Here is a 144,179-nt window from a genome sequence, read left to right as displayed (position 1 = left end):
TGCTGCAGCACCCCAACTGGGGGTGATGTGCATGAAAACTGGCAGAAAATTAAGAATGCTGAAGATGAGCCCCTTGGCTCAGCATGAGCTGAGGACGTGGCCCTCTCCAAGCCCAGCACACTGCCACTATCAGGATTCATGAAGAGAGGTAAAATAACATTGTCTAAACTCCTGCTGAACCCAAAAGGTGTTTAAGTGCTGAAAGGAGAGATCAGGCATAGCTGACTTTCCAGCTTCCACTCATTGCCTCACCTTACTTGACATACTAAATCAGAGCAGGCCACAGGCAGACCCTGTGCCTGTGGGATTTCAAAGATCAGCCAAAATATCAGTCCTGGAAAATGCTCCCAGGCCTCGTAGCCACGGTTGCGACAAGTACTATATTTATTATTGCCAAGAAGATTATATGCGATTATGGGAAAATATGAAACTATGGAAACGTGAATGCAAAACATTTATAATGCTCTATGAGGAAACGCATCAGGTAGTTATTTTCTTTGATAGCACAGTTTGAAGTGATTAGGTCAATGTGTTCTCAGCATGGCATCTGTCCCTCAACTGTTCTCAAGAGAAGTCTCAAAACGTCTTCAAACTCTTGTCAGAGTGCCCCAGCTGTAGTCACCCATCTCTTTAAAAGCCCTACTTTTTTATCAGTAGTGCTCATCAGGCTGAACAGAGCAAAGATCGTAAATCAACCCACAGATTAAGTAAGAGCGCTGAAAGCAGCCAGCCCGTGAGCAACTCAGAGCACTGCCAGCACCAAAGTGAAAGTCAGCTCAGACGTCCGGTGAGATTATCTGACGTGGCCAGATGTCCCAGAATCAGCATGAATTCGGTCTCCATCACAGCTTCCTGCACTGCCTATCAGCCCATCAGGCTGTGGTGGTGCCGCAGAAGAAGAGGGAGAGGGGAAAAGCACACATTCAGAAACCTCCCTGTGATTTCTAAGGCACTACCAATGTTTGATACTCTTGTGCAGGCGTACCAGAAATAAATACATTGCTGGTTCAATATGCAGGAGCAGAGAAGCCTGGGCCCTGGGAGTGGTGATGCAGCTGGGGAGGAGCACTGGAGGCTGTGGTAGTGAGGAGGGAGAGGACTGGTGTGCATCGGTGTGGAAGGGAGAGGCAATCTACTCGAGGAACGTGCTGGCAAGGGGAGAGACCACACAGCACCGAAAGGTGCTGTACTCCTGGCAATTTGAAGCCCATCAGTTAAAACTGCTGGGGATGTTATTCACTATAGTTATTCACTATCTATTGTCCCTTGGAAATTAAGCATGAGTTAATGATATATTGTTTATTAATGAGCACAAATCTTCATGTAAAACAGAAGTTTTCCTCTCCTTCTCTGTCTCTATGTTTTACATCCACTGAAAAAATGCAAGTCTGGATCTACTTATTTGCTTATCTGAATTGCTTTTGCTGATTTTGCTTCCATTGCTATAAATTTCCTAGGAAACCACCCTGTAAAGCCTCTGTAGGAATTCAAACATTTTTGGCTGATGGTACCATAAATAACAACTTTCTTCAAGGTCACCCACATCAGAGGTGTTGTTCAAAGCTTTTAAAATAGCTAGCTTAGTGCTGAATCAAAAGTATTTTCCTTGAGTTGGTTTGTATGAAAGGCTTGAGCTACAAGCCTTACTCGGGCAAAATTCCCTTTTATTTTAACCAGGCTGTTATGGCTCACTTTGGCTCCTATTGCTTCCTGCTTTCACTTGGTGGAAATCAACTTGGGCAATATCCCAGGCTGCACTTACAGTGCAACACTAACCTTCTTCAAACAGCTTGCCCAGAAGTGGTTATCATGGCAGATATGGAAGCAGGGAAGACTCTGGAAAGCTGCCTGGCCACGGCTAGCCCCTGAATGAGGTGCAACCAGGTAAGGTCCTCTCTGGAGCCTGCCTTATCTCCTGAGATGGCAGACTGGTTTTCAAGGGTGCAGAGGTGACCTTAGGATCACAAAGTGATACACCTCTCCCAAGCAATATATTTTGTCCCAGCCAAAGAGAGCACTTTGCCAATTCCTTATTATCCTTGCGTCAAGGGGTTTGGGGGCATAATTACTGCCATATGGTGCCAATGAGTTTCCACAAGTAATTAGCACCATGACCTCTGTCTGCTGCTTGTAGAGAGCAAAACCCAACTCCAAAAGTGGACTTCACAACTTATTAGTTTGAAATGTCATTTTGGGGAGCAGGCGGGCAATGTAGCAGACGACAGAGTCCTGTTTGTGCTCCCAGAAGGTCCAACAGCCGCTGGAGACACCGGGCCCCATGGCCACGCAGAAGGAGCCAGAAGGAGCCGAGGATCTGGCTTGCCTCTCAGGTTGGTGTTTACAGGGCAGGCAGAGGAAAAGTGGATGTTTTACTTCAAATGTTATGAAAATGGTTGAGAAATAATGCCTGCAGAAGTCAGTTCTCAGAGTCTATTTCTGTTCACCCGGGACAAAAAGGCAGGCAACAGAATCAAAAATTCTGAAAATCCATTTTCTTTTACTCTATCACAGCGAGGTTCATGAACTGAAAGAGCAGTTGGAGAAATGTGACTTAGTTTCTAAGTGGAATTATTAAGTTCAACTTCTTTTTTTTTTTTTTTTTATATACTCAAACCAGTGGTTTTCTAAGATAAGCTGGGATTTTTCCCTCTATACAACAATACTTAAACTCAATACTCATTTGCTTGGCTAAGAGACTGATAGGATTAAAATCTAAAAATACAAAAGATAGAAACCAGATTGTGTTATCTAAAATATACATCCTCTGCTGTCGTGCTGGTAACTTAAGTTCACACAGTGTAAACACAGCACTAACAAGCTCTGGTATTGTCATTTGGGTTAGTTTCTTTTTTTTTTTTCCTTTTTTTTTTTTTTAAATATAAACTAGCTCGAAGCAGTTCACAGGGCTCTCCATGAGATCAGGTACATAGATTTCAACACATCTTTGGTCCACAAGTATTTGATTGATATAGTACAGTACTCCTGTTCATATAAATATTTGAAGTTGGAAAAACCTTCTGTTTTTAATTCTGTTAAAAAAAAAAAAAAAAAAAAAGCCAGTTTAAGCTAACTTCCCATAGCAGAGCATATCACACACACTCACACACACAAAAAACTGTGTGCTTCTTGTAAGCAGACCCCTGCTGTGAATGCAGGGTTTTGTTTCTCACCACCCTTTGCCAGCAGGAAGGCAGCAGGGCCTGATCCAAAGGCAGCTGACTTTGCAGAGCCCCCATTAACTTGGGAGGTCGCTGGAGAGATGTAGCTGCAAAACTCTCAGAGGACCTGTCACTTTCTAGGTTTTCTGTAAGCATTTCTAGGGAATTCAGCAATTGTAAGGTGAATTCCCCATCACACCAAAGGGCTTGGAGGTCTCACTGTCTCTGCATGCCTGCATGTTCAATTCATAGGGCAGCATTTTTGTTGCATCCACTGCCCTCTAAAACACAATACAACATTTTTTATCTCCTTTTCATAAAGTGGGGAAGATATTCCCTCGGACTAGAGAGACCCCTCATAAACAAATGCCTGAGAGATAGGAAATGAGGACACTGCTTAGATTCTTGTCATCCTGGGGCATGGGCAAAAGCTGGAAGTACAAAAATCCAGAGGAGAATTGCCAGCAAAGTACGAATTACAATTGACGTTAAAAAAAGATTTCTGAGATGCTTGGCTCAACAAATTCAGAACTGAGAACCATGTGTAAGGAGCTGCAAACAAAGAAAACAACATCTAAATGTCAGAAAAATCAAGAGGCTGATTCTGTAATCAGTGAAGGCAAAAGACAAAAACAGGCTCTCGTGCTCTGGAATATGCTTGTCCACGGGTGTTTATTTTTTCTTGTAGCCCCTGAGATTCTCTAGTAGGATGTTCCCCTATGCCAGCCACCACTTTTCCAGGAGAAATTATTCTGGGGACATGAAATCAGTGGAAGGAGTAAGAGGTTCACAAGGAAGGTGTGAAGTTGACAAGAAATGAGCTAGAAACTTAACACAGAGTTTGTGTGCATCCTAACACTTGGAACTGAAAATAATGTTAAAGTTTATGAAGGGAGGCTGTCTGCTCTAACTCCAGCTTTGTCTTTTTATTTGTTTGGATTTTTTTTATTTATTTTTTAAATTTTGCTTATACAGGTGGAGACACTCTGTGCATTGGCTTATTACTCTCTGCCTATGGCTTAGTGGTTTAGGTATATATTTTAAGTTTGCTTTCCTTTCCAGGAAATGGGAAGCTGTGGAATGCAAAATATCATTTTAGTAAAAATAATACTGCCTAACAAAACCTGAATGATTTAGAGTGTGTGTAAAAAAGCAGATCCACCAGAGAGACTCACTTGGAAACAGTATTTGGTGAATAAACTTTTTTTTTTTTTTCCACACTGCATTATTTAAAGTTAGGTGGATCCATCTAGAGAGGCTGACATCCAGAGTAGGCGGTTTGTTACTCATCACTTATTTCTCAGCCATTGCTCCAAGCATACACAAAACACAAACAAATCCTGCACCAGTGTCCTCAGCATCCCTTCTGCACCCAGCAAAGCCAACTTGAAGCCATGCTGTTTCTGCAGGGCTTTACCCTACATGCTACAGAATTGATGTGGACAGCATGAAGTCTAAGATAAGTGGACGGCTACTTATCCTTAGGGACAAGTTATAGGTGGTTGAAAAGCAAATCTGAAATGTATTAGGTATTCATTATTCATTGCTGAGAAATTTTTCCTCTTCAAATGGTAGGAAACTATTTCTTTTAGCATTACACTTAGGAAGGCAATACAGAGCTTTCCTAAGTACTGAGAAAGCAGGCTGGCCACCTTGGTGAAGGCAGTTTGCCACGTGTGGGTCTCACATCAATTTGACCCCATCACCCTACCAGGCACCAGGAGAAGCAGTGAAGCTGACCTGGCTGCCCAAAAGCTGCCCAGAGCTCAAGGGAAACAGGGAAGTATTTTGCAAGCTGTTCATTTATTTAAGCTAGAATTAAACACTCTCGGTGAATTTCCTTGCACTGAATAATTCCTTCCTCACCAGTGAGCAGTTAGTTTTGTTTGCATATGGACTGCAGGAATGAGTCCAGGCTTCACAGCATCTGTAACTGAATTTTGGCCACACAGAGCAATTAGAGAAAGTACTTTAAATGAAGTATGCTTTAGTTTGCATGTTGCAGAGCCTTCCCTTGGCAGATACAATTACTTTCAAATGCTCTAATAGGGTGATGTTGTGCTGGTATACACGATGCACGGTAACATTGTCAGAGTGACTTTAAGCCAGCACGCAGGGACGAGCGAGCCAGCCTGTGTTGCACAGGGCTGTGACTATCCCTAAAAGCCCTAAGGCACTGGTTTGCTTGCCAGGGAAATGAGAGAGGAAGCACTGAATTGCATGGTGCCACAGCAGAAAAGAAATTAAAAAGAAGCTGTGAATCCACTGACAAGCCAGGTAACCATATCGAGCATATCTCTGCGAGGCAGCTGGCCTAATTTGGGGAAAATATTTACATTCAATTCACATCAAAATATAAAGCACACCACTGTTTCTTTAGTAGAAAAAGGAGAATAATTTTAATAGTGCAGGTATTAGAGATAACCCCTTGTTTTAATAACAATCTTTTTATGTGTTTTTTTTTTTTTTTCCTCCTTTTTTTTTTTCTTTTTTTTTTTTTCGTCCTTCTTTGATATGAATGCTTATAACAAATCATTAGTGGGAAAAAGCAGGGCATTACTGTTGCGGGTCATCCCCCGTGCTGACCAGAGCATAAGACAAGCACAGCTACCTAAGAGAACACTTGGCATCATAGTTTTGTTTCTCCTGGACATTTTCTTTATGCTTTGAAAGAGAAATAAAACATTTGCCTGCTGTTGTCTCATGGATGCCTCATGCCTATTCATTCCGTTTTGTTATTTGCTGTATTCCAAAGCAAATGTGTTCTTCCTGACAGTCTTGGGTTTTCATCATGCACTGGAAAAAATGGTTACTGGTGGCTGGTACCTCATCTTCCATTGAAAAGGAGCCCAAACTTTTAAAGCCTTACACCTGTGAGTAATGTTCAAACAAATGTGGTGTTGTGCAGAAATTATTGACGTGAGCAACAATTGCAAAGCTAGTTTGGCCTTATGAAAATACTCCTGTGTCTGAACAGGAAATGGCAAAAAAGAAAGTTGAAAGAAGAAAAAAACTAGGAAAGATTAAAACATGAACCTTTAATTCTGAGAATCTACCCCCTGTATAGAATTTGTAGAGAAATGCATTGCAGGTATTAAAGTTATGTCCACAACTAATTGTTGAAGAGTTAATTCCATTTAGCCACATTAGTGCTGGATATGTGTGTATTACCTGATGATTGATGGTTACTTCATATCAATTGGTCATAAACATCAGCTGTGAGAATCACATTTCAGTGTTTAAAATGACAAAAACAAAAGAGATGTTGATATAATGGTGGCCCAAAAGCATGCCATAACTATTTCAGAGCAACAAGTGAAAAAATGCCACATCAGCAACAGTTTGTTGCGTGCAGCAGACTTGGGTCATCACCACCAAGAAGAAGACACTAGGCAGAAGCACACAAACATAAACTGAAATTTCAGAGTGGTATCTGCCACCAGACACATAACATAAAACATGCTGCTTACACTGAGATCACTAACGGAACAAGAGGATCCCAAAACTGCTGTAGAGCTACTAAAAGTAACGTGAACATTGCAAGGGGGAGCTCTGCTCCTCACTGCCAGCCAGGAGGGCTATGCTGGGTGGGACAGGGCTGGGTCTGGTCTTGCTAAATGATTACCAGGTAAGCTTCTGCTCACCTGTTGAGCTAGCCATATTTTCACATGGGTGCCTGTGGGATACCAATTTGAATAATTAAACTTTTCAGTTTATTTGCAATGAAAATCAAGCTTTAATTTTATTTTTTAAATGGAGACTACAAGGGCAGATATAGGCTTTCCAGTAGCTTTTATTTAGCATTACAAAGCTGTTCAGATTTGTTTTCCACCCATTTGCAATGTCCTTCTAGTTATTAAACGCAAGGCCGTTGTTTAAGTCAAAGCGAGAAAACAAAAAAAAATGGACTTAGCCTCTACTAATCCTTTTGAATAGAAATGAAAGAGGATCCCACAGGCCTTTTTTTTTTTTTTCCCTCCTTTAAAATATGAATATAGAAATGTCAATATCTTTTTATCTTGGCCTCGCTGCTTTGATTGAGAGATGCTTGTAGGGAGCTTGTAGGGAGCAGGAGAGTTGGACATGACTGGGGCAAGAGATATTTCCCCCTCTCCAAGCCTTCCCAAGCCCTCTACAGCAGACTGGAGCAGTGGTGGGTCAAGCTGACTCATTCTGGATCTCATGGGTGGGTTAAGGTGACTCAGTCTAGGTCTTGTGGGCTGGTTAGAAAGATCATGGATGACCCTGGGGCCATTGCTGCTTGAAGGCCACAGTAAAACCCAAGAAAATCACCACAATCCCACTTTGACCTCAGCTATCAGGCCCAGATACCACTCCAGAGGTTCAGCATTGACACCATGGTGGTGGAAGTGAAGCTCTTTCCAGAATAAGCCCTGTTCTCCCAGAACTGTCTGCTACCACAGTGAGATACTGATAACATTTTCCTTAGGTTCAGAGCTGAAACCTGTATTAAGAGGTATTTGGGTTGCGCAGTTTTGGGTCTCCAGGACACAGAGAATCAGGAATGCTCTTTTAGCTAGAAAAGGCCTAAAATGGAAATTTTATTCAGTATAAAGCAATCTCCCAGAAAAACTAGTTTTGATATACTAACTTCTAGTGTCTTCTTTCCACCACAAAATATATTATTTTGATATGCACACCAATTTTGTACTTGCAATTGGTGTTTCTTATTCTTATTCTTCAGGGGACATATTTGTTTGCTTTATTTGTGCCATTCAATTTCAACAATGTAAAACCAAGATTATAGCATGAGGGTATGGGATTTTTCCTCACCTGTGTTCAGTTCTACTTCCCAGTAGAGAAGTTTCCATACCTAATATGTATGTATGAAAAGTGCCGCTATGGAAGATTCAATTTGTTGAAAAGCATAGCCATTGATTTGTGACTCTTTTCTTCTGCCGTACTCTCACCCATTGTACTAATGCAAATCAAATCACTTTCTTTGTGAAACAATAGCTTTTATACACGTGTATGGCATTTTTATTACAGCTCCATTTCATATAAATTATAGATTTACTTTAGAAATTCATCTTCCAAGCTTTTTTCATTTTCTTGAGTAATGAAGAGTTTAACTCTGTAAAAATATTTTTTCAGACAAATTTTTGCTAACCCTGAATAGTCATGGCTGCTTAAGTGTTAGACAATATGAAATTTTAGTTCATGGGAACACTTTTACCAACCCTGGTAGTATTTGGTCTGGGTCATTGCAAAACTCTGAGAGAAGACATCAGCATGCTAGGGAAATGATTTAAAGAGACTTGTTCCTATATGTTGGTGTAAGTCCCAAATTTCTAAACCTTTGTTTTCAAAAAATATCCCTCTTGCTATTTAATGACTGTCAGTCTTCCAATCCCTTTCCTTTATGCTGACTCCAAAGTTTCCATGACACCCGATTACAGTACTAGAAGAAGTATGCCTTACAGATTCAATTAAAGCATGAGGAGGGAAGGGTGAATAAGATGGAAACTTGCAGCCGTGGAGAGAAAAGCTTTTGTGTTTAAAGAGAATCCTGAATAATATACTTAACAAAGGATTTTTACCTTAAATACTGTGAAGAAAATGGAACAGCAGTTGTCTGAAAATAAAATGAGGCTGCTGTATATTCTCCTGTGTGTGTCATTTTTATAGAGTATATCTTTTTCAGAATCCAGTTAGAGCTGAGATGATAATTTGCATGTCAAGCAAACTGTCTTAATTTCCTTGTTCTTGCTTTGCTTCTAAGATGTCTCCGCCTGGTATGTGTTCTAACAAACATGTTTGTCAATGAGGAAATCACAGCAAATGCTTGAGTTAATGACAGTGTTAGCTGTTATTTTGGCATTCTGCTCTGACTTCATTGGCAGATTTGTCTATAATGATAGCCAGGAACAGGCATGCTAAGAAGCTTGCTTAAGAGGAGGACACATAGGCAGGCTCAGGGGATCCATACGATACTTCATAGTCCAATATTCCTGCTCACAGTCAAATCGACTTTAAATTTAAAGTGTTTTAATATTAGAAGTTCTGCTGGGGGCTTTGTACCTGCGTGAACTCTTGGTCTGAAAGGCATACAAAATCCAGTCACATAGCTCTAATTTAAATCAACTTGTGGCATTAGTCATAATTCTGTGGAACCCTAAATGCATTGCAATTATAATAAATCCATTGGGCTTTTCTAGCCCATTAAAAATACAAATGGGAAAAAAGAAGTTCCTCCCATCTCCCTTCCCCAGATGGCAAAGAACTTTTGAACTGGGAGGAAAATGGACATTTCAGGAGCTCCAGGTGATAATGTTAATGACTTTATTGCTTCTGCTCAAAAGCATCCTATCATAGCAAGTGTAAAAGTGTGAATGCAGACTGATTTACAACCAAGTACAACACATCAATAAGTAAATACCTTTGTCAAGAACAGTTTTAATTACTGGTACAGTGGAATTGCATAAAAAAGGAAAACCTAAAGGGGCAAAAAGGAGGAGAAAAGAAACAGGGAAAAAAAAAAGAAAAAAGAAAAAAAGAAAAAAAAGAAAGAAAAGAGGAAGGGAAAGATTTATAAGGGAAATAAGAGCTACGGGTTCAGTCAGTGACTGTAAGCTAGGTAATATCTTTTCATTTCAGGGTTCACTGGAGTTAATAATTTTGTATGCTCTGCTCATTCCTGGATCTTCATGGTCAAGTAGCAAATATCTAAACAAGGTCCTTTGATGTGAAGCAACATTAACATGCATTCTGTGCACCAATATTAATACCACTTCTTGCTTATGGTTCCAAAGTCTCAGTCACATTTTTGTGCTGGATGCTATTTAAGAGCATTTTTCCACAAAGGGGCCAGAATGTCCTGGCTGAATTGCCATGCTCTTTAAGCACAAAGCTTCTAGACGCATCAGAAGATGCCCCTCATGGATGGGCTTTCAAATTAATTAAAACAGATGAAGGGGATCTTTGTGGATTTTTTTTTGCCTCAACATTGCTCAGATTTTAGAAAGTGGCAAGGGTGTGAGGTTGATTTCCATGCACTTCCAGGAAAACATGAAAAAAAAACAACAACAACAAAAAAAAAAAAAAAAACAACAAAAACATGTATCTTTATGGAAAGTGTGATTATTTTATCAATAGTGACAGGATTTTGCAAATGATGCAGGTGAGTTGCACAGCTTTGTCCTTTGCCCAGTAAAACTCTTTACCAAACAGCACTGAAGTCAGCAAGCCCCATCCTGGGTGCATACAGTCCAAGTGATTATCTGACTCTCTGTGCACAGAAAGCACTTTCTTGAGCCTATGGAAGTGTGAAAGACTTGAGAAGCCTATTCAGAAATCTGTTTCGTGTATGCTCTGTATTTGCTGTACAAAATTCAGACACATCTTGAATCCTATCTGGATGTACATCTAGCTCATCATGAATAGCATCCCTCAGACACCAGCTTGAGTTCAAGCTTGAGGCAGTATCTGGATCCAGACAGAGACAGGCACTTTGCATTCACTTCCACTCAGCTCAGATGTTAAAAGTGCATCACATCAGGCTTATTTCAGCCAATTTTTTTTTTTTTTTTTTTTTTTTTCAGTTTCAAAAACCAGCCACATGATTTAGGTCAAATGCTCCCGCTCCTGTGACTGGGCAGACTCTCCACCTTTCATCCAGCTGCCTGAGCTCTTTCTGCTAAGAGCCCTGCTTAACCTTCCCAGGACTGGAAAAGCACCATAAAAGATGTTTCAGCAATTCAGTATCACCTCCCTTCTGAGCTGCACCAGAAGGCACCTCTTTGCAGGCTTACACCACAGGTTTACATTAATGGTGGCTCGTGCAGAAATCCCCTCCTGGCAAAGCTTTCTGTTTGGGAAGAGAAGTCAGATGTTGTGTCACATTCCACGTGGCGAAAAGGCCTGATGTAACCACAGAGGTGTTACACAGGCTCTTTGCCTTAGTATGCATTTGCTAGAATATACCAAATGTTTGATGAATAGTCAATACTGTTGAACAGATAGATGTACCAAGAATGGTTTCTGAGGTAGAGTTTCAAAAGACGAAACTCTCAAAAGAAAAAAAAAGCAAAAGTCTGGCTTTTATATATAGGTAGGCTATGCATATAGTTTTAAATTGTTCCTATACTGGTTAGGACAATCCCTGTTTCCATGAAAATCCCCTAGCAAAAGTAAGCATCCAGTTCTTCTACACATGGTGCTTCTCAAAACTGAAAGGCACTGGTGGAATTAATTATAGATGAAAAGGATATATATCTCATCTATAAAAGTACTGGGTGCTAAGCAAACATGCCACATTTTTTATTTATTTAAAATAGCAAGATCCTATGTCCCTGAGGGTGAGAATAAATATTTTACCACACAGACTTTAGGTGAAATTGAAATGCTGTAATTGAAAGTCACTGAGGACACATCTATTGAAAATTCACCTTCCAAGAGAGTAGCAGTGGCTTTTCATGGTGTTTAGACTCAATTTTGTTATTTTCTAATCACAACTGATACTTATAAAGAAAAACCTGTCCTGCAGTCAACCAGCACTTTTTCTTCTTTCAAAATCTTAATTTCTACACATCTGTATTGGTGCAGAGGTACATTAGCAATTACTGTCACTAGCAGCTGTGCGCTTTATAGTGTGTTGTAAAGCTTTCTTCCTAAACGTCCTTTTGCTCTGCAGCTTGCATCAGCCGAACTGAATGAATCTCTCAGTGTCTCACTGGGCTCGGCCATTGAGAGTGAAGGCTCTTCCTCTGTCCTGACTGATGCTTGTGCATTGAGCATTGTTGCTGCGTTTCCATCTTCCACAGATGGATTGCTAGGAAATGTGTGAAACTGCCTTGGGCACCAAGAAAACAGGGGCATCAAGCCAGGACATTACAAGAGTATTTCCAACAAATGCAGCTGCAACGCGCCTTGTTCCACGCTGAGCTTGACTCTCCTACCCTGTCTGGTTCAGCTCTCCTCTATCTGCGAAAGGTGACAGGTTTCAAGCAGAAGTGAATGGGGAAATTACAGTGAGAATGCAAAATGCAATCTCTTTAATGTATATGCAGGTACTTTGCTTGGTGCTGAGAACCTGTGTATTCCCACGTGTGAGATGAGTCGTGAAAGTTCTCCGACCTGAGTATTTTTCATCAGATCTCTCCCTGCTACTGAGGAAGCGCAGAGAAGGCAAGGAGCAGTACGCAGACACCAAAATTAAACAGTGACTGGACTTGGACATTTCTTAAATCCATGTTGATTCTTCCTATTTGTCACATTTTATTCCCCATCATTCGACTGGAGTGATGCTTGTTAAAATGTTCTGAGAGGAGAAATTGAGAACAGATGAGATAGCTCCACATCATGCTGTAAGGAAAAGTGAGGAATTACCCATGCCATCTCAATGCTCAGCAGACCTGAGGCACCTTGCAAGCAGAAGAAAACAGTCCAAATTTGGCTCTAAATTAGAAGTGTGGGAGGCTGCAAATCCAGCTAATAACAGGCTCTGAGAGGTGTACCTATCCCTGGAGAAAAACAGAACTGGCTGGGGGATAAAAGAAGTCTTGCAAAACTGTAGCTAAATGACAAAGTTATAAATATTATTTTGAGCTTTTAAGGAAACCTTTATATATATATATATATATATCTGCTGCCAATAGAGTTACATAAATGCAATCCACATCAGTGTAAATCAGCAAGTCCAGGGCATCATTTGTCTGTCTTACAATATCATCATCACTGTATTCTCTGCATATTGCAATTCATGTCATCATTCTGCATCTGGAATGAAAAAAAGCCAAGGATGCCAATATGGAAACAGATGGCATTCCCTCCACCTAGATTAATATTTACATTTCTAGCCATTTAATCTTGAAGAAATATAGCTGAAATGGAAGGGGCATATGGAAGTGACAAAATTGAGAAGAGCACAGGGAAAACTGCCCTGGTAGGAAAGCTGTGTTATAAGGGAAGAAAAAAATATGGAAAACAAATGGGTAAATCCTGTTTTGTATTACAAGGACAAGAGAGGGAGCCAATGGAACTGAAAATCAGTAATCACAAACCTAATTAAATCACCACGCTTTGTCTTTACACAATGCATAATTAATCTAGGTCACAGATGTTCTAGAGTCAAGAGAGATTAGACTGTTACATACATAATATGAACATCTGCAGCTATGTGATATAGGGTGGAAGCCCTCACGTTGTATGGCATCACCCAGGTACTCACCGCTAGAGTTTTGGGTAACACTTCTGTTAGTGACAGGTTATTTTACACCTCCTCTGCAATGGGTTTGCAATATCTTTAAAGCAGCTGGCAGGCAGCTGTCACACTGAGTTTCTGATGTGCTAAACTATTTGGCCTTTTCTGACCTTGCAATTTATTATACTTTGTCTTAAAGAGAAAAATGTATATATATATATATATATATTTGTCAACCTTACATGATAAAGCACTCTCCTGAAAGAAAAATAAATATGACTTAATTCTTCATGTGGTTTAATGCAAAGATTGCACTTTAAAGACTTTGATTAAAAACTATATATTAATTTTGCATATATTATACAGAATTAATGATACGGATGCAGATCTCTTCCCTCAGAAGTCTGGCCGCCTTTAAGAAGCTTTTGCCTTTGAAACCCCCAAACTCTGGATGTGACAAAATCATTAGTTTGTATTGTAAAAGAATTACAATGAACACTAACAAGAGACCCCACTTCCCACATACAAACTTTCTAGTGATAAAGAGCCTTTTCAGACTGTATAATCCTATTTACTGTTCTTAATTGGAGAACTGTGTTTGTCAAAAAGTACAGAAGTCTTCAGTGGTTTGGAAGTGAGTCTGGCTCATCAGCTCCCAAGGGAAGAAAAGAACTATTTATTTTAACCGTTAAGCCTAAATGCAAACTGCACAATAAATCTGTCTATCCAAATACTGACCTATTTCATGTAACGTCGGGATGAGGCTAGCCTTGCTGTATGAGGCTATTGTGGCCGATAAAAAAGCAAGCCCTATTCTGGCAGCCCCTTGCCAGCTCCCAGGAGGGGGATGCACACCCACCCTGCCGCCTCCATCGCCTCCTCCTGAAACCTTTGCTTGCAAAAGGGCTGGAAATGAACCTCAGTTACCCAGCTCCATCTAGTGTTTGGGAAGCAAATCACTCCCTTAAACCCACGCTTATATTGGGTGAGATGCCTGGCACCCATGGGCAAACCCAAACCCGTGTCGTTTCTCTGTGGAGGAGCTCACCCTGTGGCAGAGGGCCCCTGGATATCACTAAAATATTTCCAAGGTGACTGGGCAATGGTAGCTCCTATGAGGTGGTTATGGACCTGAGCATGCTCAGCTTGTTGAGACCTCTGTGCTTCCAATGGAAAATTTATCAGCAGCAGAAAGCCATCAAGCAACATCCAAAGGAGAAGGCATTTTTGAAACTCCTCAGAAATTCACTAAGGTGGTCTCCAAGAGGAAAACACCTCTGGTGTTTCTAGACAAAAGTGTCCAACCAGTTTTTTTTCTCTTTAATACCCAAAGCAGGGCTGACCCGTAGTAAGCATATCCAAAAGAAATTGCAGGATAAGAGATCTTCTCCAAGCCCTGTTGAGCCCCAAGATGTCCTTTCCGAAATTGTTGGTAGTTCCCCTCCGCAGTTTCCCTGGCTCACAGGTGATTTCCTTTTGACAACCACTAACAGAGCTCCTGGAAAATGTGCAAGAGCTCAGCTGCCAGTAACATTTCTGCAGTTTGACATGTTTCAACTGTGTATCTTCAAGAAGAGACAATTTAGGAAAAAGAAATCCATGGCACAGCCCTGTCAGCTCCCCAGTCTAAGCATTTTGAACAAGGCTGAGATAGAGCAGTTTAAATAAACAACACAATGCTGTTTTCAAGAGTGAACCAAAAGTAAGGATATTGCAGCAAGTCCTTGTAAAATTTCATTTAAAATCTCAATTTAAAGACAGCTCGTTTTCTTCCTGGTCAGTTCAGAAGCTCCTTTTTTTTTTTTTTTTTTTTTTTTTTTTTTTTTTTTTTTTTTTCCTTAATGCTTTTAAATGGCTTGATTTACAACACACTCCTGCTGAATTTCTTGGGAGATTCAGGACGTGGTCCAGCAGAAGCTGGACTGTCCCTCCTCCATCTCTGTGGATGGGCATTGCTTATCTCTGCAGTGATCTGGCCTGCATGGGCTGCCAGGGCTTTCAGCACACCTTGCCTTCCTGTCACAGCAGGGATCATATGTGGGTAAGGCTCTTTCCTGGACTCCTAACAGTAGTTGTAACTCCCCAACTGCAGTTGTGAACCCTTTGCTTCATGGTATCCGATTTGCATAATAGCTGGAGAGATGGTTATTGTGGACCAAAACAGGCTGTATGCAAATCCCTGGACTGCAGGAGGCCGAAAGCCTTGGGAAGCCATCACAGAGGAGGGACCTGAGTAACTGCTGCAGACGTAACTTTTTTAGGGGTACGTCGCCAGTGAGTTATTGTAAGGTGGCTCAGCTCCAGGCCACCAGCCCTCCAGGTTTCTTTGCAGGCTCTCTTCCCAGCCCCCCTCCTCAAGTTGTTCAAGGAAATCCATATGAATCAGCCTCTCAGCTCTAATTCCCAATGGCCAAATGGTGTGTAATGCCCCAACCCCACCAACATGCACTATTGCATGTCTATTAATGCACAGCCCTTCTGCCACAGCACTGTGCTGCTCAAATCCCCTGCAGAATGGCTGGACAGGCGACACTGCTTCCTTTACCCCACACACTCCCCCATTGCCTCCTTCTCTAAAATCTCCTTGAACCAGCCCGCAGCTAATCCCATCCATGCCTAAATAAACCCACGGTAGTATAAGCTGTTTAGGGTTACTTAATGTCCCATACCTTCTCCTCCCAGCTACCTTCAAACTCTCTCAGCTAAAAGCTAATTCTTCTCCAGATGATCCATAAAACAAAGCACACTTCTAGTTCTTATGTAGTCCATCTCTGGACATTTTCAGAGCTAACAGTTTGCCTCTTAAAAGTGAAAATCAAAGGGAACATTCTTTAAAAACTTAATATTACACTCCTTTTCTGCTTTTCTCTAGGATTAAGCTAGCAGACAATATGTAGTCTGCTGAGACAGTAGCATGAGACATTTCAGAAAGGGATTTTTTGGGCGGAGAGTATGGAAGGAATTTGCAGATATTGGCAGCTGGACTTGCATTTAGCTATAGACTGACCTACTATAAGCTTAAGCAATGCATGGCTGAGGGACAGTCAGCATTACTAAGCTTTTCTAAATATTACATCTCTCTGGAGATAAGCACCAGTATAGTCCTTTATCTAACAAGCTACTGTAGGTATCATGAGACTTATTGACTCATGATCATTAGCAAAGTCACAAACCCACAGTCACATTTATCTGCAGTAAAACATTTTGCCATCTATGCTATCAAAATATTGCAGAAGTCAAAAGAAAATACGCAAATCTTTATCAGAATCTAAAATGTTTAGTAGTAATTACAGCTAAGTGAAAACCAGATTGGAAAAAGGCTCACACGTTCTTAAGTTGTTCAAAGTCAGCTTTAGAGCAAAGATGTCAAAGAATCATTTTAACAACAAAAAAGATCATTCTTTGATTCTAAGTTTTCTTGAGGACAGGGTTGTGTGCATTTGTAAGTGGCATTGGAAAAACAAAATAATTAGTTGGGTTAATGAAGGAACAGGTCTGAATCTTTGACCAAAACACACCCAGAAGAATTTAACCTTTCACTGTCCCCACACTGCAATTTTCTCATTTCTATGCTTCCTGGTTTTGACTAGCAATGGAAGGGGCATCCTGAGAGAAGAGAAGTGGTTTTTATGGTCTTTTGCTCAGAACAGACCGGGAAGTGCCACAAATCTAGATAAAAAATAAAGCCTGAATACAAGAGATTTTCAGACAGATTTCTCAAGTCTGAAGTTTCAGATCAGTGTGGCTAACCTTAAGATAAATATTTCAGCTTGTCTGAGAAGATAAAGTCTCTAACCTGTACCATTAAAACTGAATGGAGATTTTGACCTGCTTTGAATTGAACTCTGTACTGGAGAATAACTATTGGAAAAAAGACTTGGAGCTGTCTTAAACAGCACGAAGGGTATACTTGTTGCCATTTTAATAGCATTTCTCTGCTTTTGCAGAGAAATTTTGCTGTCAGCATCGCTGCTGGAGCAGGGGGCAGCTGTCCTGGTCCTGTGCTGCCTACATGCCCTGAGCACAGCTCTCAAGCATTAAAAACTAGAGAAAGCAAGCTAGGTACTTCTAGAAGCCCTGAGGAGCTTCATCACTTTGCCAGGATCCTTCACGCAAATCCATCAATTCAGGAATGTGGCACCATTTCCCAGGATGCTTCTCAAAGCAGACAGAAGGAGGGGAGTGCTCAGCTCTTGTTCTCTCCTTGGCAAGCATGCTCACAGCTGGAGATGAGGAAAAGCGTCCCCAAGGCATGGGAAGTGGCACTCCAGTAACATCTGGGGAGTACCTCCGTAAAGAGGAGAGCAGTCGAATTAATGCAAGAAGTAGGGGCAACCGTTGGATGATGTTTTACTGCTGACAGCCAAAAGCTCTAGCTGTAGGTCTGTTGCCTGGCTTCCCCTGGGTGAGCACCAAAAGCAGATGATGGGAAGAAGATTTCTGCTGTGCCTGGGAGAAGGATCAGCATCTGATGCCAGAAGGCAGGAAGAGACTTCTCCAAATTTCCGGAGTACTCAGCCTCTGACTTTGCAGCACTGTACCTCCTTTCCTCAGCCTGCATTTCATCTGGCTACTCCAGGAAATTATTGAAGCACAATAATTCGGGAAGTCACTGGTGAGCGCTGTGCTTGCATCTTGCAGTAGCAAATGCACTGGAGCTTCAGCTACAGCCATTCCTAAGCTGTGTCAGAAAGAAGCTCTTCAGTGAAAACTGTGGGTAGGCTCCGAGTTCTCACTTTGCCAGCAATTTTAGGAGCACATCAGCAAGAAAAAGATATTACTCAGCACAGTTCAGACTTTCTAATACAAGGCTGAATTCCATTAGGAGGGAATTGCACTGCCCATGAAAGGATGTCTGTCTGCTAATAAAAAATATTTGTTCAACTGCTTTCAACTGTGCCAGAAGTCTCCTTTCCTGTGGTCTTTCTCCAGAAGAGCTCGTGTCTCCAGTAGAGCTCACAGAAGAGCTTCCTCCATCAAGATTGTACCAGAATTTTATAGTCCTTTCAACCTTTGCAGGACTCCTGCAACTTTCTTCCCTGTTGCAGGTGGCAAAGGGTCAAACAAACTGGTGTATGTATGTGCACCTGAGGACCAGCAGGAGTTGTCTGTTGCATGTCTATTTTGTTCTGGTTCAGTGTGCCCTCAACGAGATGCCAACTCCCTGAAATGCCCGAGGCTCAGAATGTGACCTTGGGGGGCTACAAGGAACTTGGAGGTGTCTGCTTGGTGACTAATGTGCTGATTATAATATCTGCTTGCTGAATTTTGCATAGTACATGTGAGAGAACTACAGAAGAGGAAGTCAATAGACTTGGGTTGATTTGTATGCAAACAGCCAGGTGATCCCTTGTTGCTGTGCGTACACAGATTTGTACAAGGCAAGGGCATCGTGGTGCTAAGCTGGGCTTGTTCCTTACATGTATTTTCAGACCAGTGCTGGGAAACTGGAGCTAGACGAGTGAAATTAATGTTGCATTTGGTTTTAAATGTGAAAAAAAAAAAAGTGAAGAACTAATTATATGTTGCTGGCTGGATCTGTGCTTTACAAATTTGCGTTTATGAATTTTTTTCTAACGATTAGCAATTTCTATTTGAAAGGGTGAGGAAGTGCTCGGAAGAGTGAATTACTGTTCACCGCTGCTGCCAAGTCTCATGTTTTAATTTCAAGTTTCATGATTTTTGATGCATTTCTTAAAACTTATATTCTTGGAATAAAGACTCTGTAACATTTCCAGCTTTTTTAAAATGTAAAACATGAAGCAATTTCACCTAGAAGTTCTAAAAGTAAAAAAAAAAATCCAAAATGTGTTACTTGAAGCATGCTTCATGATTTTAGGTTAGTCTGATGGGACCTGGGAGGCATGATTCCTGAGTCTCCTGAGTCTTTAAGGAAACTTTGTGCTTTATTCATATGAAAAATAATGCATCATGTATACAGGTACAAAGCCAGTTGTGGTAGTCAACCAAAGAGAAAAATTTGCAATGACAAGTGCAACACAGTTGTTGTTTGTTTTACATTTTCATACAGTCCATTTCAGTTAGCTCCCAATTGTCCTTTTCTTTACTATGGTGAGCTGTCTGAAGGAAGGGATTCGAGAGCGCCAGAGAGAAGCACTTCAACAAGTTCAGTTGCCTTTTCCACGGACTGGTGATGTTGGGCAGACAAATTTTATGAAGTTTCATTCTGCCAACATTATTCAGCTGGTTTCCCATTGCCTATATTCCTGTAAAAATGGCCTGTTCACAGAAATGTTTTTGATCAGAACACAGGTTCATCCCATTGAGGCATAGATAGGAATTGTGATTTTATTTTCTGTGAAGCTGAGATTTCTTTTCTTCTGCTGCTACAGCTCCAATTTGCCTACACCAACCAAGTCTATTTATCAGTGATTACTACAGTGCATCAGCCATTACAGCATAACTGAAGAAATTAATGCAGATTAAAGAGTTCATTGCCGCAGGACTATTCTATTCAGTCCTGGAAAGGCTAAACAAGTTAATAGAAATAGCATTTTCAGGTCATTCCCAATTTCTTGCAGTTCCCTTTCCCATTTCATTAAAGGTAGAAGCGCATTTAGAGTGCAATATGCCAAGGCGCTAGAGACATTTGCAAAAAAATAAGATGAAAGGAATGAATTAAAGGGAAGAAATAAGAAGGGGAAGACTGTCCTCTTATCTGGGCTGATTGTGTGGTGTGTTTTATGAGTCAAATGACTGTTGGTGTTGCAAATTTCTCCACTGCATGTCAGGCTGAGGTCAAATCCTTGGTTTCTAACCGTTGTTTTTCTCTAGATTGGTGTTGATTGGTCATGCAAACAAGCTCAGATTTTTTTTTCTCTTTATTCTTAAAGGTCAGATACAGATACTGCATGCTTTGCTTCCCCACGTCCTTAGTATAAAAAGAGGCTGCTCTGCTACCTCCCCTTTCATATCTATTTCAGTGAGCTTTTCCTCTAACTTTCTAACATTTTTTTCCATAGCAATAGTGTGCTAGCCCTCAAGCTGGGTGCTGTGAAAGCATATGATATAACGTGATTCTTGTTCCCAAGAGCTTGTGGTGTAGGTAAAGCAGGATTATGATACAAGAAACGCAGTTGGCAAGCAGTTACAAAAAAGCAAAATCCAAGTTCTCCTTCCATTAGGGATGACCAAAGCAAAAAGGATATTATGTGGACAGATTTGGTCATTTGCTGTTAAGAGTTTTATTTTGCCATGCTGTCAGGCATGTCCTGGAGGCTACAGGCTTAGGGCTTTTCTTATGAAACTTTATTTGTGATTTGTGAAATTTGGGACTTGAAAGAAAGGCTATATACATACTGTAAGATAATGTGGTGAAATAGTGTAAATACTGAAGTCAGAATATATAAGGTTCATGATCACATGAAAATAAAGATCCCTCCCTTCAAAACTGGCACAAGGGTTTCTGCCATGTCTGTAGGGTCACCAAATCCAGGCCCTTATCTTGGAATAAAAAAGTCCCCAAACTCGCAGACATTTAAAGGTCCGTGTCATGAAAGCTAGCAGTATTAAAGCAAACACATTTTAAGCATGTTGTCTTCTCACCTCCTTCTGAACCCCTCTGTGAAATTACGAGGCTTTATATTTTCCTTTCTTTGAGGTCTCTTTTTCAGCTCCCCTCCTTGTTGTGTGAACGACCCGCACAGAGCAACAGGGGAAAACACGCCAGATAACAGATACACAAATAACACTATCTGATGTGCAGATACGAAAAGTTATCTTTTTATATCATTTCTCAGAATAACCTAAACTTCATGCAGCCTAGAAAGGTTTCTTAGAAGTCTGAGGGAGTCCTGCGAGGGCAGTCAGAGTGGAGCTCTTTCTTCTGGTGTCCTCTCACCATCTGGAGCAGGAGCAAGGCCTATGGGGCTCCTGAGGCCTTCCCCTAATTTCTGAGCTCCCACAGCAACTGTACAATGATAGACACGAGAAAGAACGTGGTTTGATATTGTTTATGAGAGTTTATAAAGCTAGTTTGAAAACATATCACAGAATATACAAATGAAAAAAGAAATGAACCTTTGCACCTATGTCCTCGGGCTTCATTTTATTCTGTGACTTCGGGGTGCTGCCTTTTTCAGCCGGAACATAACTTCCCGGGCTATAACCTAGCTTGCTCAGTGTATAATTACCATGGCAACCACGAGTAGAAATTTGTAACAGAACTAGTTAGGAACTGACCTTTTTTTTTTTTTTTTTTTTCAGCTTCAGTGCATGTGTTTGCTATTTGCATTTGGTGGTGTGTTTGGGGTATGCACTATGTTTTTGAGACAGGGAGAGGAAGATCCTACATGCAGAGATTGTCTTCCTTGTTTACACTGATATTCTTGGCCGCAGTTCGCTTTATCTTGGGCTGTAAGAGCTACAGCTAAAGTTAAAGGTCATGCTGCACAAAAAAATACAGCAAAAAATCGACCCTGCTCTAAGGATCCCACAGTCTAAACACACAAGGCAACCAAAACAAAGAAGGAAGAAAGCATCATTATTACGCAGACCATATAAGCATATTCCTGGGGAATAAACTTCCAAGTCAGTGAATTTCAGAACATGATGTTTCTTTCTTTAAGATTTATTTGACCCGTACTTTGCAATGTGGTTGGAAATGTCAGGTGTCTCTCCACTGGAATATCCACACAGAGATATTGTAAGTAAACCTGATTTTCACCAAGTATCAATGGTTAGAGTGGCATGAACATGTCCCCAGGTAAGCATCTGGAATAGCTCAGCGTGTTTCACCAGCTTTCTGATGTCTACGAACATTACAGATATCCTTCTCATGCCTGTTGCTACTGATGGCATTAACGCTTTTCTGAGTAAAGTTCACCCTTTGGTTTGGCCTGTGCTGCACTTATAAGGTGCTGCCAGCATGGATGGCAGCTAGCAATGTGAGTAAATAATAAAATCGGATCCTGACATAGCAAACTGCTGAAAACTGTATTGTAGAAGAAAGACCACAAATAAAACAACTTTTTGTTATACAGCATATTTTGATTGGCAAAATAATACAAACTGCACTGACACAAAACCTCTTTTCTGAACATGAGCTGATTCAAAGCAAGAAAGGTGTGCAGTTCGTATAAAATAACAGCAAACTTTGTCTAATATAAACGGGGTTTGGAGGCCAAATTCACAAAGACATCCAGGTACGTAAATCCACTGAAATTAGGTGGAAACACTGTTTAGCAGATCAGGCCTTAGCATAGTTTCTCTCTATAAACTCTCATGTGTGAGCTAAGGAAGACATGGCAAACCTTATTTCTGCAGCCTCAAAATGAAGTTAACATAAAGATTGCAGATGTATACAGATGGAACGAAATTCACTGGGAGACATTAAATCTGACTATGTATATCTTGGGAGCTTTTGAGCTTTCAATATTCTTGCAGTACCTGCCTAGTCTTGCTTGGACAGGAAAATTAACCCCTCAGAGATAACATTACAGACCAGGTTCACCAGATGGGAATAAAATCGCGGGTACCTGTGTAACCTTGGCATCATCATTTTGTCTCTTCTGTGTTTCCCAATCCTGCCTTAAGACTCCCAAACATTTTCTATTCTCCAAGTAGCGTCTAGTTCAGAAATGAATTTCTGTCCAAAATAAATAAAAAATTCCCAAACCCACATAAAGCAGGAAACAGGGTAAGAGGAGGCAGCACTTGCATGTTTATAACTTTAAAACCCTGCTATACGAGGATTAGCGGGCTGCCTGGAAATGCCACGTCTGCCAGTTTCTGAAGGCAGACAAGAATTTCCTCAGACTGTGCACTTCTGATTTGTCAGCCATTTCACCAAAATTGACCGGAGACCCCAAGAGGCAATAAAATTGAAACTAAGCAGGAATGACTGAAATAAAGAAATGAGAGCAATGTACACTGTGGCTAGGAAATCCTGGCTGAAGTTATTCCCAAGTTTATCTGATGACTCTCTGTTTTCACTGTTCAAATGTAATTTAAATGGGGAAATTCAGGTACCTAAACATAATGCCTTTGGAGATGACGGCAGTTGCTGGAGACATCTAAATGTGTTGGCAGTTTTGACATGGGATTTATGGAAGGATTTGTGCCCTGCTGGAGCAGCAGCTGCAAGCCAGACGGGCAGCTCAGAACATCTCAAATGACATTAGACAGCTCTTATATTTAGGCACCTGAATCTCTCTAAATGTTCCTTTCTTGGAAATAAATGTTTTAAAATCCATTCAACATTGCTTCTAAGTTACAGGAATGGTAAAACTGTGTAATCAAATACAGATCGGAAAGCGACTGAAAGAAGTCACCTCAGGCAGTCTTAACATGTCTTTTTGCAAGTGTGCATCTTGACACAGTCCTTATGATAGCACTTACATTTTGCTACAAAACCCACGTCTCGTTCAGTCTTTGAAAGGTAGACGCTCACTCAAACCTTCCCATCTTTTAATTACTGTGTACCTTTCAGACTCTGCAGCGAATATAAAATTATTAATTTCCTCATGCAAAATTATTAATGAATATTAACGAATACAGCTTTACAGTAGCTCTCCCTAAAAAAAGAAAAATAAGACCTCAGTTCTCAGTTACTGGAACAGCTGTGATATCAGAATGCTTAAACCAAAAACAGGGATAGGTAGTGTGGACAAAACACCTTGATGCTGCACCTGTGTCATGTTCACACAAGTCTCTAGTAAGCTGAGTTCAGAAAATCATCTACATTGGAAAAACTTCAAGATCATCATGAATCAACAGGTTTGACCTATTAATATGTTTCAGAGTTGCCTGCTACAAGCCATGGCAAATTAATAAAGATTACAAAAAAATGTGTTATAACACCTTATTGTAGGGAAGGATATTAATAAAAGGGGATCATAAAGTTCAAGTCACTACGTTTACATTTGCAGTGTAAGCAAATTAGGAGAAGGAAGACAAATTATTGTTGTATAAGAGATGAAATGGAGACAAATGATTCAGCTGAGAAGAGGTAGGAAGGGAAAGGGGAGGACAGAAGATGGATGTCTGCGGGGATGCTCACTTCTCATCTTTGCAGCCAGGACTTGCTGGAGGACTTCTCGAGGAGACACACTGAAATGTCACGGAGCCTTCTGCAGTGCAGAAAAGCTCCATGGTTTATGTTTTATTTGATCACAGAATCTCTGTTCCTGATATTAATATAATCAGTCCTAGAATCCAAGCCTAAAATATGTCCTATACTAAAAAGGCAGGGTTAGCCCCTGGAAAATGGGCAGTGGTGGGGTGCAATGTCTCCGAAGCAGCAGTGAATGAGCAGAGAAGAAGAAGCTGAAGTGCTGCTCGCTGCTGCAGCTCAGCAGAAGGGAGCAGGAGAGAGGACTGAGTGCTGATGGCATGCAAGAGGCCGGTAGAGCCATTTGCTGGTGAAACAGGCAATCCTGCCTGGGAAGGATGCTCCCACACAGTCCCTGCAGCCAGACATGTTCTGCAAGGCTCTGGGCAAACCCTGAGATGCCACAAGCATCAGGTCCACAGGGGACTGATGAGGTTAGTCATTAGAGGTCTCCACTGTAACATGCCCCCTCCATGTTTTTTCTGAGTTTTTACTCTTTGGCTAATAATCATGATGACCATCATGATGGCTTCACCAGCCATCCCTGCACTGAGGGCCTGGCTGGAGTGTTGCAGTCCAGCCAGATGCTGTGGTGCTGAGCAGAACCAGGCTTAAATCCTTTCAGACACAGTCAGTAGCCCTCTGGGACAACACTCAACTGCTTCAGCTATGCGTCTGTCCTTCTTTCCTGCAAACCACTGTCTCCTTCAAATTATGTCCTTCCAGCACCTTCAATAAATGGAATAGATCCTGTGGGGTGAAAAAAAAGTGTTGTACAGACTGAGGTATGAAGTATGTGAGTAAAGCCAGTCAGATGAAAGCTGTCCAGGAACTCTTAATTTTGCCATTTCCTAATTTATTAATTTAAAATTCTTGAAATGTGGCATTTGGGAAAAAAAATGCCATTTCCTATTTTCTCTCTTGGAAAAAAAAAAAATCCAGACAAACCACAGGAAAAAAAAAAATAATAATTCTATGATCCATTACGTGACTCTATCTTGACTCATACTGGTGGGGTTGGGACATTTTGAATCCATAACAAATCTTCTATCCTCTGTCTTTTTGCTTTTACATTAAGGTTAAGAAAGGCATGCTTTTTATGCACACCTCTGAGACAAGAAAAGATTCAAGTCCTGTCCAGGAGGGTGATGTGGTCTAATGGCCCCATGATCTCTGCATTTCCTCCTCCTCCCCATCTTATCTTCCACTCGTGCACACTTCTTTCACTGTTTCTGCCCCCTCCCATGTTAGCTGCTGCTTTCTGTTCTTTTATCTGATTTTCTGGCTCTGTTTTTTGCCTGTCCTATCCACAGCACTTTCTGTGTCCCTTCCCTTCTACCAAATGCGTTTCCTACCTTGGCCTCTGCCAAGAGGTTCAGCCCCTACAAATACAAAATGTCCAGGATATAAAGGAAATCTTTGCTCTGAAAAGATGTAGCAATGAGCATTGCAGCAGCATGTGTGGGTAATGCGATGGCAGCAAATAAATAGGAGTTAGGATAGAAAGGGTTTTGATTAATGTTGTTCCTGGTTAAATTGCTCTAATAATTTTTGTTGTATATGTGAGGAAAGATTTTGTGCCACATGTTGAGAAAAGACTGTTGGGCTGCTGTTGTCTTTACAATGTATGTTGTTGGCTTGGCAAGAGAAATGCAGTATTTGCTCCAGAAGCACATTTCCTACAGCAAATTTAATATTGAATTAACAGGGGGCGAGATCCATAATGAGACTGGAGCTCCACAACGCTCATTGTTGTAATGACTAACCAAGTCACAGACCCTCCCCGAGACCCAGAACAACCATCCAAACTGTTTTCACAGCCTGTCATGCTCTGAGACTGAGCTCATACTTGCTTGGAATCACACCAATGGCAGCCCCGCAGCAAGGACAGGTCACCTCTTCTACCCAACACGAGCACACAGGAGGCTTTATAGGGTGTCAGGGACATCTACACCACCCAAAAGTGTGCATCAACAGGAGGCAGAAACACCACAGATTGATCCTCGCTTGGGAAAGTTCGTGCTTCTTGCTCTTGGTAGATAGTGGTAATGGAGATGTATTTTCTTGTGGTTTTTGCTCTTTAGGAGCACAGATGGGGCCTGAGCTCCTCAAAGCTGCTGCACATGGGTGTTTGGTACTTCCTTTCTCTCTCCTGTCCTAGCAGTTTTTCACTTGGTCATGTGTTTCATTTGTAGCTGGGGTCCTCCAGGGCTACTGCCAAGAGGACCAGGAGCTAAACCTCCTCCCAGTGCTCATCTCAGTGCCACAGTATGTGTAAAACCTTAGCTGCAGCTGCAAGGCTTGGCATGCGTACCCCTGAGCAGTTGTGGAAAATGTACTTTATTGTATCCTTGATGCTAGGAGCTGAGCCAGCTTCCTTGCCAGAGGTTGCACCCTTCCCAGGGGCTGCACGCTCCTCTGTGTTAAATTACAGTTGTTCTGGTGGAAGAGGCTGAGCCGTGCCTACTCCAGCCACACTTTGCTAGTGGTTAGTGTGGGAGATGTTGGTTCATGTCTCTCCTTCATCCCAAGCAAGGTGGGGATTCAAAGCTAGTGCCTCAGTGCCATAAGGGTTCATCCATCAACGACCTGAAGATACAGCTGCCTTCCTTGCTGCCTTTCATTGAATGGTTACAAACCCCTTACTCACAAGGAAAAACAAGGTAGGAGAGGCTGTGCAGAAACTTGTCAGGACTTCACTGTGAACTAGGGCTGATTCTGAGCAACTTCTGGAAAATTGTGCATGGTCACTGGGAAATGTGGTCTTTGCAAAAGCTGGATGTGGCTTTTGATGTTCACCAGTGGGTTTCAACCCAATAGATACATATGTAATAAGATCCAGTGGCAGGAAATCGATGATCAACTTGATAAGTCTTGAAATGAGCAGATTTTTAAAGGTGAAGGTGATTAACCACTAGAAACCATGTGCTTGTATCTTCCTGGAAATTCTTCATCACTTCATTTTGAATGTCCTTCCCTTAAGGTAGACAGCTATCATCTGCCACCAGTTACACCATGCACATTTAGTTCAGATCTTGCTAGTCAAAGTAGATCTCATTTCATTACAATAGAGAATACTTTTTCCTCTTGCCCCAACCCATCTGGCTTACCCTGTTTCCTCAATCCCAGTTCCAGTTTAGACAAACCTTGTGCCATAACTTCCTTCTTCCTTCAAAAGGAAGTCACAAAAAGTTAATATTAAAGAGCTTGTGACTTTCTTTAGGCAAAGAAATATTGCAGATAGAGATTTAAATTTAATATGCTGCCCACTTTTGTATTTCTTCCCTTAGCTGTATATTGAAATGTCTCTGCGACTACAGGTAACTATGTTATAACTGAATTTGCTACAGACCAACGGATCAGGCAACCATGTGTCATCACAGAAGCCTGTGAGGAATTTCCTGAATATGAAAGATACCATATCAACTCACATCTATTATTTTGGTGAAATCTGAGTGTGATTATTTTTAGATTTTTTTTTTTTCAGTAATGCAATTCTGAAGTTTATTACATAAAATGTCATGTTTAGCTTAATGCTATTTGCATTTTAGCTTAATGCTATGTGCCCTCCTTGCTTGCATGTCTGTGGTAGGGGAGACCAGAAGGGAGCTGGAGACCCCACCTGTGGGCTGGGTCTGCCATGAGATGGGATGTCTATGGTTGTCTATGGATGTCTCTCTGAATATTTTTGGATTTTGGATAGTGAATGGGTATGCAGGGCTTGGTCCAGGAAATACTGGGAAGCTGATTCTTGATCTTCACTTTACTCTTACAACTTTCTTCTTTACCTGTTCCTCTTTCTTTCAAGCAGCTGGAGAACCTTTTGCTGTTTCTTTTAATATTCTCCTCAGGTCTGACTCAGCTTGACTTTTGGCAATACTCCTTTTATTGAACACAGATTTCTTTGCTGATCAAATCCTTTTGCAATACTTCTGAGCTCTCTGCTACTCTTAATATGACTGCTGAGATGCTGACTCAGTTTGCTTAGTCTGGAGTCCTTCATAAAAGATTTTCTTTTGCTTAGAATAAAAGTTGCAGATACTACAGTAACTTTGGTTTAAATGTGAGCTACTTTCCATTCTTGTCATCTATTTCTTCAGTCAGTTGAATTAATTTCATTCCACAAAAGGTACCTTTTAGAAACTGAAAAACTTTTAAGTCCTCCACCAAATTTAAGCTGAATCAGGTTGTAATCACGAGCCACTTTTTATAACCAGAACATATAGAGTATAATCTACATTTTCTGATGACTTCTCTATTATCTAAGCACTTTTTCTGATCACTTCCCTAGAGCCCCTCTTCTTACTTCCTTGCCCCAGTGCAAGTAGACAAGGCTCTCCTGCATTTCACTCCCCAGGGGTGTCCTGTGATTACTCTTTGCCTTTCCCAGAAAATCCTGCTCATATGCCTGACCACAAAACCAGGTGAAGAACCTGCTGTCCTTCCCTCTCCCTCTAAACAGGGAGCATCTGATCTCTAATCTCCCTGCAGGAAATCAGGATCTCTTGGTAAGACGTTTCCCAGTTGCATGGGCCAGCTGCACCTGGTTGCTGTGACCTGTACACACATGAGTGTGCCGGGCTTGGAGCGTGAAGCTACAGGAACCACCTTTTTCTCCCCTTGTGACCAAAGCATTGTCTTATCCAGGCTTTTCCTTCTTATTTCCTGCAGTCCGGTCGATCTGTTGTGTGTATGCCAAGGCACAGCCCTTTGCACCTGAGCTGTGGACGAAGCCTGGGCTGGGGATGAGTGTTCCAGCTGCAAGACAATGCTAAGAAGGGCATGGCATTTTAATCTTATTTCCTGATGCACCTCCTAAATCCTGACGGAAGATTGTGATTCTGAGGATGATGTCTCATCATTAGCAAATTAGATGTTGTAATCTGCTTCTAAATGAATCTTCTCAGGGACATTACTCAGGGTCAGATTAAAATTAAGTGAGGGAAAGACTGATTAAAACATAAGGTGAGTTTCCATTCTGTGTCTCTGGTGGGTGCAGCACAAAACCTTTGAAAGGTCAAAGGTACTTTTATCCACCTTTTTTTTTTCTTTCTCTTCCAGCTCTTCCAACCACCCCAGTATTACCATGCAAGGTTGTGGGAAATTGGGCTCTCCAAGGATTTTGTCCACATTAGTGGTGATTCCTTTAACAAACAATATCCCAAGATAGATGACACATTGCTGAGTGAGAAAAAATTATTTCAACGTCTTCTGTTAGTTGAGTCTTGGTCTGGCTTCTGAGAGGGGAACAATCCAGGACAGCTCACAACAGGCTGACAGAGGCTGGTTGCACATCACCAGGCACCCAGCTTCTTATCTGGGGATGTCTCCTGGCCACTTTTGTGTTCCCTGACCCACATCAACCTTTATTTACCTTTTATAATCTTGGATTAATTCTGGCTGGATTCAGATGACTGGGACACCAGGCTGATGCCATCAGAGTAATATAGAGCACTGCAAATGGGCCAATAAAATAATATTTGCTTTTAATTTTGACTGAAATAAATGACTTAGTGAGCCACTGCATTTCAAAGCTTTGCTACAGCAGATCAAAACTGTCCTGTTAATTAACTGCCATGTTAATTAATTAGACGTGTGTTTAGCTGCAGTCAAATAGCAGAGTATTTATTTTTCTCACGCTTTACAAATGGCATTAGCATTTCAAGTTTATTGTCTCCTATCTACTGTGACTGAACACAAAGGGTGTTTATGATGAACAGTGCTTTAAACTGTTCTGTTTCATTCTCCTTTCTGCTCCCACCCCATCCACTGGCACCCAACCTGGGGCCTTTTCTTCCATGCCCACCTCCGTCCCACACGGCCCCAAGACCACTGGGACAGCTTCATGTTGTATGGCAAGCAACATTTCCCCAGACATCTTGAAAATATTCAGCTTTATATGAGATTCCTTACAAAGTGCTCTGATAAGAGTCATTAAGCAGTGAATGCTGCAGAGTGACCTGTCTTCTTTCTCCAGGGGGGTAAACTGAGGCAGGGGGCAGTTGTCTGTGTTTATACAGCAGGGAAGATGTGCCACCATAAAAAGCCCATACTTGATGCCTCAACACACTGTCCTGTGAGGCATTGGTTCCCATCTCAGCTCTAAACTCTGTGCTTTGGTTTCTGCTCCTGTTTCACCTGTTAAAGCTCCTCGTAGTCTTGGTAACTGGAGAAATTGCTCTTCCCCACCGCTGGCAAGTCTGCACAGGGCTCTCCGAGCCAATTAATACTATCTTATTTAAAGCTCTCCTAATCTAATTAGGTGTCTCTCGTGAACGTACCAGCAACAAAGGCTGCACATCCAGAACTACTATGTGATGCATGGAACAAAGAGCGTTTGGAGATTTTTCTGTTCGGGGCCTCTTAATGTAAGAGCTCCAAATAGGCTGGGTGATACATGACATTTTCATGCCAGTGAGGCGTGATCCAGTTCCTACTGAAGACCATAAAAAAGGCCCCTGCTGACATTTGGCTTTGACTCAAGGCCTACATCTTTATCAGAAAGCTCTGCTGTCTGCCAATTTTTGGAGTCTAATGCACATATTCAGGAAAATGCAGGGACAGATACAAGAAGCACGCTAATGAAACCAGACAGGTATATCAATAATCCAGTTTAAGTCTTTTTAGATTAATATTTGGCACAATAGGCTCTATCACAACAGATATTCTCCTTTTCTCTGAACTCTCAGAAAAAGAGATTTAAAATTAGGCCGATTTTGTAGACATCATGATGGCATTAGCATTTATTTCTAGGCTACAGGATATATTGTTGCTTGTAAGAAAGATAACTACTTGAAAAATGTCTGTGTTGTCACTTGGACCCCAGGCTGATCCGGCGATGAAATGAGCTGTTGTTAAACAAAAGCAAGATCTCACCAAGAAATGTCCACAGTTACTCAAGGTGCAGCATTTTCTTCTCAGAGTCTGGTAGAAATATTTACCTCCCTTGCAGAGTGCCAAACAGCTTCTGCTGTACCTGTTGTCTTTCTTTTAAGCATAGATTTGAATTGTATAAAAGTATTGTATTAGTGCATATATCATCACATAGATCTAGGTATACGGCTAGTAGATGAAGGTGTGTGTATGTCATAAGTCTCTCTACAGGTCAACTTGAAGTGTAGAGTATAAAAGCAGGGATAGCAGGGCAGGAGGATAGTTGAGGACAGGTTCAGATGAGCCTCGTGAAAGAATGGAATAAACAGGGAGGGACAAAGCAGGCTGAACACATTCAGAATCTTGAGGCAGTAGGAAGTACGGACGTCCGAAGGACACACTTCAGGCAGGCTGTAAACCAAATCCAGGATGAACAGTTATATCCTGCCAGCTACGTGCAAAATGGCTGGGGTTTCAAAGCCTTCTTTTTTAATCACATGGTGGTTTTTTTGGTGAATATATAGAGGAAGTCAATTGTAGAAAACATTAAGAAATCTTTCATGATCAGGTAATGGAAGGTCCAGGATGAATGAAATAACTTTGGTAAATGACTGGTAGAAGTTATGGGTTGGTTCTACTCTGATTTCCACTGGTATGAAGTAGAAATGTAGCCCACCAATGTCAGTGGGCTAAATCAATGAAAACGGGAGAAGAATTAGTGCTTTCACAATGTTCCTCAGTTTCAAAGTCCTACTACATTACAGCAGTGCTTTCAGATCCAGAGCTGCATAGATGTAAATGTGTCTTACTATTAAATGTCTGCTAATTTTACGCAGGGAAATAATCCTTGCTGCTCTTTGTCCAGCGGAGTTTTGCATAACCTAAGGTAAGTGAATCAGAAGTGTGATTTAAGAACAAGGCTAGACCCTAAAGAATTTAAAACTAGAAGGGACATTAAACTACCCAAACTCATCAGAAACGGCAGGTGCTTTTCTCTATATTTCATCTTTCTAGAGGCATCTTTCTCCAGCTGCGTAAAAGGAATGGAGGAGTGGGGGAAGATTGGAAAAAAAAAAGCAAAAAAAAAAAAAAAAAAAAGCAAGCAGAGTGCTTGAAGGAGAAATGACATAAAAGAAGAATGAAGAACTACAAGCTTAAACAACAACAAAAATAACAAAACAAACAAACAAACAACAAACAGACAAACAAAAAAAAAAAAAAGAAAACCACCCCTTAGAGAGCAAGCATTACTCACAGGAAAATTACATTTACTGTGTCATGGTTAGATGGAGAATTTTTTTCTTTGAGCTCCATTCTAATCCCATCATCTTTGTTTTGGCAGGTTTTCTCTCTTTTAGGGCATTAATACACTTCGACCATCCCACCGGATTCTGCCTGTTTCTCTGAGATGTGGTCACATAAAACAAGATAGTGTGGATATCAGAAACATTGGGAAAAAATAACTTGAACTCAAGGACACTACTCACCCTGCTTTACCTTCACTGAAGCCAGGATTTTATCTAGGGAATAAGATTACTGAACACAGCACAACCCTTCATGTACCCTGGGTGCTCATGTCATCAACTAATTGCTCTAGATTTCTTTCTCCAGATTTTACAAATGGCAGAGACCATCTATGAGAAGCAGGCAGAAAGGAATTGTCTGGCTTCAAATGATTCTTCAATGGTCTTTGGGTTTAAAAAAACAAACAAACAAACAAAAAAAGGTTTAGGGTCCAGGTAAAGGGGTGTGCCTGTCACAAGGCTGTAAATATGAAGAACTGATCTTTTAGCAACAGGTTACTTTCTCCATTATTGACAAATATCTTCTTAACAACAAAATGTTGACTTTTCCATTTTGTCTGTATTCAAGAAATTTCTTCTGAGAATGAGAACTTGCTTTCAAATTCCCATTCAGAATTATTCATCGTCACTTTACTCTCATTTGTCCCTGTGCCAGTGTTGCCATCTTACTTAAATAGTACTTAATCTTTTAATGACTACCTGGTGATTAGTCATTTAACAGATTTATACAGAGCAATCATAACTCCATTTTGCAGTCTAAGCCGCCCACACTCCTTTATTCTGTTCTTGTGTGATGAGTTCTCCATTTCTCTCTTCTTTTTAATGACCCTTCTTTGCTCTTCTCCCACTTTGAATTTACGTTTTTGAGTATGGGCTTGTGTGGAGTGGTGTAGATCAGACTGTCACAGTCATTTGTACAATAGCATGAACACATCTTCACCTACAAGAAACACCAACATTATGCACCCCACAAATACTTCTGTATTTTTCTGTCTGCATCACAACAGATCATCTAGCCCTGAGCACTCTTGTCCCTGGTTTGTCTTTGTGGCTTTGGGTCTTAATGCAACTCAAAGAGGAGTTTTGGTGTTCTGAGTGAAAAAGGTCTGTTATGAGGAACCATGGAGGTCAGCCAGGCTTCATTTAACTTTCACAAGGGGAGAATTGCAAACTGGTAAGAGCTGCAATCCCTTTACTCAAAACAGTACTTCTGAGCCACATGTACCTACAGAAGAACAGATACAGGACCATGAAGAACACAACATGATGTAGTATTGTGCTCTACTGGTCTTTTCACAAGTTGTACTGGCACTTAAGATGCCAGTGGGGAAGTCTGGGACTTTGGGAATGACGGCTGTCACTAGACTAAGAAGGACGAAGGAGTTCTTGACTATAAGGCACTAGTAAGAAGGCAGTTGCTGGTACAACCTTCTCCTTACTGCCTGAATCATGCTGCCTGATACAACTTTCACAAAGAGTGTTCATATTGTTTAAAAAAATGTGCATGCAGCCCCTCTCCCTGTTAAAAATCCAAAGGCAGTGCTCCTGGAACTGCAAGTGGTAGATACTTGGTAGTTGAAATATGTTTGAGAAGATTTCCTGTTATCATCCTTCCTTGCTCCTGCTGTTCTGCTACCATGTTTTTATTACAAAAGAAGTGATGATTCTTAAGAAATAAGGAGACGGTTATTATACATTGGAAAATGTCCAGCATTTCTTCTAGGATTGTTATTTAGAACAAGTCTCTGGCATCTAGTCCAGTCCTAGTGGTAGTAAGGGAAAAGTCAGATCTAGCTGACAGAGTAATGCAAACCAGATTGGTGACTTGTAGTTAACAGCACACATGGTGGAGGCTGCAAAATGTTAATGAAGAAAATAAGCTCAAATTCCTTCAGCATAAATCATGGTGAGCTGTAACTGAAGCAGGCTACAACCACAGTCCAAAGTGCAAATCTCAAAGGAATAGCTGTTACCTGTTTTTTATAATGTCTTCTTTACCCAGCCATTAGAAAGACAGCAATGATAAAATGGAAATGATAATGCCTTCCACCTGAAGCAATGCCAAGCATGAGTTTTAGGGAAGATAATGAGCTTGATGGGAAGGCCACTTTGAAATGGGCTGATGGATGGAAAAGCCCATTAGCCAGGTCTAAAGTAGCTTCTAGATCAAAAATGAGTCCACTGGTGTGGAGTTTATCTGATCATATGTGGATAGCTACAGTGCAAATATCTGCATCTGAGCTGGTTGTTTAGCATATTCATTGGAAGAAAAGAAGCATTTGGGGGGTTATGATTCATTTGATCCTAAAGCAAATGTCTACAATATTGATTATTCTCTAAAATTATTCCCTAAAAATACCTGTTTCTATTGACTTTTAGGGGTTCTTAAATTGGTAGCCGGGAGGAACACATCTGTATTGTAGATATAAAGATATATGAGATGAGTTTATCCTGTTGCCTGCAGCTCATTGACAGTTTGGGAAACCTGGAATAGATATTGCTGTTCAACAAATAATCTCCTATACTATCTATCTTGTGAACAATAAGACCTTGGGACTTGTGCAGGATCTTTCCAATGATTCAGCTTCTCCTACAAAGGGACAGATGTGCTACAAGTTATTGGGTACTGCAATCTAAATTACTAGTGCATTGTACCCAACAAACTTTCTTATTCTTCACCCAGACAGTAACATAAAAGTTACATTACAGTAAAGGAACAGAGAATTGGAGAAAGACAAAAAGGAGTTTATGCTAATTAAAATCAAAATAGATCAAGAGTATTTTGGAAACTGAGGTTAAAGATATTATTACCATGCCAGCTTGAGCTTGTACCTTGCACGGAGCAGAAGTACTGCACTAGAGTCACAGAAGATGTATAAGCATATTCCTCAGCTACAGTGACAGTGCAAATCCGCCATAAAAAATTGCATGAAAAGATTAAGTTACATTCCTGCAGCAGAAAGGAGAGAAATAGTTATGCTCCTCAGCAGACTACAGTCAACTGTTAACACTGCAGTCTAAAAATGCTGTTGCAGGTATTGCAACTGCTTGGAATTTGCCGTGGCCTCTGTGCAGAAACCAGCAAAAGGGAAAAGAATACACGTCTTCTGTCAAAAACAATTTCACTGGGGCATGACGAGAAAGATAATCTACCACAAGAGAAATCCACACTGAAAAATACTAGCTGTAACTGAATGAGTGTCCAAATAGTATATATATACATATATGCTTTTGTCACAGATAGGGAAAAAGGAATCAGCTACTGTGAAGTAGCTAAAGTGGAGTTCAAGGGAAAACAAAATTATATTTTTCATCTCTTTCATTTTGTGTGGATGCAGCAGGCAGGTGGTGAAAGGTAGTTGTCTTTGAGCAAAAATGTCTTTTTCCTTTGCACCTTAAACTATTTTTCTTCAAAGTATGGTGTTGCTGGATAAGTGCTTCTTAAAGTATAGAAAGTGAGGTTTTTTGTTTTGTTTTGTTTTGTTTTCCACAGGTAAGATGGCACCACCTGAGAGCAATGCCCACTGATTTACAGGCAGATACAGCCCTTGCAAGACTAACATGACAAGGGAATCTTGACATGAGAGATTCACTTCAGACCAAACAGCTCTCCTATCAGCTGAACACCACTCAGTTGGTCTGAGTGGACCAACAGTAGAAGTAGGTGCTTGCAGACAATGAACATGGTCTCAAATCTTACTCCCCCAAAACATAATCATAATCCACACTCAAAGAGAAAAAGAATTGCTCTAAAGAAAACAAAAAAGATGCTGATGAGCTGCTAGCTCTGAGCCCCATGTCCCAGTAAAGCAGTGACCTGCACTCTTTACTATATGGCACATTTGATTACACGGAATAAACCCTTTCTCAAGCCCTGGGGAGACATCAGCAGCCAAACTGACTCCAGCAGCCTCAACCCCAGGAGGAGGGGTCCATGTTCACAAGTCCAGAGGTAGGACTGAGGTCCCAGCTTTTTCACAATGTGGGGGTTTTCTCCTGTTGCTGCATCAGTCCCTGAAGGTGAGAACACCCTTGGTTTCTGTGCTGTACCTACCGAGGAAGCAACCCCAAAATGGGGGGTTCACAAGTAAGCAACTGAAAGCAGACAAGCCAACACTGATCTACTAGTATTTATAAACACACAGGGTTCCTGTTATTTGCTGTTGTTTGTTTTTTTTTTTTTTTTTTTTTGTTTTTTTCTTTTTTTCCTGCTCTTTGAGGCTTGTAGTATATGCATGGCACATATCTGAGCTTTTATCTACAGCCATTAGGACTGGAACTTTCCTCTTTTAAATGAACGCTAAGATTCTCACATAATGACAAGAGCTGGGGAAAACATCAAATATCATGAGACATGTGAAAAACATCTTAAGTTGGCAGTACTGCACATAAAAAGAGATAGCTCTTGCCTTGAAGAGCTACAGTCCAAACATGAGACAAAGAGTGGTGGAAAGTAGCATTACCACAATTTTACATATACAGCAAGATTAAGGAAGAACTCGTCAAAGGTGAAACTAGGCACAAATCTCTGGCTAGAGATCTAGCTATTGGGATACATTTCTTCTTCGTTATGCAGTCTTAATCATCATAGGGAAAACAAAATATTGTGCACGTTGCCAGAAGACTGTTTTCCTTGCTAAAACAGGCAAATTATGCTATTGTTGTGACAAATCATACTAACAAATTGCTTTAGTGGGCCATAAGCTTCACAAATAGAATTTGTTGCAGTATGGGATGTACGTATTTTTCAGTGAAACCAATTAAAACATTGTTACAGCATCCAGCAAAAAATAATTTTGAAATAGATCCAGTGAGTATTTCTCGAATTATTTGCGAGGGTGTGTGAAAAAGCAAACAAAATCACATGCCCTGCAATTCCTCAAAGCATCAGGAAGGTGACAGGCTGTGACCCTTCCTCTTGCATTGCTCTGCAGAATCTGGTCGAAGCACTGACCAGAGCATAGCACATAATAAGCCCCTCTTATCCACTGAAGTGACTGCATCATTTTCACTATGGGGTTAACTTGCTTCAGTTTGCCAGATTATTATAATCAGAAACCTAGCCAGTTCTCAGCTGTAGCTTATTTTGACAGCCAATGACAACACAGTGTTCCTTCAAGTTGTGGGAACATTGATTATGGTGGTTATAGAGATGAGGTAAAGCTATATGCACTTGTTCTGTATTATTTAATGAGTCATTGAAATTAATAACTGTCGTGTCTTATCTTGCATTACAGTTGAGGAGCACATTGGTTATAGCCAACAGTAAGTTGAAAGTCTGGTTGTTTTGCTAATAGATCTGTTGTACTTGTGAGCAGTGCTGTTATTGCTCAGTCCCTAGAATTGTACTGTTTTTGTGTTCTTGTAAAATCTCATAATATCCAGAGGCTATTTTTTAATTACTTCATTGTACCTTCTTTCAAATTAATGGAAGTGAATACATCTGTGTTAGTATTAACACAATTCAATTAATCATATTTTAATTAATTTGCTGGTAGTTGCATGGAATAATGAATTGATTAGAAAGGCAACATATGCCATCTTCATCAATTACTGAATTAAAAAACAAAACCAATACTGAAGTGAAATTTTGAAGGTTTAATTCTTATAAAATCTCTGAACATTTTATCGATAAATGGTATTATAATAAAATTATCTAATTAAACACAACCTAACACTGTATATATACTGTAGCTCTTCATGGCACTTACCATTGCAGCTTTTGTTGCTGCCTGATCCTATTCCAGTTAAGCTGTCATTTAAAGCATGAAATGATGAGTGCATAAACTAAAACTACTTGATAATTACTTTGTGCTGCTTTTTCTTTTTTTCTGTTGAAAAACTGCTTCTGAGAGCTGACCATGGAAGAGCCTGTGCTGGTAGGACATGATGTGTGAAATGCAGAGGGCCTTGACTTCACCAGAAACTTGGCCCTGGTGACACTCAGTGTGCTTCTTTTGGCTTCATTCGGGGGAAGCAGACCTTTTGAAACATACCATTACCATATTCTTCCTTCATGCATTGTCTTGCCTGAACAGGACTCATGGCTCCACTCTGGAGTCCCTGATAAAAACACACAGAGAAAGAATTTGAAAGACGAGGGAGCACTTTAAGTCCTGTGTGAGATTGGGTTTGTCCTTTTTTATGAACTTAATAACAAAGTACTTTTGAAAATTGTTTCTTCGATTGCCATAGATAAGTACCATAAAACATACCCAGCAGGTAAATAGATATTTTCACACCAGTGTTCACTTCCCTCCCAATTTGCTCAGCCCAGAACTACTTCCATCTCTCCTTTCCCCGCACACAGAGCAATGCTGTGGTCAGTCAGAAATCTCATTGTTACAAAGTAGGCCAAAGAATTCACTTTCCTCGAGAAGTCAATCTGATTGATTTTTCTTTCCGTGTCTATTGATTACAAACTTTAAGGAACATTGCTATTGTCATGGTTGCCTCAGTAAGAGAAGATGGAAGGGAGACATAATAAAACTGTCTTCAGATATGTAAGAAGTAGCTGGAAGGAGGACAGAGAAAACAATTCTCATCCCTGGTGGGCAGGGCAAATGGTTTAGGGGCTTAAATTGCAGCAAGAGTGGTTATGTCAGCCAACAGCAAGACTGTTCTCAGTGATGAAGCACTGGAAGACATTGCTAAAGGGGGCAAAAGTTCCTTAGCATTGGTGGTCTTTAAAATGGGCCCGGACAATTGTCTCTATCAAATTGCTTAGGAAAAGATATAAGTGTCTTAGGACAGCAGAGAGATCTGAGAGACTCTCAGTTTTCTTTCCAAGCCCTGGTGTCCTGTGGGAGTTGGGCTCCATACTTGGACTCTCCTGAGGCTCCACTACAAGTCACTGTCAAAATGGGCATAGCTTGCTGTGATCACCTAGGGGCAGGATTTTGTGGAGGTACCATTGGGGGTACCATTGGCAGGCAGGAAGGAAAGGAGGTGACTGCAAGTTTCCACCACCATTCCCCTTTCCAGCCCTTTCTTGGCTCCCATTCTTGCACTGCATATTCCATCTGCCCCCAACCCAAATCCAGCCTCGCCCCCACTACCACCCCTTTGGAGCTGCAGTACCACTGCATGTATGCATCCTGCCATGCAACCTCACCGCTGGGGCTGCTGCCTTTGTTGGGCACAGGTGGGACATTTTGATGTCCATGTGCTATGCATGCTACAGAAGCAGGCAACCTTCCTGCACTGGCCGATGCTACAGATAAAAAAAAAAAAAAAAAAAAAAACAAGTAACGCCACTAGACCATTCAGCAAACTCCAAATAAATACCATGGGTTAATGAAAGAATAGAAATAATTAATTTAATTAAGCAGTACAAGTCAGGACAACTTTTTTTTTTTTTTTTTTTTTTTTTCAAGGGAGATTTGCCTGGAGCATGAAACTCTGAGGAACATCCTAAATATGGCATTTTACTATCAAGTTTTATGGGCACAGGACAAGGAATACAGTGGGAGTCTACTTTCATGGTCAGCCAGATAAGAGGATCCTCACTTTCCATGTTGGACAATCCCAGCCCTGCGTGGTACCAGAGTCCTCTCTGAAATTTTCACACAACATTTCTGCTGGGAACACTTCAATACCTACGTGCTTTGTGGCATCAGTGCGGCTCCATGGACAGCATCAGCTGGCAGCCTGAGCCTGCTTCTTCCCTGAGCCAAGCACGGTGCTCTTCCACACCTGCAACACCCGGGCTGATATTTTTCTATGCTATACCCCAGGTTGAACGTCTTCATGCTCAAGGTGTCCTGGTTCTGGCAGTAAAAGCAGTGCAGACTAGGGCGGCTTGGTGGCTGTTGTCAGACGTCTCAGCGCTCTGTGCCGAAATGACATCTCGTCATCACATGCAGACAGGAAGCAGCAAGCAGGCGAGAGAGAAAATATAACAAAAAGGATTTCTGTGTCTGCCAAGGGAACAGTCCATGCGCAAAATCCTGGCTGCTGAAAAGGTAGGCAGCAGAGTCAGAAATGACAGCTTTGGTTTTTTAGTGCTCTCTTCTTATCTGAATGTTCATTATGTATCTATTAGTGAATAAAAAGTAAGTGAATGCAAATGTCACGTGGATATCCTTACAGGTTTCCAACAATTAGCTTTTTCAAATGGTAAATTTCTACATCTGCTTCTGCATTTATGCATCTAGATTTTAGCTAGCTCTATCACACTGAAAGCACATCATATTTTCTCTCTGATTTTCAATGTATTAAAAAAACACACACACACACACATAAAAACCTAGATATGTTAAATGTGTGAATTAAAAATCACCTCCTTTTTTACCTTACAAGTGGAATAAAAATTGCTAACATTGTCCTCCATTTTTGTTTCACCTTTGAATTGAAATTCACACTCTTTTGCTCTTAAAAAAAATCCATAAATTTACTTTGTGACAGTTGTAGTAAACTATAGCACTTTAGAAAAGACCTTCTGTGTTTTCTTTTAACATAGATCTTGTTCCCAGTAAGATTTATGCATAAGCAAGAGGGAAAGTCTTGCTAGGTTTTTTGGTTAAAAATTCCCCCAGATTTTAAGCACTAAACTGATCATAGGCTGAAAACTTCTGAAAAAAAAAAAAAAAATCTCATGAGTTTTGTCAAACTTACAGCCTTCCAAAAAAAGTTTCTATTTTTTGAAGCAGTCAATTCTTGTTTAAAAAAAAAAAAAAAAAAAAAAAATCTGTGTAAAATTCCATTTTCCTGATGAAAAAGATTTGGACACTACATTTGACACTTACCTAACCAGTTCCTTAGGGTGCCTTAGGAAGTTATTCCTTTTAGCCACAAATGCTGGGGGGCTTGGAGAGGAATAAGCAAGCCCATAGCAGAAAACACTCTACGGGCTGAGACTCAAGACTTCTCTCTGAGGAATGCTTCGTGGTGTTTTCTTGCTCTCTCCTGTGTCTCTTCACTAAATCTCCCTTATTTTATTTCAGTTTTTTTTTTTGAGGAGTTTTTTTTGTTTGTTTGTTTGGTTGGTTGTTTTTTTTTGTCTCTAATAAATGAACAGTTTTCATCCATAGTATATGGTTTGTGTGCGTATGCAGCTGGAAGACAGAAGGTCCAGTTTTGTTTTACACAGAGACTAAGGGTGAACAGCAAAGCAATTCAGTTTTGGTGCAGAGGACCTGATGTTCATGATATAGATGGTTATGGAAGTTTTACTTCAGACTAGCTCTAGTGTGGCCCTCTCCTTCTTTTGTGGCTGGGTCCCAGTGGCAATGCTCCTGGCCAACAAAATCTGGTTTAGATCGATCCCAGAAGAAACCAGTTTGTGCTTTCCAATGCAGCTTCAGAAAGCATGCCAAACAGGGACATTCAGATCAAAAGGGCATTCCTGATCTGAACAGAAACACTGGTGTTGTGGCACCCCGAGCTGGATTGAGGTACACTTCAATGCAGAAGTTGCAAGGCCACCAGAAGAGTCCTGTGCCCAAGTATCTTCATGGATCTTAGATGTGGACCTTTTGGGTGGGGTAAGATGGTGGCAGGTGGTGGTCAGAGAATTGGAGATACAATCACCCTAAACCTGGGCTTCTCAGGCCACTAAAAAGCAGAATCAGCTCCCCACATCTCCTGTTCATGGTGGCAACCCACAGCCAAGAAGCAGCAACTTTTTGAAATGTACTTATTTCATCCTTTGTGTTCATTGGACTGTGTTTTTGTTTTGTTTTGTTTTGTTTTGTTTTGTGGGGTCACCTGCAATGGCAAAAATGGACATCAGCTAGTGCCAACTCTCAGCTGAGTCTGAGGGGTGACTGCTTCATCTGGCAGTGAATTCAATTAAGAAGCAATAAAATCAATTTCATTCCATACAGGAATGACTATACAGGATTTTAACAAGGATTCCTTCACCTTTTCTCAATTTACAGGTCTGGTGAGTTCAGACCAAGGTAAATCCTACATCTCTATGTGTGTACATGCAGACTAGCTCCCTTCCCCTTCATTCAGTACCAGTGTGATTGCACTAATTTTCTCCACTTTCTCTGGCAGTGGGGAAATTCAGCCATTCTGTCACAAATTAAACGCGTTCTTCATAGATAAGGCAGTCATTGCAGCTTCCTGCATGGAGCCCAAAATTTTCATCCTATTTAATAATCAGACACTGTAAAATGGCACTTTAAATGTATTCACAGCTTTCAAACATCTGGTGCATATTGCTGATGTGCAGCAGACGACTAAGTTTTATTTATTTTGGAGCATAATACCACAGCCTGACTATTTAAGAGAGAATATATGAGAGAGAACATCCCAAACAAAGGCTTATTGGTGAACTTACCTGCCACTGCCCTTTATTCATCTGCTGAAACAGTATGTACATATTTGCATAAGTTGATCTGCTCAACAACAATCAAAGCCATCAGCATCCTGCTATCATTAGTTTTTGCCTCATTTATGCAAAAACTCCATTTATATGGGTGAGCAGTATGGATGAAACTTACTATTTCAAAAGTGCTTGCAAAGGAGGGGAGGTTTTGTCAGAAGTGTTTAGTCAATTTGGAACCTGAGAACTATTTCTATAAATTTTGGCTAAGCAATTTAAGTATTTATACATCTTTTTCAGTTTCAGTCTAAACATGAAATTTTTCATGCTTTATAGTTTCTGGAAAAATAGTACTACTATGTCTTTTCCTTTTATTTTAATGACTTTTGTAATTGATTGTTCTAATGCATGTGTACTTTAAAGATATATTTAATCTGAATGGGAGTATCAGTGAGCAGGTAACAGTTCTGTGGATGTTTGCATTTGGGGGCTGATATGAAACAGTTTGCTTGTATCGGTGAATGCAGTCCTAGCATTCATGCCATATGGATTGGTGAACACATATAGCCTACAAAACAATAATCACCTAGAAGATATCATTCGCACCTTCACTGCTAACAAGAAGCTCAAAAAGAAAAACAAACAAAGAAAACAACAACAAATGTATGTTGTTGTATGATAACTGAGATCTTAAGAATAGCCATACAGTCTGAGACAAAAAAATCTTGCCTCCAACAATAGTCTGTAGTCTAGTTCCAGAAATATATTATTTTAGTTTGACAAGGTTTGTTTTCCATAAACTAATTTGGACTGGAATCAGTTTTATTTTTATCCTTAAAATCAAGTCCTATACTCACAATGCAACATTTTGTTTTGCTTCCAAATAGTTCTGATATGGTTGTAATATCAAAGCTTCATGCTATGGGGTTTTTAAAATACTGACATGCCATTGACTTTCTTCCAGTCTTCTGGAAATCACTGGAAGTTTTCCAGCATGCTGAAAATCACCATTTCTGCTCCTCAGAGCTCTTCACTCATCTGTCTTAAAAATCACAGGTGTAGGTTATCCAGACCTGCTGATTTTAGATGTTTAATCTTTGTAGCTGCTACTTAACTTCTTCTAGCTTCATGCTTGGAATGCTAGTCCACACATAGAGCTGCAATATCGCCAGATTTAAAGTAGTACAAATTTGCATGCACACTGAACCAAAATGCTATATCAGAGATAGCCCAATATCAAGATAAAAGTCTTAGCACTATTTCTGAGATCTAGACCCTTAGTAACTTCTTCAGTGGTGCTGTGCTTCCACTTTCTCTTTCCACTTGCCTTGGCAGGTATATTTTCCTCCAAGACGCAGGGAAGACATGGGTAACGTTGCACATAGCTGTGTTTGCCTCTCCAGTCAGACTGGCCAGGTCTCTATCTGCAACCCAAAGTGGGAGTCAGCATGTGTCCAAACCAAGAGCCATATTCAGACTCAGATAGCTTCTGTACTGCCCCTACTCAGACAAATGCACATACAAGCCAGCATTTCGACAGATAACAATGCCCTCTTTCTCCCCTGACCTCCCCCACAATTTTTTTATTTGCAAGCAAATAAGAGGAGTTCAGTAGGTATATCGGTTTAAGCATTATTATAAGCCATCAACACTTTGTTGACACCACAGTTTATGATGGGAAAAAAAAAAAAAAAGAGAGTGCTCTGGGTCACCGATCAGGTAATGACAAATGTTGCATGCTGTCGATGCTATTCTAGTTTAATGTGGTTTACCTCAAATACTTAATGCTGGGCATTATGTGTTACACACACAGACATACCACGCAAGGAAAAAAAAAAAAAAAAAAAAAAAAAAAAAAAAAAAAAAAGAAGCTTATTTCATTCAGAACAATTCAGGACAAGACATCTGACTTAAATTTTTCTAGCATGTAGGTCTTGCCATAGCATTTGTTTTTGAAGTGGAATATAACTGCAGCTGATAGAGAATGTTTTGATGGGAAATTTTCTCCTGAGAAAATGCAGATTCATAAACATGGATTTTTTTTCATTGAAATACACAGGGAAAGAAAATCATTTAGGACCAATATAGAAATCCTGGGTCAGAGGGAGAACCCCACAAGTGGCTGAAGGGCTAGTTTGGATGGGAGATATAAGTGTCGTTCACATGATCTCAGCAGTGCATCTCAGGCAATGAAACACACTCAGGCAGAGCCAGCACAGCCAAATGCTCACTGAATGCTTGAAAATGGCAGTTAAAGTATTAGATACAGGTAACGTTTTTCAGTACAGAACTGGCTGCAGATATTGCTGATCAGCTCTGGGTAAATTTCTGGGACTGACAGCTGAATTCTGGTGATAGTGAGTATTACTGAGCTTTTGCAGTGGATAAGCTGTTGGCCTTATACTGGTTAGGGAAATTTACCATGCCAAATAACATTTGTCACCTGCAATAAAGGAGTAATGCTTTCCTTGTCCACATTTGCAAGTTACTCAGCCACATGCCATTATAGCACATCAAAGAGGCTGTGCATTACCGAGCTTAAAAGCCAGAATCACTGAGTGTGACTGAAAGTGTTCATAAAGAGACCTAAAATTTCACATCGCCACAGAAGCTGTGGGCAGGGGGGGCAGGAAGTAGTGTGCTATGATTTTGCTATGTCTCATCAAAGCAAGCTTCTTCTCCAGCCAGGCTCCCGTCACACATGGTGCTCCAGTCATGGAGGTGGCAGAGCCCTGGAAGCAGGACCCAGACCATGTCTGAGCAAGTGAGTCCACTGAAGGGCCTAGCAGGGCCTGAAGGGCCTGAAGGACCTCTGAGAGATCCGGGTTGTGTCCAGCCAGCTTTGGGTGCAGACAGAGCTAATGTGTGACGGTTCCCTCACCAAGCTGGCAAGCCCTCACATTTTCATCAAAGGGAATCTGTGTAATGAGTCCCTTCTGATAAATGCTAAAGCTGTGGAAAAATCCATCTTCAAAGTTTTCCTCCAAGCTTTGTATCAAAGACTTCTGGAATAAGAAGCAATGAGGCTGCAGGTTTATGGGATCTTTATCCCAAGAAGTTTCTTTCTCTATAGAAACATGGATAAAACATAGTGGTAACTTTTCTCACAGTAGGTTCTTGTCTCATTGCTGAAAAATATTTTTTTTTTTTTTAAAAAAAGGTACTAGTAAATGCCTGTCCCCATTCAAAAATCACTCAGTCACAGCAAACCCTCACTTCCTGAGACATCCCTAACCCCTGAGATGTTCCTGGGCATCATTGACTACTTATGAGTCCTTTCCAACTCAGAATATTTTATGATTCTATATTATGATTCTACACTGTGATTTTGGGGTGGTCCTGTGTGAAGCCAGGACCTGGACTCGATGACCCCTGTGGGTCCCTTCCAACTCAGGTTACTCTATGATTCTATGGTTCTCTCATCTGTAATTTTAGCATTATCAGTCAGCTTGCAGTTAGGTCTCCAGGTGTGCTGGGGTGCTGATGTAGTTCCATGTCCATCCCTACACCAAACTTGTCCTGTATCTGAATGACAAGTCCCCAGATGAGCTTAAAACTCTGCTCTGAACTGCTTCTGAAGGTCACAGAGTCAATCTCCAGTTTCAGGATGAGCTGACATCTTTGGCCTCTGTGCCTTACAATGGAAGGGCAAAAGTATTTACTTCTGACAGCTTCCCTTCCTCTTTCTCTCTTTTTTTTTTTTTTTTTTTTCCCCTGGGAGGGCATTTATTTAGGAGCACAATGTTTGTTTTCTCACCTCTACAGACAAAGAAGTGAGCCGTTTCCTCTAGGTAAACTGACTTTAATTGCAAGTGGTTAACATCAATCATTGCACCCCTGTTAGAAGTAACCTGCTCTTTACCTGGCACTGGGAAGTTCTCTCCTGTTGTACCTCAACAGCATCAGCCTGGAGTGTTGACTGTCCTTATAACCTCCTGCCTTGTTTATTTACATTACAGAAAAGATCAAGCAATTCTTTCAGTGGTGAAGATTCTCTCTTTTATTTGCTTGTCCTGATTGCCACACTACAATATACATGTATAGCTGACCAGAAAAACTGCACCTGGAAGTACATATTTAATTTGATATATGTCCATAATCAAGTGCATTTAACTACAAAGAAATGTATGTCTGAAGGTATAATTGTTACTGGAAGAACATCTGAGACTTATTGCCACAGGCTCTAGAGATGCAGAAAATGCTCAGCAGTCCAGTGACATAATAGTGATTAATTATGCCTGCATTTCTAAAGTATCTTTAACATACTTCAAAGGGGGTGCCAGAAAGACCCTTCCTTTGAAAACTAAATTTCCTTTTCAGACAAGTGGACAGAAACAGAAGACTATGTCTAAAAACTTGGTATGCTAAGCATGACATTTATTTATTTATTTATACTCATCCTAAATGGTACCAACAATAATTGTATTCAATTCATGAGGGATCAAATAGAGCAATCTGATGGAGGGAACCCTGAAACAGCAAGAAAAATTAATGGAAATAAGGCTTGTGTCAGTCAGAGACCTGAAGGAGTTCCAAATAACAGAATCCTGGTAAATCTAGATCTCCCAAGGGGTCAGCTAATATTGATTTGGCTGACGTCATCAGAATAGGAAAGCATACTGTGATTGCTTGTACAGAACAGTTACAGTTTATAAGCTTTAGAAGAAAACTTGGGTTCTCATGTCATGACCACAGCTCTACAAACAAGGAATGATTGTGTTTTGAAAAGTTTTTCCCATGGAGGAAGAAAGGCTTGCTGGTTGTGAAAACATGATAAATGTCCAGTTTGGTTATGCTTAAGGCTTTCAGTTTTCAATTTGCATAGCATTTTTTATGCCCAAGCTAATCTGAATTCATTTTAAGAGTGAGACTTTGTAAGGTGCTGTATCAAATGTTGCTGTTGTTGTTGTTTTTAATTCAAATTACAAACTACCAGGTTTTCTTCAGTTGTTAATTTACCAAAAGAATTGAGAGCCTCCGAAGAATAGCTATCAAGTTTCCCAAGTAAAATTTGATCTTTATGAGGAAATGCCTGCACAAGTCTCATTCTTATTAAGTACTGTTGAGCATCCAAGATAATGAAAAATTAGGCTACGTCTTCCTGATTTCAAATGGGTAGCTCAGAGGCGAAGGGCGCTTTGAGGACGCATCACGCAGATGTTGGATCTGCGAGCTTGACATTAATCGTATTTTTTCTGTCATGCTTCACGCTTGCTGTATTGCTACATTATTTGCATTATGCAGTAAGCCACAGTCATAAACAAATATATCTGAAAATCTGTATTGTGAAGGCTTCAAGAACTGCTTGAAGACATAATTCATGCTACAACACTCAGATGCATTGGAAAACTGCTAGTAATTATTGGAAACATTTTGAACTTTGCAGCAATTTCACTCTTCTCCCACCTTTTCCTTCACAATCACTTCCCTTTGGTTTAAACCCTCATCATTTTAGAGATGTCTGTAAAAAGCATTCTGTAAAACCAATATTATAAAGTTTTCCTCCAAAACTAGGTCTGCTGGAGACATACAACATATGCAGAGAGAAAGTTAATAAATTATATCATATCTGAATCCAAAAGCGTCAGGCAATGTCTGAAAAAGCTGCAAGTGCCCAGAGGAGCTTCCACTGCATGTTATGGTGCTGGGCATATTGGACATATCAGAAGTTTAGTGCCTTTTCCAGACACCTGGGAGAGAAAGGGAACTTCATGTTCACATTTCTTTGCAAAAATTTTTCTGCAGGAAATACACGCTGCAGAATCCACTTGCCACTGATGTATGACAGCTTAATAGACAGGAAGATGTTGGAATCTGGAAGCTAACCAAGCTTTACTTAGGTCCTTGTTTTTGCTGGAAGAAAATGCTGGACTCAGATCTTGCTGCCTTGCTTTCAGGGCTCAGATGGTCAAGGCCAGCCTTGCACAGCATCACATGGATTGACCTGTGCTAAAGCACAGAAAAGGGCTCTCCTCTCTAGTTTCTATCCAAGAATTATGGAAATTCTCTCAAAATGCAGGCTTTGTGGTATAGGAGTTAACAGAAAAGTGAGGAAAGACCATGTGCAGTTCGCATGTACAAATTAATGCCACCTTTCCATGTATACATCCATGTTCCTGCCACCAGCCACAGTCCTACTCATTAAAATGACCCCATAAAATTCGAATCCACTTGAATAAATGGGATTCAGGCAGTATACCTGCCCACAGGCTCCTCTATTTCATCTGGAGGAATACATGTAGTTATTAGCCTGCTTTATTCCAACCTTGCGTGAGCGGTATGAGAGGTCAGGACAAACGATCAGTGTCTCATTTATAGTACACTGCTGCTTTCCAAGCTTGAACGAGCTTGCAGCAGCTCTTTGCGGGGTCGCCAAGCCTGGCAAAAACTCAGCTGTTTATGCTAATATTTGAAGTTGCAGTGGGATTCCCATGGGGAAGCTCCTGCAGCTCTGTCCTCCGATATTAACAATGAAACAATGCTGCCAAAGTGCATCAGCCAGAAGAGTATCTGCTAGAATCGTTATTTCTATAATCTGACATCAGTTTTAGTAAACTTTGTCTGTCTAACGTGCCCAGCGGGATTTTGCAGAGGTTAAATCCTTCTCACACACAACTGTGGCTTTGGCTTTTGTTTGCAGTTTATAAAAGCGTGCAATGCCATAGTTTCTTAATTAACAGCCTCCTAAAAATGTGAGCAGGAATTTCACCACTTACAAATCCATATTAGCATGATCATAATACATATCATGTTACTAAGTGTTTGTCCTTTTCACCTGATTTTGTGTTGCCACTTTAAAATGTGTGCTGTGTTGTTAATATGCAACTTAATATTTAGCACATTATCCATAAGATTTAAACACCATGCATGCCCTTTTAATTTTGGTTATAGCTTCTGTGACATTTATACTTACTTTCCCTTTTTCCTATGCTGATAAGTTAAAAATGCCCCCAAGCATTCTGCAGTTTATGTCTATGTGTTTGTTTCCATGGAATTACACATCTCATGTTGCAAGAAAATTTATTTATCTGTAGACTTAATAGATGTTTATTATTTTTTTTTTAATCTCATAGATATCAATAAAACCAAATCTCTGTTTCCCTTTTACATTAAAAAAAAAAAAAAGTAAATCTCTTTCTGTTAATGATCATTATTAGTGGTGGTTTCAATCCCTCAATGTAATAGTCACCTCCTGTGTTTACAACTCTTTCCTCATAGAACAAAGCATCTCATCTAGACAGAGTCTATGACAGATTGTCCCTTTGCTAATGGGGGCTCCAGATATATGGCTGAAGCATTTGCTTCAGAAATGGATTGCCTAGAACTAAATTTTTCCCACTTCAAAGCCGGAGGGTGACCAGATCAATTTACAAATATATCTTCCTTTTTTCATTTCCTTACTGTGTCATCATCACATGAAACTTTTAAAAGGTTATATGAGAAATAATTAGGAAATTCTTGTTTATAATGGAGTAGAGAAGCAAAACAAAAAATAATCAACAACAACAAACCAACAGATGAAAGAAACCAAGAAGCAACTAGGGGAAGTCTACTCTCCTTAACAGATAAGAAAGAGGTCAAACAAAGCAGGCAATTCATGTATGTCTGGGAAAGATTTCCTAGGGTTAGCAGAGATGCAGATTTACTAGGAGTACTGGAAACAGGGAACAACTTCCTCCAAGCTGAATGTACACCGCAAGGCAGGATCGGGAGCAGTTTCTCCCATGCTGCTCAGAGGAGCATCCTGCCCTGAATGCCCACAGAGCTGTTCTTATTTATCAGCTGTTGAAATAACCTGGGAAAAGCCATTGCTGTTTTTAGCTCCTGAAAGTTACTGATTATGATGACCTTCTATTTTGATGCTGGTAGCTGGTAACTACATTGCTATAGCTTTTCATGTCAGGAACAATGCATTTCTGTGACCAGACTGTTGACACCTATGTTTGCCTAATCAAATTCAGGTCTTGTTTGCCCGGGGTTGGCACGAGTCAGAGCAGGGTGTGCCCAGCAACCCGAGACAGACTCAGTAAGAGATGTTTTGGCAGCAGAAGCTGCAGAGACCCAAAGTAATGCAAGACCTGCAGTAATGCAAGAGGGATTTGAATGATCCTGCGAGCCTCCCCGTGAGTCATGGGTCATATTAAAGGTAGAGATCTAAGGGTATAATTTTAGGCTCTGATTATTTGTCTCTTTCTACAGCTAACCAAGCACAGTCATGTGCCTCTCATTTAGCTCATATCCAGTCTGTAATCAACGCTGACTAGTGCCAGAGACATCAAAGTCCCAGATACTGCAGCCTTCCCCTGAGTCATAGGTAATGCTCCATCTCGTTATTACCATGTGGGGGAGGAATTCAACACTGAACCTTTTTTGGGGCCCTGAGGTATTAGCATCATTCTGAAGACAACAATTCCACAGGGGATGAATTTTTGACCTGGGTCATCAATGGCTGAGAAATTTTGCACAAACTATTTTGGTGGATTTTTAGCTAGATGTGGTTTAAGCTTTAGCTGTGCTAGTTGAGTGGGAATACTGCAGCACTGTTTACAACAAGAGACACTGGTCATATGTTGTTTTTTTGTCTAGAAAACCCAAGAAGCAAGTTGCTTTTCAGAACTTCAATTTTGCCACAGGCTATGTTCTCAGAGAACAACGCTACGTTTGAAGCAATACTGAAGTTATATATATGCAATGTGTGGCTCTGTAAAGGCATACTGTAAAGGAATTCAGGCCCAGCATGTAATTTTGCAAAAATAACTGGAACAACAGTCTATCTACAAACTTAATATCCTAAAGAAAAATATTCTTGTTGCCCATTTTCTGCATACTCACTCCACGTGTAAAATGAATATCAGTTACTCAATAATTCTGTCAGTTTAAGCTACTAATTGCAGGATTTATCTGGGTCCAAAATTTTTGCTGGAATAATTATGTCAAGGAGGAGTCAATAATGCACAGTCCTCAGCAGTACAGTTGTGCTAGCGAATGCTGCTAGGCTGGCAAAATCATTCTTGGTATTGCTGCTTCTGCTCAGAAAACTGAGACAAGCTCTATTGGGAAATCACTTTATTTTGGTGCAAGTGGTGGTTTTTCATGAGGGTTTGCTGGCATGTCTCTACCAAAAATAAAATAAAAAAAATAAAAAAAAGAAAAAATAAAAAAAAGAAAACACAAACCACTTCTGGGGTAGACAAAGACTTTGCAGTGAATTCTTTTTTTTTTTTTTTTTCCAGAGATGTCTTACAATTCTGCATTGTACTTGCATGTCTTGACTCTAATGACATTCTAGTTAAAAGTAAAAACATTCCCTGCTGCCTGGTTTCATTTAGCACAGAAATTAGATACAGTTTGTTTTAAAAAGAACTTTTAATTGTAGCTCAAAATAGAGTGAAATGGCATAAAAAACTGATGTCATGGTCCAAAAATATGATTCTATTTTGAAATCTAAATGATATCTTTTCTTATAAATGTTTAGATTATCATAAAAGTAAAAGAGAATCAGAAGAACAGTGAAACTGCTCTTTTATAGATTGGGAAAAATCTACAATAATTTGCTTAACAAAAAGATGCCCTCTAAAGATATGCTTGCTTGTTAAAATTGAAACACTTCTTATATCTGTTGCATATTTGTCTAAAAAGGAGTTAGCAAACATTTTTCTTTTTATCCAGCTGCAGTCAATCAAATGGTACAAGAAGGCTATGAATGAATATGAATTAAAGTTGTCTGTGGAAAACATAGGCTGTGAATATGAATTTAAGTTGTCTGTGGAAAATGTAACATATAGGTTGAGGCTTTTCAAAAATGTTATATTAGGGAATGTGCTAATGTCTACCAGCAAACTGTGCACAAATGGTTCATTTCCAAGACAGGTGCTATTTACTGTAGTGGCATCCACCCAAACAGGTCATACAGCCAGGGGTGACAGCGTTTTGGTAACATCCCCTGCAAGGGGGACCATGCCGATGAGGCACAAGCAGCATTAAGCCTCTGCTCCCAGCCATCCGGCTGATGCAGATGCGGGTGCTTTGGGTATATGTTGGAGCACACTCAACAGCTAGGGACAGGAGGAAATCGCTTTTTCAAACATTTAATGCTTCCTGCCTGTTGTGCAGTGGCTAGAGCTGTAGCTGTAGGAAAGGTAATCTGGTAGCATTTCTAACTGCTGGGGGAGTCATCTCCATCCCCTCCTGTTCTCCTGCCCCAAGGTGCATCCTGCTGGGGGATGCTTTGCACCTGCCATCAGTAGGAGATTCAGTGCAGATGGGCTGGGAAGAGCGTTCTCTGTGCCTGCTTTCTCCTTTAATATGCCCACGAAAGAGAAGCTGCAATTTGTCTCAGACATCTTTGGTAGAAGGAAATTAAAAAATCTGTGTGGAACTACAGTCCAGCCAAAGGAACTGAAAACTTTATCAGAGGCAGCGGCCAGAAGTTGTTAGTTTCAGGAAACAACAAAGACCTAGAAAACACCTGCATGGGCTGCAGCACACTGTGCACCTCTTTGGCTGTGGGGTTAATTTCAGCAACTTTGCTCTCCAACTCCCTTTTCTGTATTATGATATTAGCTAGCTCCCTGACTGGCCACACACAGCTTTGCCCAGCACAATTAAGGGAAGAAAGCCAAACAAGTTATGGAAACGGCAGCACAACCAGCTTGAGAATATGTTGTGCTGGGGCATTTTGGTGATGCAGGGATGCGGAAGACTCTGGTACCACCTACTGCTGCTGGTCCAGCTTACGAATGCACAGTTACTTTCTGTCTCTCTGAGTTTTAAGTGCTCCTGGAGGATTAAGCAAGGTAGTGTGCACCAGGAGAGGAATTCACCTACAAATGTATTTACTGGGTTTGCTGATTGCATCTGGCAATTCTTTTTGCTCCGTACCACTGTTAAGGCAAGGATGACAGTTCTTGAAGAGTGATAGTGGGAAATGGCATGAGAGGGCATCTACAACCTGCAGCCTTTGTGCTACGATCATCTTGATACAAAGAAAGAAGAGGAGCTTCAGGCAGGCATGCATACCAGCCTGCTAATGAGGCCCAGAGGCATACTAGAAGTGAAAATGGTACAAACTGGAGATGCTCAGTAACTGCTCTTTGAGGGTAGTACCTAGCTCTTACGCTGCCCTTGATAGCCACAGAGTTCAAAGCATTTTGTGAAGGAGGTCAGTGCACTTGATAGCTGGAGACACTGTGACACAGAGAAGCTTCACTGACGTTCTCCAAAATCCCAGTGCCAAATGGTAGCTGCAGGTCCTTTTTGTGTCACATTGAGCCAGGGAACCTGCAGACCTGCACAATGTTGTGCCATCCACAGCTGATAGCCTTGAAGTGGTGTGAAGACCAAGTAGCTGATAGTGATGCAGGACATGGATAGATCCATGCTTGTGATGGAGAATCCACGTCTAAATATTCTGGTAGCACTGCTGCAGGTTTATTTACAGAGGAAACTCCTCATTGATCATCTTAATCCACCTTGTTGGCTTTAGGTACCAACTTTCACAACACTTCAACCACCTACAAGTGAGGTGATGAAACCCATTGGCTAGACTCCCTCTGAGGAGAAGAAAGACATCTCCAGAGCGTGACTTATATCCTCTGCTTCAGGTTGGATAACTATCACTCCATAGATGTCTGCAATTCTGCACTGGACATAGACAGCCCCTCACTAGACCCAAGTGAGCTTCTGCCTCAGCTGGCTCTTTACAATAGGGATGCTGCTTTCTTTAAAGAACTAGGAGGAGCAGAAGTCAATGAACTGTCAATTGACACTGTTTTATCCAAGGTAGCTGACCAAACAGCAATATGTCATGAATACAAAATGAATGGGTATTTGACGTACTGAGCAGGTCCCTGTTATCACATTGGGCATAGGCTGCAGTTTTCTGTTTTATCGGTGGCTGATAGCATCAGCCAACTGTCAAACCAAGGTCTGTGAGCTCCTGCTAGCTCTGGATATCTCCAGTGTTTGTGAAAGGATTTCTGAAGTGTTTGGAAAGGAACTTGAGATGCTAATGTTCTTCCAGGTTTTCAGGGGTCAAAATGACACGTTTCATCGTGTGATCATGTTAGAGAAACTCAGAAATCATCTGTGAAACAAAATGAAAGAAGAATTCTAAATATTATTCACCATGTTTCTGCATACTTCTGCTTGCCAGGCATACAGTGGTTGCACAATAAGAATTTTTAACATGGCATCAAGTTTCTACATATAAGATGCCCCCAAGTTTTAAGCCAGGTTGAGACTCTGACTCACATTCAGCGAACAGCACCTGTTAAATTTGTCTTTGAAAGGAGCTATCCTACCGTGCTATTTGACTTCTTGCCACTGCAATAAATCCTGAGCACGTTGTCATAGACTAATGAGTGGACATTTGCCACCACCACATTCTAATTGGTGTATTAATTTCATCCCCGAAGCCCCAAATGAATGATCCCCTTTTTGACATATGAACTCAGGCAAAAGCTGGGGGGGGAGCTCGCCACTCTCTGAGGTGTAGCTGGGTACACAAGCTGCTCCTGGGCTGACATCTGTGTTAACAATGAGCCATATGTGGTCTGCACGGAGAGGGTCGCTAGCACAGCAGAGACCATGCATTTCACAGATTGCACCTACAGCCAACATCTCGTGTGATGTTTAATATAAGGATAAATAAAGGCGGCAGCAGCGCAGACTGGGCACAGAACAATCGGCCAGCTGACGTGAGGCAAGGGACACAGCTCCAAGATAATCAAGATATCCAGCCCTAGGAGTAGGAATTGCATTGTGTAAAGAGCCCTGCCTGTCTGGGTGCCCATCCAGAATGGGGAAATCACCTGTAAGTACCTTCATACCTGGCTTCAGATAGAGGCATCATGGCATTTGCTTTGGTATTAACAGGCTTACCCATGCAGAATAAAAAGGGTTTACCCCTGTGTGGGGCTGGCTTTGGCGGCAAGCCTGCCCAAGTTCCTCCTCACTGCTTGTTCTCATCACTTTTCCTCCCTCACTTTGGCAGTAGACCTGTTTGCAAAAGCCACACGGTAAACCAGATCACAGAGTAGATTAAGGGTGAAAAATAACCTTTTTTTTCTGAGGTTCCTCAAAATAGCTGTGGCAGCAAAACAAAGAACTAGCAAGTTCTTTGTGTAAGTTAAAGTGCCACAGCGGGGGACAGAATTAGGGAGAGAAGGGTCAGGACCTTCTTAAGCCCATTTTGCAGCCAGTGTCTCTCAAACTGATGCAACAAACACAGACCTGAATGATATGGGAGTAGTTCAGGAAGGCTGAGGCAGAAACCATGCTATGAACTGTGTAAGTCAACTCCCAGGGGATGCACATCCCCTCAGCAAGAAAGGCTGTATGCCTGGAGGGGTAACAGGCTCCTAAATTGAAACAAAACCTGACTTTTGCATTTGCATTATTTCCAACCAGGAGCAGATGGCAAAGGGTGCTGTGTATTTCTGTGTGAACCCCAAAGAATCCCAAACCTCAGGTTTAGTGGGATAATTTCTTGCCCAAAAGTGGTTCAGTGTGATGCCAGGTAACTCCAGCTTTGCCTCTAGTGGCAGACCAATCTATATTCACTTAATAAAGTGTTTTGGCACCTGGGCTGGGGAAGAGGGGCTGTTGCCTACAAACATCTGCAAGTTTTAAGAAGGGCAGAAGTGAAAGCAGGTCTTTTACACTGGAAGCACGAAGACCTGGTGATCTCTGAGGATGCACCTTGGTACAGATGCTGGGAGTCACATCCTAACAGCAGCAGCCACCGAGCACGGGAAATTGTACACAAGCCGGGGTCTGGCCCCATGCAGGGCCAGCAGCTGGGATTAGGGTTTTGCCAGCAGTGTTCTTGAATTTGGGAGTAGAAATGGCACATAAGAGGGAAACAGCTGAACATATCAGAAAAAAAAAAAAAAAACCAACACTGTTGTCGACGAAAGGAAGACACAGACGCTCAATATGAGTGAACAATGAACTTCAACTTTAATGGATAGCTCAGTCGCCTTTTATCTAGTTTGAACATAATCAACTCATACATATTGCAAAAGCTAAGCTCAGGATTGGCTAACATTTTCCCGCTCTTTTCAGGTAGTTTCTCCTTCTTTTAGCTACCTTCCCGCCTTAGGGACTTTCCCCGTGGCTCAAGGGCATCGTGTCCTTGAGCCTGATTGGCTCTCAGCCAGCTGCGTACGTGCCCAGACTCTTGTGAGTTGAGTACGGTACTTCACTAGCCCATTGCCTCCTAACTGCCCAACATCCACGTGTCCTATTTCACTTAACCATTCCTCCACACAACACCACACATATGGCCTTTAGAGTATATTTTTTACACTAATGCGGTTGTTTATATCAGATACTTCAAGAAAAATGTGCAGAAACATCTACATAAACATTGTGCACCTGGATAATGCATCATTTCAATATCAACTCCCTAAGAGAACTGTGATAAAATAGAAAAAGCATCCTAGAAATTGTATCCGAAAACTCATTTGACTGAATTTGAGTATATTAAACTCCTATGGCCCCACTAAATCTGCTTAAACAAAGAAAAGGAGGGGAAAAATGGAGAGGTAGCTATTCCATTTAACAGACTATTGCCTCGTAAGGTCCAAATTTAAAGCCTCCTAAAACTAGACGATTTCATTAATATCAGCAGGCTTTATGACACCTGTCTCACAGTGACAAATACCATTTCGATTCCTGGGCATCTTCATGAACTGACTTTTTATTTCTGGCTATCCAGCCTGGACCAACTAAACCATCAAAATGCAAATTCATCAAGTGACAATTCCAGGCATCCTTCCCAGGATGCTGGGACAGCCAACATCCACTGGGGAGGTGGGCAAAAGTGTCTGCAAAAGCTCACTTACACTGAATAACAGGCTGCAAATGGAAATTTCCGAAGGTGACAGAATCATCTCAATTTGAAAACTCTTATAGATGCACTTATCAAAAAGGCTGAAAAACACTTCTACAGGTTAAAAAGAAAAAAAAAGAGGATCGGATGACAAATGTGATGGGCATGACCTTCCAAATGGGGACGCACCCTCGACTCCCCCTTACTCCACCAGTGGCATGTATGTTTTTCCTGCCACCTATCAGCACTGGGGGTTTGGGGATTATAATATACACTGCATTAGCAAATAGACATCGCTGACAAAAAGCCCCAAAGGCCCCTGGCAGTACAAGATAGCTGTATGAAAATGGAATAAGGCTGATAGGAAAATAATCTCTTGGAGACTTTTGGTTAGCAAGAGCTGTGAAGTTAGATTGCAACGAAAACATAAATAGGCTCATACCTGCTGCACGGTACTCTGGGACACTGCGGCACTGCCCTCCTAAGGGTGAGCTGCCACACACAGAAGGGTAACAATGTCCTTAGGACATCCCTACGGTATTTCAGTTTAGTATTGGTTCCTCAAAAAAATTTGCAGGGGCAGAACAGAGAGGCGATGGAGAAGCTGCTAGCTCTGTGGGTACTTCATCTGTTACCACCTCAAAGACCGATGCGCTAGCAGAAAAGTGCCTTGGTTTCTAAGAAGATCTGTTGCCCATGACTTTCATGGGAACTGAACAAAACTCAGCAGAAACTGCAACAAGATTTGTGGAGAAGCAGATAGGGAGAGCAGACTTCTCAGTCTTTCTAAGAGAAATATTAAGTGGGTCACATGTGCTGGCTGTCTACTATTTTGAGAACCTCCATCTCTGGAAGTCTTTGATGCTAATAAGTGCCGGTTGTTTTGAAGGGCAGACACTGGTACCCTTGTTCCATATGAGGTGGCAGGGCTGGGACAGATCTGCCCTGCTGTGCACAGTGAGACCAGCAGGGCAGGCCTGAATCTGGGACTGTGAGGGCACAGGAGCCTCACATGATGCTCCCCTGACAGAGACTGAGGGCTTCAGGCTGGACATGTGAGAGAAGTGCTTGCCGAGGGAGTTGAGAGAGGGAATTTGCCCCTGAAGCACTGCCCAGGTTAGCGATGAGTTTAGAGGTGAGCAAAGGGCAGCCGGCACATTTCCGTAAACGACACGGGGATGTAAACAAAAGCGGACCTTGTGAACTTTGAAGGCTCGGAAGGACCCAAACAAATTCTGACACAGTTTGATAATGATAAATTAAAATATGGTAAACACAGATACTTGGAGAGGTAATGCAACAAGCAAGAAGTGATAAAACAAGCAAGCTTCTCAGTTCATCTATACAGGGCGTACAGACATGACGAACTCCCTGTTCTCCAAAGCACAATTTAGACACATACCATCTCAACCAAGGAGGGGTCATAGGCTTTACATGCAGGTGGATGCAGCCTCTTATTTATTTGACCCCCAAAATCATACACAAAACACCGCATTTTAACAAAAATGCCAAAGGAGTCAACTGGATCTCATGTGGCTTTAATCGCCTCAGAAGAGAAACGCCTGACAAAGCCCCTTTCCAGACATGCATTTAGATTTCAGATACAACAAAGGCCTGTGAGAAAACACAGAAGGATTCTTTATGAACTGCAAAGCAAAGTTGGTTCTTGTCACAAGATGCAGAGCCAGGATATGTTTCCAGCAACCGAGGAATTAATATCCTGTTCGGAGCAGGCAGAGAGGGCGAGGAAAAGGCTCCGTGGGTTCTCAGGTCAAGCTGCCACACATGGGAGATTGGGCAAGGATAAAGAGAGCAGCTAGCTGAGAAAAGGGGAGGCTTTTCAGGAATCTGAATCAGATGTTTCTCTACAATTAATTTGGTATGTTACACTCACTCAAAAAAACAACCCAGTGACAAAATGAAATAAGACAAGAAAGCACTTGAGAGGACCTTTCAAGCTAAGGTAGTGCACGGAGTTACAGTAGTTTTACAAACTAATCCTACAGCTGTAGCTCGCAGCAGTGGCTGGGGCAAGCAGAGCAGTACGTGATAAAGGCGAGAATCATACTCAGCCGTTCATAAAGACAAATCTTTTTTCCTAGTAAGAGTGTAGGTTATAAACTAACAAAAATGCCATCGAGAAGATTAGAGCCTTTATTTTCCACTTAAGCTTGTAGTGATAAGACAGTTTTTACAATAGTGTGCTGTGCATGTGATAATGCAAGATGTCTTTTAAAACAGCATATATTTCAAGCTTCAGTGATGATTGTATCTAGGCTCTTGACATTTGATGCTGGAAAACTCTTTAATTAACTAGGATAGCAATGCAGATTTAAGATCACGGGCACAATGGGATTTAGAGAATATTTTACAAAATTGGATTAAAAGGGGAGTAAGAGATACCTCCCACTTTAGTAAGACTGAATGGATTCAATTTGAAGGCTCATATTCCTGAGGGGAATGCGATAAAGGTGTCCACTTCATCTGCATTAATTTTAGAGTCTTTCCTGCTAAAAATAACAGAAATTTCTTTTGTAAAGCTGCATGAAAGACATTAAAATCCTACTATATATAGATGAAGTCTGAAGACATATGCCTGTCAAACCCCACACTTCTCCCAACTCACCCACCCTTACTTTCCAGTGTGAGGATACAGAAGATTGGAAGTTAATAAAACTAAAGGCAGTGGGACATCCTGAAACCTCAGACCTTCTAGAAAAGAGGCCCGGAGAGAACACAACTTGCCATGGCAACAGGTTAGACTAGCAGATTTCACATGTTGTTTTTTTTTCTAATTCATTTTTAAAAATAAATAAATAAAAGAGGCTTGGATAATTCATAGATAGACTTTTGTGGATTAAAGTTAAGATAGAGCAGAGTGATGCATAAGAATTTCTGCACGGTGATCATATGACATTCCTGACAACGGGGCTTCAGAGCTGCCTTTTTAGATCAACTCAGAAGGCAGAAAGTGAATCACTTTTCACTTTACAGAAGTGAAGCAAACTTACAAGCCACTGTTTAAGCCAGAGAGCTTTTACAACAACATTGGTAAATCGATAGATGTTTCTCATAATTTCTCAAAGCCTTCAGGAATCACAGATGAGTTAATTCTGGAGCTCCCTACCTTGCTGGGGCTTCCATTTTATGTGGAATAGCGATGTCCCACAGAAAAATCTATTAATCTGCAATTTAGAGACAGAATATATAGCTTTATAGAAGGACTCATTATTGCTGTTTATCAGGAGGGATTCCTGCTGGCATCGATTGGCTGTATCAGAAGGGCATTTTCCTCTCTTCCCATTAAATATGTTATGCCATAGATAAAATAAATCCCACGGATTATTTATGCTGTAAAGGTTTAGAATAAAAAGGTTTTCATAGCCCTTGCAGATAAACTATTTGAAACCATCAAACTAGTTAATTTCCAAATGGATTTTCATTCAGATATAGAAATAATGCAAGTCCTTCATTAGGTCACCCGTTGTTCAATGACATTAGCTTAATCTTACGAATGTTATTGATCTGGGCAATGTTTACTTCAGTAAGCAGCCCCACAGATGTGTAAAAACAATCTTGTGAATTGACTAGTTGAAGGAGCTGGTCCACAAATGTTAAATCACTTCAAGGATTTCAAACTGAAGTTAGCTTTCCAAATAGAGGATTTCAGGTATTTCTCCAAGCCTATCATTTTTATCTCCGAATCTGTATCCATTCTGTGCAAAGTCTGTGGATCTCTCTTTTTCCTCTAGCACATCCACCTACTGCAAGTTGGTTGCAGCAGGCAATGAGAGGAGATGGCGTTACCTATCCCAACATACGGCCACGGTGCTATGGGGACAATTAGAGGATTGTGTGAGGTTGGCTGTAAATGCAGACAAGAACCGTGTTGCCTTAAGCTCACATATTTCAGATGGGAGTGGTAAAAGGACTAACAGAGTCCTTCACTGTTTAAGAAACTTTTATTATTATTATTTTCTTTCTATAATGCAGAAAGAACATGGACAAGAGAACTTACAGCTTTCAATGCAATACATTGGGATAAGGTGAAAAGGGCAACTATATTTATTGTTATGATTATTAAAAGTAAATGAAGTGGCAAGGTTAAAGCCAATTCACCTGTGTCTCCTTCTTACAGTAGCTATTTATAGCCAGGCAAAATAGATGGAGAATATTGTTGCCATTCTGATTTTGAGATGTCTAACATTCAGCTAATGCTTGTGGAGATGAAGCACATGATGCAGGGCCATGCAAGTTGAGCTTCATGTGATCAGGGATGTGCAGGACATAAAGGCAGGCCACTAACCTTAACAGCACTAATCAAGCAGAGCAGGGAGAAACCTGTCACAAAAACAACATCGCATGTTCCTTGATAATGTTTTAGGGGAAACCTCTCATAGCATATTCTTTGCTGCCTTTGCGTCTTTAAGAAATTAAACTGTAAATGTTCCAAGCATTTACACGTATAAAAGTCCTTTTTTCTCTCCTACAGAAAAGAACATGGAAAATCTGGAGTGCAGATTTTAATTCTAAAATTTTAAGTATTTCAGCTTTTAATTTTTTTTTTTTCTCACTGCCCAGAATTAATTTGATGAGGCTAGCACCTAGTAAGAAATATGACTTAAAAATTATGTTTGATTTTGAAATTGTCAGAGTGCTAACAAAAATGTATTCCGTTTTGCAGCAAGGGAAGTACTCACCCATCAAAAGAGACTGGCTGTCAGAGATGAAAGAGAGTAAAGAAACGGAGAGAGCCATTTTAAACATATAAGACAAGACTTTCATCTAATGCTGGACCATATGGGACAGTGCTATTAACCTTGGAAAAAAATCTGACAGTGCCAAAAAAGAAAAGAAATAAAAAAAGGAATAACTTACCTTCAATAACTTTTCTGATCTGTACTGACATGTTTCAAGAAGTCTACGTTTATGTTTTGCCACGGGTGAGGGCTTTGCCATGTGTGCCCTATCCCCTTCTGTACATTCAGGGCCGCGGCTGTGGCTGTGCCAACAGTCATGACCTTGCCCCGCTGCCCCCTTGGGTGCTGCCAGTAGGACCCTGGCCACGGCCATGGGCTGTCCCACAGCCAGCACTGTCCAGGATCATGCATTGCCTGCCTTCCTTCGCTCCTGCGGAGTGGCACTGGCTGACAAAGCAGCGTTAAGGCAGTGTTAAGGCAGACATTTCTGCAGTTTGCGTTATTTCTGCCTGCAGAGCAGCTCCGCTCTGGCTCCGTAGCTGCAGAAATAAGCAAGTGCTCCTGGATCCTCCTTGTCACTTGTCTCATCCGTGCTTAAAAAACTCCCTCTGTGGGATTCCACCACCTCTTCTCCACGATGCGTTGGGAGACTAAATTCTCCTTCCCCTTTGCAAGTGCTTTCCTAACATTTAAGCTATTTCTTTCTTTCTTTTCTTTTTTTTTTTTTTTTTTTCTTTGCTGTGAACTAAATGGATTACTTTTTATCTTGCCCTTGAGGGACGTGAAAAAAACAATTGCTTGCAATCCTCTTTGTAAGAACCTTTCTTTCTCCCCGTTTAAGCTCCCTGTCAGCCTTCTCTTTTGCGTACCAAACCGGGTTATTTCCACCTTTTATCCTGTGGCACGGGACACACCTGCGGCTCACTTCTGGCCCCTAGCAGGGGCCACCCCACCGCGGCGACCACATCGGGAGGGCAAAAGGCTGGGCCAAGGGGGCCGTCGAGCGAGGACCATGTGCATCCTCCGGGGCTCCCCCAACCCCAACCCCTCCCAGCAGGGGGGGGTCCTTATTCCCTAAAGATTAAAAATAATTAATTGCGGGGGGTCGAGGAGGGGCTGGGGAGCGGCTCTCTCTTTCCACCGAGGCTCCCGACGCCTCTCCCTGCCCCTCGGGTGGGGGGGGGGGGGAGGCGTTTCCCCCCCACCTGCGCCCATCCATCCTCGTGGCGTCGGGGCGGGCCGGGGTTGGAAGGGGGGGGCTCGGGGAAGGACGGGGAAGGGGGGGAGGCGGGCGGCGGAGGCGGGGCCGGCGGCGGCGGCGGCGGCGGGGCCGGTTGTAGTCCGCAGCCCTCCCGCGGGGGCTCGGGCATCTCGGAGCGGCGGGCGGTGCGAGCGGCAGAGCCGGGGGGGGCCCGGCGGCGGCATGGAGGGCGCGCACCTCGGCCGGGAGCTGCTGGCGCACGCCGCGCTGGTGCTGCTGCTCAGCCTCTTCCCCGCAGGTGGGAGCCGAGGAGGAGGAGGAAGGCTGGGTGTGGGGGGGGGGTGGCGGGGAACTTTAGGGGACACCGGGGAGGGGAGGGAGGGGAGAGGTGAAGGGAAGGGGGGAGGCAGAGAGCCCGTTTGCGTTTGGTATCGCCCCCCCACCACCACCCCAGTCGCTTTCGCGGGACGCCCCGTAGGAAGAATAAAAATCATAATTTGAAAAAAAAAAGTCCTTTGTTTGCGCTGCGCGGTTCTCCGGGGTTGGGAGGGGGCTAGAAGCATTCCCTCCCCCCACCCCCACCCTCCCAACCTCTCCGGGCCGGGCTGTTTTGACAATAAACTATCTCTTCATCAGTACAAAATGTCCCCGCGGTTTAGCGCTGCTCGAACAATAGGCAGGGGACGGCCGCCGCCGGCAGGTGCTCGGCGCTGCCCTGCCGGGACGAAGCGCGCTCGGGGGTCCCGGGGGGAGCCGCGGGGGTCGTGGGCTCGGTGCCCGGCTCGGTGCAGCCCCGGGGAGAGGCGTCGGAGCTGGGCTTCTGAGCAGAGCCGAGCCGCCTCCTAGCGAGAGGGGCTTCGGGGGTGCCAAAACTTCGGTGTGCCGGGCGGGGGACCCGAAGGATCCCGTCTGCCCGCAGGGCGAAAGGGGTTCCCCCCGGCTCGACCTCTCAGGGCTGGAGATTTGAGGCTTTATGGGGTTGCAGTGCTCGGAGGCTTTGCACGAGGCTTTCGGAGCTCGGCAGGTGCCCGGGGAGGCGGCTGCTGGTGAGCTGCACGCCCCGGAGCGGGGAAGCACGGGCTGTGCGCCTCCTGCTAGCTGGCACGGAGCTGAGAGGCAGGAGGAGATGAGATGCTGGGGGCTGCACCGCCGGGCTCTGTCCTCCCCCCGGCCACTGTGTTGGGTAAAATAACCTGGAACCGCTCCCGTGGTGATTTACGGGGCTCTGTTGTAAGCACGCTGCTTTGGGACGTGAGAATTGAATAGCCACCAACTTTCTTTGCTTCGTGTACTTCTTGTATGAACTTAAAGGTTATCCTTCCTCTTATGGCTTAACTGTCCTTAAGGAAAACTTGGGAGGCTGGAAGCATCTCCTGGAGGGCGTGAGAGTATGGAGGGGCAAGGAGAAACTTTCTCTCCGTCCTTCATCAGGTTCTGGGTTCAGACACTTGTGGGAGACATTTCACCCTGGGGGCATGTTAGGCAAACTTGTGTAGACCAAAAATACACGGTGTGGCGGGTAGAAGTGACTTGCTGCCAAAAAAAGACTACCTGCCTTTGGGTAGGTGCCTGTAACACCTGTGCATCACACAGCCATAAGACATCCAGGGCTAGTTTTGTGCCACAGGAGGAGGTATCAGACCGGAGGCTTGTGTCCTGGCAGAGCTGACTTGCTCAAGGACTGCTCTGGAGTTAGCACGTCACTGTGCTTGCCTCGCTGCAGATGCATGGCTGGATGAGCTCCCACGGTGCTCATTCAGACCTGTCCGCTATCCTGTTGTTTATTCACATGCAAACTTATATTAAGTATCTTTTTTTTTTTTTGGCTTTTAGTCAAGAGCTTCTTCCTTTGGTTGCAGATAGGGAAGGAGGATGTAGAAAACAAAGCTTAACGGAGCTGCTCGGAGTAAACCATTCATCTCTTCTGTCCATAGTCCCTTCCTATTCTTTGTTTTTCTTGCGTCCTAACGTATGCTTCCACTTTTCCTTTCACATGGGGATTGCTGGGTCCTCCTTTTATGCACTTTTCTGAAATGATCTTTTCTCTGTGCCTCTCCTGTCCTCCCCCGAGGCTCTCCCCGTCCCCCCCGTGCTCTACCAGAGCCTGCACAGCATTTCCATCCCGCGGTCATGGAAGACTGGACATGATTGCTTCCAGCATCCATCAATATACCCTCCTTTCAGTCAGCTGCAGAGCAATAGGAGGCTCTCCCCGTGCCCAGAGGGAAGAATGTCTGCTTTCATAATGCTCCCCGGTACCTGTCAGCTGGGGGGAAGGAGGACTGAAGGAGGAAGACTGAACTTGATGAGTTTTCTGATTGCTGTTGCTTAGTCGCTGCCTTGACCCCCTCAACCCATCTGAACACCCAGCCCTCCCTACTCCCCCGTTTCCACCTCTCCTCGTCTTTTTCTCCTCCCTCCCCTGCAGCAGTGCTGATTCCCCTGGGCATAAACGTGGCCCAAGGCCACTGCCAGGAGCAGAGTGGAAATGTTAAAGATTGCTCAATACTCGACTCTTTTCCTTCCGTTACAACTGGGAACCTTCTCCGAGCAAGTGCCTAAGTGATTTTTCTTCAGGCTTCATAATGAAGACTGGGATAAATTTGCCAAGAAGCGAGACTCACATTTGCGTCCAGTTTAAGTACCATTCACAGAGACTGGAGGCATTTCCCTGTGCTCTTTTTGCGACTGAGAGCCTCTCGTCGACAGACGAGCGCAGCTGCAGTGTGCTTGGGTTACTCTGGCTCTCGGTGGGCTTTCTACCAGGAACCTACTGTCACCTGCCAAAACAATAAGACTGCTTTGCAGGTGTGTGGGTCGATTCAAGGGTCCTGACGCACCTCAAGCAGGGACATGTTGCACCAGGACAAAGGTGGAATCAGAAAGGATATGTCTTAAGCACATGTAAGCCCAGACAGGGGCAGATTTCAGGAGGAACATCTGAGTCATGTCCCAGTCAGGAGGAGTTTCTCATAGTAGAGCTTGGCCTTTTCTCTCTGCGGTCTGTAATGAGGGGCTCTAATGATACCTCTGTATTCTCTGCATTTCAGCCTGCTGTATTCTTAACTGTAATTCCTTGGTTTTTAATCTATTCACAAGATTTTTAAGGCATAGCTGTAGCTGTCAAGCTAAATACCAAATATTACGCATCTGTGGTTTGAAGGAAAGCTTCTTTCTAGCCTGAACTTTCAGTAAACAGGCTGGTGCAATCCGAGGGTAAGGAATAACAAATTCTGGATGAAACAAGAACTGCACAGCATCAGATTGTTTCAACAACATATATGTTTATCTACAATACATGACAACTGATCCAATCTGATATCGGTCTCGTAGAAGAGAGGCAGTAATCGCTCAAGGTTAAGACACTTTTCAGCTGTTTTTTTTCTCTCTGTGTCCGTGAAGATGAATGCCATTGCAGAGATCAAGCGCTGCACATTGTCTTGCTGTACGTATGTGACACACATTATTTTACAGATGTTGTTTTCTTTCTTGTGTAGTACAAACATCTTCCAGGATTTTGACTCATTTCCTTAAGTCTCTTTCAGCTGTATAAAGAATGGCTGGAGGAAATGAGGTCTGATGTCCTAACGCGTTGTAGTTACTGTAAGAACCCTCGCACTTTAAGTATAAAATGTTGCCTTTCTGTAATAACTTAATACCTTCTGAATATTCCCCTACACAGGAAAAAACCTGCACTTGTTTCTGTCCTTCAGAAACTCAGCTCCCCCTGTTGAGTCTCTTCAGCCCTAGAACAGCTTGAGGTGTTCACTGTGACCTTAGGCAAAAGAGATCTGATGCTAAAGACCAAGGGTATTAGAAAGTGGCAAACCAAACCAGTATTTTATGTCTTTGGGACATTTATTAAAGAAAATCTGAAGAGAATGCACATGCAAATTACCACAACTTGACACGAAAGGCATTTGAAATTTGTCTATATTATTTTACTGCGGAAGTGTTGTGCTTTGCTCTTTAAGTAAATTTTTGGAGACAAGAAGGGATTTTCCAAAGGGTGCCTGACCCTCTTTGACAATGTGACCCACAAACGGCCATAAACGGACATAATTTTACGCGTGTAAGTAGTCTCATGGGCTTGTTGCCAGACGTAATGGCAACTGGAGTGTATTGTTTGTCCACTGGCCAAGATTGCTGCAGTTAGTGATAAAAGTGTAAGAGGAATGTAAACATCTGTGTTTGAAGGGAGCAAGCGACTCCTATTTTCTAGGTTATACCAATTAGAAAACACAGTAAGTGTTAATCTCTGAGAGGGTTTACTCTTGGGGATTATATCGATTTATTCTGAAAACCTATGTTTTCAGATAGACCCTTAAATGGATTTTTAATGTTCATGCTTGTGTCACAACAGAATTATTTTGTACAGCATGTAAGGCCCTTGGTTATGTTATCTTTTGCAGCAAACAGGCACACAAATAACAGATAAGTTTCTAATGTTGCTAACGTGCCATGCAACTCCTAGGCTGCTCGGTACAGATCCTTTCTGAAGACTGTAGCTAAAATAAAGCATCATTTAGTAGCATTATCAACTGCAGGGAGTTTTGTCATTGTGGGGCTGACAACATTAAAAGTCTATGATTTTAAATGTCATCTGACAGCCAAGTCCCTGATCGCGTAATATAATCATTAAATACCTGATACAGAGAAGAACTCAGTACTGTCTGCTAAGCACTGACAACTGTAAATCTAAGTGATAAAGAGGATGTATGGGCTGATTTAAAGTAAGAAGAGATGAAAACTATAGAAGAGAAATTGGAAAGTCATAACGCATCTCTTGTATATTCCTTGAGGCCTGACAAATGCCAGGTTAGTTCTGCATTTCCTTTCCTTTCCCATCAGTCATTGTCTTATGCTGAGTGCTTCTCCATTCACACAAGGTGACCATGCTCTTCAGGACATGAATCAGACATCTAGGAAAAGCTTTGTGCAAAAGCCACACTGGAAAAAGAAATGAAACTAGCTGGTTATGAAAGAAACTGTGCAAATATCCCCCTGTCATTCAGAGCCCGTGTGTTTCAGAGGGGCAAAAATGGCCTGAATAAGCTGTGTAAGTCAGCAGTGTTTTGGGTATTCACATACCTTGGCAGCTCAGAAATAACTAGGTTCCTGCTGAACAGCATCATGAGATTAAAAACTGGTACTTGGCTCTCTTAATGTCTTTTTTTTTTTTTTTTTTTTTTTTCCCTGTTGTTGTTCAGGAGTTAATGGGTGCACCAACGTCACAGGTTGACGCTTATGTCCACAGCCCTCAGGACTGGAAACTTCATTCTTTGCTAAATGAAATCTGACTTTCTCACACATTCACCTGACTCCAGCAGCAGGGTTTCTAAGAAACAGAACAAATATTAGAAAGCTTCCACAGAGCTAGCTGTAAGAGTATGGCTGGAGGGGACCTGCAGAGGTCATCTGGTCTGTCCCCTGCTATCTACCAGGGTCAGGCATAGCATGTCTTTCCAGGAAGACTTCTGGCTGGCTGCTCTAAGACAGACTTGCAGTACAGATTTTCCCACTTGTTTGTTTTTGTTTTATAATGCTTAACTAATTGTTGGAGTTCAAAGCTTCTGTTGATAGATATTTAACCTCATCTCCCTTGAAGTTGCTGAGTTCTGCTCTTTTTTGCCCTGTTCTGGTGGACATACTGAAGTGATCACCATCTTCTTGATGATAGATAGCATTTCATGTATTGTCAACTAACATCACACCTTTGACTTTTCTATGATGAACAAGTACAGCTTCTTCAGCCTTTTCTTTTGGTGTGTCTTTTGTAACTCATCCTCCTCCTGCTGTTCTTCTCAGTCCTCTCCAACTTGTTTGCATGACCTCCAGGGACGACACCTGACTGCAGAAAAGAAATGTAGTGCTTCCAGGTTTAACAAGATAGTTATTTCCCTGTGTAGTGTGCTGCAATTTGATTCAAAGCATTGTAAATCTGATCTTAATCATGATTTAAATCAGCCAACAGTAAGCCTCATGCTAACTGTTTTGCATTTGTACTTAATCATTTTGTAAAGAAAGGTTTAACCTCCTTTATTACCATTGAAATAGTTTTAATTAAATATAGCCTTTGCACTTAATGTTATACTCAGTTTGATTAATCACAGTGCATGTATTTAAGCAATTATGTAGCTTGTTACATACACACTTATTCTGATTCTTCATGTGTATGTTTCAGTATGAAGACAGAAAGTGTTGACATTTCTTATGTATTAGATAATTGATTTTTTTACTTATGATTTGCATCAATTACAATGGAGGAAACCAGAATTCTGAAATGTTCTTCTGTTAGATAAAGAGCACCACAGAGAAGCCAGCCAATTCCAAAGAAAAAACTCATTGAGAAATGTTTTGAAATAAAGAATTAATGTCTGAAAGCCCTATCTGTAGTCAAAACTGGCGGTTTCTAGTCACTATGCTGCAAAAATTTCAGAACTATTCGATCTCATCCTCTTTTTATTCTTAGAATGGAAATGGAAAGAAACATCCATGTATTTTTTTTTTTTTTTCAACTCCTTTACACTAGCTCATTTCTGAATGGGCAAGTCGCTTAATTGAGTTGGACTGAATGAACTAAGTAAGGAAAATATTTTCTTTGCACTTGCAAGGAAACTCCAGATGCCAAAGACTGGTTTATCACTGCTGCACAACCTATCTAGAGGTGCTCAGTTAATGACTTCCATCAATTCAATTGTTTGATTATCTTTAAAATGTTAGCAGCAAGTGTAAAGCTTGAATAATATTATGCCTTTTAATTTTTCAAGGATTATAAGAGGTGTAAGCTTTAATTCATATTGTAGTTTCAAAGTTAGTTTTGAATATTTTTACTTCTTTAAAAGGAAAATATGCACTATAAAATGCCGCATTTTTATTTTTTAGCATAGTATTAAAGTAAAAATGCATGTTAATGTGGTATTTGTGCCGGAAATGGTTCTGTTTGTATACCTTGGAATTATATAGATGCTCTTACGCACTAGCAGCTAGTGCTGATGCATTCAGTTCTGCTTCTTAGCGACTGCCTGATTCTTTTCTTTACTTTTGCTGCCTCTTGTTTGCTATTTTATATGGCATGGAAGCACTTTCTGTGCCTAGATGAGCATAACTTTATAACTTTGAAAAGAAAGCATGTTATCTTCAACAAAATAAAAGCTTCCTCCCAGTAGCATTCATTGGAACACAAGCTGTTGAAGTTTCCTATTCCATAGCACATCTGACTTCCAGGTATTATATATAAAATTGCTGACTGTGCAATAATGCTAATATCATCATCTGTAGGATTTGGGGTATGCAGCACAATAAAAGAGGTCAGATTGAAGCTGCTGGAGTAAACTCTGCATTTCTGGTCTCCTCCTATAAACTAGATACCATCAGAAAAGGTACAGAAATGGGATTCCTTGCTTAGGCAGGTATTCAAACTGTACTCACAGCAGGATGCCATCTCGTGCACGTCCATTAATCTCTTCTGGGGTAGGAAGGAGGACAACTGTTTGAGTAAGTAGCTACCTACATGAATGCCATGTATGCGGTTTGTGGTAGGGCTATGTTAATAAATTAGGAGGTAAAGTACAACTCGCAAGAAAAATATATGTGGGACTTCTGTGGACACTGGAGATTAAGTTAAAAGGCTGAGTTATGTATCTCCTTGCTCGAAGATGACTTGAGAAACGAAACTGGATTGTCAGAAATATATCCTGATCTCTATATTCAAGGCACTTCCAAGACGTTGTCGCTGACAGTCTTGCTGGGTGTTAGCATGATTACCTGAAACTGGATTTGTTCATCCTCAGAGGTCCTGAAGAACCTGTGAATGAATCCTCCAGAAGTCTTCATGCTCACAGTTTCAGCAGACATGTGCAAGAATATTTCTCTAACGCTGTGTCCCCTTTTAAAAATACATGTATTAGAGTTGGTGTTGCTGGTAAGACAGTGCTTTTACACAATGTTTACACAGCATCCTAATTAGCAGCAAAGCTTGTGCACTAGTTAAATGAAGGAAATCTAACTTATTTCAAGCTTTTAGAAATCACTGAATGGATGAAATTAGTTTACATGGACAAATGTGGAAATACTCCAAAACAAACTTCTCAAATACATTAATTTGCCATGTGGATGGATTACATGTGATGAAATGACTTGTACTGCAGTAATAGAGGTATATAAATACCTTATCCACCTTATCACTGAAAACAGTTTTTATCTCATGATTCTGCCAGTTTTTTCAGCAAGGGAAAAGAGAATACAGTGTAATATGTACATAAAAAATAGCTCTGCCTTTTTCTGCAAAATTTGGTGAGCATGTTTATTAATCTGAAGTTCTTATTTATTGCTGCAATCTTCTAGGAAAAAGTACTGAACTAAGTACCTAGAGAAAGTAAAAAGCAATGCTCCTCTTTGTGGTATTTAATGTGGTCCATCATAAGAGCAATGATAACATAATTATGCAATTATTGGTATATTTTCCCCTCTGGAGGCCTTATGTAGATGATTACCAGTGCACCTTTTAATGAAATTGCTACTATTTGATAAAATTACTGCCAAGATTTTAAATAATTATAATTTGCGTTGCCAAAAGTCTTACATCTCCTTCCTCAGTTGAGCCTGTTCCAAATAGGAATTAGTTCAGATTGCAGAACGATTCACTTTTCTCCAGTTTTCTCATTTATCTTCGTTAAAACTACCTTTTCACTGAATTTTGGAAAACATGCTTTCAAGCCCATGTTGTTCATTACAAGGAACATTTGTTCAAAATGGAAGTTGAAAGATACTGCACCTTTTAATGTAAATGTCAGCAAAGAGAAGTGAGAAGAAAAAGCTATCAAAGAAACAGACTGGATGAATGACAGCTGAATTTGAATATACCGTGTATTAGTGCACTTTTTGATTCCCTTTAATTGTTCTCCTTACTTACTTTATAATTTGTATATTTTATGTGTCTACCAGCTGCAAAAAAAAGTGTGGGAACAGCTGTTTAATAACTAATTTTGGAAATTAGAGGGGAAAAAAGAAATATTTGTGTAGAAGTAAGGATCAGTGTAAATGCTGTATATTTCTCAAAATTGACAAGTGTTTTGGCAAGCAATTACTCCTTCTTTCCATAAATCCTACTTAAACGTGTGTATACACATTTATTTATCTGTCCTCTGTAATTTTACTTTGAATAAGAATTAGCAGGTAGTTGCTTTAAGCTCAGACCTTTCTTTTTGTTTAAAAACTTAAGTCTGGTTTTGCTTGTGAACACACTGCCTGTAGATTCCTTCTGTGGTGGGAAGTTTGGGTGTGGGAGACCATAGCATGTCTACATCATGTAATAAAATGGATTAATCACCTAGAGTAGGTTTCTGCTCGTTGTGCTTCAAGATGAATGGCTGGGCTGCTATAGTGCATATGGTTCTGTTCTGGTTTCAGTTGGTACAGGTGCTCATGTAAAACGAAAAAGCCCCAAAACTGACTACCCAGAAAAGCAATATTCAGGCAGGTGTTGCATGCAAACATGGAGAGAAGTACGGTGTTTGCTGCCGAGGCCATTTGGTATGTGTGCTGACCTAGAGTTATGTGTCTACCTTTGAGAAATGCCTCTATTAATTGCGTAAGGCATGGCAATTAGAAATGGCAAGCTGCTTAGTATAGTAGACTGCAAAAGTGTCTTGTCTGCATGGCTTGAGTGTCCTCACTCCTACAAGGAAAAACAAAGCTGGGGGAAGATGAATATGTCTTCTGCCTTTGGAAGGTACAGGTACCTCCCCCAGCTTTCTGCTTTGAGCGATCATGGCCCTGTAAGCCATCTCTTTAATGTTTGTTTTGCAGGTCATGTGCAGAGCTTGGTCTGCTCAGCCTGCTTCTGAAATAAGGGAGCAAAGTACGATTAGCTGCATATGCTAATTGCTCACCCTGCAGGAGGACCTGCTGGCTTCCGCCCACAAGCAAGGGATCAGCCTGGGTGCTCATGCTTGTCCTGTCCTGTGACTGTCTCTCTTGGAGAGTGGGATCTGCAGGGGGTTGGAGAGTTGGCTGGGTTTGTCTTCTGCCCAACCACATGTTGCCACCTGGCCGTGATACTCGCTGTTTCCGATTAACCACATGTCATTTGGAGGGCAGGTGATCTCTCTTTGGAAGTAACTAGGTGTCTTAGTTATCTGAGCTCAGTTATCAAAGCTTTTGATCTGTCCTGTGGAGTCCCCTCCCAGGACTTGAGATGTTTAGTGATGCAGTTCTGTGTAAGAGCAGTCTCAGGACATAGAGCTGAAGTCTTTCTATGGGATGGCACTGCACAGGGAGGTGGCGTGGCAGGGGTGTCTTGCAGCCAAGGTCCAGCCCCACCTATGGTTTCTCACACTTAACCCTTAACAGATAATAAAAACAACCTTTGTTCCAGGCTCCTTCCATTTCCTCTCTGGAGTTCGTTACGGGTGGGAATCGCCTGGCTCCACACTTGCTCTTTGTGTTGGGAGATACCCATTTCTCCATTCCTCTGGCTTCAGAAGAATTCTTTTTGGCTGCTCCTTTGAGTGCTGGGCTTCTTCCTCTTGCTCTCCCTACAGCCCTATGCTGCCTCTCTGCCCCTAAAGGGCGAAGGGTTTGGGACTGGGGAGGGGGTGACGAGGACACTATGTGAGAAGACAGTGATTGCCCTCATGCAGCTGGGTAAACACCAAAGCTCATCCTCCCCCATTTTTCTGCTTGGTAACTTGGAGCCTCTGAGGATGCAAAATTTCAGTGCAAGTGCTAGCACAGCCGCTGGGAAAGAGAGCACTTCTACTTGGGAAATGCACAGCACTGAAAAGTCTGTTGGTCTGCAGATGGCAATGACTCTGTTAGATGGGTTAGAAGCAAAACGCTTGGGTCTGCAGGGCAGTCTAATCAGTCTAAACCCTACAATACATGATTGCTGACGGTTAAGTTAGTTTTCAGTCTCCAGAGTGAAACTGGGGCAGCGGGGCAGGTCAGTCTTTCTATCAGTAAGGAGTTGTGGCATTCATATGTCCTGAGACTCAGCAATACTTGCGAGGAACAATCATGTCTTTGGTCTTTTTTTTGGTCTATGTTGTTGAGGAAAACACTAGCCTGGGTGTTGGCATGGATGGTTTCTTCTGCAAAATAAGAGGGTATACTGCTAGCCTTGTCTTCCTCCGTAGTGTAGCTGTAGTGGTATGTGATGCAGCTTTCAGATCAAATCATTGAAAACTGACATTTGCCATTGCAAAACTTTTCATCTAGCATAAGGGAGAGTGTCTGTTTGGTGAAGTGGAACAAAACAAGTAAGCATATGATAGCATCTTTCCTTTGAAAAAATCTGGGAGGTTTTTATGCACCAGAGTAAATTAAAGTTCCTTCAGCGTGATTAACACGTGAGTTTTCCACTTACTTGTTTCTTTGGGGCATAAAATGGCAGGGAAAAAAAAATCTTACTGAAATGGTCTTAAATTTGGCTGTACAAAACATCTATCAAGTGCATAGTGGCTTTAACAAATAAGAGACAGAGTTGGAAAGGTGCTGCTCTTCAGTTAGACCAACTAATACAGAAAAACAGACAGGCTTCTGCTGTCTGTGACTTTTGCATGTGAGTTAGAGTTACTTTTGCTTCTGCTCTTTTAGACCTGCAGGAGGCTTGTGTGTCTGAAACCATATTCATTTTTCCAGCAGTACTGGGCATGCTGAAAGAGGATATTACCTCCCTGCAAGCCATGTCGTGCTGATATCCCCAGACCACTGTATCTACAACAGCGCCACTACTTTAACTGATAAAGCCTATCTCTTGTTTCTGCTCTCTTATGCTGTTGTAGATGAGAAACTGAAAAATGCAGCGAGTGAGGTCTGTGTGATACCTCTTGAAATGAAGTCAGTGCCCAGCTCTGCTGTTGTTGGGCTGCTCCACCTGCAGCTGCTACAGAAAGGCTGGGTTCCCAAATGTGTGCCTGGGGTTCCTTAAACAGCAACACTGCATGACAATAGCAAAATAGGGGTCCTTACAATGAGGTGTTTGTATGTGGTGGCTGTAGTGTGAAGTTGTGCTGTGCCCTCATCTTGGAAGATGTTTGAGATAAGTTTAACTTGGAAGGGGGCACAGTTTTTTGGTAGCTGTTATTGTTGTTTTTTTTTGTTTGTTTGTTTTTTCTTCTCTGAAAGCTATCTGTTGTGTTGTTGAAATACTACAAACTTGTTCCTTTTAATGTTTAGATAAGAGTTGAAAAAGGAAGCAGAGGGACTAAGCTGCTGGCCTAAGGTTTTGCAGGAAACCTGTGGCAGAGCTGGGAATAAAATCCACCCTGCGTGACTCTTTGGCTTATCCCATGGCAGTCCCATGTCCTTTGTTTGCCTGGCAGCTGGAGACAATCTCGAGTTGCTTATGAGCATGATGGGGATGTGCACCTGATGTGCTTTCCCCTGCTATGGCAGCCTTGTGGCTGAGGCTGAAAAAACTCCCACATAAAAACAACTTTTTTCCAGGTTGATGCACTCCTTAGCCAAAGGTTTTGTGTTTGCACATCCCTTAATTGTTACAGGAACATTCTGCTGTCCTTAATCATATCCCTGCAATTTGACCTGAATTTCCTATTGGTATTATCTAGAGCCGTTTCATTTTCTAATTCCTCCAGCCTGGTTTTCCAGATGTTCCTTCTGCATGCAAAACTCACCAGTGCCGTACTCCCCCTCTTTCCTCCCTCTCCCTCCGTTTTTAGGGCTTAGGAAACTGCTTGTAATATATTCATGTATTCTGCTTCTTTTTGCAGTTACGCAGCCTTGTTCACAAGTGATCCCAGCATTGTAGTTCTTAATTCAGATTTGTTATTTTACAAGGAGAAGCTAGGGTGGAATTGACTGTTTTTGGCTGTGGGACACAGATTTAGAACATCCAAAATGAGCCTTGGGCTGTCCAACTCTGAGCTTTACAATTTATTTTGTTTGTTTGTTTTTTACATTGTTAATTAGTAAGTATTTGCCTTTTCCAATCTATTTTGCTAGCATAATTACCTACCTGCTGGTTGCCCTTGAGGACAACTCCAGAGGGTCATACAGAGCCCCCCAGTGTGGTGTTCTGGTTATGGAACACATGGGAAGGGTTGGATGTTTCATGGTGGGACCATGGCCAACAGTCCCTGCTAGCCCACAGGAGCCATGGGAGCAGAGGATGAGTTTCCTGTCTTCCCCTTGTCCTGTGGGGCCCCTGCGGTCAGGTGGGCATCACTGAGGTTGGGACACTCAGCTGAATAATGAAATTGTGGTCCATCTTTTCCAAGATGTAAGGAGGTAGGGAGAGAGCATCAGCATGCCAGGATGCATTGTTTCTATGTACCTGACCTACCCCTGGGAATTTTCAGTTGGCACATAGCCATGGGTTCCTCCATCCTGTTGCTTAGAGAGTTGACGGTCCCACTGGTGACTGGTAAAGTCATGGTCCTTCCTGGGGTCAACATGGAGCCCTGGGAGGAGACAGCAGACTGCATCCCATGGGGTTCTGCACTTGGAGATCACCCTTAGCGTATAGGATGCCCCCAGACAGGATTCCCAAGTTCTTAGTGTTACCATTATGGTTATATGTTTATAGCTGGTGTTACTGGAGCGCACAAGAGCAACAGCGTGCCTGGAAGAGCACCCTTGTACTTCAGGTGCAGTACAAATGGAGCAGTCTCAGACATGAGGCATTAACAATCTGTGAAAAAATCAAGAGATGGCAGATGGACATATGCTGTGGGGATTAATACACTGGATTACAAGTTGGTGGTTAAACTCTCAGATTTCTGCTATTTAATTATTCCTCCAAAAAGAAGATACAAAGTCATTCCTTTCTTTCTAAGCACTGTTTTAATTCTCTTTTAAGGATAGGAGATATTTGGGTGTAGAACACTAAACACATCTGGTAGTCCTTCCTTTTGCCACCTGTCGTTTTTACGCTGCCATATTTTCTTTTCTTGAAGACACCTTGTTTCAGAAGATGACAGGTAAACTTTAGGCTGTGGGAATTCCTTGCACAAGGGATTAAATCAATTTGTAAATTGTTTGGCAGAGAAATTCTAGGCTGTGTAAAAGGAACCATAAAAACATTGTCTTGAAATGTGCAGGATGGCTTCAACTGCAGTATTGTAGCTTGTCTTGTGGGGTACCACAGTATGCTCCTTTCATCTTTGCCTTTCTTTCCCTGGCTCCAGTATGCAATGTATTTCTTGTGCCCCTGGATGGAGTCATGCTCTGCTGTATTGTTTACCACCTGTAAAAACTACCCACCAACTTGCTAGATGGTCTGTAATAAATGTTACACAATTTGAACGCCTAACCTGAATGGGTATGATGAATGCTAAGAAAAAGAGTAGGTAAAAGTCACAGACGTCACATAAAAATACAAAATGATGTTTTTCTTAGTCTTTCTGGCAGTTACTATTTCTGGGATGTTTGTTTATGTGTTCAGTCGTGTGAGTTTGTGTAGAGGATTAGTGGACCTTGTGTGGAAAATTTCTGGTGGCACTGGAAAAACGGTCGCTGTTGGACTGCCTCTCAGGTTGTAAGCAAATATAAATCAGAGGGAGATGAGGAGCGGACACGGGCTCCCTCCAAAACCCATACCACAAAGTAATTAGATTGTGGTGGTTTGACCATCCTTTGCAGCCCACGCTGTCCTAGCTGCTGGGTTTGTCAGGAAGGGGAGCAGTTACCTGACCTGGTCTCAATCCACTTGAAGAACAACTAAAGCTATGAGATAAGTGAATTAAGTCTGGACTGCATAATCTTGTCCCAGCAAATTATCTGATTGTTTTTCTTGAGTATCTGTTGTTATCTGTGTGGGCAGGGAAATTCAGCCTCAGAAATGAGAAGACTCATTTTTTTGAATGCAAGTGGGGATGTTTTTTGAGAAATGTTTTCCTCTCTCAGACATGGATATCACATGTCAAGTCCAACTGTGCTGTATTGTGCTACACGTTAGAGGGGCACGAGGTGATGGATATTGTTAGGATTAAAGAGCTGGTCTTCGGAAGAGGAAGGGTTTGTTGCTGCAATATCCCTCAGCATTCGTGCACATCACAGTGATCTGTATGGTTCAGACGGACCATCCACACTCCTTTTGTAGGTCGATTTTGATTTTTGTCTATGCACTGGTTGCCTCAGGTCTGTCCCTTACCTCTGCCAACCAGCTGGTTAAGCCTTACTTTACACCTTCAAGTGCAATAGGGCAGGGTAGTAGGTGGGTTTGGGAAGGGGGAGAAGCCCCATGCCTGGCTGCATGGTGTGTTACAGTGGGCAATGCTGAGGCTGCAGTGAGGCATAGTGTGAGAGCATCCCTCACCTATGCAGACATTTGCTGCATTGTTTTTGTTGCTGCGAGTGTGTCTCTGTCCATGTGGTCAAGGTGTCACGTTGGGGTGGCCGTTGTTGAGCAGGGAGTGTGAGGTGGGGATCCTAGGGGTCATCCTTCTGCTTTCAGAGAGGTGTCCAGTGGGTTTCCCCTGGCCCCTTTCACGTGTGGAATTAGGATCTGGGTGACACTGGGCCTCTGCAAGCATCGCCCCTTGTGCTCGTGGAGGAGGGCTGCCCTTGCACGGCATGAGGAGGGGGAGCATTGGTGTTTGCCTCATGACTGCAGCCTGAGGATCTAGTGCCAGAGTGGGTATAAAGCCCTGCACTTTTACTATTTTGCTCTGATTTGAGGGGTTTGCACATCAGAGGTCTCCTTGCCTCTGCCCTGCTCTCAGTCTGCATCTGCTCTCCTGTATGCCAAGCCACTGCTGGCTGGGACCTTCACTCCTGAGATGCTGGAGTTTTACCCTCCTCGGTTGAGCTGCCATGCCACAGGCTCACACCTGCTCTTTGAGGTGGCAGGTTTGAAATTAGAAGTGTGTTTTTTCTGCTTTTTTTTTTTTTTGTTGTTGTCAATTATTATTTCTAGGATGCTTGCTTATGCATTCAGTCATGGAAATATATATGCGGGGTTAGTGGGCTTCATGTGGAAAATTTCTGGTGACGCTGGAAAAATAACTGCCTGTTGGGTTGAGCGCTGATAAATGAATTTTAATCAGAGGAAGGTGGGGGGAGAATGAGGGCTCCCTGCAAGACCCAGACCACAAACAAAGTAATTAGACTGTGCAGGTGGTCTGACCATCCTTTGCAGCCCACTCTTTCCTAGCTGCTGGGTTTGTCAGGAAGGGGAGCAGTTACCTGACCTGGTCTCACTCCAGTATGCACCTTCAGAACAACTAAAGCCGTGAGATAAGTGAATTAAGTCTGGACTACATAATCTCATCCCAGCTAATTATCCGATTGTTTTGCTTAAGCGTCTGTTGTCATCTGTGTGGGCAGGGAAATTCAGCCTCAGAAATGAGCCCAGAGAGTGTTTTTGAATGCAGACAGTGTTTTCGGTGGCGTGACTCTGCTTCTAGATGTGGATGTCATACAGTCGTGCACAGCTGTGCTTCACATGAGAGGGACGTTAACTAACAGCGCTCATTGCAAGCTAGGGGTTGCTTGTAGGACAAAAGAGCAGCTCTGGAAGGGGAAGGGCTTGTTCCTTAATACTGCCTCAGTACTTGTGTACATCATTCGGATATTCAAGCAAGTACTTAGTAGTAAGAATTTATCTGCTTTTTCAGCTATTAACTCCATTTTGTATGTTCACTAAGACTTTCCTATCAGGGTATGCTAACACAGCAACCCACTGCTTGACTGATGTAAATAGTGAAGCCAGAGAAGCCTGGAAGTACTTCTTTCTCCAAGTACACCATGTAAGCTGGGAAGTGGTTGGGAATTGTGAATTGAGGCTGGTAATTTTACACCACTTTACTTTCTGAGAGCTTAAAAAAGTTGTTACGGTATATTTGGTGAAAGAGATGGTAACAGCTCACTTTAAAAAAAGATAACTTGAGCAAGGAAAGTTTAGTTCTTGGCAACGTACTGAGTAAATGACAAAGAATGATTAAAAGTGCTGCCATGTAGAATCAGGCTCATATGTTCTTGAATTTAATTTTTAAATAGCTTGGGTCTGTTCCCATTCAAAAGCCAAACCATTGCAGAAACTGGTGCATCTGAAACTAGTTTCAAATGGTTTTTTAAAGGCCATTTTCCATCTGCAGTGGTTATTTGCTATGTGTGCACTAGGTCTTGCAAGGCAAAAGGTGGCTGTATACTTGCAAGGAATGCCATTGCAGCTTAGTACTTTTAAGAAACAACCCCAAAAATATTAACTGCATGTATATAACTAGAAATAACAATTTCATTGCAGAAAAAAAAAAAAAAAAGCATTGTATTGACAGGCATTGTATTTTGTGGTTTTCTTTTTTGTTCTTTTTTTTTTAGGTGGTTCACTGCCTCATGAAGAATCTTCACTGGTTGTGAATAAAGGGGAGGAATTAAGGCTGAAGTGCAACAAGGATGGACCTGTGACTTGGAATTTCCAGAACTCAGACCCATCAGCAAAAACAAAGAGTTCCAATGAGAAAGAGTGGTACACCAAAAATGCAACAGTCAGAGACATAGGCAGATACGTATGCAAAAGCAAAGGGAGTATTGTCACCTCTTTTTATGTTTTTGTTAAAGGTAACTATTACTGAATGCTTTATTTTTGCTTCCCCCATCCCTTCTCACTCCCAAAATAACAGGATCATAAATGCTGGAGGAGGAAACATGTTTGAGTTGAGGCACAAGGGACTAATAGGAGAAAACTTCTTTCCTGCCCAGCAGAAAGAAAACTTCATCCCAGCTTTGCTTGCAATGGCTTTTTCACCAGAGCAAATTTCTGAATGAGTTTCTTTTTACATCCTTGTTGTTTTGTGGTGAGATTTTATACCAGAGCTGTTCATGTAGAAGCTAGTCAAGTGACCTAAATCAGTTGTGTGAGTCAGTTGTACTATAAGGAAACAAGCAACATGTACGGAAATGTGTTTTCTAATTCAATGCTATCTATCAGTATGGAGTCATGTAAGGTTTGACGCCAAGCTCTTGATTTATTGAGGCAGTTAGCTATAGGATTTGTCTTTTTGAGGCTGTGCTCTCAGGGTTAGGCCAGCAGGCAGCAAATGATTCCTCTGCCTCTAGCTCCTGATCTACCTTGTGTCTGCTCAGATACGTCTTAGAAGGGAAAAAAAATCCTCTGCTCTGACACATTTTCCTAATTCTTCCCTTTTGTCCAGTGTGTTCTTCATATTTCTTCTGTTCTTTTGTTCACTCCCAATCTGTGGCTTCATCAGCTGTCCTCAAGCTGCCAGTTTACCATGCCTGGAATTCCCTTTTCCTTTGTAAGGAAGACAGTTGCTTTGCTTATGCTTTGCATAGTTCTGGTGATCTCTTTTTTTCCCTGCTGGTGTAAAGAAGTCCTACAGTTTCCACATTCTTGGAGATAGCATTCTGCATCCAGCAGGGGTTGCCTTGGAGAGCTTTCCTTGAGCCCTTCCAGTCCTTTGGGAATTACTGCAAGGTTGTTCTCCAAGGTGGGGAGATACCAGCACAGCACAGCAAGGAGTATTTTCGCAAGGGAAGGTATAAGATGGGCACACAGCTTAAAGTAAAAAGCCCTTGAGTTGTCCAAATAGCCATGCAGCTACTGTGAATGATTTTTTTTTGACCTTCTGTGTTTCTTTGAGACTATGACCAAAGGAAATCTGGCATGTATTTTACCCATACCTGACAAACATTGTTGACTTTATCTTCCACAACTGTTTTCTTGAAGGTCATGGTAATTATCTGAGACAGCTGTGATCATAGATACATTTGTGTCTTCCATTACTCAAATGACTCCTTCACCTTAGGATAGCAGGCAACCCTCCTGCTGAGCGTGATTGCCAAAACATCAGAGAAGCTGTGTGGCCCTTATGCAGCGTGTTGTTAACTTCTTTGTCTTAACTGTGTGAAAAATGTGCAAGCTTCACTTTGACAAATTCTTGGCAGTAAAATGAATGTTTGTGATGTTGGCCATTATTTTGCAATAGGGTGGCCTTTAATAGGGCAGCCTTTATAGCTGTGTTTCAGTGACATCTTATGACACCTTGAAAATAGTGCCATGAGCACAGCTGCTTGTGAGGTTGCCACAGGCACCCACAGTTTCTGCTTGTACAGCTGGGAATGAAGAGAAAACAGGACCAAAAGTAAAGCTGCAGAAGGAAAGCCTCAGTCCTACACAGTCCCAAGTGGCACATAAAGTGGTGACAGGTGTTTATCTCTTATGCTGATTTTGATCTACTAACAATGAGTTTTCTGTGTCCCTATGATCAAGGATGACGCAGTTGTTGACAGACTTTAGGCGTGTGTCTATTTCACCTTTCTGCTTTGGCAGAAAGTGCCTGTGTTGTATCTACAGAAGCAGTTTGTGACCCTGTCCAAATAAGTTCAGTGAAGATCAAGTCTATTCAGACACTTTTATAAGAGCGAAAAATCCCTTGATCTTAAGTCTTTTCAGACATGAGCAATGGCAAGCACCTCCACAACTTGTGCTGGGAACCTGACTTATGCCCAGAAGGCAGGTGCTTCCCAATGTGTACCTGGGGTGGAAAAGCTGTGAAGGAAAGAATATGACTATGAGCAGCCTTGTTTGAGCCTGGATTCCCTACAACAAATCCTTCCATGTCTTCTGACCATGACGTTTCCCTTCCAGAGGGGGATGGAAGATGGGAGGAGAGCTCCTCAGTGATTCTGCTTACCCCAACAAGGCCTTCCCTGCAGGTTCAACTGTTGGTGAAACAGGTCTTTGTTCCTTTCTTCTATTTTCAAGAACTTCTGATATTTTCCATAGCGAGCCGTGCTTTCTGTACAGTGAAGATACTTTGGCTCTGTCTGTATTGGGGAGGAACTGGACTGTGAGGAAACCAATCCGTAAACTTGCTGAGACCAGGGACGTTAAGATGAGCACTTCTAGTATGCAGTTTCCTAGCTTAGCAATGACAGCTATTTGTAGCATTTCTCTGTGTGCAAAATGTCACACTTTAGGTCTGCTCAGACATACTTTACACTTCCGTTTCTGTTAGTAGTCTCCATTCTCTAGGTGTAGACTGATGCTTTAGTTTTCTATGTTTTTAGTTTGTGGTTTCTTCCTGGGCAGCAGTATTGAAAGGGCTAAAACTACTCCTCACTCTCACTTAGAAACCAGATACTAACTTCTGTGTTCTGTGATGAACCACCTTTGTGATAGAAAGCATTCCCCAATGGCCTACCTAAATGTCCCATGCTTCATATTCAGTCTGATACGTCTTGTCTTAAACCAAATGCATATTATCTGTTATCTTAACAGACTTCGCAGTCTTCTCTGTTGTCACAGTTTGTTGATCTCTAGCGACTCAAGTTGGTCAAGGCCACTTTACAGGAAGAAAGAAAACTGTTTCTAAAATTCTAATTCATGCTACCTTGTAGAGAGGGCAGATGGGAGCTGAAATATGCTTTTACAGAGTGTTTGTCACTACATCATCCCTTATTTTTGTGTTTGCTATTAATGGCCAGGTTCTTAGTGTTTCAAGGTCATCGGCTATCATGGGCTTCAACATTGGTTGTAATAGTGTTTAAATTACTGTATGTTTGTGTACTATGGTTGGCCAAGATGAAATGCTTTAGAAAAGTTATTTTATGAAAGATTACATGATTATTTTTCAATCAGATATGCTGTTTCTATGCCTAGGTTTTTCTGCAGAGGCTAAAAATACCCCTGGTTTCAGGGAGGGGAGAGAGAGAGAGAGAGAAATTGTTTGGTGCTTCCTCTAGTAGCAATGTGTGTTCATTTAGATTATGTATTTTACAGAAGTGAAAACCATAATTTTGGTGCTTTTCAAGTTCCATTTGCTCATAAATTTCTTCAAAATCCTCCTGTGGGCATGAAACCTTACAGCCCTGCCACAAGCTAAAAGCAAATTACTTTTAATGGTCTGTGAAAATCTGTTTACTGTTGTTGGGGGTGGATGGTGGGGGTTTGGAACTACACAAAGCACAAAAAAAATTCCATCCCCCAGTAAAAAAAGCAGTAGGTTTTATTTTTAGTGCACATTATTCTTTAGCGTGTCTGGTACTGAATGCTACTGCACATCTCCGGTTGTGCTGCTCTTTTAAGACAAAAGTTAATGTCTCTTAGTAAACGTGAATTGGGTAATACTCAGTTTTACTGGCTAAATGTAAAACATTCTTTGAAATAAGTGCCCAGCTGCAGAGTTAAGGTTATCAGAAGTTTCCACTGCAATGTCAGCTGTTCTTACAGGTCTTTGTGTTCCTTCACAGATCCAAATGTGCTCTTCCTTGTTGATTCTCTCATCTATGGAAAAGAAGACAGTGACATCCTGCTGGTGTGCCCACTAACAGATCCAGATGTTTCGAATTTCACCCTGAGAAAATGTGATGGCAAACCTCTCCCCAAAAATATGACATTCATTCCTAATCCACAGAAAGGCATCATTATAAAGAACGTACAGAGGTCATTCAAGGGCTGCTACCAGTGCTTGGCAAAGCATAACGGAGTCGAGAAAATATCGGAGCACATCTTCCTGAATGTGAGGCCAGGTAACACAGGATTTTTGTCCTCTTGTAGAGCACCTGATTTTCATCTTCACAGGAATTGATGGGAAGTGCTCCAAAGAGAAATCTCCCCTTGTGTCCTGAGCTTGCCGCAGGGAGGCTCAAGGTGGTGGCTCATCTAGAGACTTTTGGAATCTTCTATTCAGATGTGCTTCTGCACCAAGGGATTACTTTGTGGCACCTCTGGCTGCTGTAGGCAGCCCAGAAAAAACTGGTAGTCTTAGGAAGTTTGTTCTGGGCAAGTTGTGTGAGGGTACAGATTGTCATGTGAGACATGGGTTGTGGCTATGCTGGGCAGGTTTGGCCACGATCACTCATGTTTCCTGTTTAAGGTGATTTCCAGGTGTTCTTTTCACCATGTAAGAAACTTGGGTTGTGCTGTTAAACCTGGGGGACAAACCAATGCCCTGAGGTTTGGACAGGCTTGTGCAGGCAAAGTGGAGATTTGGATGCATGACTCACATGCCTGCTGCCCATAAGTGACAGCAGGAAGAACTGATAGATGACATTGAAGAAGAGGGATTCAGCAGAGAGACAGATCTTGGGGGAGCACAGAGTCATCATTTGTCTCCGTCTTTATGAGTGAGGATGTTCATGACAGCAACTGTGCTCCCAGTACAAATGAGGAATGTGATGTGGCTGGGCAGCCAGATACACCACTTAGCTCTGCAAACACCTTGATGAGGCTTTGTATTTTACCTTCAGGTGAAATAGGGCAGGGTGGTAGGTGGGTTTGGGAAGGAGAAGCCCCATGCCTGGCTGCACAGTGCAATACAGGCAGGCTTTGTGTGGAAGGTTTGGAGCCTGCTATCGCACTACATGTTGTTAATCTGCTCTATAAATACTCCCAAGAGAAGCGGAGGGAGAGACTGTCTCAGTGTTTCCTCAGGGGCAAGTACGACAGTTTACTCTCCGTGTAGTTCTTGGGCTCCTTAAATATCCCTTGCTCCAGCTGAGTGTGTCTCCTCTAGCACATGTGGGCAATGCTGGGGCTGCAGTAAGGCCTAGCAAGGGACCATCTCTCGCTTGTGCAGATTTTTGCTGCATTGTTTCTGTCACTGCAAGTGTGTTTGTCATGCGGCCAAGGTTGAGGTGGCAGCTGTTGAGCAGGGAGCATGAGATGGGGATCCCAGTGGTCATCCTTGTGCTTTCAGAGGGGTATTCAGTGGGTTCCCACGTGGAGTTAGGAGCAGGGTGATGATCAGCCATGACAAGCATCACCCCTCGCGTTCATGAAGGAGGTGATGCAGTGGTGTTTGCTTCTTCATGCCTGTGGTAGTGTGCCCTGCTTGGTCCTGGGCTCCTCCTCAGCAGTAGGAAGGGGTTGACAGCAGGGGCTGACTGAAGTCTGCAGTTTGATATGGCAAATTGAAGAAGTCTTCTTCCTGGTGATTTGGAATCTAACAGAGAGAATTTTAATGTCTTCTAATGAATAATAAGAAATTTTAATTAATGAGAAGAGAACTAAAGTTTAATCAGTACAGGCATCTCTGGCATTCTCCTTTGACTAAAAAAATTCAAGTCCATTCTTGCTGTCTCTGGTGTTTGTTCTGTAACAAGTTTTTTTTCCAACTGTTTTTTCAGGAATGGCCAAAGAAAGAAACTGCTTAACAGTTGATTGACACAACTGTCATGTCTCTGACATAGGAGAATGCAAGTTGTCATATTGGACTATTTCATTTTTTATGGGGTAGAAGCCTGCACTTGCTTAATACAATGGTGACTTCAGACAACAAGGCACTAACTTGGCATCCATCGCCAGCAGCCCACTGATGGTGGGCAGCAGTATGTGGCCTGGAGGACCTGGGCAGCCTGCCCATGTTCTCCATCTGGGAGGAAGTGTGCACTGAGTGGAAGCATCTGCTGAAGGCCACCAGCAGTAAGGCAGCACTGCGGTGTTGGCATTTATTGTAATAACTGGGCTGTAGTTTTAAATCAATACCAGTCCCCTCTGTCTCCTTAGCTGAAGACTTAAGTGTTCACCTTTTGTAGGCAATGCTTTTGTAATCAGAAGTATGGCACTTAAACCCCACAGCCTGAACTTCTGGTGCAGAATGTCAGAAGAGGGTCCATGAAACGGGGAACTGTGCAGGCGTACTCAAACATACACCACCCTGTTACTGTAACACAGGGAGTGCTTATGTCCAGCCCTTCTCTAAACAATGAGGGGCATTATGGCTTTTTTTTTTGTTTTTCCTTAGAAGTTGCTGGTGGGTGAGAACACAGCATGCATTCTGCACTGGCTTCCTCATGTCTCTTGGGTGCTGCTGTGGTGTGATTTTTATGTGGGCATTTATATCTGAAGAGAGCAAACATGGTTCTTTGTTCCCTTCCATAGCCGCTTGCAGCAACATGAGGAAAACATTATTGTTAAAATATGAATGGATGAAAAGCATGGCATTTTCCTAAGTTTCATATAATTTGCTTAATACAACTACAAAGTCTGTGTCAGAGGCAGGAAGAGAGTCTAGAATGCCTTATCTGATTTTCTGCAGTCACAGTTTGAAATTGAGTCTTCCTGCATAAAAGCCCTAGTGGGAGGTTAACTTCTACTGGTGCAAGCCTGGAGTCTCACAAGTGAGGAAATTTTAAGGAAAGGATTAAGAAAACAGAGAAGAAAACTGTGGAAGCACCAGAGCTGAGGAGCTTTGCTAAGAGATGCATAGTCCTCAAGTGTACTTGACTTGTCAAAAGGCACCCTGAAGCACAACAGGGGTACAGCTAGCCTACAGGGCGGTAGGTCTGCAGTATTTCTCAAAACAGACATAATCCTGGCTGCTTGTAACCACCTACCTTCCAGGTGACAAAATTGTCAGTGGTCCTGGCTCCAGCCACCCCTGCCTCTGAACCTTCATAGTTGTAGCGCTTTCAGAGACGGGTGTGCTGAACACCTCGAGCTGTACCTGTCCTACGTGGGGAGAGAAGCTTCCAAGGAGGTCCACCTCCTGTCAGGGCCTGTCAGGGACCTGTCGGACAGTACTTTGCGTCAGCTGTTCTATTTTATATTTAAAAACTGCAATTAATGTTAGGCTGTGGTTCTTCAGTGACCGATCCTGGCTGTATTTTCAGTTATAGAATGCAACATTTTAATCACTGTCATGGAATGTCCCATTGTCTTATGGATGGTTCAACATTTGCAAGTTTATTCATGCAAGTTGCTAAGCTCTAACAAGTATTGTCTAACTTTAGGTTTAATTTGAAGGGAGATTGAAGCTGAAATGTGCTTGTTGTAAAGAAACAACTGTGTAATATGTTAAAGAAATTTGAATACCTCTTGGAGGCCTGAAATTTTATTGGAAAGTTAATGACTGTTGATTTTTATCCCCTCTGGGAAACTCCAAGGGTAATGAAAAGTAATGCATTTATAAATTGTTTTCCAGTTCACAAAGCTCTTCCAGTCATTACCTTATCCAAAAGCTATGAGCTTCTCAAAGAAGGGGAAGAATTTGAAGTTACATGCATAATCACGGATGTGGATAGCAGCGTACAAGCTAGTTGGATCTCTCACAAAAGTGGGGTGAGTTCCTTTAGCTGCATCATGTATGCCTCAGCACAGTACACTACCTGTCTGTAAATGTTCATGTGCTTGTCTTGCATACCTGACACGGGGTTGGTTTGGATTTGCTGCCTTTCCAAAGATACCACATCCTACAAACTGGTGAGGGTCCAACGACTGGCCCGTGCCCATGTAAACCTCCAGGATCATTGAAAATTTATGGGAGGGAAGTTATCAGTGCTGGCTGTTCTTTCCAAACAGAAGCTAAAGTTAGGCACTTCAATGTGAAGTTTAGGTGACCTCTGTTGGGCTGCCTAAATACGGAAGCACGGAGTGCCTACACATCACATTGCAATCAATGGGAGCTGCAAATATCAACACATGGACTGCAAATCACATATTCTAGTCGTTATCATTAACAGTAAAATACCTGCTAATTAGCATGGGATTGTATGTGACAGGAATAGTAGTAAGCATTCATAGGAATGATTAATTCATTTAAATTATATGGTGTGCTTCACTAACTGGGAAAGTTCTGAAAAATGAACTAGGGAACTGTCTGAAGTGATCGCTGAAGTTGCTGCCCGACATGCCCAAATTCAATTATTAGCAAAATAAATACTCCAGGAGAGTTGGTTACTAGCAGCACAGCTCTGCTGAAGACCAGTGGCAGAGAGGTCCCCTCCCCTGGTCACCCAGCATGTCCTGCAGCTCAGTGCTTGAAACACAGGGCTATGAGTCAAAAAATTGTAAGTAAGAGCAGGCGCAGGCATCAGCAGGCACTGGTTTGCGTTTAAGGACACATTTTAGTTTTCTGGCTATACCCCAAAATTTAAATAATTAAAAGCCCTTGTGAAGACCTGTTGGTAACTCCTCCCGTATACACTCGCATGCTAATTGGCTGGGCCTTTACTTTTACTGGTAGTGACCAGAATGCGTAATTTTTAGTCCAAGTGTGCGCAGAAAAAAGGCCTCTGTGATGCTGTGATGTTTGGATAAATCACGTATCCTCAGGCAAACAGTGAACTGGAGGCCGGTTCCCTGGGGTGGGTATCTGGCACAGCTTCTCTCACTAAGTGCTCATTGCTCCAGAAATCCCACCTCGCGGCTCTGGGGGCTGTTGAGGTCTCAGTGACATGAAGGCAGTGTGGGACCTGCAGATGGGGCTTTTGGTCCTGTGCCAAGGTCAACCACAAGTCTTTCGTTTGAGAACTGCATTTCTTTCCTTGTCCCTCCCCCTGCTTTTCTTTGTTATGACTGATGAGATCGGGGTCTTCCCTTATGTTTTCATGCTTTTCCCTTTTCATTTTATGAGTAAAAGCCATGAGGAAAATATTTTTGACCAAATAAATTTGACCTTTCTGGTAAATAGCAGGGGATGCTGTCTTTTAAATATTGACTACCAAATTAAATTTTGTACTGAAACAGAATACATAAAATTCATGTTTAAACAGATGCAGAATTTTACCTGAATAGGTTAAAGGAAAAAACTGCACACCTGTTTCTTCGTGTGACAGAGGTTATCACCACTTCTGAAAATTAGGAGACTAGCTGTAAGCAAGCACCTCCATACAAAACAGACTTCTGTAGGTGGTTATTATTACTCAGAAGGAAACAAAACCGTGTAGAGAAAATAAAATTCATCCAGAACTTCCTGACACCCCCAAGAATTGAAATCATTCTACAAGAAAATCATAGCAAGTGAATTTGGATTAATCATTGTGAGTTTATCAGTCTTTCCATGCACACTGAACAATCTCACAGAAACTAAAGTCAACAACTGAATTAGTTATTTTTTCTTTAGTTCCAGCACACATATGTAGACATAGAGTCATCATGTACTCAGTGCTTTGGAAAGGAAAAGAAGTGTCCAGCTGCCTGTAAGATTAGCAAATGTGGATTGCTATGGACTGAGAAGCAGAGTGGGTTCCAGAGCAAGGATGCTGTGTAAAGCATGCTGCCAGCAGGTCTCTCTGCAGTATGCCTGCAGTGGGGACTTGGGGCATAAAGTGACCCAGTTGAAAATGAAACACCAGTACATTAAATTCTCTCTTGTATTTCTCTGGGAAGCATTGCAATCATTAGAGAGTTTGGTGATTTTTAGACCCCACTTGTGTAGTGAGCCAAACTTCAGAGTTGCAGCCACTTTTCACAATAGCTGCAGCCTTTGAACGTTATGAAAGTCAAGGCATGCAGGTCATTGTCAGCAGCTCTGATGAAGACAAGCTGAGAGAGCTGGGGAACCTTATAGCAGCCTTCCAGTACCTAAAGGGGGCCTAAAAGAAAGATGGGAAGGGACTCTTGATTAGACAGTGTGGCGACAGGTCAAGGCACAGTGGCTTTAAATTAAATAAATGGGTAGATTTAGGTTAGATATAAGGAATAAATTCTTTACTGTGAGGGTGGAGAGGCCCTGGCACAGGTTGTCCACAGCTGTGGATGCCCCATCCTTGGCAGTGTTCAAGACCAGGCTGGATGGGGCTTTGGGCAACCTGGTCTGGTGGGAGGTGTCCCTGCCCATGGTGGGGGGTTGGAACTGGGTGATCTTTAAGGTCTCTTCCAACCCAAACCATTCTGTGATTCTATGATTCTAAGAATGTTAGTGCAAATAAAACCTTCTGTTGGTCCTCATCATCATTGGCATTAGAAGTTCAGAGTGAGCTGAATCTGGCTGCAGGCACGACACCCTTCTTTCCACAGGACTGAAATACTTGAAGAAATTTGTGGGCCAGCTTTGTATTTTGGACTGGTCTGCTTTTGGGGCAGGTGAAAACACTTGTTCTTGCCTGAGGAGGGAGGAATGTGACTACAAGGTGCTGTGTGCCCTTGGGGCTCCTCGAATCTTTTTGGAGCTGAAAGCACCTTCTGCCTCAAAACATCAGGTGGGAACCTGGGCAGTTTACCTAGTGAAATGCAGCAGAAGGGTGCCTTACAGTGCAGTTCAGGGAAAAAAAGAAAGAATGAAGAAAAGGACTAGTACTTGAGGAAGTATTATCTCTCAAAGACAGCTGATCACACACTTGTTTTGCATGGAGAGATTCTAGTGACATGTTTGTCGTGATGGCTTATTATTCTGGTTTAAAGTTATGAATATTAATATAGCGAAGTTATAATTACTTCTATTTTTAATTTATCGAGGAAAGATGCTGCATACACAGTGTTTTAGATGTTAATTGTTTTTTACCGACAGATTGTTACAAGCAAAAGCAGAAATTTGGGTGATTATGGATACGAAAGGAAATTAACATTGAACATCCGTTCAGTGGGAGTTAATGATTCTGGAGAATTCACATGCCAAGCAGAAAACCCTTTTGGAAAAACCAATGCCACGGTAACCTTGAAAGCATTAGGTAAATAGTTATTGTAGAAATCTTAAGATACCTAGCTCTCCCCCTTCCTTCTATCTCCTTTCCCCCAAACCTGAATGAGTAAATTGCTTTATTAAAAGGTTACTGCAGACTGGTATCATACTGAAATGGTTCAGGAAGGGCTATGGAGTGTGCGACTACTTTAATTTCTGTAGCACTTTGCATGTGATTGGATTGCGGTATTAGAACAACCACCCAACACTGTTTCCATCTCTCTGGTTTTTCTCATCCTTTCTGGTTTAATTTTAAATTTAATCCAGTCTTAATGAAGCAAGTAATTTACCTTTGCGTGGTACTATCCCTACACTTTAGTAATTTGGCAGCACAAGCACAAAGCGTATCTTCAGTACCTGCCTTCCAAGCGCTGGAAATTTCGCTGACATCGGCACGTCAATGTTTTTTTACGTGGGAGAAGTTATATATGTATCTCTATTTAAAATAATGCAGTGAAGAACACTGAAGTGTGCATAGGCAGCACGAAAATTGCTTTGGAGCTCACCACCATGGTAAATCCACCATCCATCACTTCCTTAGGCTTGGGATAATGTCTCTCAACAGTGAGCGAAGTCACCTCCTCTCCTGGTTTAATAACGGACTCATGTAGATCTCAGCTGCTGTATGTTAGCGTGTATGATACACCAGGCCTTTGAATTTTTATGGCTTCCAAAAGTGCTAATTTGATAGTCTAATTAAGGACATATGCTTGATAATTCTGACCGAGTCTGTGTAGTTGGCTAAAATACTTCAAATTCTTCACCTTTCAAGGATGTAGCAACCGAGGACAACTGAGACTGCTCTGTTCTTTGAGGGCCAGGCCTTGTATTCTCTTCCTTACCAAATTTGCTTTTCTGGTGCACAAATACCCCTGCAATATAGCCTGTTTTGCTTTCCCAATAACTTAAAGAAAACAGAAGCACTTGATCTCTGTGGGTCAAATCTCCAGCATAGCTGCGGAGGTTTGAGTGTACTTAACCTTGCTACACCATTTGAGGGGGTAGGGCTCTTAACGTGTTTTCTTAATTTTTTTTTTACGAAAGAGATCAGATTCGTATGTCAAAGAGTGAAACAGTGTTAAGTATGAAAGAAAATCTTTTCCCCGAGGAGAATAATGTGAAAGCTTTTATTATAAAAGGAGGGAAGTTCTTAACTAGAGGAATTCTAAAGACTACTGCACATGCAAATGTGGTTTTAAAAAGGGTTGCCTTTGGAAAGTCATGTGAGTAAAATTAAGCACAGCATTATAAAATGTAAAAAAAATAAAACAAGTTTGTATTTAGTAAAAAACAGTTTGTACTTAGTAAAAAAAAAAAAAAAAAAAAAAAAAAAACCCAGAGAAAAGCTGGAATATTTCATTTTCAAGATACTTTTCTCCTCTCACCCTCTCAAATTTGACCTAAAATAAAATAAACTCTGTCTCCTGGATTCCTTTCACCGTTCATTGTCAAGTTGACTATATTTATCTAAACCGTGCCAGCTCCCAGGATCATGGGAAGTGGTGTATAGAACATACTGGATTGTATCAGAATCTAAATCACTGCGGCTTTTATGTTAGCAAAAAGATTTCTAAGAAATAGTGGTATTTTGGTAAATGTTTTAGTTACTTTTATAAAAAATGGTTTATCTAACTATAAACTGTTTATAGAACTTTGTTTTGGGCATTGACAGCATGATTATAAAAAGTTTTTTTGCACTCCCTTGGGCACAGTTTTGAATATGGGTTGCATAGGCGACTCTGTGCTTGCACAGAAAATAGAAAAAAGGTCTCAAAGGGACTAAAAAACTTAAATTTCCAGATTTAAAACCTTTTCTTTTTTTCCTTTTTGACAATAGAGCATACTTTGTATCATACCTGCTTGCTATGATATGAGTGTGTCTTCCTTTCTTCTCGGAAGCATCTGTCAAGTGCTCTGTCAGCTCCATATGCTTTCACCAAGGCTCGTTGCCTTCTGTTTTCATGAGCTCAGGTGCCCAGCTGGCCACAGCAGTTTGATCACTGGAAAGTGGAGAGAGGCAGAGATCTGACATTGATTTGGGGGCTAAATTCAAGCATTCCCAGGAAATATGTTTCCTTGTCATTGTAGTCTGTCTGTCAAACTGGTAATTCCCACATGAATTTTTGTAATAGAACTGAAAAATTTGTCTTTCAAAGTGAATAATCCTGAAGCTGACGAGTTTATTAATGAAATTAAAGCCACTGCAGTAAGGATGCTGCTGCTCCACATGATACTCTGGAACAGAACTACCCAGTGATAAATGGTATCTGCCAAAGAAAAGATTAAGACCCAGCAGTAGATGAACAGAAATGCCTTAGTTTAAGACAATCGCTATCCAGGCCTTTCGACGTAGTACATTTTTTTTCTAATTACAGTTCTTAATAGCTTCATTTGTAACGTCGTTCTTAATTACACTTGACAAAGAATCATTAAATACTGTACTATATTGTCATAAATGATCAATTTATCTTGCCTTTTTTACTGTTTCTTCCATTCCATAAAGTTACTGACTGATTTTTTGAAAAATGTAAACACTTGAGTAGAATCAAGCATGTGTTTGCATTTTTCCAAGAGCAAATAAAGGGTATTTATCACCAGGAGATGGAATTCTTTCTGTTAAAGCATACAAGACTGCTTTAAGTTGTGTGCCTCATTGCTATATATAGCTAGTGGTCTTGGTTTTAGCAGGTGAAGGTTGAAGTTCTGCTCTGTAGATAAGGTTTCCCGTTTCACAGTTGGACATTTGATCACTGATCTTGAAGTAGCATAAGTGTGGTTAGAGTAGTGGCAATCTCCTAAATGGCCCTGAAATTGTTTTTCTTTTCCTATTATGACCATCAGCTAAAGGATTTGTCCGTTTGCTTGCAACAATGAATACCACAATAGATATAAATGCAGGACAAAATGGAAATTTAACAGTTGAATATGAGGCATATCCAAAACCGAAGGAAGAAGTCTGGATGTACATGAATGAAACACTGCAGAATTCATCGGACCATTATGTCAAGTTCAAGACTGTGGGCAATAACAGGTAATAAGAATGGCTTTAAGTGCTATCGATTTCCCTTTGAAACAGCAAACTAGAGTCTGTTCTGGAAATATGAAAATGTAGATGGCAAGAAAATTGTGTTTTAAAAGGTCTTGCCTTACACGTGGCTTACCACAGTAATGGGTGTGAAGTCTTGCTACCCTGGATATGAAGCAGTGTTGAGTTAAGCACACCCTCTGAGAGACCAGTCTGCCTCACAACTCACCTACAAGATATCATTGTTGCTCAATAAGTTGAGGAATTAAAAGTTTGTGTGTGGAGACACCCTCTACCACCACAGTTGAGCACAATGCTCCAAACAAAAGTTTATGCTTTTATTTCTGCCATGCACTGTTTCTTTCTGGAGTCCTGGTCCTCCAAAAATCCCATGGGGAAAAAAAAAAAAAAAGTAGTCTTGAGTGCTATGGGGCAAAAGGGATGATAATTCTTGGTAAGTGTGTCTGTATGAATGGTGTAGGCAGGAGAAAAGAGTGCACTAATAATTCCCACCTTAGCTTTTTGTTCAACAATTCCCCATTGACTTTAGGTTGTGAGCATCGCTAATGATTTCTTTTTCTTTACAGTTATACAAGTGAACTTCACCTTACACGATTAAAAGGAACGGAGGGAGGCATTTACACATTTTTTGTGTCCAATTCAGATGCCAGCTCCTCTGTAACATTTAATGTCTATGTGAATAGTAAGTAAAGTGAACAGTCTGAAATATTTCATTATCACAGTCATTGTATTTTATACAACATAATGTATGCACAAGATGTCACAGTGTGGTTCAGCATATGAGAGGCTTTCTGAAGTGAAGCACATGCTGCAAAACTATTTAAATGTCAAGATATAAAAGTGCAGAGTACTTACACAAATCCACCTACAATCCAGCATGACCTTACATTCTGGCAAATGTATTCCAGAGGTTACTGGAGAGCAGATAGATAGTTTACACAGGAAAAAAACTATAACACCTGGAAAGATGGTCTCAGAAATGAGCATGGACCATAAAACTTTGATAATGTAACATGGATCAGGATATACAGAGTTTATACGTATACATATAATTTGCATTTTTGGCAGCCAAGATAAGCTATTAATTTTCTTTAAATTGTTTGAGTTGGATGTGAAGTTTGAAAACTTGACAGAAGAATTATTCACTTATGCCTTTTGGTATCTAAATACATCTGCATAATAATATACATCTCCATTGTTTTAGAGAAATCTGTGTAGCTTTACAAACGCACATGCTGTCGTCTTTATATGCTTGTAAAAAAATAAAAAGCATCAGTCTCAGTTCCAAGAAGCATTCTTCAGGACAAAAGCTGAACTTCAGAATGAATTAAATGAAACGTCCAGGAAACTCCATCCTTCGTAGCAGAACCATCCTGTCAGAGAGTTTCACACTCTCAGCCCACAAATATTGGCAGCTGCTAAAGGCAAAGCTTAAGGAGGGGACTGAGGGCAAAAAGGAGAAACTAAGGCAAGGTAGACAGTGGTGCTTTCAAGCCTAGGACAATGAAATATGTAGGAAATGAGTGGATGTGCTGCAAATACGTCATTGGAGTGCTTTAGCAGTAATAGATCCTTCTCTGGGCATGGGCTGATGCAGAGGACCATTGAGACTTCACAAATGCATAAAATTCTGGATACTACTTTCTGAATTCTGCCTAATTATCATTGAAGTTCAACATTTGTAGTGTCAATATTTGCAATGCTGTAGTTTGGGTCTAGAAATGCCACTTGGGCTCCTTTTAGAACATGGCATTTCTTTCTTTCTCTATGAATGTCATTTGTGGTGTTGTACATTTCAGTTCCCTAGCTGTGATTTCTAAGCTGAGGGTGCTGGCAACTTCAAATATCCTTTGCCACCTTGGGTAGGAGTGGATCATAGTCACAAAAGGGAATTCTACTATTGTACAGCATAGTTGAGCACGGTGCTGAGCAAGAAGTTTAGTTTCTGTGCAGGAATGGAAGAAATAGCAGGCTGCCCATGAAGCCATCAGTTCCCTTGAGGCTGGATGATGTGTTCCAACCAGTGGCATCATACACGTGCTTGGAGCAAAGGGCTGTGGGCTCATCAGGCTACTCAGGAGCAGTCTGGGCAAAATACGATTTAAAAAAATATAAAAAATAAAGGTTTATCACCATCAGCTGTCAGTTCTCAGTGCAGAGCTCCATGCTGCTGCTGCTTTTGAGGAATCTCCTACTTGATAAAAGGCTGAAACCCCTGTGGGTCGTGGCTAGGAAACCAGGATAGGAGCAACACGGTGAATCAGTATGGCTGTGGCAGGAGAGAATGTTTGTGATGTAGTTCTTCTGAATGGCTTGTCTGTGCAACCATCAGCGTTCAGGTCTCCTTTCTTGCTTCATCTACTGGTCTTGTAAGCAGTAAGATCAGCCTTGGGATACAATGAGGGTATTGAAGCCATCTCAGTAGAGCCCTGTTTACCATTCAGTGTGGCCGTGGTTGACTACAGACACTGCTGAAACAGATTTGATACACTTGACTCAGAAAGAGTTTCTTTTGGCATTTTGATGCAACTACTGCAAATATCTTTTTCATTTTGAAAAGAGGAGATGAAACAGATTGATTCTTCTGAGGGTTCATTTTTTAGGAAAAATAACCTCCTGTTTTCAGTAGCATGTAAAACGCTCATTGTTCAGGTATGGAACCCAAACTGCACAGCAATATAACATATTTTTTGAAATAGAGTAACTACCACAGGAGAGTCATGTGGGTGGGCCAGGTACTGGTCTAATTATGTGTTGTGACCTGGCATTGTTGTCAGTTGGGATTTTGCATAAGCTGCGATCTAGCTTCTGGTGTTTACAAGTCTGGCTCGGGCATGTAATCAGCAGAAAGCAATCAAACAGGTAAAACAGGATTCATAATCAGGAGGATATCTTCACGTAAACACAAATCGATGCTGAAGCATTTGCTGAAAGACATGAAAAACCCTGTGCAGAAATAGTTGCTTTTCATTTAAACACATCTAGCAATTGCATATGCTAATCTGAAACAATACTAAATTGCTAAAATAAAATGTAGTCAGTCATAGTAAGTGTGACATAAAGTAGGGAAGGAAGGAGCTCTGACATTAGGAGCCAAAAAGAAAATTACAACTTGACAAGCAGCATGCTGAACTGAGTTACAATTAAGAAATTGTAGAAATCTCCAGAGTGGCAAGATACTGTGCATCTAGTAATTAGCGGAGGAATCTTCAAACTGGTATCTCTGCATTTAGTGCAAAATAATATCTGGATTTAATTATAGTCAACAAAATACTATCTGTGCAGTTGGGACTCATACTGCAAGGAGAAAACTGGTCATGGCACTAGAGATCACGTGAAACCAAGATCAACATTTTTCTTGTCATTGCAATATGCAGTGAGCAAACAAGGAGTCACCATGATACTACAAAAAGATTCAATGCAGTCCAGAAAATGTGACTGAGGAGGAAAGCTCTCTGGCTGTGATAATAGACAATACCTATTAAATGTTATTTTGTAGACATTTATTTCTCTGTGCTAAATGATGAAGAAGTTGGTAATAAAAAGCAATTGATTCCACTATGTTGTCATGCAGAGCACTGAGTTAAAACAGGAGTGACCTCTTATGAGTCTTCTTTGCTGCATTCAGAATCAACATTAATAAGAGCTGAAAAGCAATTCATAAATTCAGCGAGATTAGAGGTTCAAGACATTTTTAAGAAAGTGCTACAGGTGCTGGGACAGACGCACAGCCAGAGTTTTATCATGTTGTAACGTTGCCTAACACATAGCGTATACCTAAACAAACTGTTTGCACATGGCTAATTACAATTTCACAATTTAACCATGTTGGTAGAAGCTTCAGAAAGCTGAATTATGTATATTCCCTGAACGCTAAGACTGTGTACGATGCTGCGTGCTATCAGAAAGTTCTGCACCAAATCAGTAATGTTGAAAACCCATCTCAACATTTTGCAACAATGTTCGGTTCTGGGTGGTTTGCATAAAACACAACATTTGGATTTAGAAACGAAAGAACATTTGGTTCCTGTAACATGAGTCATGAGGAGATGCTACGTGATTGAGAGTATACGTGTGTTTTATTGCCTCTAATTTAATCAGTGAGTAGAATATTCATTAAAAACTAACACCGTGCAGTCTTTGCGTGTGGATTTTATCTGCAATAAATCATCTTTCTTCCACTGTCATCAATACAGCCTCGCAACTTTCTAGAACATTAGAAGTTCATCTTATATTTTGTAAAGTTTTATTAACTAATAATGGGCTATTAATTTGTACCAGGTGAGCAACATCATTGGAATATAGTCTGGTTTTGCCATTAACTTTATTTTTAACATAATTTGCAAGGAAGCTAAGATAGCTATGGGAGATGAAGCTTCTAATTCAAGTTTCCCAAGAAATACAACTTTCTAATATTTGCCAGAACCAAGTAGATGTTGTCCTGGCCTGAAGGCAGCATCATGGCATGAGGAACCAGGCAGCTTTGTAAACCACCACAGCAATCATGAATTATTGCTTGGACAGCTAATGTAGTCAGTCAAATACTAGCTTTCTCTACATGCAGCATTTCAGAAAGTGAGCCAGTTGGGCATTTTGGTATTGGTTTTTTACTGGGATGCCTTCTGTGGGGATGGGGACAGGTACTGGTTGCATTGCACTGCAGTTCCTTTTCGGGCTGTGCTGGTAATATTTGATAAAAAGAGCAGATGCAGAAGAGATGCGGTTTGACCCATTTAGTACAACTGTGGAGAAACTGTCTTTTTTAGAGGCTGGTAAAGTCATCCTCTGCAGGAACTGGAACTGCCTTCTTGTTCCAAAACAAATGTGTCTTTGTTTTCTTAAACTCTGGGCTCTGCTGTTTCAGGATCTTTCATCAACCCCAATGCTTGGTGGAGGTTAGGTGTTCTGAAATCCAGCCCATGCATTCAGTGTAAGAACTGAAATTTACCCAGTGACACAGAACACCAGTTCAGGCCTGGATGCCCTTTTCCGTGGGAAGCTCAGTTCACCTGACTCCGTGGGTGATAATGCACACAAGTTGCTAGGGTGATGAGCACGTGGCATCTCAAATTCTGTGTTCCCATAAAAATGTGACTCTCATTTGTGTTTGTTGCAGCAAAACCAGAAATTCTCACTTTGGATATTCTCAGCAATGGTGTTCTCCAGTGTGTAGCAGCTGGGTTCCCAGCCCCTACCATATACTGGTATTTTTGCCCAGGAACCGAACAGAGGTGAGTTAAGTAACCAGAGCTTCCAGAAATGACTCTACATGCCACATACACAATTTATAATTAAAAATTAAGACTTAAAAAATTACTTGGTAACTGTTACATTGCATCACTGTTTTCATCATTTTAGGTATTGCATTATTTGCAGTGGTTTGAGGGGAAGGGAGCAGTACATTTCATTACTCCCCTTTGTATTCCAACGTTGAAGAGGGAATAATCAACATTTTCTGCTGAGGAAAAATAAAAGCCAAATTTTCTCTCTGCTGCAGGCTAGCTAAGGTTTTTATCAGTTTGGCCCCAAATGGCACACATTCTCAATGCAATTTCACAGAATGACAATCACAGAATCACTTGTGAATATGGCTGTTATCTTTCGTCTTATTGTGTAATGATATAATTTTTCAAGACATAAAGTAATTAGATTTCTATTCACATGAAGCATATGACAAGTAAACAAGTCTGGAGTTATTATGAATAAAACCTGATGTCTAGTTGCCATGCTTCTAAAAAGACAGTACAGTTTCACTGTGAAGTGAGCATTTGTGAAGCACATTTTAAGATTTTTGTTGACTTGCACTGTGCTTGCAGATCTCATACTAGCAAGTCATGTCTCCTACCTGCATAATATGTTTTATGCCTAAAATAATTATCCTAATTTTTGTAATGTGTGCTCATATAGTGAATATGTGACATTGTTAACATTGCAATTAATTTTAAAAAAGGGTTGCAGACTTCTGACTAGTTTAACTAGCAGCATCTTGAAAGAACAAAACTGGCTGTTTCCTGGCTGCATATAAGCTTGGTGGTGTTGTAGGTGCATTATGGATTTTTCGTGGATTTTTTTGTGCTGTAATAAAGCAATGCCTGAGGAAAGTGTTCAAGAGTAGGAGATGGACCACAACTGCTTAAAGCTGAAACTGGAGATGCAGAATTTATGGTTACAAAACCCACGGTGGACTTACACACCTGTGTGTTTCCCTACTCAACAGCAAATGCAAAAACCTCATGGTTTCCACTTGGCTTGTTTTATAAGTTTCATCCACTACATAGGAGACAAGGAGAGTTGTGAGTAGGCTGGGTTTTGAGGATAAGATCTCCATCTCAGTCCCTTTGTGGAGTAGTGTGGTGTAATTACCTGGTGGTCTTGTTGTGACTGTCTGCCTTCACAGCAGGCCATGTCATTCATTCCAGGTAGCAGTCCACAGCAGGTAATTGTCAGCATTGTTTTCCCCAGGTGTTTTGATTCACCCACAATATCTCACACGGATGTGAAAATCGGTTACACAAATTCCTCGGTGCCTTCCTTCAAGCGGATCCTGGTTGAGAGCACCGTTAACGCCAGCATGTTCAGGAGCACCGGCACCGTCTGCTGCGAGGCTTCCAGCAATGGTGACAGGACCTCTGCTTTCTTCAACTTTGCTATTAAAGGTATTGTCTGGAGTGAACAAGGCAGTGAACATGAAGGAATGGTTAATGCTGTTCAGCCCTTTCTGTCATGCAAGAATTCATCTTTTAAGTGTGCTGCTTTTGCCATAATAATGTTGATGGTACTGTGGCTGAGTGTATGATAATATATTACAGTACATGTTCTGCCTGCCAAAGTATTGCTTTCACTTCTCAGTTAATATTCTGGTATAGTATGTTTGCTGCTTCAAAACTACCAAGCAGTAGTTAGCCGTTTTCTCCTGCCTCTGCAGCATGATCTGGCACAGGGGCAAAGCACCTGCAGCATGGCACCAGGCTGCCTTCTCTCTATCCCTTTTTCTCCTCCTGTCTTTGTTTTAGCTATCATCTCTTTCAAGAAAAGTCTGCATTTTTGTATGTTTTTTACCGCGTCTCAGGAAAATGTGGTCCCAATCTTGACTGGAGCCTAAGGGCCCTGCTTTTGTAAAAGGAGTAACAGCAACGTACTGCAGAAGTGCCTTATGAGTTTTGTAGCAGTATTTGTGGGTTTGTTAAGAAAAAAAACACATACTAGAACACAGATGACTTGAAATATGTTTGTAAATCTTTACTTGCTTTGGAAAAAAAATCACGTGTTCTGCTGCTTCTTTTTTTCCCTGTTATAGCCAGATACAACATATAAACAAATAAGCCAGACTTGAGGTAGAACAGTATTCTTTCACTACTCTGTACAGCATCTGCTTTTAAAGACTAGGTTGTAGAGATCACACTTGGGGGTGGGGAGGTAGGGGAGAGAGAGGAAGAGAAATTAGGACTTAGGAAAAGTCCCCTTAACAAGCTTCTTTCTGTGCCCTAAGCTGACTGTAATCGCACTTTAATTGATCTCAGTGTTGTGCCTCCTGAGCTGGTGAAGCTGAGGCTCTTTGGGAAGCACGCCGCGTGGTTTCTGTGCCAGTTCTGGCCAGCACTGTCATTCAGGAGAAGTGGCTCTGAGGGACATGGAGTGCATCTGGGAAAACGGAAGCCCCAGACTGTGTTTCATAAGAAAGAATCAAGGAAAGCTTTTTCACCTGATTATTTTAAATGTAGTTTTTCATGCTTGGTATTCAAGCAGAGTTTTCTCTGTTTCTTTTCAGAGCAAATCCGTACCCATACCCTTTTCACACCTTTACTAATCGCATTTGGAGTCGCTGCTGGACTGATGTGCATCATAGTCATGATCCTGGTATACATATATTTGCAGGTAAAATCAGCAACTCCTCTGCCTGAGTTGTTAAAGTGTAGGAGTTGCCTGGGGAAGCTTCAGGAGTGACAGCCGTTCTCTTTCCTTTTCAGAAACCCAAATATGAAGTTCAGTGGAAAGTTGTTGAAGAAATAAATGGAAACAACTATGTTTACATAGACCCAACACAGCTTCCTTATGATCACAAATGGGAATTTCCTAGAAACCGGTTGAGTTTTGGTTAGTTTATATTTATTTAACTTCATCTGCAAGGTGAAACCTTCAAGTCTCATATGAGACTTTGGTTAAACACAGCAGGGTTTTGTCAAAAAGATGTGCAGGAATGCAAATAGCGATAATTGCTCGTGCTTACCTGGGGACAAAAAGCAAGCAGGTGTATATACACTATCTTCTCTAATATTGTAAAATAAAATGCCTTCCCTTCAGGAAGAAATGCTCCAAGTTCTTGTAAAGATTTTTTTTTTCTTTATTAGGCAAAACCCTTGGTGCTGGAGCTTTCGGAAAAGTTGTAGAAGCCACTGCTTATGGTCTATTTAAATCTGATGCCGCAATGACAGTAGCAGTAAAAATGTTAAAACGTAAGTTGCTGTAGTACGCTGCCCAATTTTTTCTAACTTCCTTCTGGTAGGTGTGCTATTTACTGAACATTGCGTTTTGCTTTGCAGCAAGCGCCCATTTAACAGAAAGAGAAGCCTTGATGTCAGAGCTAAAAGTTCTCAGTTACCTTGGTAACCACATTAATATTGTGAATCTACTTGGAGCTTGCACTATTGGAGGTAGGGTTATCAGCGGATATTGATTATTTGTGCTCCTTTTTTATTGTCAGAAGGAAGAACCTTACAAAGATGAATTCAGTGCTGCTAAGTATAGAAATCTTAAATACGTGTCTTCCTTAGGCAGGTTGCAGATCATCACGACTATCATCTGTGAATTCCTAAATCTAGGTTTTAGGCTCATCCTGCTAACAGTGACGAGACCACTGTAGCTGCAGCTAAAAATGAAGTTCGCTGAGAGGTGACAAAACATATAACTTAAGGTTTTTTCCTCCACCACACTGTTTCTCAGGAACAAGAAAAGATAAAACTTGCTGGTATTCAGGGGGAAATCAGCAGCCATACCTTGTACAGTCTTCCAGTCTTTTGACTGAAAAGTCAAAAGTCTTTTAACAGATCTTCTAGTCTTTCAAACAGAATGGCAAGTGTATCTGTTAATGCAGATGTAATGTTTAAGTACTTGAAAGTTGAGAAAAAGAGTTTCCCAAGTGAAGCATTGTACAACCCAAGTATTTTATATGCAATAACTTTGAAAATAAATATAAACAATAAACTTTTAAAAGTTTGTTTTCATATATAATGAAAGCTACAAAACAGCTGAAGTGTCAATACAGAGTGATGCTGTCACGTATTTTTAACTTATATGCTTTTGAGTATGAAAAATGTTGTTCCTTACAGAAGAACTTGCTCTTTAAGTTCTTGCTTCATTTTTTCAAAGAAAAGGAGCTTGTAAAAATTCATAGCTTTAAACAAAGGCAAAGTGTTTCTCACTTTCACTTCTAATGATTTAAAAATAGGATGAAGCAACTTTAAGTAGTCAGCAAACCAGAATCACTGGCCTGAATGCATATCTGTCTCAGACAGCTGAAGAAATCTGGGGTCTGTGAGCAAATCCCACCACAAACGCTGCTTTCACTGTTAGTAAAGCTATAATTATGAACTGCAGAAAAATGGAAATCAGCTATTGAGGTTAGGAAATGGTGGTACAGAATAACCTTACAGTTGAAATAACATGCAGCATGATTACATATTCAGGGGCCATAGCTGCAGTCATTCACTCAGAAAACATATATTTGATCTATAAACATCCGTGCTGGAGATGACTTGATTCTCCTTTCCGATTTCATTTTAATATTCTAAGACCTTGTGCAGTGTAGTTTTCTGTCGCAGCAGGCTGTTCTGTTTGAATGATTTTTCCTATTATACTGCGGAATATAACACTCTACATCATTTCCAAAACATTACTGAAGGAGTGTGAAGCTCTACTGTAAACAGAAGTGAATCAAAAGGATTAATGTTTGAAGCTTGAATTACTCGAATGTTTGGAACAAATAACTTCCTTCAGGAAGTGAGCAAAATCAAACAGATGTGTCTGGCCAGACACATTATCACATGAAGAAAGAGAAAAAGACTTATTTGTTTAATTTTTTGTACAATGCTATACTATTGAGGGGGGTGAAAATTAATTGGGAGTGACACAGCTTTAGCTGGACAATAATCTGTGAAAGGGAAGATGCTGGGTTGCTTGTCTGTAACTTTTCAAGTCTAGACAGCATTAGGCAGTGTGATCTTTGATAGGCCAGCCTGTGTGCTTAGCTGAATGCTGTCTTTGTGTAAGGTTTTCTGCCTTGAAGACAATGCTCACCTGCTTTCTCAACCTCACGTACATCTACAGGACCCACACTGGTCATTACAGAATACTGCTGCTATGGTGATCTCTTAAATTTTCTGAGGCGGAAGCGAGATTCCTTTATTTGTCCAAAACATGAAGAACACACAGAACATGCAGCTGTTTACGAGAACCTTTTGCAGCAGGCAGAGCCCTCAGCGTAAGTGTGATCTGCTGAAATGTACTTGTGTTTTCAGGAGATTGAGAAGGAGGGGATAAAGGAGGGGATATCGAAGTTCATTAGGGATGAAAAACTAGGAGAAGTCTTTCATGCAGCAGGCTTTGAAGATTCTTTGCTGTGTAAGGAAACAATTTAGTTAAAGAGATGATTTGTACAGTGGGTGGCTTATTCTAACAGAGCTCAATTCATTGTATACACTCTGTGGTTTACTTCTTTATCAAATTTCCTGTAGTTATTTCATGCAGCTCCTTGGCTCCAATCTTCATATGTATTTGTGTTTATCATTACTGTGTTCAACATTGGCAGTGCTCATTTAGCAGCTTGAATAACAATCCCCCCAGTGTTGTGGTGTTAATATTCTGGGTTCTCACAAGTTCCTGCCTTCAGAAATGACTTTCTACAACCAAAACAGTGCCTTACAGTGTTAGAGGCAAGCTGCTCCTGGTAGCTCACTGGATTGTGTGATGCTCCAGCCCATGTCAGAGATTGTTCTTGTACTTTTATTTTTCAGTTACTTCATCTGTATGTTTTTAGCAGTTCAGTTTTAGATCAAGCCCAAGTTCTTTCTGAGTACATTTCCAAGTATGTTTCCTGCTAACTCCTTCCTTTTGCAAAGTGAGGGAGACATAATTTTCCAAAACCTAGGATCTGCTACAATACCTGCCCATTTTTTATTTTCAGTCTGTTCACTGCCCCAGTGGGCCCATCACTCTGTGTTGGCAGGCACAAAGCAACCAGGAAGCCCCTTAGGAGGTGATAACATCCTTTTTTTCCCAGCAATGCATAGTGCTAGTGAATCTGTTTGTGCTGTGGCAATAAATGCATGGATAGATGGTGATACCAGGGAGGTTGGTACCACAGATACCATGAACACAAAGCTATGAGTTGCTATAGGAGGTCTGTCTTCTTCTTAGTACAAGGATATCACTGTTTGGGCTTATTTTGTAAATTGAGGTATTAACGAGGGGGTATTTACCAAATTCGTGGATTAGTATTTACAGTAATGTTGCAGCTGCTGAATGTTTCACATGTGTTTGTGGTTTGGTGGTGACTAAAGCTGTCAGTGATCTCATAGCTACTTTCCATGTTAGCAATGTGGCTGCATTTATTGCCCATAAACTAAACAGATACTTCAGGATAAAGAAGGACTATGGTATAAGTTCTAATGGCAGGAAAGTGAAAAATGCCAAAGTGCATCTGTCGTTTCTAAAGGGGCCTAACTTTATAAACCATGCAGTATGAAAATTAGTACAGTTGCAATGTATATATTGATAAGAAAACTTAAAAAAAACACATAGCAAATGACTTTCCCAAGCCTTGGCTGACTCTTTGAAATACATGTGAATCCACTCAGAGACTTAGGAAGCTCTGAACTTGGTATTTTTTACCATTTGTCTTCTGCATTTCAATTGCCACTTCAGTTGCTGAAATGCTAGTAGAAACTGGCCCAAGCAGAAGGAAGCCCTAGCAGGTCCTGTGAAACACTGGGTCATTAGTTTATAGAAGCTGAAGTCTATATAAGTAGTATACGTAGGAAAGGTTTTGTTTGCTTACCTGATGCATTGTTATGATAACCCTCTTGTTATGATAACTGATAAACCTCTCTTTCTGTACAAGTCTTTTCTCATCTTTTTTACTGCCCATGTTTTTCTAATCATCCCTAAAGCATTGTATTCAGAAGGTCAGTGTAATCATCTTTCTGTTTGGATTGCTTTTGAGGTCTTTTTACCTAAATTATATTTCTTTTCATCTGCTGCCTTTGCAGCGATGCTGCCAATGAGTACATGGACATGAAACCAGGAGTGTCATACGCAGTCCCCCCAAAAGCTGATAAAAAAAGACCAGTAAAGTCTGGTGAGTACAGTGATGAAAAATTGCTGTTAGGAGTGTAGAGAAGAAGACTTTATGGATTTTTTCATGTTACTTCTCTGGTGGATGGGGACAGTTAAAAAAAACATGAGACGGCTTAAAAAAGAACAATGTGCTAAATTACAGTTTTCTATTTTTCCACACTTAAATGAAGTGTCACTATTATATTTTGCTTTGAGCAATTTATGTGGCTCTAGTTGTAGTGCTTATTCAGATTGCTGATCTGTTTAACATAAGACTGTTTCTAGATGATTATACCTGGTATGCTCAAAAGCTGTTGATGTTTATATTGTGTAGGATCCTACACTGATCAGGATGTTACCCTTTCCATGCTGGAAGATGATGAACTTGCTCTAGATGTTGAAGATCTACTAAGCTTCTCTTACCAGGTGGCAAAGGGCATGAGCTTCCTTGCCTCTAAAAATGTAAGTTAATGTCATGTGTTGGAAGACAACAGATGAACTCATCCGAGCTTGGGAGGTGATTCTTGTAGGTTCGATCTTCAGCTCTTCACTTGTTTTCTGTAGCACACAGGTAGTTAAGTGAAAACTTTTGATAGCTTTGGAGACACCAAAACCTGCAGGAGTGAGCCTGGAGGAGTTAGTTTTTCAGGCTTCTCTGGTGTATGGCAATTAGATGGAGTTCATGAAAGAACCAGAAAAACTTAACATGTGGACATCCTCAAAAGCAATTAAATCTTGAGAGTTTAAGATTTATTCTCTGTGGCATTGCTGGAGAGTTTACAGACTAAAGAACATTGAGAAGATGGCTGATCTGTTTGCGTAAAAGCGCCTTGAGTATCTGTTCAGTTTTAAACAAAGCTGCACTTCCATGTCTCACGCTGAATACTGCCTTAAACAGGGCAGTCATCACACTGTATACTTTTTTTTTTTTTTTTTAACATTATGGCTTAATGTACAAGGTACATCTTGTTTTTTTTTTTCTTTTTTTAATTTTCTTAAAAAGACAGAATCAGCCTAGAGACCCACAGATGATCTTCATTGGCTACACTAAGCATAACAGACACTCTCCAGGTTTCTTGGGAGAGGCACGGCAAAACAGAAAGGGTCTGATAAAGAATACAGGTTTTAAACACTGCATAATTCTGATCTTTCTGTGGCATCTCCTACATCATTCTTCAAAAATGCTATTCACTATGTAAACATTGTGACAGGATAGTACAGGTGCACCTTGGATAAAGGGGGCAAAAAAAAAGGAAAAAAAATCAAAACAACCCTTGAGCAATTGATGGTAATTCTGTGAAACTGCATTAATAGTGGGAAATGTGGCTTTCATTCTGCTGCAAAGCAAGCCCACAATAAAACTTGATTTTTTTCCGCCCATTTCTCCTTCCAAACCCTTAGAAGTATTTTTTTTCTATCTGTTGCCAGCTTCAAAACGGACCCAACAGACAAACATGTTGCATTACAGATTTTAATGGTCTTTACCAGACTCCTGCATTCTGCACTATTCAGGACGTCCAGTGCTTAGCACGCATATTTTTTCTCTATTCTTCCTTTCCTCCAGAATAACCCCAGGATTCACTGTGCATCATTCCCAGTGATTATTTTTGTTATATTTTTTCCCTTGATAAAAAAAAAACACACTGTGGAGTTGAGTAGCAGAAGTGATAATGAATATTACACCACAGCACCATGAGCTTGGGAAGTAACATGTATCTGTTCGACAGTGCAGAATTAATGGCTTTATCGCACAATTAAGTTACACTGTGCTAACAGTTTCTGTGCTTGGTCCTCTTCAGTCATTGTGTATGTAGAGGCTCTTAGCTTCAGCTAGGGAATGCAGAGTGGCTTGGGATGATGGGTAAGATGCTTCAGATTGCCTCATGCCCTTGGGAATGGTCCACTCAGCCCAACATCACAGAGTGCCCAGCTGCTTTTTTGCAACTCATTTTTGTATCCAGGCTCAGAGGCATAAAAGTGCCTCTGTGAGAGAGGAGGAACAGCAGTCTGTCCTGGGGGTGTAAGTCCCTTATCAAGCACACGGTGCCTTGATCACAAGACTCTTCTTCCTCCCATAGACAAAGTCTGTATTCAAGGCAAACTGCACTGCTTCTGGAGGAAAAAGGCAGAGAAGCTGGACATTTGGGCATTCCAGCACTTCTACTGCTTCAGTGTAGTTAAAGCTCTCAGCTTTAGGTATGCGAAGTGAAGATAGGGATTGGGATGCAATGAGAGTCCCCCGGGACACTAATTGTCATTAAACATAGTTCCTTCTGTAAGCATGCCAAGGAGGCAGAGATTACATTGCTTATGTGACTTGCAGTTATCATTTTGAATTTGATTTGCTTAACTGTCCTGATATTTTAAGTATTTTTTTTTTGGTAGGGAATTCCACAGGTTTCATATTTCAAGGAAAAAACTGCAGAGAAAAATTGAACAATTCAGCTACTTTTTAGACAGCCGTTCCCTGCGTATTGTATACCATCAGCACAGCAGGAGCTTAACACTGTCCCTTCTAGATGAAAAAAGAGATCATTTCATTAGAGAAATACATCCATTCTCTAAGAAATACAGATGGGCTCTGGTTGCACACAAAGAAAATACAACTGCTGGAAAACTCAGCCACCTGTCTGGAGCTGCAGTTGCAAACATGTGCACACTTCTCAGATGAGTGCTGGAACATAAGCTAGCAAGGTCATCAAACATGTGACGTTCATAGAAAGATATATTGGCCTGTGAAGATTGACAATATTATCAAATATTTAGGCCTGCTTATTTAAACTCTCCAAGGTACTTAATACCTTAAGTTTTTCAGAGGAAAACTTTTTCCAGAGGTTTTTGAAGTAGGATTCAGTTTTCTAACTTGTATGCTTTGAATCGTTACCACAATTTTCCCTATTTTCAGCTCTTTCCCCTCAGTCACAATAGCCACATAATAAAAGACTGGAATTATTTTAGAGACAAACCACATTTTCTTCTTATTTGTCCCATGTTAGGAAGCAGGCCAATTGCTTCTTATCAAAAAGTCAGAGAAAAAATTCTGTCCCTGGCATAGACGTTAAGTACATTAAGTACATTAAAATTTAGCTGCAAATGTGAATTGCTGGAAAATTCAAAGTGACTGCAGGTGGTTTTTTCTAAAATAAATAAATGCATAGGCAGCCTTAACTGTGTGGATCAATGTCATGGTAGTAAACATACTATACCAGAATTTTTAATCATTCGAGTACGCTTATTAACATATGGATTCATTATGACTTTCAGCTTGCTACAAAATGCATAATGTAGTAAGTTTATAGCTAAGAAAGCATGTAACCAAGCAACAGTCTGTTAAGAATATTATAAAATAACTTTGTTTGTTTGTTTGTTTGTTATTTAGTGCATTCATAGGGATCTGGCCGCAAGAAATATTCTTCTCACTCATGGTCGAATAACAAAAATCTGTGACTTTGGCCTGGCAAGAGATATAAGGAATGACTCAAATTATGTTGTCAAAGGAAACGTAAGTATATGTGATGCTTTATCCACCCGTTTTAAGTTAGGGGCGTTCTTGTCTCAACTTGCAAAAAATCTTTCTTAGACCAAAATCTAGATTTCCCAATCCTGCTGTTAGGTTTGTGCTGGTCAGGAATATGAAAAGGGGCAATTGCTGATGTAGATGCATGTGTTGACAAAAGCCCTCATATATACATGTTGTTATGCTGGAAAAAAACATCTGAATGCATGTCATGGTGGAGGAGATGTTTTTGCTGCACCAGTATAACACACCATCTCTCTGTTACATATGAATATACTAGAAGTTACAGCTCTGTGACTAATTGCACATTTTGTTACTGCAATATTCTGACAGGTCAACCCTAAAAAAAAAAGATTTGAAACTTCTGCTGTATTTGTATGTTACTGAAATAGTTTATTTTTGAAATATCTAAATATTCAGGGGGTTACATCCTGGTTTTTACTATAAAACATCACTCAGACAACGGAAATGGGATTCTAAAGTCTGAATTTATTGATTAGGGCATAGTGAAAGGTTAGAAAGCCTTAGTTTTCTCTGATTCTATATACAGATTTTAACCCTGTATGAATAACAACTACAGCTTTAACTCGCAGCTATAGGTCAAATCCTGTAATAGTACAAGACAACAAATGGAAAAAGTATAAAACCTATTCAGAAGAGTACCCATTACACTAGTACCTACCAGACACTTTGAAGCAATGCAGATTGCATTGTCAGTATTTGAAGTCCCCTTTAAAGAGTAGTAAAAGAAACCCTGCTACAAAAGAAAATCAAGCCTGTCTGTGATTAAAACTGGAGAAGTATGCTATGAGGTAGAGGTCTTTTGCATCTGAAACTTATTTTTGCTGCCTGTATTAATGTTTTAGGTCTGCATCAGGTATGTGCAGCTATCTAAGGCCTTCAGGGTACGCTCATCTCACACTTGCACCATTTTTCAAAGAATAAAAGGTCCTCCCCATCCCAGCTGACTGCTCAGCAGTCAAGGGTCAGTCACTTGTTATGGACTTGACATGATCTGAAGGTTGCCCATCCAGGTGTCTGGTATCTTCATAAATGATGAAGAGAGCAAATCCCACTAGTCTCAGTGAAGCGGTTTACCAAGCTCAGTTAACCTCTGTTCATGGCCCCTCGGGTATCTTGGATATCTCTGATGCTATGCTGTCACTCAGCAGTCCCTTGATGTCCCAGGTACCTACAGCATCCCCACTGTAGGCTCTGGGAGAGAAGGTGTTTTTGTGTTCGTCTTTGACAATAAAGTTGGTACCAGCCCCTGGATGGCTAGAAGTTGAGATTAGGGAACGATGGGAACCCAAATAATTCAGGAGTGGCTGTATTGTCAAAACATTGAGTGGCATTTACTGTATAAAAGCTGCTTTCAGGCTCAGGGTCAGGTCAGGAGCTGCTTGATCCGTCAAGGCTGGTAGGAGTGGGAAGTGCAGATCCGCAGCTTAGGCGGGAAGTGGGCAGTAAGTAATTAAATTTTACGTGTCTAGGCCACACTTTACGTTTCCTGAGTTGTCTGACAACAGGATTTTACTTAGCCTGAAAGGGTCAGAAGAGGATAGGCTGCAGCTGCCCTGGGAGAGAGGAAGCAGTGGCCGCAGAAGGCATCTGTTTGCATCTGGCCTGATCTTAACCCAGATGAAGGCGTGCTGGGGCAGGATAAATGCTTAGGACAGAAGTCTGGCTGGCTCCCACAGTCAGACAAGAAAAGGGCAAAGTAGGGAGAGGACAGACTTTGTCTGTTCCCACAGAAATGTATGAAATATGTCAATATATATTTGTATCAGGTGAATTTTCTTTTTTTATTATTTTTTTTCTCATACATCAAAGAGCTTAAGCAGTCTTAATTGTTGACTAAAGCCTTGAAACACTGTATGTAAGGTAGCTAGTCCACAGAAGACTTGAGTGTTTGCATAAGAAACCATGCCATGTTCATAGGGATTATTTTCCTCTGACTTCCTGCTATTCTTTATAAACCATCGCACAGTATGTAGAAAATCAGAATACAGGGAACTGCACAAGTTTGGTAGACCCATAGAGAGATGAATCAGTAACAACAGTGCAGCACATGGAGTCTCTAAAACCAGGGATTTCCATTTTTGGCTGGATTCTTCTATTGAATTAAGATGTATTTACAGCACATAATAAGTATAAACAGTTGATTTTATGTTGTAATTTTTTTACGCCTTATGACCATTGTCTTAATGTAACCCTTTTTCCCTGGAAAGGCTCGTCTCCCTGTGAAGTGGATGGCACCTGAGAGTATTTTCAACTGCGTTTACACTTTTGAGAGTGATGTCTGGTCTTATGGGATATTGCTTTGGGAACTCTTCTCTTTAGGTAAGCTCCATCAAAATCTGTACTTCAGGGGACTTCCATTTCATCTTGGTTTTGCTCCATATGTAGAAACCCCATTGCTCACCTCTTCTCCCAACAGGCAGCAGCCCATATCCAGGGATGCCCGTGGACTCCAAGTTCTATAAAATGATCAAGGAGGGATACAGGATGTTCAGCCCTGAGTGTGCACCCCCTGAAATGTAAGTGAGCAACCAGCACCTCCAGTCACCACACATAAGCAGCAGTGCAAAGGAAGGGAACCTTCCACATTTGCATGAAGACTCTTTGTACTGCACCATTTTTTCTGTTTGTTTGTTGTTTTTAATTATTTTTTAAGTTCTTAAACATTTAAAATAATTCATGTAGTCTAGCCAGTGTAGTATATGTCAGTATTGCTACAAGCAATGTAACACACTCATGCCTTGTACCATCTGATCACTTTGTCTTGGTATCTGCTCCATGTCAGTAACTTATTGACAGATCACAGCATGTATTACACATTTTTAATTCCGATGAAGCAGTCAGTGAGATGTATCATCGGGCTGTACAGCGTCTGCGTTTGTGCTGTATTTCTGACTGCAAGAGGACTGACTACTTATCTTCTTCATGAGCTGTCTCCAATTCACTGTGTTGTAAATGGCTTGGTACTTAGCAACCTGTCAAAGAAAACTGTGTCCAGAGACTCTCATTAGCACTGATTCCTTTGTTGTCATAAGCACAAGCGTTAGCAGTGCTATTTCTTTTCTTAAAACTCATTTAAACAACATTAACTGTGCAAATGGGTCACATTTTTCTGTCAAATAACAATGCAGGTGAGATAAAAACTCTTAGGTTTCCTCATCAGCAGTACTTAATTTTAGTGTCTTTGCAGGTATGACGTAATGAAGAGTTGCTGGGATGCTGATCCTTTACAGAGACCCACATTTAAACAGATTGTACAGCTGATAGAACAGCAGCTTTCAGATAGTGCCCCCCGGGTAAGCTTTAACTCCAAAAAACTGATGATCTGTATGGAGCCCAAGCAGTTTCAAACAAGACATTAGACCAGAGCTCAGAAGAATACAGAACCTTCATTAATTTTCCAGTGTTATTTATATAGCTCTGCACTGTAAGTGTGGGTGATAGGAGAGATGTATGGGCTACTCACTTTTTCCTTCTCATGTCGTTAGGCAGTAGGTGTCTAAGCCGGTACATGAAACAGGGACCACCAGCTGGAGAAGACTATACAGGGTTGATGTTTCTCACTCAAAATATACTTAATAATTTTGATCTTACAAAACGTAGTGCTACTGCTTAGACTCATCTTTCTTAAACTATGAGAAAATCTGTTCATCTGGGAAAAATCTCAGACATTAGGTATATTTAGCTGTAATTAGAAAAACTTTCTAAAGGAAGGAGTTGAGCTTTTGCTGCTCCTCAGCCTCTTATTTCACATAGCTGTATTTATATAATCCGTGAGGTATGTTGTGACAAGTATATTCACCATTCTTTTGGCCATTCCCTAGTAAAAGCATGTCTAGAAGGTAACTGGACAAAACAGTGCAAAGAAAAAGTGGAGGCACATCAGAGACTTGTATTTTCTCTCACAATACCACTGAGTGTAACTGGGTCTTAGAAAAGCAAGTTTAAACTGTGGTTTAAAAATAAAGCTTCCTTTTACCTTCTAGATGTCTTGTTTGGGCACAGAGTGCATGGCTTCCTGACAATTTGAGAAAAGAGGAAACTGAAAGCTGCTGGTGTTCAATTGCATCCTGCAGCATATTTTTGGCAGGTGCAGGCATTATCAAAACAAAAACAAGAATGTGAAGAAAATATTACCGAGGTTTCTGGGGGGCATTCTAGTAATAACTAGAGCTGTGTTTTTTCAAGCTCAGTTTAAATTTAGTATGCTGCTAAATTTAATAATAAATAAATAAATAAATACAGTATGTTGCAGGGGTTTTAGTAATGGAGATTGGGGTCCTTGACTCTTAAAAATGCTGTTATGCCCAAGACCTGTTCAAACTGTGTGTTTAGATTTGTAAAGAAACACCTGAGCTGGATGCTCCTCAGGTGGTGTAGCAGAGTGGGAAGTGGCTCACAAAGGTGAGCTCTCCAGGTACGTGTGAAGGGACAGAGTGATCTGCAGGGAACTGACAGCAGTGTTTGGCTTCTGCAGGTCTATGCAAACTTTTCAACTCCACCTTCCAGTCAAGGAAATGCTACAGATCACTCCGTGAGGATTAACTCAGTGGGTAGCAGTACTTCATCTACTCAGCCTCTCCTGGTACGTGAAGATGTTTGAATGGTGCCTGGAAGAAGAGGAGCCCAGGTGTACTCGCTGTTTGTATTGTGCAGGGGGTGAGAGAGGGAGGACTTCAATAATTTCTCTTACTTTTACTCACTACTACCACTGTGTAGCTGAAATGTTGTTGTAATACTGTTCTTTACCACACACTGTTTCACATAAACTTAATCTGTTGAGCACGGTTACAGGCATCATTGCAATGTTAACTGAAGCTGTATATATTTTGCTATATTGTGTGTATTTGCAGTAGAGCGCCAGATCTGAAGGAAAAAAAAAAAAAAGAAATCCTGAGCCATGGTGTGGAATGAGATGACTACAGATCAAACCAAATCTGCAGCAATCCTTCTCTGGATCCATGCCTGGAAAGCATGTAGTCACTCTCTAGTTAATCTTGTTTTGTTGAATTTAAGAAATAAACATATAAAGCTAACTGCTTTGCAGCCCCCTTTCCACATCCAGCCAAGCCAGAGAAGCTTTCCCAGACAGATACTGCAGGTCAGAGGCCAGCAAGGGGTCTGTGTGTACCTGGGCAAGAGAGGTGTATGTCCAAAGGACGTGGTGGTCTGCACAGCAGCAAACACACCAGAGGGCACTGGGGCTTGAACCAGTGGTAAGGAAAAGAGTGTGGACCTCGGTCTTCATCTCCTACCTGTGCTGTCAGCCATGCAGACTTGTCACTAGGTTTCTGTGGGTCCACATCCCACTGGCCTGTCCCTGCTGGGTCACATCCCACCACAGAGCATCCCCCACAGCTGAAGCCGGAGGGATGAGATACTTGATAAAAGCCGAGTCCCAAAGTGTTCACCAAAGATAGGTTGGACATGCTGAGATGGTCAAAATACAGGAAGAGGGTCGTTTACAGTAAATGGTGTGTTGGGAGGAGAGGCAGTTTAACGAGTCATCTTATCTTGGAAAGAGCAGAAGCAAAAAATTCTGTCCTGGGGGCCCTTTGCTTATCTTGTCATACCCAGGTGAATATTTCTCACAGGCCAGCTTGGATAATGCTCACTGGAAAGGGCTATTCCCCCCGTGACAAGTCATTTCATCTTTCCATCTCTGTAGCAGTGCTGAGATCATAATGAAGAAGAGCTTAACTGGGAAGCACTGAATTTTTAAATGGGTGCGGTCTTGTTTGACAGATATGAGGCTTTGGGGTCAGTATCTGTTGTGCTTAAGTATCTTGTAACCCCTTTTCTTCCCATCAGAAACACTGCTGGTTCTTTTTTTCACCTTTGTTTCTGTCACCTAGAAATTAGCATTGAGAGAAGCATTTTTCAGAGACAGAGTACTAGTTAAGTACCTATTTATTTACAATGCACTTAAGCACTCTGTAACTTATACTTTACCAGGAGTTTGGTTGAGTTTACATGCATTTTAAATATGTAACTAACTGCCCAAATGCAAGATAATTGTAAATACACACACTATTTTAGGTAATGTTGAATACCACACTCTTTATATACCTGTGCATTTGGTTTATTGTTACAGGAATTTGTCTTTCAGAGTTAGTCAAAAAGTAGCCATTTGCACTGAACTTACATAGGCTGTTGCACCTTTCCAAAGTTAGCCAGTTGTTTGGAGGCACTCTTATGCATACTTGTTGTTGAGCATTTTCAGTTTAATGCTATAAAAGCTCTTTCGTAGTGTGTTGGCTTTCAGAGCAACTGTAGACAAACTAGTTGTTATAATTATAGATGTCTCGGTACTTAATGGACACTTAGCTGAAAGAGGTTTGGGTTTTTTCGTTCTTAAAATTTATATTTTTATAATTTGGGGATTTTTGAAACTTATTTTGCAATGGCTTGGTGTTCTGAATGGTTTTATGCATTGTTTTTGTAAATATGGAAATGTAGCAATAATGTCCTTTTGACTATTCTCAGTCCTTGAGTCTCAAAAATATTTTTTTATATATATATGCAAAAACTATATGTATAAATATGTAAGTGTTTGAAAGTTTATGAAACACTTATGGATATGTTGCTCGGTTGTAGAATTGCAGTTCAGAAAAGTTCAAATAAATCTGTACATCTGTATTCAGATGCTACCAATGTGTACTATGTTAAGATGGAATATTTTCATGTAAGTCTTAATAAATTCTTGGGTTGACGCAAAATCTCAGTGTCTGGCCGCAAAGAGGTCAAGTTGAGCATTCTGAAGCACCTTTTCGGATGTGTACCAGAAAACCTTGATGGCTTTTCATTATGGAAGTTCTTTTCCTGCATAATATGGGTATATGGGATGAATACTTGGGTACTTAGACACAGCTTGATGCTGGAAAAATTTGAAAGTAGAAGGTCGATCCTGCAGACCGTTGATGCAGTCTATGTGTCATAAACAGTATTACTTAAAATTAGACAAAAACATCTCAAAAAATCTCCATGTTATTCAGGGTGTGGTCGGAAGGCAGTTGGAGCCCCTCTGCACACACACATGCAGGTGTACACACTCTTATTCCCTCCTGTATGCTGGCACTAGTGCTTGTGCTGGGCTGGCCATATGCAACATCTTGGGGAGAACACATATTTTGGTTAATTTGTCATCTTTAACGAGTCAGTTCTATTGCATCTTGTTTTCCCAGTTGTAGGGGGTGATGTTACTGACCTGCATTTTGGGATGTTTGTCCTCGTGAAGTCAGGACTGGTCAAATGTCCATTAGGCTTAGAATGAAAAATAGCAGCAACTGTGATATATTCCTTAGCACTGTCTGGGTTTTAGGGTCCATAAAGAGAAAACATTATGCTTCCCTTGCAGGGCCAGGTACCATGTATCTCAGGGGACAACCCCTGCTTTAGTTACTGCAGGACTGAAGTCTGTGAGTTATCTGCTCCATCCTGTGCTGCAGTAGGCTTTGCATTGATAGGGTTGGCTCATGATTTAATAGTAGATGAAGAGCATTTAGGCAAAGTTGTTCATGATTATCCTACCAAAAGCCCTGATAATTTGTTTGCAAGACAGACCTCAACCTTTCTGGTCCCTAGATATTTCTGTTCTATCAGCAGACTTGCGTGAAGAGCTCCACTCTTTGAGTTTCCATTTTAAAACAACTTTTTTTTTTTTTTTTTTTCCTTTTTCACCCAGGTCTTGGCTCTGTAAAAACTAATTATGAAAATTCAGAAATAATTTTGTTGGGAGGCAGGACATGTAAGCTTTGCCCCTACCAGCCTTAGCATCATTTTTAATAACACTTAAGAAATTACCAAGTCTGTGGCAGAGTTTGAGCCATTGTTGTGCCTGTTGCCCCAATTCAAGCAAAGCAGACTTCATACTGAGACATCCCCATAGCTGAATTGGTACAAAAAAAAATCAGGAATTCTCTTAACATCTCCAAAAGGGCTGTTTCTGAAGCAACCTAGAACCCAACAGCCCTGCTTTTTTTTTTTTTTTTTTTTTTAAAAAAAAAAAAAAGTCTCCTATTTTCTTACTACAAGACTTGCAATAATTACTTCCTCTGTTCTTGTTCACAGTCACACAGACCATTTCCTGCTGAATTATTTTCCTATGCCAGTTCTAAGCAATTACTTACATGGAAAGGCACCTTAGGAACACATTTAATAGATATTTTATTTGCCCTTTGAGTCATTATTGTATCCAGATATAAAGAGAAACCACCACCATGTTACCACCATGGACCATCATGGACCTAATACCTGAAGGGAGGCTGTTAAAAAGATGGAGCCAGGCTCTCAGGATAGCCAAGAATATGCCAATGCCAGGACAAGGGTGGACAATGCCAGGACAGTGGCCACAGACTGAAATACAGAAGGTAGCCTCTGAACATCAGGAAACACTTAACACATTTCCTAGCTAGCCAAGTCACCAGGGAACAACCTGTCACATCCTAAAAATGTTCACAGCAATCACTGGAAAGTTTGGACAACAGCATCCTTAATTCTACTGTGTTGTAGGCTGAAACTGAGAAAGTGAAACGTTTCCCTCTTCCTGTACATGGATTAGGAAACTTCCTACTTGTCCTGTGGGGAGGTCTGAGTCTCAACAGAAGAAAAGGAGCAGTTGCATAGACTTTTTAGCCCCTACTTTAGGACTGAAAATATAGTATAATAGAAATATGAAAACCTACTCTGCAGTTCTGTTGTGGTTTCCACCTTCGATTGCCATGTTTCCTGAGCGCTAATTTCTTAAGAGATTACTCTGTAACTAACAAGTAGATGACAAAAAAAAATGCTCTGAGGCTGTTTTCTGAAAAGTTGTCCATATTTCTTAAATTGATTATCAGTCACTCTTTCTGATGATAACTATTATCCATCAGCTGCCAGCCAGGCAGCAGAGATGATTTACTAGCAACAATTTCTCCTGTGACTTGATTTTTCTGCCCATGTCCTGGAAATCATTTCAGCTAGCTTGTGATGGGCAGTAGGAACCAGCTGACCCTGAAAGCCCTGCGTGCTCCTCTCTAAGCAAAGTCAGCACCATCAGATAGGGCTTCTTGTGATGGGTTTAATGCCACCCAACCACCAGTTACCATGAGGGAAGGTGCAGTGTGTAGCTTCTCCAATCGGTCAGTATAAATCAGTGTGAGTTGCAAATTGCTGTGGTGTTTTCTTTAGCTGCAGAAAGTGCAAAATAATCTTTGACTTCCCCTGAGTGTATATATTCTGAAAAACACAAGCATCAATGGCTGGCTGCACTTTTGTGGGTTATGCTACTCTTGGCTGGTCTAAATATCTTTACCAAGTGGAGCGGCTTGCTATCGATTGTGGTTGTGGTAGGTTTTGGTGTGGTCATCAAAGAAGGTGCCTTAGAGGGGCAGCTAAGCACTCACTTGGGGTGACTGAAGGAATAAGTGACACTCTCCTCGCCTGCTTGTGGTGTGAGGAGCGCTGCTGAGCAGGGCAGTTGGTTGACCTGGGTCATGCTGCTACGGTGGCTCAGGGACAAAGGAAGTGATAGATATTCCTCATGCCTCTGGGGCAATAGCAACCCCCAAATGCTGGATTTGTTTATTTCTGTTCTGAGTTAAAAGAGGTAAACAATTGAAACTCATATATGAGATGAAAATGCTTTTGTGTTTTCTCCTTCATTTTTCATTTAAGAACTGTTTGCATTTTACTTCTTTTGCTGGAAGGCAATAACCAAATTACCTTGTCATGTTGGTCCAGAACTAAGTTTTTCTTGGAAACTTCCAGAGTTCCTATACAAACTGTTCTGGTTTACAATTCACTTTGGCAGGGAGAACCTTGCTGAACCAAAGCACCCAAACAAAATGCTGTACTGTGTACTGCCTTGGTCTCAGGCAAAAAAAAAAAAAAAAAAAAAAAACAGAGCAAAAATGGCAATTGCTCCACCAAAATCAGGAATGGTTTGCAGAGCCACCTGCCCACCTGAGGACATCCGTGAGGTGCCGTATGGCTAAGAGCAGCAGCAGAGCAGCTGCAGACACAGCCCACTGAGCCTTGAGTGCTGGGAACCATTTGATCTATACCTTCCCCACTCACACCTGCAAAGGTCTCCTTGCTCATCCCATCATTTGCAAGTGGCTTCGCTTTGAGGAACAGGAGGGATTACTCATGCGTTACTCATGCCTGCCCTGCCTCTCCTCTCTCCTGTTCCTCCTTTTCTATTCTTACCATCTCAGAAGTGAGATGACAGATTTTGTCAATAATCTGTTAAAATGGGATTCCTAGCCAGGTGACAGTTCTTGTATCAAGTTAGCTATTTTCCCATGTGCCAACCAGTTGGCCAGTCTGAAGCCATGAAGTTCATAAACTTTACAGCCTTCTGATTTTAAGGTCGCCCACTGTGGCCTTAAGAGAAAGAAAGAAAGAAAGGAAGAAAATTCTCTGCCGCGTACGGGGCCATTTGTAACACTCAGAGAGGCAAAAGAGAAGATATGTCCATTCCATTTTAAAACTCCAGTTAAAACTAATAGCAGGCTTCCCTCCCATCATTTGCCTTGAAAACTTTGAAATCACCACAAGATCAAAACTGGTGTAGTACATTTTGGCTATTCAAGATGACAAAAATAAGACTGCAAAGGGCAATAGGGGAGGAGGGGAGTTAAGTAGGTTAAAAACCTCTGTTTTAAAAATAGAAATAAATGTTTACACAGCATAGTTGTTAACATCCTCGATGAAACTAGGTAGGATATAATAAAATCTCTTCATTACAGTTAGGTATCTAAGTCATTTTGGAAGTGCTTTTGGAGCTTCTAACCCTTATGGGCATGGGGATCTATACAAATGTGAGCAGTACTGGTACAAATCCCCCAAGGAAATTAATAGAATCCAGGGCTATAATTACTTTTCAAAAGCCCCTTGAGATTTCAGAGGGCTGAAGGCATCGCCTGGGAATGCCCAAGCTGCCGTGCAGTGGAGCACCAGGTCGCAGGGAGGCAGCTCCAGCAGCAGCAAACGGGCCATGGCTGGGTGCTGTGGGGCAGTCTGCATCCCCTCCACCATCCTCTATTGGCTCATGAGAGCTTTCTAAGGGTTTTTGGTCTCCTCTGATTGATTAGCAGCCATTGTTTGAGTTTCACTTTGAGTTTCTGCAGAAGAAAGGGCCAAGCAAGGTGCTCAGGTGGGGCAGCAGGAGCTCTGGGTCCCCAGTGTGGAGAAGAGCAACCCCAGGGGCACTGGCCCTGGGCTCAGTCTTTGGGGCCATCTGTGGCACTTCAAGGGTCAAGGACGAAGCCAGCACTATACCTCACAGGCCCCCTGCACAGAAGCCACCAGCGTGTGATGGAAGACACGAATTTCTCCAGGACTGGTAGGAGTTAACCTAGGGGATTTGCCTCACAGGTGGCCTCTGTTCCTCTGGCAGTTAATCCCAGCGGGAAGCATATTACCTGCTTTCTTACAGGGTCTGTCCCAAATAACTGGGAAGAGAAAAAAAAAAAAAAAAAAGATCTATAATGCTTCTTTCCTTATTTTTTTTTCTATTACTGCTTAATCAAGCTGCCTCACAATCCTCGGATCTTGCTGTGTTTAATATTTTTTATTTTTCTATTAAGGCCTAACTACGCAGTGTTGGGGAAGATATTGTTTTTAGGCAAACTGTTCAATGCTTCTTCAGCAGCAGGGAGGCTCCAGCTCCCTCCTCGTGTTGTATTATTTTGCTCCTTAATGTGCTGCAGCTGCAGAAAGCGCCGTCCCGCAGGCAACCACGCTGTCGAGACGGGCGGCATGTTGTACACGAGCCCCTTTGGCCTTGCCCTGCACTGCTTGAGGAACAAACCTCCCTTTAATCATCTTCATAAACTATTGTTGCAATTGCGTAGGATTCCCAGGCCGTGTGATCATCATGTGTGCTGCTCACCACCCGGGCACTTTTCTAATCAGCAGTGATAGATGGATGTACCTCCTCGGGATCAACCAGCACTGTCAGCCTTGCCCTGAGCAAAGCATCTGTGGATGACCATATGACAGTGCTTTGGACCTGCTCTTATCATTTACATAAAGCAAAGAGCACTTGCAGCATCATTTCCTGAAGTGAAGGAGAGGGGAGGCTGTAGCAGAGCAGCAGTTCTGTTTTTCACTACAGAAAATTATTTAGGACTAAATACAACACACCTGTTTTCTCATGCACTGCCCTCAGTTCAGGAATGGGGAGAGAAAAATGAGGCTCTTGAGAGAAGTTCAAAGTATTTCGCATTGCACAGTGCAGGGCCATTATCAAAGTAATCACAAATGATGAGGGAAGTATCTGTTAACCAGCTGGAATGAATTTCAGAAGCCTCTGTCATTGTCTAGTATCTGGACAGCCCAGGAAATCATTTGTACTGTATAAGAAATGCCTTAAGAAATAACATTGCAGTATGGCCGAAGGTATTTTCTGTAGGTGCTGTAGAGCAGCACACAGCCAGTGTCACCTACCCGGAGAGCCCATGCAGAATCATCATTTTTTTCACGATTTCTCTTCATGATACAGACAGCTTCTTTAGAGCAGAGCCTAATTTTCATAAAGTCCACAGATATGCAAAATTAGGGTTGTGGGCAAGGACCGAAACACCTTTTTGCAATGCAGGAGCAGGCACAAAAAGGTTGTTTTGCACTCACGTGTGGCCAGTGCAAAAACAAATCAGATGTCACAGCAAACTGCGGACCCCACTTGTGCTGTGCGATCGTTACAGTCACATGAGAAGCTATCTGGATTGCTTGGCACCCGAATTGTCATCTGTGGTTACGCAGCGGCCTAACCACAGCGATACCTGCAAATATGGTTAAAGCTGATCTACAGCGTATCAGCTGGAGGAGGAAACATCTCTGCTCCTTCACAGAAGCAACTGGAACAAACGCTGTTTTGTGACTGCTCTGTGACAAAAAACAGCCTTTGGGATTCGGTGGAAGTTTTAGAAAACAGTCTAAAAACAGCTTTGCAGCACTGAAGTGTTGTTATTCTCTAGGATGGACCTTGCTGCAGCTGTAACTACTAAATAACTTGACCATCAGATAGATGGCAGTTTTGCATTAAAAAAATAATAATATTTTTTTTTCTGGTGGCAGATTAAACTTGAATTACACACATTTGTCCAGGCTCAAATTCATATGAAAATACAAAACTGTACAAGATGTCAAGAAGAGGAGGAAGACCAAGGTTTCCAGTGCACAAGCTGGATGGCTGTGCCAAGCTGGGCTGACCCAAGGCAGAGAGCAGTGGGGCTCCTCCTCAAGGGGCTGGCAGCTGGCGAGGCAGATAAGCATCCCATGCTGCTGCGGTTGGGTGTCCCGTGAAAGCCAGCACTGCTGAAGGTCATTCCCTCCCCAGTGGGAAAAGGGGGGGTTGACTTTTTGTGAACCCACGTGGAAGGGGAAGCCGCACAGCAGCGCTTTGCGGGAGGGAAGGAGCCCCGCGTTAGTCTTTATGTTGTGGTAGGGTCGTGAGAGTGATTGTGCTGGGCCTCAGGCCCTGTCCTGCTGCTCTCAGCACTGCGCCAGTTTGGTGCCTTGTGCTTGTCCCGGCTAACTCTTGACAGTGACAGAAACTCACAGAGATTGCACTTTTGGCTGCCAACTTCACCACTCTGCAGTGCACGATGCCAAGAACAGGGAGGTGTTAGAGATGGGCGCCCTCTTGAGCGTTGGGTGTTGGGATAATTTCCCATATCACTGTCACTTGAGAGCCCTCCTGGCTGGCAAGGCAGGCCGGTCGCATCGTATGACACCACAACACTTATCTAGAGATGTCTGAAACTCCAGCCATGTCCCTGGAAGAAGGAATACTGGCCTTTGGTGTTGCAGACTTGGGCAACGGCCCCATCAGCTGCCCCAGGGAGGCTGGAAACAAGTCACCCATCACAGGCACCTCATGCAGGGAATATATCTTCTTCTGGTAGTGACTGACAGCTAGCACCCTGCAGCGTGAGGCTGGGTAGCTCTGGCTTTCCATCCTGCCCCACATTGACATAGAGCTTTGTGATGGATATCTTTCATGAACTTTCTCTTCTAAAAGACCAAAAGTCAGCAAAGCCTTCTCCCAAACAAAACTATTCAAATATTTCCCTACTTCCCTGAGCAGCTTTGTGCAGATTTTATGCAGTTGGTAATGAGGTTCCAGGTCATTTCTTATTTTGTGTACCATCTGCTGCAGTGGGAAATAACCAAATGTATTTTATAAACACCATATGAATATGGTTCATTTTGTCTAATAATGCCTAAATCCTCTCTCCCAGTTAAGTATATGCTGAACTTGAAAAGACCATTCCTGAACATCAGTACAGCTCCTGAACGTCTATCACTTCCAAGCAGACACATCCAATATGATTCTTTTTTGCAATATATTTTAGCATTTTACCCTGACTGGAAAAAGCGGGCTGTACAGGGCTGCTGTGAAAGCCAGCGACAAATCTATGCATTGAGACTTATGCATATTATGCATATTATGACATGACTATGCATGACAGACATTGTGGAAACTACAAAAAAAAAAAAAAAATTACCCCAGAATTCCCATTATTTTTCCACCTATTTTTTGTGCAACATTTTTCACCCTGGTGTCCAGAGACCTTTTGTCATGAAGAAAGATGGGATTATTCTTTTTTCAAAATTCCCACAGATGGGACAGAGAGCCTTGCCTAGACTCTCCCTTCACCACTGAGGATGCTCACAGGTACCAGAATAGCTCCTGCCAGAGCATCATCTTCGTTCCATCCCCACCAGAGCTTCCCAACACCCACCTCTAGCACCCACCTCTTGTGCATCTGCTCCCTTTCCCATATGCCTCGTTGCTCACCGGTGGAAGCAGTGAGGGGCTGCAAGGGAGGGCTCTGCGGGACTGACAGTGTCTGGAGGTGTGCAGCGAGACCGCTCCAATGCACAGAGCAATTTGGGTAATTTGGGTTGGAAGGAAAAACCTCTTCCTGGCAAAGAAGTAGTTGGCTTACTTGAACTACTGGCAGCAGCATATTAACGTACCTTTGAGTTTTGTTTTGTTTTTTTTTTTTTTCTGCAACTGTAATTAATTGATTCCTTTGTAAAATTCTAGATCATGAATAATGAAATATATTAAATAAACACCGGTCTGATACTGATGCCTTTGCTATTCCATTAAGGGTCTCTTATTGAAGCAGAGACAGTTACCATCACATTTTGTTTGGAGGTTTCAGTTCAGGAGGCAAGTTTTACAGGCAGCACAACCTGGTATCTGGTCCTTTAGCAGGTATGACTGTGTGCTTTGTGGTGCAAAGAAACAGCTGAATCCAAGCAGCAACATCCCTCTTGCCTCCTGCATCTTTTCCAAACACATGGGTTCAGTGAACAGCAGCCTGTGAATGTGGCTGGAGGCTGATGGCTTCAGAAAGTTTGTCTCACAGGGTTTTGCTTGTTTAGCTTATTTTCTCCAGACTTCTTTCTCCACCTCTTCAGGGCTTTATGGAAGCCCAGTGAAGTCAGGAGCAATTCCTGGCCCCTCTTTAATCTCCAGGTCCTTAGCAGCATTTATCAAAGCCTTTTCCATGGCCTAAGGGCCCTGGGCAGAGGAAGGACAAGGAGGAGGCAGGTGATGCCTGACACCAGGAACATTTCATCTTGGGAGCAACTCTTCCTCCTGCCCCAGATGACATTTCTGAGTGCCAGCCTCTTCCACCGGCTGTGAACTGATTCTCTTTTTGATGCCCTTATCTTCACTCTACATGCCATGACAGACCGTACCTTTTGGGGCATTTCCTTCTCCTTTTTCTAAAAGTTCCTATTTAGAAAGAGATTTTAAGTAGCCTCTTGCTAACCAAATTAGCAACTTCTTTCTTGCATTTTCCTCTCCATTGTAACGTTGTCTTGTTTTCATTTCAATGAGTTATTTACAAAAATAAAAAATAAAAATAAAAAAATCCCAGAACAAGGTCATTCTCCCTCTTTTAGTCTCAGACATTACTTCATCTAATTGCAATGCCCTGAATAAGGATCTAAGCATAATCCTCAGCATAAGTGGGGTGGAGGAGAAGGGAGCACATTTAAGATGCCTGCTACATTGGTCACCACACTCTTTGCAAATCGCCCCCAACCTGAGGTTTGTCCACAGTGAAGTTACACTGGGAAGGGTAAGTAGTCAAGGGAAAAATAACCATAGCTATTCAAAAGATGAAGCTTTTTCCTGGTCAAGTGAAGAAGTTAAAATCAGGTGGGAGTTGTCACAGTTCAATAAAGAAATCAAAAGGGTGTGGTGCAGTCTGTTTCCCAAATTGTCCCCTCTCCTGTCCTCCTGTGGGTGGCTCAGCCTCACCAAGTGATGTACCAGCCATGCTGGCCTCAGCTGGGAGCAGCTGTAAGGCATCAGCCTGGGAGGAAAAAGCTTTGTCCTTGAATTCCAGCAGCAAAAACACATGGGAAGACTGAAAAAGATGTCTATAGGGCTGTCTTCACCAAGTCCTGCTCTTTTTGGCATTGAAGCAGGTGGAAATAACCAGTTCAAAGGTGGTGACTTCTGAAAACCTCAGACAGAATATCTCTATAACAACCCAAAAACTGAAGCAGATAAGCTAACCAGCTGCAGTTTTGTTCTGCTTTCTACTGCTGGATTTTCCCCTGTTCTTTAAGACAAAAATCACACAAGACAAATCTCTCTCTCTCTCTCTTTTTTTTTTTTTTTATTATTTTTTTTAATTTTTTTTTTAGTACTTTATCCCTAGATATATGTTTAGACTGTTCCCATTTTGGAGGTCAGCTTTTGCGTAGTCCATTACTCTTCAAATCATCACCCAAACAGACTTCCAAATTTCAGCCTGGCCCAGATCACAACTTTGATTTATTTACCTAGTGAAATAGGCACATACTTACAAAACGTGCATAAAATACCATCGTGCTGGAGCAAAGAATCAGAATCAACATTTGAAAAGCAGATTGGGAAGGCAGCACATGTGTTCATGTGTGTGTGTGTGAATGTGGGCCCTCTGGGAGCGTAATTTGTCCTTTTTGGCATGGTATGATGCTAATTGCACTGTGCTGAGTTCTCTGAACATGGATTTTGTGTGGGGATTTTTCCCCTCCTGAGTATAAGACCATTTAGACTGCATGTGTTTTTTTAAAGTAAAATTAGATGCCTGCAGAAGGTTTACAGTAATTCACTTTCAATTTAGAGCTGTTTTTTGAACCAGAACAAATAGATGAGCATCTGTTGCCCTGAAAATTACACAAAATGTAGTCACCATGCAAAAATCAAACATCTCTGAAAATGATTATTTTGGCTACATAATCAAGCAAGCAATTATTGCATTATCTACAAAGTATGATCATACATTATTAATATATTTTCAGAGAAAAAGGTTTTAGTAAATGCAGTTTTTCTGGCTTTTATGATACTAGAGACCCAAACATAATTCTAACTGATCGAAAATACTTCACAGCTTGTCATTTCCCAGTTTCAGATTCACTTTGGTTGGGCATGATAGACAGTAAGGACAGAGCAGGAAGAGCAGAAGGATATGGACATTTGTGTAAGTGATTACAGACATCCTTCCTATGTGTCATGCATATCCCAAGCTGGAGAGCCAATTTTCCAGTGGAAGGGGATTTAATGAATGCAAACAGTATAGTGTGCTGTGCTATATACAGTACATTGTATTCATAAGTTCAGATATACAACTGCACATGCATTTTTCATCAAGCACCAGAGTTTCATGTGATGCAAAGAGAAGAGGGGGGAACATTTTCAAAACTGGGGAAAGAGTGTAAATTAGGTGCTTGCTGACCTTGAAGTTCTGCACTGCTGCGACTTTGCAAACTAATTCCCATCTTCAAAAGCATCTTAACGTGGGATTAATTTCAGTTAATTTCAGCTGTCTGGAAGTTAGACACGCCAGTGAAGCATCCACTGCCCACCCTGGCCGTTATTTTCTGGAGCCAACAGAGAGACTGCTTCACCTGTCTTGGATGCTTACCCTGTGACTGGATGAATCACTCAAGCCTGCAAATCCGGCATTTATGCTACTGAAGCCATGGGACGTGGATCCTTTAATCATTAACAGTTTCAGAGAGCTTGAAAATGACTTCTGGAAATGAAAACTCAGTTTCCAATTAATTTATCTCAAACCTAACCTGACCTAGCCATGCAGGCAGCTTGCTGAGCTGTACATCAGAATCTAATACCAGCAAACTAGAAGAATCATTTGCAGCCAAGTTTTGGGGCAGGATCTCCCTGGGTCCTACTCTACTTCCTTTTCTAAAAGGTGCTTGGAAGCATATCCTAAAGCATCAGCAGGAAATACTTGCGCCTTGTGGACACACAACTCAGACCACTTGGGACTCATTAGTCAAGATTCCTTTGAAGATAAGCTTCTTTAAGAGAAAACATAAGCAAAAACTACTGAGAAGAAAAAAAAAAAAAAAAAAAGAAAAAAAAAAAAAGTCCAAAACTTCTCTTAGTGCCAGCAAGTCTAGTAGAAAAAAGTAAATGTTATGTGTGTGTGTGAAAACATTGGCAGGCAGGCCTCACAATAATTAGTTATACAGATTATCACTAATGGGTGGCAGCACCAAATGCCATGGGATAAATTCGTCCTTGGCATGAGGAGGGGTAATTAATCCTAAATGTACCCTTGTGATATAGGTAAGTAGTATTACCCTGGTTTGACAGACAAAGAGAGGTGATGTTTTGCCCTAGGCAATTCAGCTTTCCAGAAGGCTGACGATCATAATTTATAGCGGAGAATTACGCTATGCACTTCAGATGGGATTTCTTGTAACATCACCACATTATCCCGTAAAGAGATGCAGGGGGTAGTTAGCAATTTTGGAAAGCTGATCCCTAGTCAGAAAATTCAGAAAGCATGTTCATGTTGTACGTGGGGCTATCTGGAAAACCTTTAAATAGAACATTGCCATGTGTGTTCTGACACTAATGCCACTGTGAGGGAATTTTGCTCTTCAGTAACGCAGTGATCATCAGTTCAAAGTGCTCCCCAGAAAAGTGCTGCCGGGTGTGCACAGCTCTTGGTGGATCTCCCCAAGGAGGGAACATTTTAAAGCTAAGACTTCAAAGATGTGCTGCCCATGGCATGAGGAGACTTAAACCATATGCTGTATGTTTAGCATCTAATAGTTTCAATACGCAGCAACTTACAGCTGGGCAGACAGATTGGATGGTGAAGGGATTTCGTACATAGAAAGCCCACAAGTTACTTGCACTTTCTATCTTTTCATCCAGCGCAAATAATTTTAAATAATAACAATAAGATCCCAGAAGTCAGGACACAGAAATCTAACTTTCTTGGCTGAGAATGAAGCTTGGGAGCAAACAAGATTGAGCACTTTAACTCAGATTGTTGTAAGTTTGTAATGGTAGGGTATGTTGTAGAAAAAAATAGCATGTTATTTCAAGACAAAAACACAAAGGACCTGAATTATGGCTGCATGATCTTTTTTCAATTACACAAGAAAATATATACACATGCATGTTTTTTGCTACTTGTGGTTCAAATTCTAGCTGTCTCAGTCCAATAGTTAACAAGCAAATATTCCTTTTCTTACAAGCTGCTGGCTTCTTCTTTTCTGAGTTCTGCTGCCAGAACTCAGGGTCTTTGTAAGCTGAAAGCATTTAGGAAGGTACTAAAATACATTAAATTAAAATGCTTTTTAATATGCGTAGGTAACCTAGTAAACTAAACCCTGGTGTTATACAATTGCACAAATGCCCATGTTTAAAAACATCCTTCAGGACTCAGGCAGTGTCTCCTTAGGGGACAGGCCTGCCTGAGTGCCATCTCATCCCTTTCTGAGCCACGGTCATGCACAGGGCTCTTTGCAGTCTGCAATATTAAAGGTTCTGAAGATGCTGAGTATGATTCCATCCATACTTAGAGAAAGTGGGGATGTGAACCACCCAGATATCTTCAGAAACTACAGAAAACAAAATAACGGATGGTCATTGCTTCTCCTATAGTGGCAGTAGTTGCCTCTGAATGAAGTTTGAGCTCTGAAGAAAGAATAAAGATTTTAAAAAATCTTCTAAATTACAAAAGATTCCAAACTAGGAATCCCATGACCGATGATGTAGGAACTAGTAGACTACATCTTCTCAAAATTAGGTACCGCTGCTGAGCAAAACACTGCTGTGCCAAACTCCTTAGGGTGCACTGGTGTGCATACATACATGTACATGAGAAGGAAGAGAACCCCCCCAGCCCACACAGTTTCAGTTTAGCCCCCCGCAACCATTGCAAAATATAGGTGGTTGGTTATATTTTTGGTTCTACTGAAAGGAAGCAGAAAGGCCCTTGCTGGGAGAGCTGCGAGGCCTGCTGGTCTCATGAGCTACAGATGCTCAGGAAGCCCAGGCGGCCGTGCAGCCTGTGCATAGGAAGCTCTGCCTGTCAGCCACCTCCAGTGGGGCCCTGCTCACCCTGTCCCCGTCCCCGTCCCCCGTCCCCATGTCACCACTCCAACCCCCGGCGCTTATCTAAGGTATCATAAGGCTTCCTTGCGCCCCGCCTGGCGTGTGGCAACCTGCCGCCGTGTAATTGCGTAACGAGGCAGTTACATAAGAGGGGCTTAGGAAAGGGTCGGGTAATTAACAGTGAGTAACTGCCATGGTGTTCTGGCAGCCTGAGCCCGGACAATTGGTACAGGGGGAGGAAAAACAGCACAAGAGAATCTGTTTCCTGAGACGGTGCTTGAATGATTTAAATCGTCGTTAGGCCAGACCAAAACAGCTGGTCCTCAATCATTTGTCTATTTTAGGAGTCGTTCTCTAATCTTCAGGGATTGGCATCTATATAATGATGGGGTATCATTTATGAGTCCAGGAAAAGCACATCTCCTTGTTGTTGCAACCTCTTGAAGGTCTCCACAGTCATGTGTGTGCAACTGTGTCTTGGTCCAGTGCAGCCCAACGTGCTTCTTCACAACAGGACCAAAATGATGCTCAGCTGGCTGGCTGCAAAGCATTTGCCAAGAGGACCTGAGCACAACTGTGAGCACACCTACATGTTTACTCAAGAACAACGCCATACCAACAGGGAATAGACCACAGAAGACAGCAGCTGGATCTTCTGCCTCTGAAGCTGCTGTAGATGTGAGAGAGGACCCTGCTGGGGTGAGCTGCCCCTTCCACTGACAGTTGCACATCTGAGCACAGGGAGCATTTTACAGCAAGGCTGGCTTTGCAGGTGAAGTATCACAGTGGGATCAGCAACAGAAGTTCCCTTTGGTGTCCCCTCCCAGGTGCCTGAACTGGGGACAGTTTTGTTAATTTGGTTCCAGACTCTGTAAAAAAATAGAATAACATGCCCAAACTATGTGAAATTAGGCAGGTGAGTCTGCAGATAGTCATACGGCAGCTACAAACCCCTGGACAGATGAGATGTTGGAAATCAGAAGATATCTCACACACTGGAATTCATAAAGACTTGACCACTACCATGTTACAGCAATTTCCACTTGCAAAGCCCATAATACTTCTCATTACAGAAAGCACTCTAACTCCTAACATCAAGAAACTTCAGCTCACATGGCTATTGATAATCATAGCAGAAATGCAACACAAAGAAGAAATGTTCATTTCTGCTGATGAAGTGGGAATGGATTGGGAATGGTCAATGGGGTCCATTAGTAGGCACACAAAAATGCTCCACCTGGGAAGCCAAGAGCAGATTTCAGTCAAGAGCCTCCTTACGCTGCAATCACATCACCAGATTTTGTGCTGTCCACAAAGCAGGCTTGTCCCATGGCAGGAGAAAGGAGCCAGCCTTGGCATTTCTTCAAGCTATGCACTTCAGAGAGATGCCCCTGTTCTTCCTATGGGGTTTCCAGTGTCAACCCATAGCATTTGTCACCTGAGGCTCTGGCAGAGGACCAGCATCTGTTTGGGAACATTCTTCAGTCTTTAGGGAATGGTGAGGTGAACTCCATGGAAAACTCATTCAGGATACTGCCCCAGCCTCAGCATTAGGGGCGAGCAGCACCCCAAGCTCTGTCCAGTCTCCTTGGGCAGGACCAGTACTCTTTCCTGGGTATCCTAAGGTAGCATTCAGCTTATAAAGAAAGTCTTCTGTTACTACTCATTATCTGTAATAAAACAGCATTAAGTCAGAGCCTGCTATTAACTCTTTAGTTCCTAGACCCAGATTCTTCTAGCATGAGTTACACACTAATGCAAAATGCATTACGCTTTTATGGTAAAATCCCACCAACAGCACCAAGAGGTTAATTAAACTAGAGAGAAGAAAATAAAGAGGCTTTTAAAATGAATTATTCAGGAGATCATTAAAAATCAGGCACACATGAGAAGCATGATACTTAGAAATCTTAAATGTAAACACGCATTCACAGATTAATGTGAGATTAAGAAAACAAATACTAGTTGTCTATGCATTCCTACTATCTAGTGTTAAACAGCATAGTTAGTCTGCATGCTAAGAAATGTTTTTAATTGTGATCAACATTTTTGGTGCAGAGGACTAAGGAAGGTGAAATGGATGCTGCAAGGAGAGAAATACCAAAACCCAGAAGGCTCCCTGCTACAGCTGAAATCTTGGGTCATCCTTCCTTGGGGACCACCTCCTCCTCACTTCAGGTAATGCCTACTAGACCCTAACTCTAACAAGGCACTGGGTTGACACCAAGCGTCATGCCTCTGAGGGTAGAGCCTGGCAGATGAGGGGTGTAGGCCGTCACTGTCCACCTTCATGGACTTGCCCTCTGACCTCTTGGTGGTGCAGACTGAGATGTTTGTGCCATGGTGCTCAAGTGGGGCACCTGTCCAGCTGCTCTTTGACTCAGAAAAATGAAATGTGTGAAAGCCCAGGTTTTCTAAGGGAAGACAAAGGAAAGCAGCTGCCGTATCCCAGCAGCATTGTCCCTGGTCTGGGCAGGAAGCCACGCTGCAGGGCCACAAGAAGGGAGCTGTTTCTTTCTTTTGCCACTGATCTTGCTGCTCTTGGAGCTGGGTTTGGCAAGGTTCACCCCACTTTGACTCCACACCAGCACCCCAGCCAGTGAGTCGCTCCCAGCCATCAGATATATGAAAAGTCTCTCACACAGATGTTTTTTCTCTGAGAAGACTCTTTTTGACGGATGCTAGGGAGATCAGCAGATTCACCAAGATGGGCCCCTGTGGTATTTTCTGAACACTGGATGCTTTATTTGTCTCATCTTGTGAAGCTACAATGCTACCATTGGGAGTTTCAGCTGCATAAGTACATTTTGCACTTTGAAGAAACAACAAATGCCTTAATTAATGTGAACTTTCTGGGCCTGAGTCTCATATTTAGCAAGTCTCCACCGGGCACAATAAAACGTGAGGTTATAGTATGTATAAATTATACTTATGTCCCATTTGTGATCCCTTTACAAGGTCAGAAAGATATCAGAAGGTACACAAACACTAGGCCTTCAGTCTGGATTGCATCTGTTTGAGTAAGGCAGGAGATGGAAGGAATCTGCAGTGATAAAACTTGGTGCTTATCTCCAGCTCTGTGAGACCTTTTGTCTTCAGCTGTCTTGAGGTACAGCCTGCAGATAATTTTTGAAGTTGTAATACAGGGGGAGAAGGGATAATGCTGTATCACTGTCCCATCCTGGAGCCATGCTCTGCAACCTGTCTCTCACTATATTTAATAAGAGGATTTGACAGTACACACTCTTGCATGCAATTTATTTTTAATTACTAACCAGCTGAAAACAGTTATTTCTTTACCTTAAAAGTAATTGCATTCCAATTCCATTGAGAAGTGGCTGCTGTGGAGATGAAGAGATCCTGCTTTCCCTGAGTCAGCTCAAATATTTGAAAACAAACACTGCAGAAGATTTACTCAAATTCTTCTTGAATGGACTGACTCACAGTTTGGATTTCAGGTTAAAATGAAATTAGAGAACAAGGCTTGGGGATCCCAAGGGCATGAAGGACTTTTGCCACAGCATGGCAGGTCAAAACAACACATATTTTGCAACTTTAGGCACCTACATCAAGTTTCTGCCATCTTCAGGGAGGCATTCTTGTAAGGTCAGCTGCTGTCGTGAGAGGTTTGCTGTGGTCCTCTATCCTAAACAGATCGGTGTAGGCACTTCCTTAGCCTGCGTTTGACCTGGGTAAAGAGACTGAGGGATGAGTTTTCAGGGGAAGCCTGAGGCCATGTCTCTGATCAGAGGTTTTAGGGCCTAGCCTTTTCTGATTTATGACAGTGTTTTGTGATGTTTCACAAAATCTCTACTCCGCTGAAGAATAATTACTGTTTACTAGAGACGGTCCTGCTTCTCAGTGCAGCCAGGGACACAGTCTTTCATTTTGGAAAAGTCTTCCTTTCTGATCAACTTTTCTGGTTTCACCTGAAATTTCATCCAAATTTCTTCGGAAAATATGTTCTTTGGTTCTGTGCAGGGATTTCTTGCTACAGGCAGGCAAGCCAGCTGGCTGAAATGGAGGATGCTTGGTGGAGTTCATGCACTCCAGCCCCTCCTCTGTGACTGTGGTTGTTTTCTTCAGCTCTGCATTTCAAGAGTTATTTCTGAAAAATAGCAGGCACTGTCAGAGCCTGGCCTCTCTGACATTCCTTCTGTGTGCTGCCCAGCCTGGCACAGCCAACTCCTCTGTTTGGTTTTTCTACACTGTCCTGCCTACTGCCTCGCCCCACAGCTTCTCCAGCATGCCCCACTTTGATGCCTCTCACCCCAGATTCCCCAGCAGACATGAACTGCTGATTCACATGCACCACTGTGGTCCTAGAAAGCATTTTCTCCAGCCCACAAACAGCCAGGATATTCACATAGGCACTTTTAGGAGTGTTATTAAATCTCTGCCATCTCAGTTACCAGTGGCACTTTAATTCTGAACTCTTCACACAGTGTGGTGGATATCTTCCATCAGTGCAATGCCTCTGCCTTAATCCATGTGACTGTGGCCTTAAGTCTGCCTGGTCTAGCGAGGCCAGGGTACAAAGCACTCAGTGAAAATACACCCTGGGGTTTAATTTTTTAAGTTCACAGCCATCTAAATTCCCTGCTATTGTGGCTTCCAATGCAGATGTGTCCCCAATGTGCAGAATCTTTTCGCTCTTCCGTTGAAGGAAAAAAGGCAAGTGACACGACAAGTGCTGTATGCCAGGGTTTGTTCTAGGGAAGAGGATGGGGACATGTGCCAGGACAAGGTGTCACCATTTAAATAACTTTCCTGAATATTCAAGTGAAGCTGGTGGCACAGCAGCTCTCTGCTCACTCTTGGCATGGCCCTGCTCAGTAGCTCCCTGTCTTCTGTCATTTGCTGCCGAGTTGTCTAAGCTCATTTGTCCTCTCAAGATGGTATGAGACACACGCTCTTTTTTTCTGTTGAGACTTAAAATCTTAAAATGAGATCTTAAAAGAATTGAAAAAAAATATTTTAGCTATTGGTTTTCACTAATGTCAATTGTTAGCATGGTGCAGTAATTAAGCTAAAGCTTTTATGCCCCTTTACACCACCAACTATTGCAATGGCCAAGGGGAAGATGGAGTGATGGAGTCACAGTTCAATACCTCCAAAAGAGTTTTGTTTGTTCCTTCTTGAGCAAAGACAATCAGTCCAGTATGAAGGCAAAGTAAGACAGACTTCTCCCACTCCTGCAGTGGGGTGGGGTGGCTGGTGTCACCTGGCAGCCCTGGAGTGACCCCTGGCTCTCTCAAGACCATCCATCTCTCTTTGTGCTCTCAGGTTGCAATGCAGGATCTGCAATTCCCCATCCATTGCTGGGAGACATTTGCTACCCTGTTCTTAAAACACTCCATGCTGGAGTTTCCAGAGCCTCACACATTAGTGCTGCACTGCTTCATCATATTGGTAGAAAGTACGGAATAAAATTTAACCTCAGTTTGCTTTGCTGACATTTCTTGCCATAATCACAAGGCATTTGGAAAGTAGTTTTACTATGGTACACTTTGCAATGATCTTTTTTTTTTGGTATTTGTTTGCCATTTAACTAAGCTAAGCAAAAAGTCCTCCTTGAAGAAATACAGCTAATAACCAGTGTGCCCATACAGTAGTACAATCTGCACAATTAGGAGGAGGTGGGCTTGCTACATTTGAGTTGAAAATGGCTCTCAGTGAGTTTCCTGCTGTTCCTGCATTAACTTGTCTGGTTTGGGTTTGCTATCCAGACTGGTGATCAGTCTGAGACAGCTTCTGTTTTGTTTTGTTGTTGTTGTTGTTTCTTGTTTTATAAAAAAAGTATGTAACCACTAAACCTCTTCTGTGCTAGGTAAGAGCATGGTGCTTGCCTTTGGTCCTGGGACAGAGAGGTTGTTCTCTCTTTTTTGTTTTCAGTGATGCTCTCTGCATAGCAATTAAGTGGACAAATTTTTATTTATTTTTAAAGAAATCCATCGATCAGGCAGGTGGTAGTCAGCCAAAAGGTTAATTATTTGTAGACACCAATATGTACAGTCATCTTCACCCAGCTGCCAAATTGGTGATGTGTCAGGAGGGCAGGGGAAGGGGGAGAAGGTCCTGCCAGAGCCTGCAGTGCCTGCTCCCTGAAGGTAGTTGCAGACAGCACATGAGTGCAAAGGAGCCTTGAGGACATAGAAATGCCTCAAAAGAACTGTCAACTGAGGCCCATTTCTCCCTAGGCTATCAACAGTGGAAATCTAGGATAGCTTTGGAAGACATTACACTGACCTTGCTACAACTCAAGCTCTTAAAATACTGAATAACCGTCTTGATGTTAAATAGATACCTATAATTTCAAAACAAACGGTTCCTCCACAGCATTGTGTGGGCTCATAGGAGGAACACAACAGCCTACTATTCTCAGGTATCTGTAATGATAATGTAAAAGGACTTCCAGGGCATTGTAGAATACAATAGAGTATCTTCAAGGACTTTTTTCCAGTACTTACAACTGAATGAAAAATGTTTAATTCACAAGAAAGAAGCTTGCTAAGCAAGATATGGCATCTGCACAGAAAGAGCATACAATCTACCAACAGGGTCAACATCACATTATGCTGAGGACTCCCACCAAAATACATTGTTATAATTCTAGCATTTCTGGTCTCTTGGATGTATAAATCTGCAGTGTGAATAATGCCATTTAAACATAGTAGGCAAAGTGTGGTTTCAAAGCATGAAGGCAATAAGTTTTCTTGAGGGAGACCTTCTCTTTCTTTGAGAGGGTGAGCATTTCCTCTCTTCCTCCAGCCTCTCTCAGAATTTATTTGGAGGAGGCAGACTCCCACACTGGAAAATAACAACCCCAAACTGACTGAAATGTAATAATATCTTTACAACTGAAAACAGATATGAAAGATACATTTCTTGAATGGCACCATAAAACTCATGGCTATAACTGTCATTTAGAAAATAAAATCAAGTCTTCATTATCAGTGTCCTTTTTATCAGTCCAGATATTTTGTAATGCTTCCATATCACCTTTCCAAGTCCTTTTTTTCCCATAGGCTTCAGATCTGGAACCAAATCTTAATCCATGAAAAAGAAAAAAATATATTTTTTTTTCCCCAGGAACTGTAGCTTCAATAAAAAATTAGAAAATGTAATCTGTGTATTAGAAGATTCACAGTAGGTTTTTTATTTATTTATTTATTTATTTATTTATTTATTTATATTTAATAATACTTATGGTGGTGGATGTCTGCACTGTAGAACACTGGAGCAAATTGATTTTTAATAACTAGCTACTGATTACCTCCAATGCCTTACATACCTGTGTGATAGAAACATTAAAACAGCAATATCCTGCTACATTTCGACTCTGCTGAAGAAGAGCTTGCAGTCATAGCTTTTCAAAAAAATACTGCACAAAATTAAGCCTCTGGGCTGTTTGTTGCACACAGTCCCCCCAAAGTAGCTGATACAATAGTTCCTAGTCAGCTTGAGAGAGGGAGCCAAGACAAAAATGCAGTACTTTAATAAATATCTCAAAGCAGGTTTTAATTAGTACACAACTTGTAAATAGCACATTAAATATTTTTGAGTATCATTTCTATTTCAAGAAAACTTCAGGTACTAAGTATTGCTGTTTTCTTTGTGTTAACTTCTCTTCCTCCTCCTTCTCCTTCTCCCTTTTGCTGAGATCACAGATATTAAATACAAGATCTTAAATCAATATTTACATTCCTGTTCTTTAGCACAGAAATAGAGACTTTTCCAGATGCTGAGCTTCTTGGCTTCCTGAGTCTCAGACAATACCCTCTTGTGAGGATCCTCCTCGTGCATCTCAGTTTGTGCATCCATACTTCTCATAGGAGCTGCACAGCAGGATCCTCCAGAGCATGTGTTGTCTGAGACTCGAGAGGGTTAAATGCACTGCATTGTACAGGTGGTTGCTCTGAGATTTTTCTAGGAAATGTAACTCATCTGGGTCTTTTTGAATTCTTGAAAAGAGGAAAGAAAATGGGGATATGCTGTCTTGGCACTACCCGTGAAGAACCGTGCTCACGTTCATGTGTTCCACAAGACACAACACTATGCCTGCAAGTGTGAGGCAGACACAGAAAATAAATTTGGTTCTCTTGCTCAGGAGAGTCACCAAACACCACAAAACCCCATCAGCAAACAAGCAGGGGAACAGCAACCACAGCTAGGGGAGCTCTCAACCTCTTTGCTGCTCATGAATCAGAAATCTGTTACAGAGCCATGCAGAACTGCTAAGCCCTGTACTGCATGTATTTCTACAGACTTTTTTTTGATCGGCTGATGCTATTAGTTATAAGAGCAGAAGGCAGGTTAACAGGATGTTAGAAAGGCTCTGCTTTACTTGGTTCTGCGCCAATAATCGTGACCGTGAATAAGCTGTATGCTCCAGGAAAGCTTCAGACCATCTTCAATTCCTTCTCGTCCTCTTCAGAGCTTGCCTTACATTTGACTATATTTATAAATCCCTGTTTTAAAAATAGCTGGTTTCCTTCCTGACTGGGACATATTAACCACATTTATTGGCTGTCCTGCATGTTTTACATTTGTTTTCCCCAGTCACGTTCACAGCTAGTAAATGTGTACATATAGGGTGGCAGGCAGGTGATCACTTACAGGGAGAAAACAAGCATATCTGTCTGGGAACGTCTCTGTTCATATGCCAATGCATTCATTTATATGTGAATAATAGTTATTCATATAAATAAAAGATTTTTCCTATATATCTATGCACACAAACAGTTTCATGAAGGCAGGTGAAAAGGATACAAGCATGGCTGACTGAATCATGAATCCTTGGATGAAGAGTTTTCCATCAATCACCCAATCATCCACTCAACACTTTGAAAAGCATTTATCAATGTGCATGGTACCACTACACAATATACCCTCCTATCACATACTCTAACATGAGCACCCTTCAACCACTGCTCTTTGGCCACAATTCAGCAGCATTCCTGCAGCACATGAAGAGCAGAGTAGCTGTTGGTACAGTCCTACAGCAGGTGTCAGCACCAACTGATTTCTCCCCAGAATTGCTTGTTCATGGTTATTTCCTGGTCACAGTGAGATGCAATCTGTGTACAACTCCATCAAACTGCTCAGGATCATTGAAATGTTCAAGCCTTGGTGCCTCCATGCAAAGCTGGGATAAATATGGTAGCACCATCACCATCCACAGGCCTAAAGGCAACACCTACAGAGAGCCTCTGGCTGTCCCCAGTTGGGATGGCTCTGAGGTTTATCTTTGTTGGAAGACTTATTCAGCCCAAGCATGTATAAAAACATTATTTTGGTTCCCCATATGCTGCTCTTGGTCAGAAATGGTAATTAAAACCAGTGATTGATTCTCCAGTCCTATGGCTGCTGCACACACTTTTACCCCCAAAATAAAGTGTGCATAGCATGCTCCTAATATTACCCAGTTGTTATTTGCTTTATTACTTCAGGGAGAGGAAGATAGTTCAGAATAAGGATGAGCAGAATGATAGCATCTAGGTTTGCAGTGAGATGTCTCTTCAAACTTGATTAAATTGAAGAGCAACACAAGCTTGGTGTCCCAACCCAGACAGTCTGTAGCCCAACGAAGGTCAGCTCAGGCACAAACTATGCCTAAAATTTGAGAGGAGGGGAAATAGGCTTAGTAGTTCCTTAAGCTTGTTTATATACCATTGATGTCTTAAAAAACTTACTTATCATTGTAGAGTAAGCTTTCCACTAACTGTAGATCAGGGAACAGGCATGGCCGTACCCTCGGTGGAGCAGCGTTGACTTCCACCTTTCCAACCTCGGATTTCTCATAGAAAATCTGACTCATATCAGGAAATATAAGGATCCACAATTAATATTTTTTCCTTTTATTATTATTTTTTTTTTGGCATTTCAGGAGCAAAAGTGAATTGCTATGGATTCAGTATGATTTGAATTAAAAAGCAAGATGAAGCCTCACAGGATTGATAGCTAATCTCTGTGAAAAAGAGCTATGAAATTAAATGATAGTTTCAGGGCTAGTTCTGTTCGCTTACTTAACCTGAATGCCTTGTTAATACCTATTAAAATGAAATCCAGTGAACAACAGGCTCTCATGTTTATGGGCTGTCAAGTTAATTTCCATATAGCTATGCTGTCTTCCTTGTCATTGTTGGCCAAGGGTTAATTCACTGCAGGAAAAAGGGCAACAAAATACATCACTTTAATCCCTTTCTTTTGTAGAGATGAAGCAGTAGAAAAGGAAAAGTAACAACTGGGAAAATGTAAGATCCGGAATTTTTTATATAAACTTGTCAGCCATTCTTGACGTCCGCAGTAATAAACACTCTACAATAAACACTGAGGGCTTTTCTTAAATCTCTATAACGTAACAACTTTGAGAGAGGAAAAAAAAATTAAAAATTGTTCAAAGGCTTTTTCTGAATGCATTTGCATTTCCAGGCTTTGTTGTATTATCTACATAAAATGAAGCAGTTGCTCTTTTGTTGCTTAACCCTTCATGGTATGCTCATCAGCACTGAAATAGAGTCCCATGGCTGAGACTCTCAGAAGCTGTTGGGAAATTGTGATATCCTGACTGCTAAAATCCTGTGCTTTTGAAAGTTTGGTGCCAAAATCATCCCAGACTCCTCAAGCCAGTGTTTCATCCTCCATTTATTTCTTTCACCTCTGTAGTCTTTTACTCCAGAACTCCTGAACTTGTGCTCAAATGAGGCTCTCAACAAACCAGTATTTCCAAGACTCCTGCCATTTCTTATTCCCTCAGTAATCACAGCATTGAATATCCCAGCAGTCCTCCCCTTACTGAATCTTGTCATTCTTCCTATATTCTTAGCCCCTGAGAGGTTCCTGTTTTCCAAGTGTAAGTTTTATTGAATGAAAGGCAAAAGACCCCTGCACCAACATTTGCTTTTTCTATTATTAACTGAGCAAGGCTGCTAATGCTTGGGCAGATTTTTCACCAAATAAACCAAATGAATGAATGAAATGTTCAGAGGCCAGATGTTTTCAGAATAAGATGGGGCGTTCAGTTCACACAATTGTTCTGCCTTTTTTGTTTTCCTGCATGGTTCTTTCCTGTGGAGTGTAGGATATATTAACTTGCAGCCACAGAGTACTTGAAACACATCTACTGGATCAGCCTAGCACATCAGTGAAAGATGGCTAACAGTCTTCCTTTTCCTGTGCAGCTGTTGTTTGCAGAAAGGGATAATTTTTAAGTTGATTTATTTACCTTAGACATTTTTTTTCTTTTAATCAGTGAACATCAGCATGCTAATTGTTACTAGTAGCTTTGAAACAATGAATATGCCTCATTGATACAATTATGATTTTAATAGAAAAACATCCTTGTCTTGCAGGTGGAAAGCTCAGAACTTTTGTCCTCAGGAATGTTGATATCATGGAGTTCCCAGGTTGGAAAAAAAAAAAAAAAAAAAAAAAAGTAGCAACGGCCCATGTATACAGTTAGAAAAAAATCAGCAAGTCCTCAACTTGGTCTTTTAACATAAGGGATAAAATTTATATATTGTTATCACATTTTTAGTAAATCCCTACCTGCTCTAAATTGTTGCTCAAGCACTCTTAAGACTGCCCCTCATGCTAAAATGAAGTGGTCTTCCCCGGCAAGCTCCCCTCCTTGCAGCAGGTGGACTCAGGAATCCCCCAAACTATTCAGCGAGGTCACAGGAACCCACCTGTCTTGAGAACCAGCTGCTTCAGAAGCACCACCGTCATTTCACACCTGCTAAAACTTTTTCTCATTTTCCCAGATTTGGGAGACTTCACCTTGTCTCTGTATGTGGAACACCTGGGTGAAGTGTGGCTCCATCCACAGCACAAAGCACAGGTCCAGGGGTGCTTTGGCAGTGGGTCAGGAACAGGCTCACAGCCCGACCATACTCACCCTATTCTTCCATTTCCTGGTGCTTCCTACAGAGCTCCTCTTTCTCATTCACTTTTTTTATTTTTTTTCTTTTCTTTCTCTTGTCTTACTGGCAGAGGCTGCCTCTCTGTGGCAAGAGCTTGTATGCAAGGAGGTTCTGTAAAATCCCCATGCCAGAAGCTCGTGAAGTGTGTGCAAGGGAATTAGTGCACTCTGGGGATGTTTTTCATTAACTTGCCAAACCCTGGAAACCACCTTAGAAATTTCCCTCCCAAGCACTGTGCTTTGAGGAACCGAGGGCTTGCACATCACATCCTCATTAACTGAGCAGAGCATTGTGTTTGCCACAGAGATGCAGAGAGAAGTACACATGGACTTTGTAATTATTAAGAGGAATTGAGACATTGAAAGCAAGCAGAATAGAAACGGAAATGCAAAGCCCAGGCCCAGGCACCTACACCCCCTTTTTGTGTTTGGGAAAAGTGAGGTGTTTTAGAGGTGTAATCCCAAAACCACTGTACACAGGCTGGAGATCAAAGTTTCTGTAATAAGCTTTCACCCTGCTGATTAAAGTCCCTCCAAGCTTTGCTTCAAGCATTTCAATCTTTCTTTGGCTGTAGCCCTGATCTTCTCTGGGACTATAAAACTGATACATTTTTTTTGGCAGTATCACAACACTAAAAACAGTGATGCTCTGGGGAAGGATAGGAGCCTCCTTTCTACATCCACTGTAGCACATTTCACCAGCTGAAGATTTCAGAGCAACTAGATCAGGAAAAGGTCAACATTTTACTCGTGCAATACAAACCATCCCTGCCAAACAAAGCTTTTTTTTGGCTTTTAACATTCATCTGCCTTATGGGGATGAGTCTGGCTGTACACAGAAATGAATCAAATTTCCACTGACGTGTCTCGCGTGGGAAACTGTCAGGGTATCAAGATGGAAGCTCTCCTCAGGAAATGTGCCCATTTTGCCATCTCACTTTGCCAGCGCCCTACCACTTCTTGCCTGCAGGCCCCGTTGGTTCCTGAGGAGAGCAGGCTCTTGTGAGCTGCAGCTCCAGGGCAGCTGAGGCTCTCAATCTCTAGCACACTATC

The 144,179-nt window shown here is 41.6% G+C and overlaps 1 protein-coding gene across 1 annotated transcript; it reads left to right on the top strand.

The window, feature by feature from the left end:
• Positions 1-63,752: 63,752 nt before the first annotated feature.
• On the top strand, positions 63,753-117,529 carry KIT (KIT proto-oncogene, receptor tyrosine kinase). Its single transcript, XM_032186857.1, has 21 exons — positions 63,753-63,876; positions 80,862-81,101; positions 84,756-85,034; positions 88,430-88,566; positions 91,736-91,895; positions 94,748-94,937; positions 95,519-95,634; positions 100,069-100,183; positions 101,415-101,608; positions 102,721-102,827; positions 102,920-103,046; positions 103,301-103,405; positions 103,493-103,603; positions 105,276-105,429; positions 107,216-107,304; positions 107,617-107,744; positions 110,662-110,784; positions 113,031-113,142; positions 113,240-113,339; positions 114,011-114,116; positions 115,298-117,529. Exons 1-21 carry the CDS (start codon positions 63,801-63,803, stop codon positions 115,421-115,423), a joined length of 2,895 nt encoding a protein of 964 aa, XP_032042748.1. The 5' UTR covers positions 63,753-63,800; the 3' UTR covers positions 115,424-117,529.
• Positions 117,530-144,179: the final 26,650 nt, after the last annotated feature.

Source organism: Aythya fuligula, chromosome 4 (genome assembly GCF_009819795.1).
Source record: "Aythya fuligula isolate bAytFul2 chromosome 4, bAytFul2.pri, whole genome shotgun sequence".
Taxonomy (NCBI): Eukaryota; Metazoa; Chordata; class Aves; order Anseriformes; family Anatidae; genus Aythya; species Aythya fuligula.
The sequence above is the reverse complement of the archived record's forward strand: the minus strand, read 5'-3'. Positions and strand labels throughout refer to the sequence as shown.

Excerpts from the sequence above, each read along its gene's own strand:
- KIT (XM_032186857.1), top strand. The coding sequence starts at position 63,801 with ATGGAGGGCGCGCACCTCGGCCGGGAGCTGCTGGCGCACGCCGCGCTG. Across the intron at positions 94,938-95,518 it reads AAGACTGTGGGCAATAACAG|TTATACAAGTGAACTTCACC; the intron begins GTAATAAGAATG and ends TTTTCTTTACAG. Across the intron at positions 105,430-107,215 it reads CAGCAGGCAGAGCCCTCAGC|CGATGCTGCCAATGAGTACA; the intron begins GTAAGTGTGATC and ends CTGCCTTTGCAG.